The sequence below is a fragment of the Pteronotus mesoamericanus genome, unplaced genomic scaffold (assembly GCF_021234165.1).
Source record: "Pteronotus mesoamericanus isolate MK-2021 breed Mesoamerican mustached bat unplaced genomic scaffold, CSHL_Meso_final scaffold_705, whole genome shotgun sequence".
Taxonomy (NCBI): Eukaryota; Metazoa; Chordata; class Mammalia; order Chiroptera; family Mormoopidae; genus Pteronotus; species Pteronotus mesoamericanus.
In genome coordinates, this window is record NW_026555326.1 from 14602090 (window position 1) to 14734542 (window position 132453).

At 54.7% G+C, this 132453-nt stretch overlaps 12 protein-coding genes across 23 annotated transcripts; 5 read left to right on the forward strand and 7 right to left on the reverse strand.

Annotated features, from left to right (window-relative positions):
• Window positions 1-6782: 6782 nt before the first annotated feature.
• On the reverse strand, window positions 6783-10821 carry EFNA4 (ephrin A4). 2 transcript variants are annotated; one of them, XM_054563374.1, is made up of 4 exons: window positions 10668-10821; window positions 8396-8691; window positions 7907-7975; window positions 6783-7317 (listed from the first exon to the last, which is right to left on the reverse strand). In XM_054563374.1, exons 1-4 carry the CDS (start codon window positions 10778-10780, stop codon window positions 7166-7168), a joined length of 630 nt encoding a protein of 209 aa, XP_054419349.1. In that variant the 5' UTR covers window positions 10781-10821; the 3' UTR covers window positions 6783-7165. The 2 variants fall into 2 exon arrangements, with proteins under 2 accessions (XP_054419349.1, XP_054419351.1); XM_054563376.1 differs by having other exon boundaries at window positions 7190-7482.
• A 1135-nt stretch (window positions 10822-11956) lies between these two features.
• On the reverse strand, window positions 11957-22078 carry ADAM15 (ADAM metallopeptidase domain 15). 6 transcript variants are annotated; one of them, XM_054562832.1, is made up of 23 exons: window positions 21899-22078; window positions 20643-20746; window positions 19914-19990; window positions 19422-19500; window positions 19169-19245; window positions 18884-19076; window positions 18077-18142; window positions 17927-17995; window positions 17681-17850; window positions 17458-17542; window positions 16878-17026; window positions 16618-16792; window positions 16271-16363; window positions 15837-16141; window positions 15556-15751; window positions 15221-15298; window positions 14709-14781; window positions 14355-14493; window positions 13881-13950; window positions 13236-13307; window positions 12765-12836; window positions 12384-12509; window positions 11957-12283 (listed from the first exon to the last, which is right to left on the reverse strand). In XM_054562832.1, the coding sequence occupies exons 1-23, from the start codon at window positions 21975-21977 to the stop codon at window positions 12203-12205; spliced, it is 2628 nt and encodes an 875-aa protein (XP_054418807.1). In that variant the 5' UTR covers window positions 21978-22078; the 3' UTR covers window positions 11957-12202. The 6 variants fall into 6 exon arrangements, 5 of the variants coding, with proteins under 5 accessions (XP_054418807.1, XP_054418806.1, XP_054418808.1 ...); XM_054562831.1 differs by having other exon boundaries at window positions 13236-13310; XR_008528255.1 differs by lacking the exons at window positions 11957-12283; window positions 12384-12509 and adding an exon at window positions 13090-13160 and having other exon boundaries at window positions 12814-12836; window positions 13236-13310.
• Window positions 22079-22540: 462 nt separating this feature from the next.
• On the reverse strand, window positions 22541-38339 carry DCST1 (DC-STAMP domain containing 1). The gene is made up of 17 exons (XM_054562818.1): window positions 38122-38339; window positions 36688-36886; window positions 36245-36367; window positions 36103-36177; window positions 32298-32426; window positions 31831-31970; window positions 30820-31036; window positions 30575-30718; window positions 29672-29793; window positions 29077-29234; window positions 26968-27067; window positions 26744-26839; window positions 26495-26621; window positions 26033-26149; window positions 25188-25330; window positions 24932-25045; window positions 22541-22792 (listed from the first exon to the last, which is right to left on the reverse strand). The coding sequence occupies exons 2-17, from the start codon at window positions 36746-36748 to the stop codon at window positions 22541-22543; spliced, it is 2118 nt and encodes a 705-aa protein (XP_054418793.1). The 5' UTR covers window positions 36749-36886; window positions 38122-38339.
• Window positions 37073-46631, forward strand: DCST2 (DC-STAMP domain containing 2). Its single transcript, XM_054562863.1, has 15 exons — window positions 37073-37340; window positions 37509-37679; window positions 37952-38053; window positions 38300-38497; window positions 38824-38889; window positions 39355-39568; window positions 39719-39876; window positions 40543-40707; window positions 41551-41718; window positions 41852-41952; window positions 42606-42736; window positions 43073-43200; window positions 43555-43648; window positions 43745-43885; window positions 46583-46631. The coding sequence occupies exons 1-15, from the start codon at window positions 37073-37075 to the stop codon at window positions 46629-46631; spliced, it is 2154 nt and encodes a 717-aa protein (XP_054418838.1).
• Window positions 46632-48306: 1675 nt separating this feature from the next.
• Window positions 48307-62625, reverse strand: ZBTB7B (zinc finger and BTB domain containing 7B). 3 transcript variants are annotated; one of them, XM_054562956.1, is made up of 4 exons: window positions 62586-62625; window positions 62329-62429; window positions 49495-50657; window positions 48307-49102 (listed from the first exon to the last, which is right to left on the reverse strand). In XM_054562956.1, the coding sequence occupies exons 3-4, from the start codon at window positions 50649-50651 to the stop codon at window positions 48637-48639; spliced, it is 1623 nt and encodes a 540-aa protein (XP_054418931.1). In that variant the 5' UTR covers window positions 50652-50657; window positions 62329-62429; window positions 62586-62625; the 3' UTR covers window positions 48307-48636. The 3 variants fall into 3 exon arrangements, with proteins under 3 accessions (XP_054418931.1, XP_054418932.1, XP_054418933.1); XM_054562957.1 differs by having other exon boundaries at window positions 62603-62620; XM_054562958.1 differs by having other exon boundaries at window positions 49495-50692; window positions 62586-62619.
• A 7501-nt stretch (window positions 62626-70126) lies between these two features.
• LENEP (lens epithelial protein) lies at window positions 70127-70324 on the reverse strand. The gene has a single exon (XM_054563115.1). The coding sequence runs from the start codon at window positions 70310-70312 to the stop codon at window positions 70127-70129; it is 186 nt and encodes a 61-aa protein (XP_054419090.1). The 5' UTR covers window positions 70313-70324.
• A 467-nt stretch (window positions 70325-70791) lies between these two features.
• On the reverse strand, window positions 70792-76707 carry FLAD1 (flavin adenine dinucleotide synthetase 1). Its single transcript, XM_054563500.1, has 8 exons — window positions 76651-76707; window positions 75964-76188; window positions 73546-74290; window positions 72763-72910; window positions 72191-72289; window positions 71920-72109; window positions 71110-71183; window positions 70792-71011 (listed from the first exon to the last, which is right to left on the reverse strand). The coding sequence occupies exons 2-8, from the start codon at window positions 76042-76044 to the stop codon at window positions 70843-70845; spliced, it is 1506 nt and encodes a 501-aa protein (XP_054419475.1). The 5' UTR covers window positions 76045-76188; window positions 76651-76707; the 3' UTR covers window positions 70792-70842.
• Window positions 76708-79443: 2736 nt separating this feature from the next.
• Window positions 79444-83381, reverse strand: CKS1B (CDC28 protein kinase regulatory subunit 1B). Its single transcript, XM_054563390.1, has 3 exons — window positions 82870-83381; window positions 80734-80861; window positions 79444-79947 (listed from the first exon to the last, which is right to left on the reverse strand). The coding sequence occupies exons 1-3, from the start codon at window positions 82926-82928 to the stop codon at window positions 79895-79897; spliced, it is 240 nt and encodes a 79-aa protein (XP_054419365.1). The 5' UTR covers window positions 82929-83381; the 3' UTR covers window positions 79444-79894.
• A 2839-nt stretch (window positions 83382-86220) lies between these two features.
• On the forward strand, window positions 86221-93489 carry SHC1 (SHC adaptor protein 1). Its single transcript, XM_054563389.1, has 12 exons — window positions 86221-87038; window positions 87588-87658; window positions 88196-88259; window positions 88416-88535; window positions 88800-88853; window positions 89042-89093; window positions 89262-89388; window positions 90194-90392; window positions 90483-90552; window positions 90635-90766; window positions 90912-91150; window positions 91914-93489. Exons 1-12 carry the CDS (start codon window positions 86544-86546, stop codon window positions 92040-92042), a joined length of 1752 nt encoding a protein of 583 aa, XP_054419364.1. The 5' UTR covers window positions 86221-86543; the 3' UTR covers window positions 92043-93489.
• Window positions 93490-93961: 472 nt separating this feature from the next.
• PYGO2 (pygopus family PHD finger 2) lies at window positions 93962-98084 on the forward strand. Its single transcript, XM_054563023.1, has 3 exons — window positions 93962-94257; window positions 94688-94737; window positions 95323-98084. Exons 1-3 carry the CDS (start codon window positions 94155-94157, stop codon window positions 96385-96387), a joined length of 1218 nt encoding a protein of 405 aa, XP_054418998.1. The 5' UTR covers window positions 93962-94154; the 3' UTR covers window positions 96388-98084.
• An 863-nt stretch (window positions 98085-98947) lies between these two features.
• Window positions 98948-109672, forward strand: PBXIP1 (PBX homeobox interacting protein 1). Its single transcript, XM_054562937.1, has 11 exons — window positions 98948-99018; window positions 101527-101613; window positions 103307-103433; window positions 103690-103754; window positions 103828-103993; window positions 105403-105636; window positions 105767-105790; window positions 106068-106147; window positions 106248-106379; window positions 107012-108240; window positions 108711-109672. The coding sequence occupies exons 2-11, from the start codon at window positions 101563-101565 to the stop codon at window positions 108790-108792; spliced, it is 2190 nt and encodes a 729-aa protein (XP_054418912.1). The 5' UTR covers window positions 98948-99018; window positions 101527-101562; the 3' UTR covers window positions 108793-109672.
• A 12349-nt stretch (window positions 109673-122021) lies between these two features.
• PMVK (phosphomevalonate kinase) lies at window positions 122022-131211 on the forward strand. Of its 4 annotated transcripts, none has more exons than XM_054563497.1 (6): window positions 122022-122354; window positions 124091-124154; window positions 126710-126862; window positions 129323-129452; window positions 130086-130268; window positions 130696-130778. In XM_054563497.1, the coding sequence occupies exons 1-5, from the start codon at window positions 122260-122262 to the stop codon at window positions 130244-130246; spliced, it is 603 nt and encodes a 200-aa protein (XP_054419472.1). In that variant the 5' UTR covers window positions 122022-122259; the 3' UTR covers window positions 130247-130268; window positions 130696-130778. The 4 variants fall into 4 exon arrangements, with proteins under 4 accessions (XP_054419472.1, XP_054419473.1, XP_054419469.1 ...); XM_054563494.1 differs by lacking the exon at window positions 122022-122354 and adding an exon at window positions 122885-123414; XM_054563498.1 differs by lacking the exon at window positions 130086-130268 and having other exon boundaries at window positions 122023-122354; window positions 130696-131211.
• The last annotated feature ends 1242 nt before the right edge of the window (window positions 131212-132453 follow it).

Sequence of the window (132453 nt, forward strand, 5' to 3'; positions counted from 1 at the left end):
GGGTTTGGGCTTCTCTAGAGATTGGTTCTCTGTGTATAAGATCTGGGCCACCGTCTAAATACCTGGGACCTGACCTGACGTAGGCCCCTTCCTGTGGCATCTGAGTCACGGAAGCATCAAGCTTCCTTCAGTTGGGGTATAGGCTTCTGTTTATAACTGTGACTCCAATCTTTCCTGACTGTGACCCACCACAATGAGATGTATATTTTGCATTTGCAATGCAGTAAACACACACACATACACAAACACAAGCCTTCACAAATAACCTAAACAATAATTTTAATGAAACAATACTTACCTTCACTGCAGAGGATACACTCTGATATTTTCCTTCTGTTCTATTCTTTAAAATATTTTTAAAATAAAATAAAAACCTGGTTGAAATCCATAAAATTTATTTCTTGATTTCACTACCCCCAATGGGTAACAAGTTATAGTTTGAAACACTGGTGCCTAAGGCCTGGGCCCTCATCAACACCTCTCTGTAGGGTGGGGGCCTCTGCTGAGCCTAGAGTTCTCTCCATGGGCTAGTCTTCTCTCTCTCTAGGGTCTCAGGCCTCTTGCTCCTCTCCTGCAGGCCTTTGCCTCCGTTTCTCTCTGACCCTAAGGCTTGCCAGTACACTGCTGGCTGCCATGTTCTCTCCAGGGGCACTGAGCTCAGACTCCTGGGAGCTCTCTGAGCATGGTGCCTCACTGGTCTTCCCCTGGGGCCACGGAAGCAGGGAGCTGAACGGGTCAGGGGCAGAAGGAGTGCTCAGGCTGTGTGGCCCAAGGTCACTTCCAGTCCATCGGGTGGCAATCAGAGAGCTGAGCTGTGTTCAATAAATCACAGAGACTAGAGCATAGAGGACAGGGAGGCCAGGAAGCAAGAGGGGGCATGAATAAACTATTCTTCAAAACAATAAACAAGGAGCCCATGAGAGGGAGGATGAGACATGTGCGTGAGTGGGAGAAGCAGCTGCCAGCTCCAGACATAAAATATTCACAGGTTCTGCACCTTGCACAGGGCCCATGTGTGTGCCCCAGAGCAGGCAGGTGGTTGATGTGGTCCTAACATAGAGACCTGGGTGCTAACAAGGAGGGCAATGCATGAGTTCTCTGACTTCCAAGTGTGTGTGTCAGCATGGCTACATAGTGCTCTGACGTCCATGAGTTGACATGGAACTACACACATGACAGACAGCAGGGAACACAGTGCTCTGATGTGTGGTCCAGGGCCAGAGAATGGAGCTTGGTAGGTGGGGTCAGGGTGTAATAACCTCTGATACTAGTCATGCTGTGATCCCTCTAATGAGCCCGGCAACCTGAGAAGCCTGAATCTGGGAGGCATCTCTGGGGTGTTACACTGGAGGCGCGTGTGACTCCTCTGAGTGCGCTTCAGGAAAAGCTGAAAGGGAGGCAGTCTGGCTTAGCAGTTAACAGGATGAGCTTGGGTTTGAATTCCAGTTCTACCACTCATCGTCTGTGCTAGTCACTTTACTCCTCTGAGACTACAAACTGGGGCTAATCGTACCTTACCTGAAGGAGGTGGTTGCTGTGGGGATTAAGAGTCCTGTCTGGGAAGCACTTGCACAGCATTTAGGACCTGTGGAGTGTTCGGTTAATGGAGGCCTCCTTGTCAGTATTGCGAAGAGGTTATCTCCTGATGACCAGCCATCTAGACTAGCCCCAGACTCTTTTTTCCATTTGTTCTCCCCCATCTCCAAGCTTCTCTAATAGCTATCATAATGGGAGAGGTGGCCTAGGGCTTGAGGAGTAGGGATGGATGGAAAAAGATTAGAATCAGGGAGAGGAAATGTAACAGCAAAAAGCAAATCAATAAATTAAGGAGGTCCCCGTCCTTGACAGTGTGGAAGAAGGGCTCCTTGACACCTACAATTCTACCTTAATCCAGGCTCTCTTCTCTTTCCTGCCACCAAAATTTAGCTTCCTAACAAGTAGCTGCAAGGAGACAGAGGGAATTCAGGTAGAGGTCTCAGAGTACAGTGCTCTTCATGATCTCCTTGTCCTCCTTCCCACCCCCCATGCCTGTTCTCACTGCCAGAGCTCTGGCCCCCGCCCTCTGCCTATAGCGGCCAAGGGGTTCCCTAGCAAAGATGGCTATGTCTGGGCAAAACCCAGAGAGATGGCACCTCAGAGTGGGTGGGGAGAGTCCAGGCTGAAGAGAGCCAGAGAAAGCCAGGGTGGAGGACCTGGGGCCTCCCAGTAGGCCCCAGCATTCCCCAGCCCTCTCATGTCCCCTGGAAAGGATCTGCTCCCTGAGGGAGAAAACAGTAGACAGGTCTGAGCTGGCCTGCTCCTCTGCACACAGAAGAACAGGCTCGGGAGGGGGCCTGAGATCATGGTGGGGAGTGGTGGCTGTAACCCTGTGGTTCCTCCAGGGAGCTAGGGGCAGAGGGACTGCTGCCTAGACACACCCTGCTATAGCCTGCGGCCCATCCCTTAGCCTCCTCTAGCCAGTCTGCTGCCACTTGGAGAGCCAAGTGTCTGGGTCCCCAGCTGTGAACATGGTGCCTGCCCACCCCTTCTCAAAGAGCCAGCATAAGTTCTCCACTTCCCCTCCCCTGGGCTGGGCAGGTTTGGGCTAATCTGCGCAAGAGCTTCACAGCAAACATTGATCTGTAATAAAACCACAACATGCATTCAAGAGAAAGGATTCCAGACGCAGTGAGATCCAGAGAACATACAGACACACTCACATACATATATACAGAGCAAAACACACAGTTCTGGGAGGGCAGACACAGACATGAACAGTCCTGAAAACACAGCTAAGCACGGACCCACGCTGAGGCAGAATCATATCCCCTCCCTACCATAAACTTTGTCCTTCAAAACCCAAGCTGCCTCTGACAGCCCATTTCCCTGCGTTCCCATAGCACTTTGTACATAGCTCTATAATAGATTTGCACTTGACATTATAATTATTTCTTGGCCAGTTTGTCTTCTCAAGTAATCTGAATATTTCTTTCAAAAATTGTTTATTTACTTATTTAGAGAGAGGGGAGGGGCGAGGACAGAGAGGGAGAGAAACATCAATGTGTGAGAGATTCATCCGTAGGATGCCCAACTGGGGACCCGGCCGAGGCAGGTGCCCTGACTGGGAATTGAACCAGCAACTTTTCCGTTCACAGTTCAGCGCTCAGTCCATTGAACCATACTGGCCCTGGGTTGAAGATTTCTTAAGGGAAGGGGTCTTGTCTTGTGCAAGTGTTATCCCCAGTATCTAGCATGCAGCTTGGTATTTAGTTAGTAGGAGCAGGTGAGGTGCTTAATAATTGTTGAATTGACAAACAAAAAATAAATACATTCAGACAGTGGGAACCCCCTCCCCAGAACCCCTCAGAAGCACACAGAGGATACCAAGTCCATGCTACTCATGTCTCTGGCCCTACCTTCTTGTCTCTTGGTCCCCTGATTTTACTGCCTCTCAGCTTCCTCAAAGGCCCTTCTTTCTCTCCACTGAGTGTGAGACCATGAATTTGAGTTCCACCTGAGGACTGGCAGGCAAGGTAAGGGTTAATGACACCTCATTAAGGTTTAATTGGAGGAAGGAAGCTGCCCTGGCACCAGACCGGTGGGCAGGCCTGCCCCTGGCTTCAGGCAGGCACCTCCTGTTCCAGCACCCTGCCAGGTGTGTGCATGATTTGGCCCTGGAGATCTTCAACCCAGCCGGGGGAGGGGAGGGGGGCCCTCCCCCCACCCTTTGCTTTGCCAATTTAGTCTCTAGGCAGTGCAGACCAGTTCTCCCCATCTGTCACCAAACATTCAGAGGGGGAGGCAGACTTCTTGTCCTTTCTCCTTTAACTAGGCTGTGCCCCCTCCCACTTCAGGAGATGCTGGAGGCTGGGAAGAGGAGTGTGATAAGGAACTGGATGACTGATTACTCTAAGGGATAGACGCTCGATATAGACAGCGACAGGGCTATAGAGCGACAGAGCTGGGGATGTGGAGATGTCTGCCCAATTTGACCTTAAATGAAGAGAATGCAAATGAGATGCAGACGGTATGCAGATGAACACCAGGATCTCATAATTAACATTCCTGGTGGCAGCAGCTCCGCACCCAGGACCCCAATGCTGTTGCCAGTACTGCCCTCCTAACCTTCCTGGGTTGAGTGGCACTAACCATTAGAAGGGTCTCCCTCAAGATGAGAAAGATAATAGCTTAGGCCCTGGCCGGGTAGCTCAGTTGGTTAGAGCGTCCTCCCTATAGGCCAAGGTTGTGGGTTTGATTTCTGGTAGGGCACATACAAGAAGCAACCAATTAATGCACAACCAAGTGGAACAACAAGTAAGTATTTCTCTCTCTCTGGTCCTTTCTCTGTCTCTCTAAAATCAATTTAAAAAGACAAAGATAGAGCGCTAAGAATTTGGTCGGGCTAGGGCAGGACTTGGGGAGCTGGACACCCCAGTCTCCCCGCCCCCACCCCAGGCACCACCCCAAGCTGCCACCGGAGCTCAAACTCTCCAGGTTCGTCTGGACTCACCGTCGGTTGCTATGGGGACCCCTCCCACATCCAGACCTGAACCAATAGGCATTACCTCTGATGACCTCATGCCCCAGGCCCCCGAATTCTATTGGCTATTTGGAAGCCAGAGTGCCCTTCTACAGCTGCATCACAGCTGGGGATCCCCTCCTCCCCCAGACGACCACAGCCGAGGTGGCCGATAGAAAGAAGGGCGTGCTGGGAGCTCACAATTTGATGAGTGAATGAATGAAGAAAGGAAGGAAGGGCTTTACAAAGGAGAAGGAAAAAGGGACTGGTCCCAGTAAGACCAAAACTTCAGGGTTTAAACCTCTAGGGAGAGAGGGAGATTTGTAATCCCAGAAAATGTGGAGCGGGATCTGTTAGCAGAGACTCGGGCTCTCAGGCTCTCGGGACAGAGACAGAGTGAGGCAAAGATGAGGGATAGTTTTTGCATCTGTTTGGGAGACAAGGGCATGCCCAGCAAATTGGGAGCCCCACCCTCGGCCGTCTAAGTTTAGGGGAGATGGGTGACGCCCCAAAACTTGCAGACCTGCCCAAGCCTCCTGGAACTGCGCCCCGGAACACGCCTGGAGGGTTTCTCATGGGTAGGTACCGCAAGACCGCCCTGCGCCTTCAGCCTGTCTCGGCCCCAGGAGCAGACTTGGCTCTCGCTTTCCATGGGGACAAGCCCCAAGACCTAATCAGGGCAGAGGCTGAGAGGAAAGCGAGGGTAGGGAGGGCTGGCCAGGTTTGAGGTTTGCGGCAGACTGGCCAGAGTTTGCGACCGCCCCCTGCAAGTGTGCGACTGCCTAGGCGTCCGTCCTCGCACCTGCGGGAAGCTGAGCGGCCCGCGGGGGCGTGTGTCTGTGTCGTGTGCGACCGAGAGGGAGGGCGTTTGTAGGAGTGCAGACAAAGCCCACTGCGCCCGGGTCTCTCGGGTCCTTATCTCGGCGGATCGGCTCGCCGGCCCGATTCCGGAGCGAGCGCACCTGGCTTGTTCCTCCAAGAGGGTGTCTCCGGGACAGCTGGAAGCAGAGAGAGACCGCCCACAGTTTTCGGTGCAGGGCAGGGGCTACTAACCAGTTGCCCCCAGCCTGCCCCGCCTAAGGTTTCCCTGGAGACGGGTGGAGGTAGCAGTACAGTCGGATTCCATGGCGACAAAATAGACGTTCGTCCCGGATGGCAGTAGAGACGTTACTCGAACCCAGGACCAGAAGACCAAGCCCATAGCTCATTCTTCAGCTCAGATTCCACACCCTCCTCACTCCAGCCCTTACCTTCCACCCGCTAAAGACAGTTTGGGGTGAGGGCCCTGACACATGCAAATGCAGGCACACGCACCTACAGATACATTTTCTGAAAGTGGCCTCATAGGGAGGAAGGGGTTGACTTGTGTCTGCTCCGCCTGCGCTGCAGTCCTCCATCCCAGGCCTCAGCCAGAGCAGTGGAATTTACCGAGAGAGACCTGGCTATGACCTAGGAGCAGGAGGGGGTGGGAGAGGGCTTAGAAATCCCCAGCATTTCAGTCTGTCAGTCTCCAGCCACCCAGCACCCGCCCCTCCGGGTGTTCACAGGCCGCCTCTCGCCGCAGCCGCGGAGCTAATCAGCACAACATCCACCTATCGATCGTTGGCTTGGTGCCAGGCTGGCCGACGCTGTGCCCGTGGAGGCTGCGGGGCACCGGGGCGGTAGAGCAAGGCTTCGAGGGAAGGGGAGCCTTCAGCTCCATCCAGGACATCATTCAGAGAGAGCCCGGTTGGGCTTGGGGAGACCACAGCCATTTCTGCCACAGGTGGGAGAGACAGTGCAGGCCCAGAGCAAAGGGGGCCCTCCCTCCTTCCCCCATTCCCACCCTCCTTATAAAAGCAAAGAACAAAGAGGCTGCTGGGGAAGGAGGCTTTGATCTGACCCCACCTTCCTGCTTCTAGGCCAGGCACCGCCCAGACTGCCCTTGGAAGGGGGAGAGACGCCCAGCTCTCCGGGACCCAGGCATCCTGAAACCCAGGTGCTGTCTTTCTAGTAGCCTTGCCTGTGCTACCACAGTTTGGGCAGTGCCCCAAATGGGTGGGCTGTCAAGAGCATCTGCCCCCTCCTCAGCACAGGAAGCCAGCTAGGGAGGTGGGGAAGGGTGCCAAGCTCCACAGCTGCTGCTGGCACCCACCCCACACTGGCCAGAGGGGTGCCCACTGAGGCCTGGCATGGATGGCCTGGGCACAGCTATCATGGAGGTCAGGCCAAGCCAAGCTGAGAGCAGAGGCCGCAAGGAGTCCTGGTATCAGGGAAGGAGCCAGAGGTTGAGGAGAGCAACAAAAAAGATGGGTGGTTTATTGAAGGTTTGGTCCAGACACTTACAAAAATACAAATTGATATGAAATTCAGCCTCATGGCAAGTATCTGTCTTCACAGAAGACAAGTGAGTGACCCCCTGGGAGGGAAAGGTGCTGTCCCAGGGAAGGGGCCCACAGGGCACTGGGCACAGGTGGCAGGTCTGTGCTGCTTCCTTGCCCTGGTCCTGCAATCCACCTGCCCCAGGTTTTCAGCCTTGGCCCCCAGCAGGCTCAAGGATTCAATCCCATCAAATTCCAGTCTTCCTGGGAGATGCGATAAGGCCATCAAAGCAGCTGTTGAAGACTCTGTTTATCTTGCCTTGGCGTTAGATGCCCAGGGCTGTCTGCAGCTCCCTGTAGTTCCTCTTCAGCCTGGGATAAGGGGGCCAGCACCTGCAAGGGTCACCTCAGACCAGCTGACTTCCCCCATCACTCCTCCGTCTTGTCTGTCTGGCTTGGCACTCCCAGCTCTGGTGGCAGGGGCTCCTCCTCCAGGGTGTCTTGGGAGGGCTCTGGTTCCTGGGGTGGCAGGAAGGGTCCACTTGGCTCAGAGAACTCGCAGGAGACGAAGAATTGGAAGCAGCAGCAGCAGCAAGAGACAGAGGGGGCTGGGAGTGCCCCCGCCTTGCCACCCTGATGTGCCACTCTCTCCAGGGCTCCCAACAGGATGGGCTGACTCTGACTCTGTGAGGAGGAGGAGGAGGGGTAGCACCGATGTGTCCTCCATTTCAGCAGCCTCCTTTTGCTCTGCCCATTAGCCGCTCCAGCCTATTCTCCAGGGTCTCTCAAATCAGCCATTCCTTCCCATAATCTACTACCTCGTCCTCTCTAAGCCCCCACTTCCAAGTCTCCCCCAAACTGCCAATACACACCACTAGTTCAGCAAAGGCTTCGAGGGCCTTGACCCTGGAGATGCTGTTCTGATGGTCCTGCACACAGGCTTCAGTGTGAAGCTCCCACAGGCTCAATGGGGAGAAAAGAGGCCATAGCTTACAGCCCTGCCTGGATCCCTCTTAGTCTGACGCTCCCAGGCTCTCCCCACGCCTTCCCCCAGTCCCAAGAAGGGCCCCTAGCCAGAGGGTTGCTCCCTGTGCCCCAGCCCACTTACTGCTCTCCTTGCAGCAGACAGACACCTGGAGCCTCAAGCACTGGCCAGGACTCCCGGGAGTTGGCACCGCTGGGTGGTGGGAGGAAAAAGTTAGCACAGGCTGGTTTGCAGATTAATTTCAGACCCTCCCCGCTTCTCTTCTTTCTAGTTCCTTGGAAAGCTTTTCCTTCTTTCTGGGCCCCATCCAGGTGCCAGGCCCCATCCATGGCCCCTCCTCATCCCCCTCACCCCCTTTCCTAGGTCCTCTTCCTCCTCCTCTCGATAGACTCACTCTAGATGCCCCTTCCTCAGTCCCGGACTCCGGGCCTCTACAACCCCTCTCTCTGACCAAAGCCTCCCCCCGACCCCCCTGCCAGGTCTGGCCTCCATTCCCAGTCCCATCCTTCCCCCTCACCTCAGACTCTCTACCTGGACTGGTGGCAAAGCCAGGCACCCCATTCCTCTCCTCACCTCCCCCAAGGGGCAACCAGTGCGCCCTTCCTCACTCACAGATGTAGTAGTAGGTCTCTCCAGGCAAAAACTCGAAGCCAAGGGAGAAAGGTGTGAAGCGCTGAATCTTCTCTGAGAATTTAACAGGGCCAAAGGGAGCGAAGGGGAGGGAGCACTCCCAGCGCTTAAAGGCACCTGCCCCCTGTGCCTGGCAGGCCTCATAGCCCGACCAGTCCACCATGTATAAAGCAAATGTCTCAGGGCCCTCAGGGGGCCCTGGACCCTCATAGTGCGGGCAGAAGATGTCTAGGTAGTCGTTGAGGCCCAGCTCCACCACGGCGTCTCCTCGAAGCAGCCTGCAGGCACAAGGTAGTTGTGGGCTGGGGGGATCATGGCAGGGCGCGCTTGGGGCACACGGGTCAGAGAGACCGCATCCCCAGGGTCTCTGCCCACCTGTCCCCTGCCCTCTGGAGAGGGAACATCTCAGCAAGGCCTGAGGTCTTCAGACTGACAACCCTTGAGAGACAAAGAGAGCGCAAGGAACGGATGAGGCAACAGCTTTACAGGTTCAGAGAGGTTAAGGAATTGCCCATAACCACATGGCTCAAATGTGAGAAGGCCTCTCTCTACGCCCTGCCTTTTGCATTGGAGCTGCTACCGCTCTCTCTAGCCCCAGTGCCCACCCAGGGCCTGGCACAGCACCTGTGCTGGGCAACTGTTAGGTGAATGGCTGCTGTGAAGAAGCTGGGGCAGAGGCTGAGGGTAGAGACCTAGGCCCACAGCGCAGTCACTGATGCAGACATGGAGACTGGGAATTGCATCCCCCTTAAATGGTGCACAGAGAGACTACCCTTTAGACCTCAATCCAATGCTGAAAAGAATGTCGGCGAAGGAGTGGATGGTGGGTGCTTCCCCACCTTTTTTTTCCAGGACAAAGTGCCAGAAATGGAGGGGAGCCCTCTCTACATACCATCCAATCTTCAGCCTCCTCAGGACTCCCCCACCTCTTGGGAGCTGCCGTGGGGGGCAGGTACAGGTGGGAAGGACTGGGGCAGACTGCCCCCCACAGCATCAAATTCAGCAGGAACCACACTTGCCCCCTCTCTAACACACACACACACACACCCCCTCGCAGCTTGACTTAGGAAATGCCTCCAATTGTTCCTCAATGGGTGGTCCAAGGGGCACCAGTATCAGGAGTTCTGGTTAGAAATGCGTATTCTGGGGCTCAGTTCAGACCTACTGGAACACAAGAAAGGCCTTTGTATGTTTTCTTCCACTGCATCCTTAGTGCCTGGAAAAGTGTCCTGCACAAGGACAGAGCTCAATAAATATGTGCGGATTGAATGAATGAACCGGAAACCTCAGAGTTAGGGGCTAGAAACCTGAATTTTTAACAAGTCCTCCAAGTGATTCAGAGGCACTGGTCTGGAACAGAGAGAGGAATTCTGAGTTAGAAGACAACAATAGCTCTTATCAGATGGCATTGGTATTGTGATGACCTGTCCAGCCGCCTGGCCTGCCCTCCCCAGGGGGTCTTTGGGCTCCCAGAAGGCAGAGTCTAGGTTTCCTTATCTCTAATTTCCAGCACTCTAGTGCAGGTCCTAGTACACAGTATGCTTTTAATGTTAGTGGGTGAATAAATGCAGAGTCACAGGTTTTCTCAAGTAGAAAATCGGAAAGGAAAACAGACGGAGAAATTTAGAGAGAGGCAGGGGGAATTGGGGAGGGGGATGTAAACAGTTAGGAAGGTCAAAGACTTGGCCAAAGGTGACTGAGCTAGAAGGGCAGGGCCCAGACTGGAGACAAATAGAAGGAGATAATGACCGAGATGAAAACAGAGATGCCAAATGAGAGACAGGGACAGAGTGAATGCCAGAGGGGAGGCTGAGCAAGTAGGAGAGTAACTCATGCTCTTTACCAGGAGTAAAGCCCCCTTTCTCGCTCTGAAGTCTACCCGCCTCCCTCAAGCTGGAAGGGAGGCTGAGGGGAGGCTGAGGGTCACCAGAAGAGAAGAGAGGGGGGCGGGGCTCATTGTGGAGGCCAAGGCCCCTCAGCTCCCGGCTCTAAGACTCTACCTACCATACTTTGGGCTGAGGTCTTCTGAGCATCCCCCAACACGTGCGGGTTGTGGGGAGACCCGGGGCACGCCTCACCCCTCCCCCCTCCCCGCCGACTCAAACAAAGGAGCCCTGGCGTGCGGCCGGCGGGGTACCGGCAGCACGGAGCACGGAGCGAGAGTCACAGAGAGAGAGAGAGAGCTGGAGGGACGCGCGCCAAGCCCGGGAGTGCACAGGCCCCGCTGGCTCCTGGCCGAGTTCGGCCCGGCTACCTGGGGTTACTGGAGTTCCAGTAGAAGTCGTGACGGAGGCCAGAGCCCCCTTGCAGAGGGGAGCCGAGGAGCGCGACCCAGAGGACAGTCCGCAACAGGGGCAGCAGCCGCATCGCCCCCTCGGTTCAGTCTGGTCTGGTTCGGCCCGGCCCACTTCGCCGTGGCCGCGAGAAAGGTACAAAGTAGAGAAGAGAGGGTGCGGGGTAAGGGGGTGGGGTGCGGAAACTCACAGACCACGCCCCTGGATAACTTTTCACCAATAGGAGCGCGTCTCCGCCTCTCCACTCCAGCGCCAGCTCTCGTTAACCCCCTGTGAGCCTCTACCGGCGCCGGGTTAGCCAGGCTCCCACTGAGACTGCACAGGGTTGCGAGGGGGCGAGGGAGCGAGAGGGACGTATTCCACTATCCATGAGGGTTTTTTTAAGAGATTGTATTTTTTGTGTCTGCATTAGTACACGGTAGAAGGCTTTATGAGAAGTTTGGAAGATTTAAATAGGAGCACACGCCCTTTGCCCAGGAAGAGTAAAGTGAGGCCTGGGCAAGGATCCACGAAGCCTGTCCAGCCGCCTTAGGGCATCACTGTTTTCTTTGCGCATCTAGATAGAGATAGAGCTGGGGAAAGGGACAAACCGGCTCCTGGGACAACCCTCCTCTCCCCACTTCCCCTGCCCCCCACTGAGTCTTCAGTGGTGAGCTCGAAGCCCACCTTGGGGTTTGGCTCCTGTCCCTTTCTGCCCCACGCCTCCATTCTGGGCTGGGGGCCCACGCAGCGCCAGTCCTGAAGACGAAGTAATGAGGTGGTTGCGGCTTGTACAAAGCACCTTTGTTCCCGAGCCCTCAGGTGGGGGCGGGGGAGGAGGCAGGTGCCTGGCCTCGGGATCGTGGGAGCTGCTGCCGGGCTCCGCCCCGGCTCTGGGGCTCTGAGAACACCAGCCAGATCCACTTCTCCCAGCCACCAGTCAGAGGGTGGGGACGGCGGGCAAACAATTTGGCTGGTTTGTTGAATGGTCGCCCCTAGATGTTGGGGGCGAAGGCTGGGTGACTGGGGACGGCAAAGGGCGTAGGCGTGCAATTCCCTTTGGTACTGGATTGCACAGAACGCGATTCCAGGCTGGGCAGAAACAAGCCGCGAGCATCCGCGCATCCGGGGGACAGTAGCTGCTCCAGCCAGGGACTCTCGTTCTCCGTTCTGTCTTCGTCTGAGGCGGCAGCGTCTCCTGCCGGCCAGATGAGCTGTAGCAGGGACAACCCAACCTTCCCTGGGCCGACAAACGGAGGCACGATCCCAAGATCTTCCATTTATTACAACTGAGAAGAGAAACAGGCTGGGCACACCTCCCGCAGCCAGGTCCAGCGCCCAGCGCCCCCTAACCCCTAGCTGCAACTGTGTGGGCTGGTCCCAAGGATGATGCTCGACAGCTCGTGGAGGTGCCTTCAGATGCCTGCTCCTTCGCGTCCAGGCTCTGGCTCCTTCCATCATTGCCGGGTGTGTGTGTGGGTGTACTCCAGTAAATCTGTCCACGCCTCTTTAAGTCCTAAGTTGGGCTGGAGGCAGGCGGAACTTCAGGAGAGTTCAGAGGCAGAGGGAGGTCACGGCTGGTGGCAGTAGCACAGGCCTGGGGTGCCGGAAGCAGAGAATAAAAGGTCAAGTCGTAAGTCCTCTTTTCCCAGACCACTCGTCCTGTCCGCCCATTCTCAGTGACTCTTCTTGCCCACCTGGAGGGTACCCCTAGGGGCAGGTTTCCAGCTCCTGGACCAAGGCAGGTCACTTGAAGGGCACCGGCCCTGGGGGTCGGCAGGCAGTGGCTTCCTTGGGGGTGGGGGCTTGGCAGGCCCCTGAGACTGAGAGAGAGAGAAGGTAGGAGGCCAGCTTGGGAGAGGGTGTCATGTTGGCCACCCCAGATGCACTGGTGCTGGAACACCAGCTTGTGGAGGGGCAGCCCCAGAGGTCACCGTTTTTTCCAAACAAACCTGTCACCATTAGAGATGCCACCAGGGTATGTGCCCTCAAGCACAGAGGGGGCATCTCGCCATGGCCACCACCATCACAGCCCTGGGTGGCGGAAGAGGCTGTGACCTTCTCTCCCCAACTGTTACCTTTGGGTGCCTCACCGCCGGGTCAGCGGGCAGAGGGCGGGTGGGGGGATGGGGTCGGTCAGCCAGCTCAGCCTGAACAGAGAGAAGGGCAGTGACTGTGAGAGCACAGCGAGGGGCAGTGGGCATGCAGAGGTCCTCCCGAGGGGGTCAGGTCAACATGCAAAATCAGCCAGAGGACAGGAGAATGGGGACATGCGCACAGGGCTTGGGTGCATGCCAGCAGATGTCTGGGGGAGGAAGGAATGGGTCACTGTGGTGTCCCTGGCCCGCTGCAGTCCCGCCACTGACCACCAGATGGTGGTAGAAACCAAGGCAGGAGGCTCACCCTTTGCTGCTTCTGGGGCTCTTAGTGTCTGAAGGCTGAGGGGCACCCTGGTCCCCTAATGAAGAGCATCACTGGCAGGGAACAGGGATGAGAACTGCAGTTGGGTACCAAGCCTCCCGCCTGCCCTGGGCCAGGCCCAGATTTACCTGAAGTCTCCTGGACACAGGGTCAGGAGGCAGTGGCCTGGAAGGGGGAGTCAGGAAGCCAAGTGCACTAGCCTGCTGAGAGAGCAGGAGGAGCAAACAGGCACAGAGTGGGGTAGGGGGGGAAAAGTAGAGAGACAGATGTGGGCAGAGAGGGGTTAGTACCCGGGGGGGGGGCAGCCAGGACCCCAGGGACAGTGGGGGTTGTGCATGCTGTTATTCAGTTGCATGCAGAGGGGGTGAGAAGTGGTGGAGTGGGCATGGAGACCCCCTCCACACACATACTCCTCTCATCAGATCCAGAGGGCTCTGGGCAGGGGCACTCACCAGCCCTCTACACATGGCGAAGTGGGCCTCATCAGGTCCCCGCACACTGAAGACCATTCTGGGTCCTACCCTCCCTTTCTGTCCAAGGACCACTGCTGGGAGCAGGGGTAGACCACCTCTCAAAGCCACCAGCTTGGCCAGCTCAAAGAGCTCGGCAGACCCTCCTCTAGGTGGCTGCCCCTCTCCACTCCAGGCTGGACTTTTGACCCTTGGGCAATGTGTCTTCCTCTCAGTCTAGAGCCTTCAACACCCCCACCCCAGGGCCCCAAATGGATGTTTGGCCAAGGTGGGTCCCTCTCTTCTCTGGCATCCAGGACTCACCTTGGCACCTGGCATCAGCAGGGCCCTCTGTGGGGGTCCTGGGCGTTCCGGGGGACCACACTGGGCTGCCCTGAACATGGAAAAAGACAAGGAGGGAGAGGGCCCATCCTCAGACCGTGTTCTCCACCCATATGCCACCCTTGAGTGAGGTTAACCCTTTGCAGCTCCTTGAAGAGGAGCACGTGTGGGGCTTAGACCCACTCGGGTGGGGAGGGGAAGCTGACCAGCCCGAGGGCCCCCTTCCCCCAGCACGTGGGCTTCTGAGGGGAAGTGACCCTAGCATCCCAGCTTACCCACTCAGGTCTGCAGGTCTGTGTGTGAGGTGAAGGGTTCCAAGGGACATGGAGGGAAGGGAGGTGTGTGGGGTATGGCTCAAGGGGCTTGGGGTCAGAGCCAGGTGGCAGGGGCTGCAGAGGAGGTGGGGGCAAGGCTCAAGAGAGGTGTGGAGGAAGCTGGTGGCAAGGAGGCTGGTACCTGTATTGGCAGCTGGGTCCCTTGAGCTGGCAGAGTCTCTGGCGTAGGCGGGCACGGTGCCAGTAGCTGGCCCCAAGCAGCACCAGGATCAGCAACAACAGGAGGCTGAGGGGCAGCCCTGTGGTCAGGGAGCTGGAGGCTGTGGGGTGAAGGCAGGTTTGAAGGTGGGCAGGGCTGAGAACTCCATACCCAGGAAGGGGCAGAGGGCAGGGAGTGAGGCCAAGTGCTCAGAAAGTGAGGGGGGCCAGGAGTCACATCGAGTCAGGGAACCAGCAGTGAAGGGGTCGGAGAAAGAGGGGGCTAAAAGGTAAGCCACTTTGCCCTCCCAGGTGCTCTGCCCCCGGGCCATGCTACCTCTGATCCGGGCGCTGCAGTCAGGGGGGGCCCAGCCCTCTTCACAGTGGCAGTGCCTATTGCTGTCACAGACCTAGGAGGTACAGGTTGAGCAATGAAGGGATCTGGACTCTGGGGCCGTGCTTCCCTGTCCCCTGCTTTTCAAGATCTCAGATATCCACAAGTGGCAGGTGTACTGGGATCCTGGGTGCAGAGAGCCAGCGCTCTGGGAGTCCTTATCCATGCCGGAGGAAACCAGATCAAACCACCACTGTGAGTGCCTTCCGTATGCTGGACACTGCGCCAAAAGCTTTCATACTCATCTCATGCACCTCAGGAAGCGGGTGCAATCATTATGCCCATTGGACAGATGAGGACACTGAGCTCAGAGAGGTTAATGACCTGCCCCAGGTCACATGGCTAGGCAGTAGTAGAGCAAGGATTAAAACTAGGCACGTCTGTGTCCAAAGGCCATGATCCTTTCCCTCCCTGGAGGATCCCTGCTCCCCTTTCTCCTCCCCATGCCAGCTCACCCCATGCCCGTGGCATTTGCTTCGACATTCCTGTGCTCCCAGGAGACCCACAGGCTGGCATCGATGGTCAATGCACACCTGCCCAGTGGAGAAGACGAGCAAAGATTACACTCTTGCAGAGCTTATTAGCACTAGAGGCCAACATGGCTGTGGCCGCACCCTACTTTTACAGATGAGAAAACCAAGGCACATAGGACAACGGGGCTTTACTCAATCACGAGAATCTGAATTCCCCTGAGTCTGTGCCTTTTGCACTGGCGGACTGTGAGACCGGGGACTGCTCGCCGCGTCCAGATATCCCTCCCAACCTGGCCTCGCTCACCCAGGTTGCTCACCAGGCCAGGGCCACAGGCTGTGCCAGGGAGAGTCAGGAGGGGCTGGGCCACGTCGTTGCCCAGGTCCAGGTGTACCCTGCTGCAATTCAGCCTGGTCCCATTGGCTTCTAGTGTCTCCCAGTGCAAATCCCGGGCTGAGCCCAGCAGAGGCTGGGCCATGCCCCCCTGACACTGGAGCTGCCCGCAAATGGCATCTCTAGGGTGAGGGAGGAGGCACAGGGTCAGTGGGATTGGGGCCAAGGCTCCCACAAACCCAGGGGAGGAGACATGTCCTAACTCACCGAGGGTCACAGGACATGTAGCTGCCAGTAGGGCTGCGCCCACAGTTCCCAAAGGCATCCCCCCGAGTATTGGCAGTGAGGAGGCAAAGCGGTGTGGCGGGCTGGGCCCCAGGTCCCCAGAGAGCCTGGCACTGTTGGGCATAGGAGGCACAACGCCCTTGCATGCACACAGCCTGTCCACCAGCACACGGCTCGCCGTCCCCCAGACTGATATCAGGAGGGCACTGGGAGCTGTCTCCTGGGCAGAACTCTGGCAAGTCACAGTCACCTCTTGCTGGGCGGCACTGCCAGCCAGCTGGGCGCAGCTGTGGAGAGTGAGTAAACTTCAGTGTGGGTGCTGAGCAAATCCGGCCAGGTCCTGTGGGTCAGAATGACGCTTTCTACCCTGGACCCTGGCAGGTGAGCTCTAGGAGGCCAGGCCAGCCTGTGCCTACCTGGCAATTTTGACAGCAGGGTCCATCTGATGCGCACTGTGCGCCTGGCCTCAGCTGGCAGGTGAAGTAATCACAACAGGGAGCAGTGCAGTCCTGCGGGCCAGAACACAGAGGGGCCGAGCGTCAGAGCAGGCTGGCCTGAGGGTCTGCTGCACGGGGCCTGAGCCCAGAAGGATGCCAAGAGCAAGTGAAGGCTAGAGCCCAACAGTCGCTGCATACAGGGAGGTGGCAGAGCGGGGAGAGGGCCCTTCAGAAGTGGAGAGGGGTTCGGGAGACTTGGAGAGAGCCCTCGAGCCATGGTGAGGGCACAGAAATGAGTGGGCCAAGGCTTTGGGTGAAGGGCTCACATCTGGGAAGCCACAGTTGTGCTGCTTGCTCCGCTCCGATATCTTATTTCCACAGAGGGTAGCTATGGAGGGCAGGCGGGGCAGCTGTTCAAAGAGGCAGCTGCCCATCCCATCCAGGAGGGCTTTCTCCAGGGCCTGTCGGCTGCAGTTGCTGAAGTTCAGGCCTGGCAGGAAGCTGGGGAGGACAGCAAGGACGGTTGGGGCTGCAGACCACTCCCTGCCCCCTGCCCATCTGCTCGCTACACCCTGTGGTTACTCACTCTGTGGAGGCCTCCATGATGCAGCTCTTGGCTGGGGCTGGGCCAGGACAGGGGCAGCTGTTCCCAGGTGAGTCGTGGTCCAGACCCAAGCTGTGGCCCAACTCATGGGCTATTGAGGAGGCAACTCCCAGGATGCTTATGGAGTGGTCCTGTGGGAAAGGGATATCGCAGGTCCAGCACCAGCCTAACTGCTCCTGTTCTCTCCTCATCTGACCTGTAGGGCATTCAGTAGGCACCACCTCCCTCCTTAGTAGGAAGAGAGCCCAGGCCCGGGTGGCAGAAAATCTGGGTTTTAGCTCAGCTCTTTCCCCTCCCTCACTGTGTGGCCCGGGGAGATCACCTCTGTTCTTTGGGCCTCAGGTGCCCCCCAAAATGGGAAGGCCTCCTAGGTGAAGACTGTACACTGATGAGCTGGCCGTCAGTGAGTGTGCCCAGACAGCAGAGGCCATGAGATGCACCCCTACCCTCTATACCCACAACTCGGGGTTTGGTAACTTCGTAGGGAGTTTCAGTCAATAAACAGTACCACAGCTGGGAGGATCTTAATTGGGAATGGGGAAGAGACCTGGAAATAGCTCACCATATTTACACCTCCTGAGAAGTCAGGAGAACAGATGGAGTTCTGAATGGCCATGCCCACCATGGGCCCAGAGAATGAAGTAGCTCTGTGGGATTGAGAGGTCAGAGGTGAAGGCCGAAAGCCCGGGGGCCAGAGTTTCAGGGCCTCAGGCAGGAAACTGGGCTGTGAAATTGGTCAGGCCAGGGCAGAGCTGGCCCCATTGACCGAGCCTGGGGGGTCTTACGTCACCAGCTGGGCACTATCATGGGGCAAACGAGGCAGTAAGCTGGCCCGGCGCCAGCGGAGGAAGTTGTGCAGCGTGAGACCTGGGTCTTGGTTTATCTCTACCAGGTCGTGTCGGGTCCAAGCCTCCAGGCCCACTAGCACCACTCGTACATTCAAGGGCTGGAAGAACTGAAAAGAACTGGGGCTCAGGAGAGGGGTTCTCATAGCCAGGGGCCGCAAGGATGCCACCCTGCCTGGCACTCACTGTGTCCAGGAGTAAGGCCACTTCCAGTGTGCGGTTTAGCAGGTGCTGAAAGTCTGGGTACCTCTGGACCTGTGGGTTAACAGAGGTGACCATGAAAGGTGGCAGGGCATGCAGGGCCAGGGCAGGACATGCAGGGGTCAGCAAGCTCACCTCTGAATGGTCAGCTACAATCACTAGCTCAATAATCTTAGTCTCTGTCACCACGTCCCGCTTCCACTGTGGACAAGAGAAGGAGGATCAGGCACACTGTCTGCTCGCGGACAGAGGCCACGTGGGGCTGGCCAGGCTGCGTCCGCTCCCACCTGGTGTGGCCAGACAGAGGACAGCAAAGAGCCCCTTTTACAGAGGAGCCGCTGAGCCTGAGAGGCCCGGGGATTCGCCCAAGGTGGACCAAGAAGTAGGTCAGGAAGTGGGGAGTAGAGCCCCACATTTCTGGCTCCAAATCCAATGCTTTTTCCAAATTAAAAAAAATAATAATAATAGCCAGCACCATCAAATACTCACCATATGCCAGGCACAGTTCTAAGTACTTTACATATATACTGAGTTATTTAATCTTCACAGAAACCCTATAAGGTGAGTAGTTTTATTATCCTCATTGTACAAATTAGAAAAGTCAGTTTTTATTGCTTTAGGATTGGTAACTATGTATTTTCTATATCCAAGTAAGCTCTCTGCATATGGGATCATAAGACATGAGGAGTTTGAATCTAGTACCTACATCTAAATCCTGGATGTACCATTTATTAGTTGAATGGCCTTGGGTAAGTCCCTTAACCTGTCTCACTAAAATAGAGCTCTCCATAGCACCCACCTCCCAGGGTTGCTGGGAAGAGTAAAGGAGACAATGTTCATGAAGTGCCTGGCAGGTGGAGATCACTCCATTAGCAGGAGCTACTGTTACGGTGAACACAGCTCTGAGGGTCCTGGGGCCAGCCCTCCTGCCGTTCTTCTTACCCGATGAACACGAGGCTGTCTCAGGGGGTGTTCTAGTGAAGCCCGAGTGGGCACAGGTTCACGCCAGCTAAGGGCGCAAGTGTGTCCCGGCAGGAGGAGGTCTTGGATCCGGGAGATAATGGGAGGACCCTGAAGGTCCCCAGGCCTCAGCTCCAGAGTATAGCTTTTCTCTGGGGACAGGATCACCAAGCCCCTGGGGGAAGATGAAGGAAGTCAGACAACTTTTCAGTTCCATGTTTCAGAACCTGCCACGTTCACCACCTTCGTGGACTCTGCTCCCTGTACCTGAGCCCGGAGCAGATGCAGATGGAGACCCAGGAGTTTGCATGGCCCTGCACTCCTCCCTGGTAGCAGCAGTTCTCCTGTAGCACAGAAACATAGCACGAGCTTGCCCAGTAGGCCAGGGTTTCAGCCTCGGAGACTTGTCTGTTGGTCGAGATATGCAGCATCCTTCCACCTCCTCCGGGGATGGCACTCTTCAGCTGTCCATCCCTCCTTCCCTCGGGCCAGAAACAGGGTGCAAGAGCGCCTGACTCACCAGATTGTGTCCCTCGCTGACTACCCGGGTGCCATCAGGTTGGTACCACACCAGGGTTGGGTGGCCTGGGACTAGCTCCCTGTGGAGTGAAGACAAAGGAGGGCGGTATCAGCTGTCTCCCAGGGTGGTGAAGTGCCAGCCTAAGGCCTGAGGGTGATAGAGGGGTAGCTGGGTGCCAGGCAATACCCCAACCTTCCTGCTTCCCACTGAGTCAGCAGAGTATAGTGGTTGGGCCACAGACTCTGCCAGGCTATCTGGGTTCCAACCAGGTTTTCACCACACACTAGCTGTGTGACCTTGAGCAAGTTACTTAACCTCTCTGTGCCTTGCCTTCTTTATACATAAAACAAGAACAATAATAATACATAGTTATACCTACTTACAGGGTTGCTATGAGGATTAAATGAATTCAAGTACTTGTTACCTAACACATAGTAAATGCTATATAAGTTGTTAGCCATGTTATCGTTACTGTTATTACCACGACCGTACCTATTCTGTAGTAGCTCCAGGATATGACTCTCACCATCCAATTCCAACTTGATCTGCAAAGTCTCAGGCAGACTGGTCTGTGGGCACCAGAGAGCAGGTCACCTCCCTGGCCCTGCCCGAAATTCCTATTCTTCCTGACCAGAAAATGTTAGGCCCTTAGGAGAGTACCAATGATTAGATCACTGGTGGGGAGGGGGTGTCCCAAGGGAAGGGGCCAGGAAGGCCTCCCTGGCCTGGGGCATTGTTCTGGGGGGTTGTGCAGGGAGGTCAAGGAAGGTATCTTGAGCCGCCCCCTTCTCGGCTTCCTGCCCAGAGAGGAAGCATCATGGAGGACCCCGTGCAGGCCCCAGCCCTTCCTCTGACTCAGCTTTAGAATTGGGGGCAAGGGGGAGGGCATGTGATGAGGTCCTGACTCTCTCTCTAAGTGCTCCCCCCCCGGGGAAGACCAACGAATGAGGCCGAGAAAGCCAGTCCAGCCTCAGAATTTCCCAGTGGCCCAAATTGGTTGGGTGGGGCCGAGGCAGACAGATGTGTGTGGAGGGGAGAGGGAGATAAATGAAGCCAGGTGCCGGGGTGTGGTAGGAGAGACGGGAAGACCTGAGGTGGCCATGCCACAGTGAGGGCCGCTCGCCTGCTCGTCAGCCAAGCTTTGTCTTGAGACACTTGGTTGGGTGGGGTGGCAGGGTGGTGGGGGTGTACTTCTTTATTTCAGGGGAGAGGGAGGCTCACCTGAAGCACCTCCACTAGGCTGAGTGTGAGGTTGTGCTGAAGGATCTGGGGCTCCAAGGACCCACTTAGGGGTCTCTCTGGAATTGCCTGCTCCTTGGTGCCACCTGCAAGGTCCCCAGAACACGCCAAGAAAGTGCTGAGGGACTCAGCACCTCTGACCCACCTGGTTCCCAGCACATCAAGGCCCTTCTCTGCCTAAAGAACTCCTGCATTGCATGCTGGGACTTAAAGGAGAATACTGGGGGCTTCTAATAGTGTGCTTTCCTCCCACCAACCCATCCACAAAAGCCCAGAGAAAAAAGTTCAGCAAGCCCAACCTGTGGCCCCTCCCCACGGCCCTCAGGCCAATCCCAGGTTCTCACAGGGACCCTCCCCTCTGCCCACTCCCACCCCCGCCCCTCTCACCCAGAAAAGCCCCCTCGAGGACTGGGGGAAGCCTCTTGGCTGGGTGCCCACTCACCCTCCCCTTTCCTCACATCGGAGATGCTATGAACGCCCATTTCTGGGTGGGGAGTGCAAATACCCCCTCCCTAAACACCACTCATGCCCAGTCGGGCACACCCATTACCCACAGCCTCCGCTTCCTCCCTGTGTCCCTTCCCCGTCGCCCCCCCCCCCCGCCCCACAATGGCCCTCTCTCCTCCGGACACTCCACCCTCGCCTGCCCTCTCGGCCCCCCGGGCCAAGACAGCAGCTGGAAGTGAAAGTTCTAGGGAGGAGTTAGTGTCCTCGCGTCTTTCCTGGCCAATTCTCCTGTCTCTTGGCTCCTCCCGGGCCCCCTCCAGCTCAGCCAGGTTTCTGGTGGCATCAGCACTACAGTGACGGGTGCCTGGCCTCTCAGGCCTAGGAGGAAGTGCTGGGGAGGATCCTCTTTGCCAAACCCTACGAGCGTGTACACTCGGCACCCTGGCACCGGGTGAAACGGTCGGCTAGGCCCCAAAGGAGCGAGATGTCAGTCCTGGGGCGCAGCGACCCTCTCCTACGAGCCTGAGGGGAGGGGCACTGCGCCAGTTCCCTGGGTGCCTGGACCCATAGCCTGGAAGTGTCCGCGGGGACCCTGCCGAGGATGACTCTTCTTTCCTCTCCACTCCATCGCGCAGTCTCCAGGCCCTCGGCCCAGGATAGCAGACTAGGGCCGGCCGCGTTCTGGCTGCTGTCTCTCAGGGTCTCCTTCTCACCCCAGTACCCTAACGCCTCCCGACTTCCCTGCGCCTCTTTCCAGTGCTACCCCGGCCCACACCCCGGCCGGCACTCACCTGTATCTGGCAGTGACCGGAAGGGCAGAGGGCTGCCCGCACCCAGGATCCCCAGGGCCCAGAGCAGAACTAGCCGCATGACAGCGGCGCCCCGGGGCAGCGGAGAGTAGCAGGTGCTGGGCGGCGCGCGGAGGAGCCGCGGCGTCCAGGTCTGCCTCGCGCACTCTGCTGAGCAGCGCCGCAGCCAGGCCCCGCCCCGTCCCCCTTCTATGGGTCCCAAGCTAGTCACTGCTTCCCCGCGGCTCCTCCCTGGGAGAGGCCCCGCCCCCACCAAAAGCCGCCGGTTTAAGAAGGCGGGACCTAGCCCGAGACTACAGCTCCCGCCGCTCCGTTCTGCACAGCCGCTTACTGGCAACTGTGCAGGGTGGCAGCCGAGGCCCGGTTCGACCCCCCTTCGGCGTCGCATCTCCACCCAGCCTCTAGTCTGGGCCTCTTCCTAGCAGCTTTGCTGCCCTCCTGCCTCTAGTCCGCCGCCCGGCCCTGCGGCTATGAGGCTGGCCAGCTCTCCCGACCGCCCGCCGGGCAACGCCCGGCTCACCCCCCGCCCACGTACCAGACCCCTTCGAAGCGCAGGAAGCGGGAGCGTACACCGCATTTTATTAATAGGAAGGAGCGAGGTGGGATAATGTGCAGAACGCCCCTTCACTCCGCGTAGGTAGCGTCGTCGTTGCTGTCGCTGTAGGCGGAGGAGGAGAGTTCCTCTCGGGGTGTGCAGACCGGGCACCGCTGCCGCATATCGTCCCAGCACGACCTGCAGTACAGCGCCTCGCAGTCCGGAGTCAAGCACACATAGGACTCGGGGGTCTCCGGTGCCTGGCACACCACGCAGCGCCGGCGCAGCCAGGGGCGCAAAAGAGGGCAGCGACGGTGCAGGATATCCGCCAGGTGATGGCGCTGTTGAGAGGCGAGGAGGATTTAGAGCTCCTTTGGAAGCGAAGGAAAGAAAAGGGGTGCGAGGGGAACTGGGCAGCTCTTCTTGTCTGAAGTCTCAAGGCTTGGCAATGCTCCCAAATTGGAAGAAGCAGGTCCTAGAGAGCTTCTCTCCTGCACTCCATGATGGAGAGTGGGAGGATGCAGCCTGGCTTCTCCCAGCTAGTAACAGCAACAACCATCATTCGTACTTTCCTATAAATCACCTTATTCACGGTGGGGCTGGGAAGTGAGTAGGGCAGATAAGACTATCCCTATTGTGTTCCGCACTTTACAGGTTAAGTGGCTTTCCCAAAGGCACACAGATAGTAAACAATCAAACCTGGCTGAACCCAGGTACTCTGATTCCAAAGCACCAGCCCGGTGCATTATGCTTCTCCTCTCTCCCACCCTCTCTCCACACATTTGCCAGGAATTCTTCTCCACAGGCCACCTTATCAGGCCACTGTTTGCTCAGAAAACTCCGGGAACCCACTGCCTGCCAGACAAAGGCAGAGCTCCTGGGCTTGGCTTTCATAGCCTTCCACAGCCTGGTCCCTTTCTAGCCTCTGCTCCAGCTTACCTTTCCCTAAACTTTACATCTCCTGTGCCAGTGTCTCCTTAGGCTAGCCCAGGCACTTGGCATTCTCTTTGTTTGGCTTCTACCTCTTTGCACATTCTGGTCCCTCAGTTTGGAATGAATGCCCTTCACATTTCTAGCTGCCCATCAAAATCCAGTTTACTTCAGGACCAAGTCATGGAATCATGGTATGTTCATTTTTTCCCCTCAGATATCCATTCACTCCCTATTGCATGTTGGCGGGGTGCGGGATCTGGGCACTGGAGGAAAAAGTTAAGCAAACAGTTTCACTATTAGGAGCTTGGTTAGAGCTGATTAAATGGGAATGGCTGCCACTCATTTTTTAAAAATAACATTGGTGTGGTTCAGTGGACTGAGTGCCGGGCTGCAAACCGAAAGGCTGCTGGTTCAATTCCCAGTCAGGGCACAGGCCTGGGTTGCCGGCCAGGTCCCCAGCTGGGGGCGTGTGAAAGGCAACTGATCGATATATCTCTTGTACATCAATGTTTCTCTCCCTCTCTTTCTCTCCCTCTTCCCCTCTCTCTAAACATAAATAAATCATATATTTAAAAAATTAAAAAATAACGTTGGGCCCTGTACTAAGAAACTAATTAAGTTAACTCAATTCAAACAATAACCATATAAGGCAGATATTGTTATTATTAACATCATTTCTTTTTCATGTGAGAAAACTGATTGTTGGAGGGGTGACCACTTGCTTAGGGTCACACCATGATAAGTAACATGTGTATAGAACTTGCTATGTACTTGCAGCATAAGAGCAAAACTCATTTAATCCTTACAACAATCAAATGGAGTAGTCAACTCCATTTTACAGAAAGGAAAAACCAAGGCACAGCATTTAAGTAAGTGCTCAAGATCACACAGTTGTCATAGTAACAAGAGATGGAACCAAGATTTAACCAGGCCCTGTGGCACCGGAGCCCTACACCTGACCATCACTTTATTGCTAATCTCTACAAGCAGGCCATACAGATCTGTCTCACCTCTCACTCTTCGGAGGAAAAAACAGGCCCAGTGAGGGCTGTGGCCAAGGTGACACAGCTTAATGAGGGAGTGTGGGCTGGAACCTGATTCTTGCAGCTCTGTGCCCTTTCCACAGACCATGTGCCCCTTCATGCGGTCTCCCTAATTCCCAGCCCACTTGCCTCCCTCCCCCTCTTCTGAATTACACTGAGCTCCTCTCAGTAGAAGCTGTGGCACTGCCTTGGGTCCCTTGTTTCTGACGAACCCCTCTTGCTTTCCTTTGACCGACTGTATCAAATCTTGTCTCCCATTTCTGCCTGCTTCCCGATGGCCCACTCGGTGTCTCAGGCTGGGCTGACTTCTGCGGTACAGAGATGGACGCACAGCCTTGACTCCAGGAGCTGGAAGGCCAGGGCCCTTGGCATGAATCATGTCAGAACCCCCTGAGCCTCAGTAGGCCCGAGGCCTTGGTGGGGACTTGGGGACTGATGGCAGATGCCCTTCCCCCACAGGTCTCAGGCCCAGCAGGAGCCACAGGAGCCCAGGCCTGGACTTACTGGAGCCCTCTGCTGTCGTGCGTGCCTCATGATGGCCGCCCTCCTCAGTCGGGTGAAGGCTACTCTTTTCCTCAGGAGCTCATTGTAGAGGAATAGGATTCGCTTCTTCTCTCGCTGAGGCCAGAGAGAGAGGGGTCAATAACAGTGACCGTGCTGAGAAGAAAGCATTCTGTGGGGAGCTGCAGTCAGGCTGGGGGGGGGGGGGTGTGTGTGTGAGCCCTGCCCGTAGGGGTGGAGAGGTCAGAGGAGGGCGCACCTTGGGGAAGTAGAAGGCTGCGATGACCCTCCGCAGCCTGTAGCCGAAAGCCTGGAGCAGGCAGAGACACACTAGCAGGCCAGTGGGTAGTCCGGCCCTCAGATAGGCTCTGGTATTCAGGGACACGGGCTGAGGCAGACAGGCTGGGGGCAGGGGGAGGCCTGTCAAAGGTCTGGCCAGAACCAGCTGAGGGACAGGGCAGTCCTGGTTGAATTCCCCATCTCAGTGAGGGTGCAGGTTAGGTCTCTGATAACCTGCTCTACTCTTGCTTCCCCTTGCCCCTGAAGAGCTGTGTCATCAAAATTGTAGCCATTTACCCTAGCTGGTGTGGCTCAGTGGACTGAGTACCAGCCTGCTAATCAAAGGGTTGCTAGTTTGATTCCCAGTCAGGGCATGTGCCTGAGTTGCAGGCCAGGTCCCCAGTAGGGGGCACATGAGAGGCAACCACATAATGACATTTCTCTCCCTCTCTTTCTCCTCTCTTCCCCTCTCTCTAAAAATAAATAAACAATTTTTTTTTTTTTAATGTAGCCATTAGGCCCATGTGGCTATTTGCTCAACACAGCACAGATGTAGAAAATTTCAGTCTTCGCAGAAAGTTCTGTTGAGCAGCGCTGCTCCAGAGGGCGGGGACACTCTGGCCCTAAGGCCCGAGCCCCTAGACTCCTCTGACCCAACTCTGCCAGCTCTTCTTGTGGGACCTGATCCTGCTCTGATTCCCCAACCCAAGCAGGCTGACCCCCATCTTACCACACCCAAGGCCTAGTCCCCCAACTCTTGACCTTGGAAAGAACCTCGCTCCTCAGCCTTCAATTCCTCTGATCTAAAATCTCAGCATCACTCACGCATGTTGTTTGATTCCACCATTGTCTCCGAGGAGGTGTTCAGGGCCCCAATGGTTTTCCGAAGAAGCCGGGCAAGCATGGAGTCTCCCCCAACTTTCACCTCCAATTTGTGACTGCCTGAGGCAAGATCAGGGGCCACAGGATGGGTGGTGGTGGTAGGGGGTATGTTAGGAAAGAGTTGGAGTTAAGGGGATGGGGAGAGTTCCAAGCATACAAATACTTCTCAGCTGTACATCCCATCCCTTCACTGAATACTAACCCGTTTCTATTGTAGCTATAAAAGGGGTTGGCAACCTAGGCCCCCAGTAACAGCTATCAGGTTGCAGGGCTGAAATTTGATCCTGAGGAGGATAGGGAGGGGCTGAGACCCGGAAGGAAGTGACAAAATTGGAAGAGTTGGGGTGGGATGGCTGCACAGGAGTGGGAGTTCTTCGGGGGATGTCTACTGGGGGGCGGGCTCACTGCGGAAGGAGTACTGCAGAAAGGAGTGGTGGCGGATGGTGTCGAAGATGGAGTGGAGAGCCCAGTCCAGTCCACACAGCACCAGCAGCAGCAGCAGAACAGGCAGTGTCTCCATTAGTTCCCTCATCTGCCCAGGAGCAGGAGGGGTGGAGTGGGGCAACGCCACCTGCCTGGCGTGGTGCCCTCTCTGATGTCTTTGCCTTCTACCCTCAGATCTGTGCCTATAGATGCCTCCCCTGACATCCTCACCACATTTCTCATTTCTGAGGCCTGGATAGTGGGGTCATAGGGGAAGATGACAGTTCTCTTCTCAGCTTTGCGAAGCGGCAGCAGAGTCTGCTTGCCCTGGAAAAAAATGTCCACACAGTGAGGAACACCGAGGGCCCTCTCCCCTTTCCTCTCTGCCCTCCTGGAGTTTGAAGCCACACAGGGCACCTAGCAGGACACCTTTGGGCCAGGCTGGGCCCGCTTACCAGCTTCTTCCTGCGTTCATCAATCTGACAGAAGTAGGTGCTGATGTAGATGTTGTCAAAGCGGATGTCCCCATTGTAACTGTCCATGTAGGAGAAGGACCTGTGGATGAGGATGTCTCCACCTCTTTCCAGTTCTCCGAACCTACCCCCAACCCTGGGCTTCCTTAAGGCACAGTCACTCAATCGACCCTCAGCGTGCACTGAGCGTCATCTACATCCTAGGAGAAGACTCTGCCCTGCTCTCCCTCAGGCCACAGTCCAGTGAAAGACATCTTCACAACGAAGACATAACAGAGGTGAGGAAGAGATGTGGCTTTTCCGAGAGGGAGGGGCATAGAAGTTGCCTGTGTATGCATGGGAGGTAGGGAAGGTTACTCAGGTACGATCGTTCAGGATGAATATGAAGCAGAGGAAACGGCAGGAGCAAAGGCACAGAGATGAGGGGAGCCTTCAAGGTTGCAGGAGTCACCTGATCCATCGTGACTCCCACGTTCATCTCTTGAGTCCCTGCCTCTCGGCTTAGCCTGCAAAACATCTCCTAGAGGTCCCTTCAGGCAAAACTCATCCCAATCACCATTTCCCTTTCCCTCTGACACACCCTCGAGTCCAGCAGTGTTTCTGTGTGTGTGGGCACGGGCATGTGTAACTCTTCTGAGGGTATCTTGCAAGGTCCCACCTAACGCTTCAGTTTCCTAAAGAAAAAATGTTGTTGAAAATGTGTTTTAAACTATAAAGTTACATCAAATAATCTTTGTAAACTGTGAAACAACTTTCAATGCTATTGGTTTTGGAACCTTGTAAAAATCCATACATCTGTCCCTTTAAGGTAGAAATAACCACAAATGCAAACAAAGATTGTGAGCGCCCCCTTGTGGAGTGACCTACAGCTGCTGTGCAAAGGCCTCCACAGCCTGTGCCGCGCCCTCTGGCCGAGGCTGCTCATTCACTGAGTGACCTCACCCAGGTTGAAGGGCAGGAAGTGCCTTTTGACTCTGTGCCTCTTTCCTTCCCTCCCTAAGCTCCCTCTGAGACCTGCTACACCTTTCCCTTCCTCCGGCCCTTCTCTGGACAACTTCCTGCCATGCCCCACTCCAGCCGGACTCCCTAACCTCTGACACACCTTGGACTCCTGCCTCCAGTCTTCCCCAGTCCATCCTGTAAGCATCTGCAGGGCTTTCCAGACTGTTCTGGCCATGCCCATTTCAGCCTGGTCCTCTGCCCTCCACATTCCACAGATGCCAGGATCCTTGCCGGAGAGAACTACACCCTTTCTCTCTGAGACCATGGCTCCCCAAATGCAGACTTTTGAAGACCATTAATGGCTTTTCCTGGGGCAACCCCTCAGCTCCCACACCTATTCCACATCCCCTGAATTATCTCTGTTTTGCAGATGCCTCTCTTGCCTGCTCCTGACTGTGAGCTTCTTGAAGGCGGGAATATGGCTCATTCATCTTTGTCTTCCACAGGCACACGTGTGGCTACTCACTGGCAGTCACTCTGGGCCCCACAAATAGGGGCAGACAGAGCGGGAACCCCTGTGACTGCCCCTGCCCAGCCCTGCCATCTCCGGCATTTGGGGGTGGAAACAGGAAACAGAGGGCCCAGAGGCCAGCAGGGGACAGAGAGCAAGGCCCAGGGCAGCCCGGCTGGACGCCAGGCTGGGTGGGGCTGAGGACTTTGGTCCAAATGGAGGGAAAGTAGCTGCCAACGCAGCAGGCGGGAGAAAATGAAAGCAGAATAGGATGATAAAAATGGCACAAAGTCAGAGTCAAGGGGAATATGAAGGGCAAGAAAAAAAAATCAAAAGTCAAAGCAAAATGTAGAAAAGTCAGCATTGGGATAAAGGCTGGAAGGAGGTAGATAAATGAAGACGATCATCCTTTTAAGGTGGCAGGAACATGGGTAATGTTTCTCACAAAACGTCCCTGTTTCCTTTAACTTTATGTAAACAACAAACCCAGCTTTACAAAAGGCCAAGTTAAAGGCACAAGAACATTCACATTCAGAGTTGGAGGTGGGCTCTGATGGCCCATTCTTACAGCCTCCCTCAGGGCAGAGCTCCTATCCAATGCTGAGGAAGGGGCTTCTGGGGTGGGGTTCAGGGCTCACGCGTGAAGGATGAGCAGGAAGGTGCAGGAAAGCAGCACGTGCAGCAGCCGCAGGGCCCACTCCAGCTTGGCCTCCTGGCCTCTCACGTAGTCCCGCACCTCGGTGCTCACGAGTTCCCAGCTGGTGTTGAGGCCCAGCAGCCCAGCCTGCTTCTCTTCCTGCTGGAGGGCACAGGTGCAGGCCCAACCTGCTGCAACCTCGCAGGTCCAGACCCAGCCTCTCTGTGCCATCTCCCCCTGGTACCCCACTCATGTCATGTCCCCTGGCTTGTCGTGGGACCTGTGGAAACTGCCACCTCCTGCTGTTTGACTCCCTCCTTCCCATAGTCGTGCTCCCCTGCACCCATATGAGCTGACACCATCTCGCACCTGGCTGACCGTTCCATTCCAAAGTCGAGTCCGTGCATACCACAGGCCCAGCGCTGGTCCTCTCCCTGCCACCCTGTGCCAACACCAACGCCATTCCCCAACTTGTTCCCCTCCCTCAACGCAGTAACCTCTTTCCTGTGCCCCCTCGCTTGCCCTTCCACAGGCCCTATTCCCTGTGCCCTCCTCCCCCTCCCTCTCCTCCCTTCCAACAGGCCCCTGCCTCCTACCTTAATGTCAATAGTGGCTGAAAATTCCCCATCCAGGCCATGAATAGACCGGTTGACGGAGTCATAGGTCTGCCCAAAGTTGCCTTCCACGGGGATGCGACTGCGGCACCAAACTTCCATTGCTGGCGGGCAGTGGAGCCAGGTCAGGGGCTGCCTCTCTGGGCCCAACCTCCAGGCTTCCCTTCCGGTGATTCTCTTCACCCTGCTTTTTGCCTCCCTGCCCATGACTTTCTACCACCCTGATCTATCCCCTCTTTGCTTTCCTTGAATTCTTTTTTTAAAAAAAGATTTATTTATTTTTATAGAGAATGGAAGGGAGGGAGAGAGAGGGAAAGAAACATCAATGTGTGGTTGCCTCTTGTGCGCCCCTTACTGGGGACCCGGCCCGCAACCCAGGCATATGCCCTACACTGGGGAGCAAACCAGCGACCCTTGGGTTCGAAGGCCGGCACTCAATCCACTGAGCCACACCAGCCAGGGTTGCTTTCCTTGCATTCTTTTCCCCAGGAACAAGACCTGATTTCCCCCCTCCATTTTTCATCTGTCTGTAACCATACCAAATATTAATAAAGATGGTCAATATTCATATAGTAGCTCCCTCGTGTGTCAGCTCTTTTACCTCCTTCACATGTGTTATCTCCTTAAATCCTCAAAAACCCTGGATGGAATAAGCACTCCATCTATTATGCTCACCTTTCAGATGAGGAGACACGGCTCAATGTTTGGCTATAACCTACTTAGGTCACAAAGCCCGTCAGTGGAGGGACTGGCTCTGAGGCCGCTGTGTCCTCAGAGCCTAAAGCCTGCCCTCCTGATCGCTTCCAGCGCCACACCTACGCAATGCACCCCAAGGACTCAACTCTCTAGCCCCAGTGCTCCCCACCCTTCTGCCACTGTGCTGACCCTTGGCAATGCCACAGAAGAACTTGAACTTCATGGGCAGGCAGAGCAGGTGGTTGAGGAGAGGGATCCAGATACGTTGCATGCACTGTTCGTGTTTTTTGTCAAACCAGCGGCGGCAGCTGAGTATGGCTTGGTTCACTATGTCTGTGGGGAGGGGCGAGGGCTGTCTGAGGTCCCCGCACTCTGACCTGGAGTCCTGGCGCCATGGCCTGCCCCACTCCACCCAACCTGAGGACACCCCTCACTGGAGCAACGCAGCTTGGTCTTCAGCTCATACATCTTCTGTGTGGAGAGGTGCTGCCTGGAGGCCATGGCTCGATGGGTCCCCACACCTTGGGCTGTCTCCTCTGAGCCTGTGGCATCCTCGGGTGTGTAGCCAGTGTCACTATTCACCTGGGCATCCAGGTCCTCAAAGGAGCTGGAGATGTTTTGAGCCTCAGCTCTCAGTGTCTCTTTGCTGCCCTGGGGATAAAGGGGGAGGGTGGGAAAGGGTCAGGGATGGGAGCTTAGAGCTTCTGCTGCCCGACAGCCTTTCCTCCAGCCCATTAGCCAAGCTTTGGCTAATTTTTACCTCAGGCCTTTGGGAGCCTAGGCCCTGAGACAGCTTTTCACCTCAAATTCTCCACTGTTCAGAGTTCCTGGGAGCCCTCTCCTCTCCCCAGTCGCCTGTGCTCTGCTTACCTCCCAGACTCCCAGTTCCTCCTCGGGCCTCCCAGCCCAGGTTCTTGCTAGTCAGGTCCTTGGACTTCACCTCACATCACTGATCTCTCAGGCCACTTATGCCATCTCAATGTCCCTGTCTCCCAAGCACCTCGCTCTGTCCCCCCGGTTCAGTTCTCCAATCCTCCCAAGCCCCCAGTTTTCAACACTCAATTTTCTAAGTCCCTGGTCTTCAATGCTTCAGAATCCTCACGGTCAAGGCCCCCGGTTTTCTGACAGTCTAGTCCAGCTGCCCAAAGAACCTCCCTCTTAAGCTTCCAAACTTAAATTTCCAAACTTCCACTTAGTTGTTTGGAAATATGTGTGGGACCTGTCTCAATGACTGGGGGCAGGGCTCTCCTGGTATTTAGTGCCCAGGGACTAGGGCACATAGTGCAATGTTTGGGGACAGTCCTGCCACCAAAAAAAAAAAAAAAAAAAATGCTGGTAATCCCACTGGGAAAGTGTAAATTCAGGGTCACAACTCCCAGCTCAGGTCATCTAGGCCCCCTGGGAAGAGGGACCCTTGGGCAGGCCTGCCCATGCAGGGTCCTGACCAGCAGGTCCTTGAACACTGCGCGCAGAGGGGCTGTGGACACGCGCCAGGCTGCGCGGGTGTTGTTGATCTGCAGTTCCACGGTGCAGCCCAGCGATGCTACCACCTCATTGAGGTTGTGCCGCAGGTTGGCCACCGGTCCTGTGGGGAAGATGCCCTGATGAGTCATTTCCCTCTAGAGCTAAGTAGCTTTCCTAAGCCCACCCCTAGTTCCCACTCTGCATGCAGTGATTGCCTTCTAGAACTGTTTATGATGGAGCCCAGAAGCCTGTGAGAGGTCATCTCATTCAACCCCTGGTTTTTTCACCTGTGTAAACTAAGGAGGCCCAGAGGGAGGGGAGGACACACAGCAAGTTGGAGCAGCTGAGATTAGATTCCCACCCTTTCTCCTTCTCCAGGCCTGGCTCCCATTGCGTGTTCCCGCCCAGGGCTTTGGCAGCACTACCTGGTACCCAGGGGCACACTCACCCTCATAGATGGCGGCCAAGGCATATCCCAGCACAAAAAGCCTGCCTTCTTTGCCCAGCATCTTGGGTACTAGCAGGAGACTGGCACAACGGATATGAGGGGAGGTCCCCCAGCCCACAGCCCCAAAGCCTGTCAGGAGAGCCCAGGGGGTGGTGAGGCAGAGTGAGGAAGTTGGTTTGTCTACCGGGTTTACCAGAGCCCCCCACCCCCGCCGCCCAACTTCCTTCTAGAACAACCACTGTACTGCTCTTGTCCCCATTTACACTTACTCTGCTAGGCCTTCCAGGCCACTCATTCATTAACTTATGCAACAGCCATTTACAGACTTCTGCTGTGTGCCAGCCTCTAGAAGGGCTTGGAAAGATGGCTAGAAATGGAAAAGCCACGGTTGGTGACTGACTTTGTGTATGTACATGAGCGTGTGTGTTTGTGTTAGAGAAGGGGGCCAATAGCTCCTGTATCCAGGCTGGATTCATGCTCACCCTATGTCCTGGGGGAGCAGAGAGAATAAGAGAAAAATTCTGGAAACAGGCACTGGTGCTCTGAGCAGTCAGAAGGGAGGTGGGTCAGAGCCGCCTCAACATTTCCCATGCTCTGACACCTACAGCAGCGCCATCTCTGTCCCTAATTTAGCCCTTAAGCATGTACCTCCTGCTATGTTTTAGCAGTTTCACATGTGTCTCCCTGTGGTCTGTGAAAGGAGACAGTGAGCTGCTTGAAGCTCATAATCCAGGGAGAGAGACAGACGAGTAAACAAATGACTACAGCGCAATGCGCTCAGTGCACAGGGAGGTGCTTATGAAGAGCTGTGGGAGCAAAGGAGGGAGTGGGCATTTCTGCAGGGAGGGGCGGGGCTGTGAAGGACGGACAAAGGAGATGATGTGTCAGCTGGGCCTGGAGGATGAGTAAGTGTCATTAGGAGGCACAGACGGCATTCCAGGCCAAAGTAACAGCGTAAGCTGGTCAGGGAACCTAGAAAATTCCTGTGTTGGTAGAGTGTGCATCCCAGGATCTCCAAAGCAAATCCCAAGTCTTTATGGTTCACTCCATCTCTTCTGCCCTCACAGAATCCCCATCGTCTCTCACCGGGACTAACTAGCCTCCTACTTCTTCTCTTTGATTTCATAAGGCAGCCAGAGCGATCTTGTAAAAACATAAATCAGATATGCCCCCTTTCTGCTTCAAACAATCCAATGACTTTCTATCGTACTCGGGATCAAATCCAAATTCCCTGAACGTGGTCTACAGGGTTTTGTGATCTGGCCCCTGCCTCCCTTCTGAAGTGATCTCATGCCACTCAGCCCTTCGCCCACTGTGTCCACCCACACAGACCTTGCTGCTGTTTCCAGAACATGCCGAGCTCACCCTCCCTCTCAGGTCTTTGTCCTGGCTGCTCCCCTGCCAAAAGCACTCCTCCCCCTATTCTTCACCTGCCTGGTCCCACGTAGTCATACAGGTTTGCTGCAAACCCTGTCAGGTGCCACCCAGCAGTTTGTTCTGTCTTCTTTCTTGCTAACATAAGTTGAATTTTGTTCAAGGACAATGGCCTGTCCCTGCTCCGGCCCCTGGGAGTAAATCTGGGTTTGTCTAACCCAGTCATGGTAAAAAAGAACATTGAAAGGGGCTTTTTCTGTGGTCTTGGCCTTTTGGCCAAAGACTCAACTGAGGATGATAGTTGGCAGAGTTGTCTTACATTCTACAGAGAGCCCATGGAGCCGCTGACCCCCTCTTCTGACTCCCAGAAAGAGCAAAGCTAGTCTCTCACCCCTCCATCCTAACCAGTCTATATAAAGACAAGACCAGAAATTTGAATTTTCTGGAATTGGAGAGGAATGGTTGGCATAGGCAGACAAAGCGGGTGAATCTGTGAAAGGGATGGACATCCACTTCCCCATATCAAAAGAGAGGCTCCAAGAGAACCCTACTGAGACTGGGGCTTCAAGCAGGGGAACCTGGTCATCTGTCCTGGACTAGACTCTTGTTGAGCTGTAGAAACTGGGCTGCCACCAGAGCAGGGAGCCCAGGGAGAGTTCATGGAGCGAGAATGCTACGCGTTCTTATCACGGCAGGAGAGCGGGCAGCTGCAAGGTGCCCTGCTTTCTCAGTCTGGCGGGGCTAAGAGTGCGCATTTCCTCTGGGACAAGTGGCCATTCTGGAGGGCAGCAGGCCTCAAGTCATCTGTGAGGTTCTCCATCCAAGAGAGCGCCCGCCTAGGGGAGGAGTCCCCAAAACGAGAGGCTGTGCTTTACCTGCAGGAGCGGCGGGGAGCTTGGTTCAAGGTCAGCTAAACAGAGCTGACTTCAGCAGAAACCTGGGCCCTGCAAGGTCCACACAGAGCCTCCAAAGAGACCGCAGTTGGGCCCCTGAGACAGCCAGGGTATGAGCACCTGCCGCATAGACGAATTACAACAGTACTGGTGACATCAGACTTTTGTCCCTTTTCCTCTAATTCTTCTAATCCCCTTTCTGACATCAGAAGAAACAGAAGGGAAGGAAGTGGAGAAAAAAGTGAAGGATCGGTTGTGCGCCCCCCATCCCACTACAGGACCCCCACCAGAGGTCAGGTCTGAGGGGATGGGGTGGGAAGGAGGGAAGAGGCTTGAGATTGAAATTTTGATATGGATTGGATTGGGTCATTTAAACCTAAAAATAGTCATCATTACTGAAGCAGGGCTAGGTCTTCTAGATGAAAATAACCAGAAAACTAAGAGACTACATGAAAGGTCATCAGTGAAAGAACAGGTTTGAACACAGTGGCTGGAGATAAAGCAGTTTCCTGTTGGTGTCCCATAGAGATCGGTTCATTCAACAACCTGGTGGCGATGCCGGTGCCGTGCTCCTGGCGTGGAACAGGGTTAGGAAAGGGCACGTGCCGCAGTGCCAACCAACGGCGGCGCATGAGGGAAGCTGGCTGGGGGATTACGGGAAAGTTTTCCTGTTCTTACAAGAGACAACAGGAGGGAATGCTCTCGTCTTTGGATGTTGTTGCAGAAAGATGTGATGCCTGGAGTCTCTGCAGCCACTTCATGGTCGATGGAACAAAGATGGCAGAGAAAAACGGTAAGAGGAACCTGAGTCCTTGGGAGTTTTACTGAACTGCTGAATTATCCAAACTCCAAATTCCACTCCAACTTGAAACATATGATATGCGATAATAAACTTTCTCTGTGGTTATACTGCTTTTAAGTGGGTTTTCTGTTCTTACAGCTCAATACCCCCCGACGTTCAAATGTCACCCTCTCTGAGCAGCCTTCCCTAACTACTCAAGCTAGGGGAGCCCCCAGCCCCTTTCCACCAGAGTCCCCTGGTTAACTATTTTTCATACCACTGTTACTATTAGAAATGCTCTTACTTACTTCTTATTCATTTAATATGTAACGCTCTCCACTAGAACGTAAACTCCAAAAGAGCTGAGTGCTTGTCAATCTTGCCCACCGCTGAATTCTCAGCAGGTGCGCAGTTAGTGCTGAATGAATGAATTGAACTTATCAAGAGGAGCAGGAAAGAAGGCCAGAGAGGTGAGGAGAGATGAGGATTAGGAAGAGTCGTGGGGGTTGGACTGCATCATGTGGGTTATAGGGAGTCCTTCAGATTGGAGAGACTCCTAAAGGGTAAGGACTGTACCTCCTTCCATACACTGGGGACCTCTTCCCTCTGGATCTCTCCTCAAAGCCCAAGACAAGGCTGAGACCACAAGGGACATTTGGGTACAGAAGAACCAAGCTCAGACTCCTTCCTGAGTACTCGGGACTGGGCCATGTCCCACAGGCCCCTTGGATGTCCCTGTCCTTAGCCCAGCACTAACCTACCAAGCTGTACAACATCATTATCTTCTGATCTTCATAGATGTTCATAGGGTTCACCAGGAGCTGAAAGAGACCTAAGGGGACTGGGTCAAGTCAAGATCAAAAGATGGGTCCCACCCCTGACCTCTGCTCCACACTCACCTAGGGCCAGGAGGCCCCCGGTGCCTGCCCCTAGGAGGACAGCAGTGACCGGAAACTCGCCTGGCTGGCGCCACAGGAACCGGCTACAGCATGTGGGCAGCCCCCAGCTCAGCAGCCTCTGCACTGCTGAGGGGTCAAAGAGTTTAGCCCATTCGGGCCAATCCCTTGCTCTTCTGCACGGGATGTGGTTCATTAAGGTTAGGGGTTTGCTGGGGAGTAGAAGCCAGGGGAACCTGGATGAGGGTGGCAGAAACTAGAGGGATCCTAAAGGAAGTGGGGCAGATATGAGAGAAAGGAGAAGAAAGTGTTCACCTGAAGGAGGACATTGATGAGAGGGTTGTGAACCCCAAGGCATGGGGAAAGGGGGTCCTGAAGGAGATAGTAAATGAGGGGATTGGGGGCAGGAGGGGCTGGGAAGGGCGGTGCCCCGATGATGAACTCACTGGTGTGAGGTAGTCTCCTCCTTTGCCCTTTGGCTCCATTCTGATGAAGTCTCATGTCCATAGTCTGTGCTGAGGAATCGTGTCTCACCCTGGAAGTCTCCTGAAGGGTTGTCCTGAGATGTGAGGTTCTGCTTCTGTCTCGTCTCCTCTGCCTCACCCACAACCTCTGTGAGATCTGTGTCTTCCAATCCCCCCTCTGCTCTGGGATGCAGGGACAGAGATTAGAGATTTAGCTTTCTCTTCCCAACTGGGGAAGGGATTCCAACATACACACAGTCAAAGGCCCGGAACCTTAGAATATAGTGAGAAATTCCAGGACCCTTTAAGAGCCTCAGAACCTGGTGACTGTTTCCTGGAGAGAGGCAAACATTTGGTCTCAGCGGCTATGTCCAAAGCCCTGAAGGATGTTGTGCGCCCCTTGGGGGCAGAGGAGCCCAGCATGGCGCGGGCGGTGGTCCGCAGTCTGGGGGGCTTCAGCCTGGGCTTGTCCTTGGCCACAGCCTATGGGCTCCTGGGGCTGCTGGTGGAAGGGCACAGCCCCTGGGGCTGCCTGGTGGGCACGCTGACTTTGGCCGCCTTCCTCGGCCTGGGCATGGGGTTCTCTCGCCAGGTCCGGGTCACTGTCCTCCTGCTGCTGCCCCAGGCCTTCTCCCGTGAGCTTAGCGCCCAGTGGGAAGGGCAGGTCTGGGACAGGGGCTGGGGCAGGATGGATCTTGGGGGCGCGGGTGGAGGGAAATGCTCTGAAGGCTTCTGTTAAGGGACTTGGGTGTGCTGCTGTGTGCAGGGCTCGGGTCCTGCTTCTGACGGAGCTGCCCCCGCAGGGCAGGGCCGGGCACTGCTGTTGGTGGCTGCTTTTGGGTTGGTGCTGCAAGGGCCTTGTGCCAACACCCTGCGTAACTTCACCCAAGCCAGCGAGGCCGTGGCCTGTGGGGCAGAGCTGGCCCTGAACCAGACTGCCGAAATGCTGGAGCGAGCTAAACAGCCCCTTGTCAGTAAGGCCTCCCATGTCTCCAATGTCCCCCTTGTCCTGTATGTTCTAGGACCTTCCAGCTATATTCCTCTCTGCTGGTACCGGTCCCCAACCGCAAAGTGCCCAACTACATCCCCTCATCCGTGCTCTCTCGCCTACTCCACTACCAGATTAGGCATCCAGGCTTCCCGACTCCCAGTGGCAGCCCCTTTCCGTTTCCTACCCCAGGGACCATGGTAAGAGCCAGCCCCTAGAGGAGGAAACTCCACAGCACCCCTGCCTCCTGCCTCTCAGGTGCCCTGAATAAGATTAAAGCCATTGCGCAAAAGGCCAAAGAGGTGGCTGACCAGGTTCGCAAGTTCTTTCGGTCAATCATGGATGGCGTGAAGCACGTAGGTCAGCACAGTCACGTATCTATTTTGGATGGGGGGGGGTCAAGATTCACCCCATCTCCTCATCCTCACCCTTCTCCAGGATTTTTTGGGCCCCTCCTGGGTGCTAACTAGTCCCTAAAGATACAGCACCCCCAGACCCCTGACCACAGTCCTCTCCAGCTCTGGGTGCTCTCCTGGTGGTCCCCAACCCCCTGAGGAGATGCTGCAGGTCTCCAGCCCTGGGTACCAGCCCCACAGCTGTCCTCAGCCAGGGCGCTGCGCAATGTGTGGTACTGGCTCCTGCACATCGGCGACGTATGCAACTCAGAGCTGGGCAACCCTTACTTGAAGTGTGCACGGGTCTTCGATGATGCCAAGGACAGCTGCATGAAGGCCATACCGCAAGCCTACCACCTGTGTTACGTGCTCATGCCCTTCAAACTGGGGCTCTGTGGACTTGCCAGTGGTGAGAGAGCCAGGGGCTGGCTGGCAGGATTGGGGGCCTGGCAAATATAGGGGTCAGTTGGGAGGGTAGGCCCAAGGGACCACTAGGGGGTGATAAACATGGGGTCAATAAGGATGCTGGCCCAGCACAGGGTAGGAGGGTAACAATGAGAAACCAATGTGGGAGGGCGGGGTCATAGGGAGATGCCAAAAGGTTTTGAACCGAAGATTTTGAGGCCAGTAGGAAAAGCAAAAGGTCGAGAGGGCCCCCTGAGAACAAGGACCCTGGAAGTAGGAGAGGCAGGCTGCATCTCTATGCCCGCCTGACATTGGGTCTCTGGCTCTCAGTGGTCCAGGTGTTCTGCATCATCCCCAAGTACGTTCAACCCTTCTTGCGCAAGACCATAGGCACCCGTAAGTGACCCTTCTGAGCCCTGCTGCATGTGGTGCTCCTGCGAGGTCTCCCTCCTCATCCTGGTACGGTGATTGCCATACCGGGAGCGCTCCCAGTCCATGGACGAGAATGCAAGGGCAGGAGAGGACCTCAGGCGGTTACCTTGGTCAATGTGTGTGCTGTGCAGATTAGGAAATTGAGGCCCAGCGAAGGGGAGGTGCCTCATCGAAGCTCGACTGTAGAACAGGAGAAGAACCAGGGTCCCTGCCCCTGGGAAGGTCATTGCGGAGATGGGAGTGCTCGTGCTGAGCAGGCAGTGTGGAGTCTGTCCTTTCCTGAGTCCACTACAGGTCCAAACCCTGGGGGTTCCTGGCTGGTCTGTAAGCTGTGTGGCCCCCGGGCTGTGCCAGTCCCCTCCCCCAGGCGAGGCTCTGTCTCCTCCTAACTGTCCTTACTCACATCTCTCATGACCTGTTTGGCTCCAGCTGTGCAGAAGTTGATTAACCGGGTGCGTCAAGAATTTGAGTTCAACATGACAGCCACCCACTACTTCTCTGTGGATCTCAATGCCTCTCGGAGCCTGTCCCAGGTTGCTCTGGACCTGCAGGAAGCTGTCAGCATGAAGCTGTACCATGTCCGAGAGGCCCTGGCTCTGATGGGCTACACCACGCCTCTGCTGTTTGTGCTTCTCTACCTCCAGTGCGGCGCTGGCGGGGCCTCAGGCTGCTGGGGCTAGGTCACCCCCGTGGCGGTCTGGGAGGCCGGAGTTCCCGGGTGGGGGCATGGGAAGGCTGGCACCCTGTGGGGTCTTGTCAGGGGTGTTGAGGGGCCTCACTTGTGCTCCCCCAGAGCCCTGTTTTACCGGTACTGTTACCTGAACTGGGACAGTTATGACAACATCTATATCACCAGTCGATTCCTGCGCATGGAGTCTGTCCGCTCCATGGCGGGACTGCCCACGGTGCTGCCGCTCAGTGCCCATGAGGCCAGACACTATATCCAGCCAGGTGAGGACCTTGAGAACTGGGCTTGCCCCACCCCCACTGCCCTGACCCTAAACCTCATGCACAGGCTGAGCGTGGGCAGGGTCAGAGTGGGGAGAGGCAACCCAGAGCTTAAGGCGGTTTTGGGGGTGGGGGAGTGACCCAGCTCAGTCCTTAAGGAGCCCTCAGTGTGAGAGGGGAACGCAGGGCCCCTCACAGTGGGCAGAGAGAGGTGGGGCAGAAGACGCCTCTGGGATCACCTGGGTCAGGGCAGAGGGAAGGGGACATGGGGAGTGGACACAGAGGCAGGAAAGTGAGGTCGGGAACACTTTGGGGGTGGGCAGGAAGTGTGGATGGGGCAATATGGAGGAGATGCAGCTTGTGGGGTCTGTCTGTGAGGCAGGGGTCAGGCGTGGGGGTCAGGGATGCCCCAGGAGAGAGCATTCCTGGAGACTGGAAATGGGCCACCGGGCCCAGGCGCAGGTGCTAGGCCTCTACCTCTAGCCACAGAGGCCCTGCCCTTGCACAGTCCTTCCCATCCTGCCAGCGGCCCTCACAGCTTCCGTACCTTCCAGATGAGCACACAGGTCCCAGCTTGATCAAGGGCAGGAGAGACACCCTTTCAGGGTCTGGGGTCTGCTGGGTGAGAGGACCGGGGAGCGTCTTCCTGACCAGCCCTTCCCCACCCAGGTTCCATCTTCATGTCCCAGTGGGAGAAGATTTTTTACGTCCTGGCAATCTTCCACCTTGTTCGGCACCTCCTTCTCGTGCTGCTCCTGATTTTCCTGGACTATGCCGTCTTCTGGGTGCTGGACCTGGCCCGGCACCAGCTGCAGGGGGAGATCGTGGCCCGCAGTAAGTGCCTAACCCTCCCCACCCCAGCGCAGCCCCCTTGGCCTGCTCCTGCACCTTCTCCACCTTCCCAGTCCTGCTGGTTTGCCTGAATGTCCCCACCCCACCCCGTCACTGTTACTTACCGGTCTCCGACTTTACCCTTCTTCTAACTCTAGCCTCTGCCCAGTAAGCCCTGTGTCCAGGTCAAGTTTATACCATAACAGAGAAGTTAAAGTTACATGCTGTAGAGTCAGATGGCCTGAGTTCTAATCCCAGCTCTGCCCATTACCAGATGGTGACCTCAAGCAAGTTGTTTAATTTCCCAGAGCCTCAGCTTCCTCATCTGGACAATGGGATAATAATGGCAGCAACTTCTCTAGGTCACTCTAAGGACTGAATGAGACCATGTGTGTTGACTGCCTGGCAGACCATTGATTGAGTGAGCTGAAAGCCACAGAATTCAATGACTTTAATCCTAGGTACAGAGGACCAACAGAAAAAGTAAAAAACACGTCAATCAATAAAGCACTTAGTGCGTGCCTGCTACATAGTCAGTGTTCAACAAATGCTTTAAATCAAATGCTTCTGGGCAATTGTGGAGGTGGGGGAGAGACTCAAATGACCATTAAGTTCACCTCAGATCTGGTGGCCTGGGCAGCCAGACCAGGCACCAGTCCACCCAGCTCTGCACCATGGAACCAGTCCCAGGTGCCAGGTGCATCAAAGGCCACTCACTGGCTGAGGACATTAAGCCATCCCTCAGGCCTGTACTGCTCCACTCTCTGCCCTCCAGAAGGGTGGCCTTTCCTGTGTGGTGGAGTGGGCCACTGCCACAGTGCGCCTCACACGGTGTCTTCATGCCAGGCCCTGTGTTAGTGTCCATCACTGTGGAAGGCAACGGTTATGCTGGGAAGATTTATCGTGACCTGGTATCGGCATTCGATGTCCTGCAGCAAGGCAACATCACAATCTTGTCCCGGCGCTGTCTCCTGCGTCCCTCGGAGCCCAACACCACTGGTTATGTAGTCATTGGTAACAACCACATCCCTGAGGGCCCTGGGGAAATAGACCCCACTCAGGGCGTGAGGGGTGCAGACTGCTGAGGGTGTATGTGGCTGGCACCTGCGCCTACCGGCAGCGGCTACTGTGCCCACTGTGCCCCCAGGCATCATGTATGGCCTATGTTTCTTCATCACCCTGTTTGGAAACTATGTTGGTCGGCTGCGGCGGGTCATCTGTGCTTCCTACTATCCATCCCGGGAGCAGGTGAGAGGCCCACAGCCAGTCCCTGTCCCCCGCCCCAGGGAGCTAAGCTTGTGGCTGTTTTGATTTTGGGGAGGTTTGAGTCTCCTCTGGTTGAACCCCACAGCAAATTACCCAGGCTGAAGGTCTCTAGATGCCAGATGGGGCTGGGATGAATAGGGCCTCTTGGGGCAGGGCTTCCTGAAACAGAGCTTGCCTCCCAAGTGCTGTTAAAGCCATGGGGGAAGGGACGTTGTTGGCATGTTGAGGTGTGAGTGGAAACTCCCCGTTTGCCCATTTGTTTACAATTCATTCACTGAGCATCTAGTGTGTGCCAGTCCCTGTGCTGGCCTCGAGGATGCCAAGGTGAACCAGACACAGCCTAGAGCTCACAGCCTCCAGGCAGGCCAGGTAGGCTCTTAAGAGGACATTGCAAGTAAACAAGTGTTTTTATTAAGGAATGAATGAAGTGCTATGGAAACCCAGAGGAGGGAATGGGCAACTACCTAGGGGAGCCTGGAAGGCTTTCCAGAGGAAGGGGCTTTTGAGCCAAGCCCAGAGGGACTCATAGGAATTGGACAGAAGACAAAGGTAGGGAGTGGGGATGGGTGCAGAGGGCATGCCAGGCAGATGAAAGAGGAAAAAGGGGACTGTATCCCTGATCTGCCCTCCACAAGGAGAGGATCTCCTACCTCTACAACGTACTTCTGAGCCGCCGAACCAACCTGTTGGCCAACCTGCACAGAGCAGTGAGGCGGCGGGCAGCCGACCAGGGCCATGTGAGCGTCCTCCAGGTCCTGGCCAGACGGTGAGCCTACTGCCCTTCCTTAGAGGAGTGGGGCAAGAGGGGACCCAAAAGAGCCAGAAGTCAGAATGGATCATCGTCCTTCCAGAGTGTCCAGAGGTTAGGTTGGAGAGGACGCCCGCTCCATGTCATTCTTGCACTGAGAGGGATGAGCTTTCTTGGAGGTGGGGACTAATGGAGGAGGAGGAGGACAGGAAGCAGAGAGGTTGTTGCTACAGTCGGAGGGATAGGGGTTAGACTGTAGGAAGGCCTACCCTTGGTTTAGAGGGTAGTGCTGGAGCGGTGGGCGGTTAGCTTGGCTGGGCTGGTCTGCTTAGGGCCTGGCACCCCTCTCCTCAGGTGCTTCTGTCTGGCTCCATTTATGAACCACTTTTGGCAGCACCAGGCCTACTGCCTGGGCTGTGGGCAGCCCCAGGACGAGGCGGGCACAGAGAACTTTGTGTCCTGCAGTACCCCTGCCTGCCGAGGTGAGATTCCTGGGCAGCATGCCTCTTCCTGCTGGGACTATTTTTGCATATGACAATCAGCTGTGGTCCTTCATTTAGGGGCTTCTCCTATACCTCACCTTTTGTATCCTTCCCTTCATTACTATGCACATTCTTCTCATTTACATAGAACCCTCGGGTAGCTCACTCTTTCCACGTTTGCCTTGCTTCTCCCATGTGTGAGCAGAATTTATTGCAAGTGGCATTGCAGCAATTCCTCGGTGTGCAGGCTTGCCAAGGGTGGACCCCCAGGGGCAGGGTAGGGGAGAAAGCCAGGGTGCACAATGGGTGAGCGAGGGTAAGCTCAGGTGTACCTTCCCTTCTGGCACCCTCCAGGTCTCTTCTGCCTCACTTGCTTCCGCCTCCTGGACAACACCTGCTCCGTGTGTGCATCTCCCCTGTCCTACCAGGGAGAACTGGACCTGGAGCTGTGAGTCTCCAGCGAGATGGGGTGGCTGGAGCCTGTGGGGGCAGCTACTCTTCCCCCAGGACCTCTGTGGGCCACTGAGATGGGAGGCTCCTCCAGGGACTCCAGTGACGAGGAAGGCCCCCGGCTGTGGCTGGCTGCAGCTCGAAGAAAGGGCCCCGCGCAGGAGGGGTTACTGCGGCAACGGCTCCAAGAAGCGCTGGGCAAGACCCTCTCATCAGAGTCCAGCTCTGAGTTCAGGTGAGCAGAAAGCAGGAGTTGGGGCTTGGGAGGCCTAAGCGTGTTCTGTCCCATTTAAAAAGGGTCCCTCAGGTGCCTGGCCCCCTGCTAGAGCTGGAGACAGAGATGAAAAGAGGAGAGGGAAGGCGGTTTGCCGTGTCAGCACCCCTGCCCTGGAGGAGCGCACTGCAAAGGTGGGGAGGTGGGGAGGAGAATGAATTAAATAGGCAAGTGACCACAGTGTGGAGAAGGCCCCATTCAAGGTGGGAAGCACACGCTGGGCAGGACAGAGGAGAGAGCAACTGATTTGGAATGGAGGCACCTTAATGAAGGCTTCAGAGATGAGGTGAATAAAGATGGGACGAGGGGCAACCTGGTGGTTTGTCAGGCCAGAGCAGAGGAAACCTTTCTGGGATGGGGGGCCTGTGCCCGTCTGGAGGATGTGAGACACTTAGTAGGAGGGCGTGTGCGTGTCTGGGTGGAAGCCTCAGAGAATGTTGAGACGTGAGTTGGAAGTCAAAGTGGGGAGAGATGGGAGAAGGCATGACTGACCATCTGAAGAGCCTTGGTCAAAAAGTGACATGTTCATAATTTGTTGTTTAGGACAATAAGCTAAGAAGGCAGAGAGGAGGCTGTCCTAGTTTAGGAGAAGTCAGTGGTGGCCTCAGGACTGAGGTGCTGAGAGTGACTGGGAATTTTTGCTTGGGACGAGGCAGGTGCCAGGGTGAGAGAGGGGGCAGGCTTGGGGAAGGAGGGATGGCTCAGTTCAAGGCCTCGAGTATCTACAGGGAATTCAACTGGAGATGCCCAGGAGACTGTTGGAAAAGGTCAGGGCGCTGGGGCAGGGGGTTGGTATTTTGGGGTTGCTGACTTAAGAGACTGTAGAGGGGGGATGAGTTAGATCGTTCTGGGAGAGGGCAGGGCAGGAGAGGAGAAGGGAACAGGGACAGGAGGCCGACGGGTTCAATCACAAACCAAGGAGGAGGTAGAGGCTCAAGAATATAAGAGAATCAAGCATGTAACATGCTGTGAGATGACTGAGTAGGATGAGGACTGAAGACCAGCTATTAGACTGGGTGGTTGAGAGGTCACCGGAGGGGCCGCTGCGAACATTTTTCATGGCACTGGCAAGGCGCAAACCAGATCACGGTGGGTTGAGGGGTGACTGGCATAGAAGAAGGCTCAGAAACAGAAACAGGGTGCAAGACTCCACATGGTTGTTGCAAGAAGTTTGAGAATTAAAAAAAAAAAAATCACTGCTGTATTTTAAAAAAGAACCCTTGATGGTGAAGAGGGGGCAGTTAGCTTCACCTGGCAAGAGGGTAGCTCAAAGGGGACCCAGTACTAAAGAATTTTTTCTTTATCCAAGGATAATGAGACCTGAGTATTTAGGAGGTAAAAAAAGAGCATTGAAGAGAGAGGGCTCCCAGAAAGATGAGATCAGGAGCCAGGTGTACAGGGTGGCCTTGGATGGGGTGCGCTTGTCCCGCGCCGGAGGGGAGACGTATGCTCCTCTGAGCAGAGTGAAGTAAGCTCCAGTCTGGTGGCCTCGATTTTCTCCAGGGAGTGGGAGGCAAGGGCGTCTGCTGAGAGAACAAAGGAGGGGTTGGGAGTGGAAGAGAGGTTTCAAAGTGGTGGAAAGAGAAATACCTGCTCTGGGGAGTGTGCAAAGATGCCGATAGGAGAGATTAAAGGGTCTCCAGATAGCGTTAAAGGCCTAGATGATGCTGAAAACCATAACCTGTAATGACTGAGCGGTGTGCTCAGTTATGTGGTTTTCAGGCAAATGTGGTAGGATGAATAGGATTCAAGCGTTGAAGGCTTTTTATGGGCGGGTCAGGGAAAGGACAACATGGGGAGAGAACTGAGGTCTCTTCGGTAAGGGTGTCCGAGATGACTGGCCTTGGGGAAGAGAAGGGCCTGAGACCTCAGGGGGAAGTCTCTGTTCCATGTCAGGATGCGTCAGAGCACGGGCAGCGGCCAGGAGGGGCAGAGAATGAGCCGCAGCCCGGGAAGCAGTATGGAATAATTCCAGTGAGTGGCCAAAGTTGAGGGGCACGCCCGCATGGGAGCAGAGGTGAAGGTCATTAGGGCAAGGAGGCCAAGGATCCAAAGGCCAGAGTTGGATGAGTCCTCCAATGAGAAGGCTGCTGGGCCACACAAACAGCCAGTCTGAGACAGCACCCTGGAAAGGTGTGGCAGTACATCTGGGAGGCCTGGGGAGACAGCCAAGCCCTAGTGGTGTGGCTGCCATGGCAGCCAGGGGCTTTGCAAAGTGCCATTGGCCCGTGGGGTTTGAGAGGCAAGCAGCCTCTGCTTGGGAGGAATGTCCTGTGGTCACATTCCCTGTGAAGGGGGCTGGGAGTGGTGACGTGAGGAGAGGTTGAAGGGGAAAACAAGCTTTATTTCTCGAGGCTCCAGAGGGCTCCCAGATGTTAAAAGCCAAGTCACCAGAGGGGGCAGCTTGAGCTTAAGCAGGTCATCACTGGTTATGTCCTAACATGTGACCTTAGGCAAGCCATTGCCCACTGGTCTCTCGGCATCAGCCTGAACGCAGACGGCCACAGCCATGGGCTGGTGTGCCTGGGGACTGTGAGAGCGGCAGGGGCTGGTGTCTAACAGGAGGCAAATCTGAGCAGATGGGGCAGGGGCAGGGATGCACCTGTGAGAACAGAATGTTGGTGACTGACTGGGCCACCGTCTTCCTTGCCTCACTAGTGACCTGGACGAAGAAAGGGGTCCTTGGCAGAGGAAGCACAGACCATAGCCCCCACCTGGCAGGATTCCCAAGCCCTCTCAGCCTCAGTGACCATGTCCGAAGTCCTCTGCCCCCAAAGCAGGCCCGCACCAGCTTTGGAACTCCAGGCTCTCTCTCATCTCCCTCTCCTCCTGATCCCTCCCACTTACCCCAAAATAAAGGAACCAAAGGTGGACAATGTGAATCTTAAATTATTATTATTTCTTCCTGTCGCTTACACCAGAGGTGGGGGGTAGGGGAAAGGAAAAGGAGAGGGGGGGTTGCCTCCCCCACTAAGGCACTGAGTGGAGAAGCCGCAAGGAGGGAGAGGGGAGGCCACATTGTCCTCACTCCATGGGGATAGGCCCCAGGTCTCCCCAGTCCTGGGCTCCCCTATCACCTGAAATGCTAAGATGAGGCCCAGGGCAATCTGACCCCCCCCACCCCAATATATTACATTATCACTTTTTAAATAGATACAGGGACTGGTCCCATTACCCCCCCTTCCTGTGACCCCCCCATATTGGGGGTACCTGGGCAGCTGTGCAAATGGGCATGGGGGTGCATGGAGGGAGGAAGAGCACCGGGCCCCTGAATCTGCTCCTTTAAGGAGGGGGAGGGGCCGCCAGGCCAGGGAGGGAAAATAGTGCAAGGCAGAGCCCAGGCTGCAATGAGGGTCCAGCACCCAGCGAGGAAGGGGAGGGCAGATACCCTACCCCCAAGCAGAATTGGGTAGTTAAAAATCTAAAACTAGATTTCAACAAGACCGACAGAAGAGGCTATGTACAGAAGTGGGCAGATTCGATCTTAGAAGAGTGAGGGGATTATTCTCTCGGACCCGAAGGAAGCCTGGCTGGCAAGGTTCTGGGAAAAGGATTCTCTTCCCACCTCTCCACAGCACGCTTTCCCAGTGGCCCAGCAAGAAGTTACCTGCCTTGCCTTAGGAAGGGGGCCCGGCTCGCCCGCGGGTGGTTGAGGTGAGGAAGGCAGAGAAACGGCCGCCGGGGGCGCTCGCCCGTGAGGGGCATGGCCGCCAGATGGCGCCGGCTTGCCTGCTCTCTGCAAGGCTCTCCCAACCCCTCACCCTGTCCCACACCCAGCGCCGCGCCAGCCCGGGGGCGGCGTGAGTCAGGGGCGGCAGCGGCTTGCACCTGGGCGGGGAAGAGGTGGGGAGGAGAAGAGGGTAGGACGCAGCCCGGCCCGCCCTGCCCTCTGGCCCCGGGGAGGGAGCGGCGGCGGGAACAAGACATTCCCTGCCCGGGGACGCGGGAGGGGAGGGGAGGGCTGAGAGCAGAACGGCACCCCTAGCTGGGCGGGGCCCCTCCCGCTGCCCCCAGGGGAAGGCGAGCCAATCAAGCCACCCCGCCCCCTTCTTCTCCAGGACCCCATGACTCAGCGCTGGGAGCAGGGCGGAGGGGGACGAGGATGGCTCTTTCCTTACAGGTCCAGTCCCCCAATCAGTCAAGATTCTGCCTTGCTTTCCCCCACCTACCCTTCTTTTGCCGCCCCTCTTTGCATAATTCACTGCCAGGAAAAGAGAACAGAAACCAGGAAGGAGGGGTCTCGGAAGGGAGGGGCAGTCCTTCACCCCCTTACACAGCCAAAGCCCCAAGGGGCATGGGGGCAGGGCGAGGCTTTGGTCCCAAGCCCCCCACCCCCTAGAAACCCGCATTGCCGAAGAGGGACCCAACAAATCAGAAATACATTATTGCTTCTACTCCCCAGGCACAGCTGGGGACAAGGACCCCACCTTTACAATAGAGCTCTAAATATATACATAATATATGGATCACTCCTTGGGAGATCACCCCAGTCTGGGGAGCCTTTGCCCCAAAACCTTCTCAGCTTGGAACTGGAATGAGGGTTCTGGGGAGAAGGGGCTGATTTCTGACGCCAGGGAGGCTCAGTGCTCTGACCCCAGCTCTGTCTGTCCTGCAGGCTCCCACTGCTTGGCATGGGCGCCGTGCACCCCCCCTCACCCCACCCCGCCCCCACTCCAGCCTTGTGCTGCTCCAGCCTGGCCACTCATCCCTCTTTAAGAGGACTCCATGGCACCTTCAGCCTGAGGAGTTGTGGGCGCCCCCTCCTCCTCATCGTCATCAGGGGGCCCCGGGGTGGAGGCAGGTTGCCCAGTGGGGGCCGACTGCTCCCAGAGTCGAGCCAGAGAGAGGCGGAAAGTGTCCAAGTGGCCATTGGAGAGGTCGAGACCAGCAGGCGACTGGGTGGCGGCAGAGGGTGGTGGATAGTGGGGTGGTGCATCGTCCTTGCGGCGGCGTCTGGTGCGCACCTCCAGGCAGTTCTGGCCCTTGAGGTGGCGCTGCAGGTGGTCCTCCTTGGCGAAAGCCTTGTGGCACAGGTGGCACTCATAGGGCCGGTCCCCTGTGTGCAGGTGCATGTGGTTCTTGAGGTCGTAGCTGTGCAGGAAGCGGGCTGGGCAGTGCGGGCACGAGTAGGGGCGCTCTCCAGTGTGCTTCCGCATGTGGATCTTCAGCTTGTCATTCCTGGTACAGGCAGGGGTAAGGGGCAAGAGGGATGTTCAGAATGGGGTCCTTGGCTTGTCCCAGCCCTTGTCCTACTCCCATCCTCAACATTTGTCTCCCCCTTATTGTCCCAGAATACCCTTGCTGATCTGTCCTCAGCTTAGCTGGGCCCAGCCACCACCCACTCTCTCCAGCACAGCCTTCTTAGACACCAAATCTTTCATGCCTCAGATCTGCCCCTCTTGACTCCTTTTCTCCTGGTCTTCCTATCCTGGTCTCTCTCTTCACTCCAGTGGCCCGTACCCCAGCAGACCCTCCAGGATCACCTACCTCCCCACCTCAGGTCTCGTAACACCGTTCTCCATCCCCCCATGACATGACCCCTGCTGGGACCCTTCCCCACTAGTGCTCACCGGGTAAAGCGGACACCGCAGACCTCACAGGCAAAGGGCTTCTCGCCTGTATGGGTCCTCATGTGGCGTGGCAGTTTGCCTGCCCCGTGGATGATCTTGTGGCAGACGGGGCACTCCTGGGGCATCTGGGAGCGGCGTTTGCGCACCAGTTTGTCTTGGCCATCCAGGCCTGGTGCCAGGGCATCCTGGTGCAGGGAACTTAGGTAGGCCATCAAGTCAGGATCGATGGCATCCTCATCTGAGCCCAGCTCCTCTGGGGACAGGCTGACCTGCGGCAGCCTGTATGGTGGGGGGTATACCAACTCCTCCTCCTCTTCCTCGCCTTCATAGGGCTCGTAGCTCAGGGACCCCTCATCAGGGGGTGAGGTATTCCCTGTGGGAGGGCTGTAGCTGTCTCCCAGCCCACTGCCCCCACTGCTTCCCACTCTGCCTGCCACCTCCTCCTCCTCGTAGGCCAAAGGATGGGTGGGTACTGCGGGCACTTCGGGTACTAGGTGGTTTGCCCGTGCCCCCTTGGTCTGCAGGAAAGCTTTTCGGGGCTTGCGGCTACGGCGGGCAACAGGCCGAGGTGGTGGTGGTGGAGGTGGTGGCGGCGGCGGTGGGAGGGGCACCTGTGGAGGGCTGTCTTCACCATTGGAAACTCCCGAGGCTGTGGCAGTGGCAAAGGCTTCCAGATACTGGCGGGCTCGCTCACAGTCATCCTCATCAGGGCTAGGAGCTTCTAGCCCGCTGCCCTGCAAGATCTCCATGCAGGCGGCGATGACACAGGGGATCTCCAGCAGCTGGGCAGCCTGGAGCACTGCCGGCATGTTGGCGCTGCTGGTGGTCAGTGTAGCTGTATAGGCAAACTCAAGTAGGGCACCTAGGGCCTCTGGCCCCACAAAGTCCAGCTCACACACACCAGCCCCTGCTCCCCCAATGGCTGTCCCACCCCCAGCCCCCATGACTGCTCCACCACCGCCCTCAGTGAAGAGCTTCTTGAAGTAGTGGCTGCAAGCAGCGAGCACAGCCCGGTGGGTACGGTATTCAAGGCCCTGCGTCCGGATGGTGAGGTCACATAGGTGGCCCAGCTGGCGCTGCTCATTGAGGCAGCTCAGGAGCTCACTGCTGTGGTCAGGGAATGGAATCCCAATCAGGTCGTCTTCAGGGCTCCCCATCTTCTCCTGCGGGGTCAAGTAGAGGGAAAGGGTACTCAGCCCTGCAAGGGAGTCCAAGGAAGAAATACCAACACTGGCTAAGGCTCCTGATGCCAGATACTCTTGTATGCTCTTTACACTCATTTACGCTTCCACAACCCTCTGACGTAACGGTTATCACTGATTTCACAGAACGAGGATAAGACAAGGGAAATGACTTTCCAAGTTAAGCAGGACGGGGTTCAAAAAACAGGCAGAAGGCCCAGAGTCCGTGTTCCTCACCACTGTTCAGCCTCTGTGAGAGCTCGCGCCCTGGTTTTCTGGCCCTTGCCTAGAGACCCATCTGTTTCACCTGCCCCGTTCCCCATCCCTTGGAAGGAGCACTGGACTGGGAGAGAGGATGCCTGGGTCCTCGTTCAGGCTTCATGAAGATTTGGCTGAAGGACTGTGGGTGGCTGTGGCAGCCAGCCTCAGTCATCTGAAAAATGGGTTAACAGTCTGTGATGGAACCTATCAGCCCAGAGAGAGGCCAATGAGACTTCAGATTCACACTGGACCAAGGTCTGCTGGAGGCATGTCAGGTGCTTTAACTCAAGTTATCTCTCTAAAGCATTTCGTACACTGTAAAACACTGCACACAGGAGAGGCAGCTTCCCGGCACCCTCTTCCTCCTCCCGCCCCTCCTCCACCACTAAAAATGCATCCCTTCTTCTATATTCCCTCTTCTAGAGGCCAAAAGGGAAACAGCTCCCAGCATCCCGTGCCCCCCCCCCACATCCTTCCCTCCCCCACAGGGCCAAGGAGAAGCAGTGCTTTGCTGGGGTGTCGCTGGCGCGGGTGCTTCCTGCCCCCGCACAGATAAGCATCGTCCCCACCCCTCCCCCACTGCCAATAGGCCAAGTTCCAGTCCCACCCCTTTCCACCTCTGCTGCTACCACCACCACCACCACCACCATCACCCCACCTCTCCTCCCTTCCCATTCCTGGCCAGTCAGGAGAGCCTCCCGAACTCTAGAGGGCCATCTTCCAAACTCTATGCTTTCCCCCACAAGGCATGGCAACAGAAGGCAGAGAGGCAGCTGCCAGCAATCCCAAGGCTGCTGGAGGTAGGGGAACGGGTAGTGGAGTGAGCCTGGCCTGGAGGTGTAGAGATCTGCTTCAGGTCCTGGCTCTGCTACTAGTTTGCTGAATGAGCTTGGGCAAGTCAGTTCTCTTTGTGCTTCAGTCTTCTTAGCTGTACAAGGGGGTGGGAGTAGAAGCCCTAAGGGCTCAGCCCTTTAGCCTTGACATTTGGTGGGTCTGAAACAACTGGAGATAGAGTTGGGGCCTGGAAGGAACAGGGCTCTGCAGTCAGCCAGGCTCAAGTTTGAATCCTCATTCTGCGCTGATTAGCTCTGTGACCTTAAACAAGTGATTTAATCTCTGAACCTCCTTCCTCATCTATAATGTGGAATAATTCCAGCTGATTCCTAGGATGGTAGTGACGAGGTTAAATGAGACCAAGTGCGGCCCAGTGCCTGACACACACTATGGGTTCAGTAAATGCTCTGGCCTTGGGAAGGAGAAGCAAGGCCTTGCCTGAGGGCAGATTCCACTGTGCACAGGGACTCTGCTGGGAAAACTGCTTGGAGACTGGTCTGTCTCCCTCCCTCAAATCACCCCCAGGGAATCAGGTTGCTAACGGCTACATGACCTTGGACAAGTCACTTCCTTTTCCAAGGAGGCCTGTTTCCTCAGCTGTAATATTAAAGACTGACCTAGATGATTTTTAGGACAAGTCCCACTGACATTTTGTTGGTGTTTTTTTATGCCACTCCCAATCGCTGCTCAGCCCTGGTCACCAATGGGTAAAGGTATGTTGGGGTGGCGGGGGGGTGGTTGGTGGAGTCAAGGGCCACACATTTCCTCTTTAGGACAGAAGAACTGCATTGTCTGTGCCTTTCTCCCTGCCTGACACCGGCATGGCGATGCAAAAACACCTGCACAAAAGCCCTGAGCGATCAGCACCCATGTATCTATCTTGGCTTATAAGCCACACCTAGGTACCCTTAGAATAGTCTGCCCGTTCCCCGCTTAAGTCCCCAAATCACTTCTCTCCCTGGGGGCCAAGCAGTGCGGGAGCTCTCCAGTCCCCTTTGGTTCTCTTGCATGTACATTACAAATAGTTCAAGTGGCAAAGGGCTCCTGGACTCAGGAACAAACAAAAACTCAGTGGGCAGCAGCAGCGATGGCCACTTAAGAAGTAGTGGGCACCTTCCTGGACCCAGGTGGATGCTGTCCCTTCAAAGGGGGCCGGGCAGCGCTGTCCTTACTGTCCATTGGCCAGGAGCTGGACACCCAAAGGCACGTGGCTCCCCTATCTCCCTCCTTCCCTCCCCACCCTACCCATTCCTGCTGCTAAGCTCGCCTTTCTCCCACCCCAGGGCCGATTCCATGGCAACTTGTGGCGGGGCACTGACCCTGCTGTCAGGTCAGAGGCTCAGGCTGGTTCACCGACTCACAAGGGCTTGGGCAAGGGTGGGTATTTAACCCATTAGGTCCTACTCCAATGCCCATGGCCACCAGGTAGCAACGAAGGAGGGGAGAGGCAGAGGACACACGTGGGAAGGGCGGGTATTCATACAGTTCTCTAGCTTCTGGGAAACTCCCCCAGCCCTTACCCAGGGCTCTGGCACCCATGCCAACTTAGGTGCCACCTGGAACTCTACCGGTGCCAACCAGGCCAAGGGGGCACTCCTAGCCCCATCACCTGGAAGGGGTGGGTGGGGTGGAGGCCTCCCCCTTCTTTCTGCCAGGGTGGGGCACTAGTGCCAGGACGCCCACCCCACTTTAGGCACCCTTCCCACCTCTGCATCCCAGAGAGCCCAGCCCCCTGACGCCCCATGAGGGCGGCCCATCCCCACCCAGCCTGGCATGCCCCCTCTTGCTAAGACCTTGTGGGCATGGGTGTGTGTGGTGGTTGGAGGGGCAGCTATGCCAGGGAACCAGGCGAGGTCTGTTTGGTCTGTTTGCCTGGTAGGGGGAAGAGCTGGGGGCCCCGCCCCATCACTCCCCCCTTTCCCGCCACCCCCCCAGGCTCCCCTCACTGTCAGGCCTGCTAGACCGGCCAAGCCAGTGGGCAGCTCTCTTGAAACTGGGCCCTGAGTCAAGCCTGCCCCGTCGTTGGTAGTGGGAAGACTCGGGGTGAGAAAGGTGGGATGAAGCAAAGGTGGGAGCCCCTATCAACTACCTCTGTGTCCAAGGACACCTGCCAGGGTACGTCCACCACCAAGAACCAAAAGGTAGAGGACAGCGGCCCTAGCTGGACAAGGAAAAGGAGGCCAGGACTCTCTCCAGGGCTGACCTCAGGCGTTGTCCAGTGCAGGGGGCACCAAGGCCAACATTGCTGGCTTGAGCCAGCTGAAGAGCAGGGATACGAGGCCCTGAACAGGGCAGCTGAGTAAAGCTGGCCCCCCTTCCCTACACCCTGGGGATTAGGGGAGTGAGGCTTAGTGTGGGGGGCAGCAGGCGGAACCAGGATTAGCAGTGGAGAAAATAGATATGGGCCTGAGACACAGGCACACAGAGCCCCCCCTTCACGCTCCAAGCCCCCCCCCAACCCCTCCTCCAGGCTCTGCTAGGGAGCCTGAAGGGAGCGTGGCCAGGCTTCTCCAGGTGCAGCGGCTTGGGGTGAGGGAGAATAAGGACCAGGCTGCGATATCCTCCTGTCAGGGGTGATGGAGAGACCGGGGGCTCTTCCTGATGCCATGGCACCTTGGCCAGCCACCCCTCCCCCTTACTTCTTTCTCCATGCTATCCCTCAGCTCCCACCCCAACTCTAGCCTCAGGTTCTCTTCCTGTTTTTTTGGAACTAAGTTTGCACGAAGGCATGGCTTTGGCCTGTGGCTGGACCAGGGGGCTGGGGAAACAGGACAGCCAGTCCAAAGTCCTCAGGGATCCAGGAGTCCTAGTTCCCGAGCTTCTCCCACCCCTCAGGGCCTCTGGGGCCCAGGGGCTGAAGCCATCTGGACTGCCTAGTTGGGAAGGCAGGGCGAAGGGCTGAGGTGACTGCCCTGGTTGCTGGCAGGGCCTTGCAGGAGAGGCCCTCTGCCCACGGATGCCCAAGGCCTTTACGGAGCCCTTCTTTCCCCATCCTAGCCCCTCCAAAGCTGGTGCACGACTTCCCCATCCCCCATATGCCGCTTCCCCCCTCCTAACCTCACCACCCCCAGCACTCACACTTCCTGGGGGCCTAGGCGGGGAAGAGAGACCGCAAGCCACGAAGGGGGAAGGAGGCAAGGGGAGCTGGCTGCTTCCCGGTGCTGTGGGGGTTAAGCCTTTCCTGCCTCAAAATCCCCGATTCCTGGTGCTTCAACTCCTGACATGAGGGAGACCTCAGTGTTCCCCCACATTTTCTTTTCCGTGACACCAGCCCTGGCCCTCAGCCTCTCAGCCTGCATCAGGGAACTATGATGGAGCTAAAAGATGGCGGAGGAGGGAATGGGGGCACCTCCCTCTTTCCCAGCCTTCTCCCCCTTATGTTGGGGGACGCCTGCTCATAAGCCACTTTGCACTCTTGGTCCCTTTTCTTGGCTCCCTATTCTGTCGCCTTAGTGCCTTCTACGACCCTTGTCCCCTCTCTGCCACTCGTCCTCGGCTTTCCTTCCTTGGGCCCTTGCCTGGCTCCTGCCTCCTCTACGGCATCTGTGTCGGGGTCCTCCTAGAAACCACCTCTGCCTCTCCTTTTCCCTTTCAGTTCCCTCTTTCAGGTCTCTCCCACTTTCTCTACTTTGCCCTACTCCAGGGACCTTTTCTCTTCTTCTGAGGCAGGCTCAGTGTAGAGAGGGGCAGAGGAATTAAATCAAGGAGCCTGGCTTGCTGCCTCCACCGCCTGGTCTTGCCATGGGATGGCCGCATTTAGGGCACCTGTGCCTCCCTTCTGGATGAAGCACAGGACCAAAATTTGGGGGCCAGGTGGGGAGGATGGGTGGAGGGGGCCCAGTGAGAGCGGATGTGTGGGGTGGGGTGGGGTGGGGAGGACAACCTAGGCCTCTCTGCCCGTCAGAGTTTCCAGCCCTGAAGCTGCTGGACTTTCCCCAGAAGGTGCCCACCCTGAGCCAGGCAACCGTGCACTTGGGTAGACCCTGGCCATCAGGGCTCCCAGCTAGGTTTGCCTGGGATTGCCAGCTCCTCTTACGGCCTAAGGAGATGGCACAGGGTGCCAGGGTCTGCCCTGTGCCCACCCCCTCCCCCCAGCCTAGTGTCTCTGGCTGGGTAACTGAGCCGGCTGGTAACCCCACACCCGCCAAGCCGAGAGCAGAAACCTGAGCCCCCCAGCCCCAGAGGACACCCCAGCTCGATCCCCGGAGCCCGGCTCCCTGCCAGCCTGTCCAACCTCTTGTCCTGGCCCAGCAATCCGCGGCCCCTGTAGGCCCCTTCTTCTGCTCTCCTGTCCTCCTGCGTCTGTACCCTGGACGCTGAACCTTTCCCATCCTCCAGCTCCTCAGAACCTCAGCTCCCCAGAACCTCAGCTCCCTAAACTCCCCTGGGCAGTTTGGACACCCTCTTCCTAGCCTATTTTTCAGTCCCTCTCTGACCCTTATCCAACTCTAGGCCTTCAAGCCTCCCCTAGGGCCTGATCTCCCAAGGCAGAGCGGGGCCTACTCACCTGAACGCCGAGGGGCCTTGCCGGCAACCAACTCCTCTTGGCCCCTGGGGGGAGCAGGTTGGGAGGGGTGGAGGAGGGCCAGGCTGGGGGGTAGGTAGGGTGGTTGTTCCCCGCTCCAGCTCCCTCCTTCAAAGGGGCCGCCCACGACCTGGTCCAGCCCCTCCCCCCTACAGCCTTAACCCTCTGGGTGCTATCCCCCCTCCCCCCAGCTTGGAGGGAGGGGTTACCAGAGGGCTGGTAGCGTGGGAGACGGCCTAGAGTCTCTGCCTGTGCGGTGCCCGAAGGCCGGGCTAAACCTACCCCCGCCTGTCCTTAGTCCTAAAAGGGGAAAAAGGTGAGCAGGAGGAAAGGTAGGAGCTAGGACAGTCCAGGAGGACAGAGGTGAGGAGGAGCAATGGGAGAGGCTGCTGGAGGTGGGACTGGGGAGAAGGAAGAAGGGAGGGGAGGGGACAGAAGGCGGCAGTGGCCAGAAGAGGGAGGAGGGGAACCTTGGACAGTCAGTGCCAAGGGTGACAGGTGCCCAGGTCCCAGCCCCTCAGGGCATGTGGTGCGGTAGGGGACCACAAGGAGGCCCTCCAGACCCCAGCAGGCCTCTCAGCCCCCTTGGGAGCTGGCCGAATTCTCCCCACCCTATACTGGGCTGGGGCCCTTAGGGGCTGGGCAAGGCAGCACCCCGCCCTCCCCATGCCTCACCCCAAACCCACTCACATACCACAGTTCTTTGCTCTGGCGCCAGCCCCTGCCAACCAGGCCAGGGGGCAGCACTTGTGCCAGCCCCCAATGGCCAAGGGGATCGGGGGGACAGAACTGGCCTGAGGAGGGTGGGCAGATGGGGGGAGCTGTGGGCACCGAAAGAGGAAGAAGCCGAGAGGGGGCATCTGCTGGGAAGCACGCCTAGCCCCACCCCTTGCGCAAGCAAGCTGCTGCCACCCTGGCCGGTTGGGTGGGACCCGCCTGGGCCTGAGGGGCAACTCGGGAGGGCTCTGAGCCCAGAGATGGGTGGGCCACAAAGTCCCACTTCAACAACCTCAGGGGTCTCTTATTCCTGGAGTGGGTGGCACCCCAGTGTCAAACCCTAGGCCATCCCAAATCCTGCTGGGCTAGGAGAAACCACAGAAATGCCCCCCAAAATATCCCTTCCCCTTTCCCCCCAACAGCTGCTGGCTCAATGCCGCTGGCCTGCTGCCCCTCACCAGCTCCCGTCCCGGTTGGCACCTACCCACCAGGATGCTGGCAGTCGTGCCCTCTCTCCCTCCTACCCCCCTGCTCCCAGCGCCCCATGCCAACTGTGGGCCTGGGGTGGGGGAGGGTCACCCCTGTGCTGTGGTGCCAGCCAGGCGGGCCTAGGCCCCTAGGTCCTACAGATAAGGCCCAAGACCCTGTTCTCAAGCCATCTCCTCCAGAGGCAGCACATGGGTCAGGGCCTCTACGAAGACAGCCCAGGGGGCTACCGGCAGCCTGATGGACAGGTATTGAAAGCTCCACTCCCAAAGGTTGGGGCCAGTGTCTCTCCCTGCCACCAGGTGCCAGCCTCCCAGCATTCCCCCTGCCCAAGCATTTGCTTGGGCACCAAAGTCCCTGCAATTCTTGAAAGGCTTAATGCCAGAAGGCTAAGAGGGAGTGGGGTGGGGCTGCTGTCTGCCCTTTGATCCCCATAAAGGAGGGAACCAGCCTAGAGGGCAGGGGACAGGGAAGGAGTCCATGGGGCCCCTCCATTTCACCCTTGCCAGGGGCAGCAGGGCAGGGTGTGGGGATCCCTTGGGTGGGGCCCTAAGGTGACTACAGGTAGCATGTCTCAGCAGGTGACATGGATGTCAATCATGGGTACCTGGTGTACAGGGGAACAGGATGACAAGAACTGGGTTGGAGGAGAGAAGATGCAGAGGGTACCCATGATCCAGTTCATCCCAATCCTTGCTTTTACTCCCATCCAGAAACATGTCCAGATTTAGCCTAATTGAGAGATCAAGGACTACAACTCCCAGTATGCACTACAATTGCTTTGCATGTACCTTGGGAGTTGTAGTTCCCTTGAGAAGCCGTGTGCTCGCTCTTCTCTTCCCCGAGCCTTACTGATGGGGTGGGGAGGGCAGAGCAGAGGACCTGGTCACGAATCTCCAAGGGGACTGTGTTTAGAAGATGTTAACAGGCTAGGAGGTCCATAGTTGGGGGAGAGGACCCCTGCTCCCAGGCAAAGGGGGAGGAAAGGAGGAAGGAAGGAAGAGAGGATGTCTGTTGAAAGGGGCATAGGGGTGGGGAGGAGTGGAGGGGGGGCAGTGGAAACAGGAAGGAAACCAAAGCCAGAGACATGAGGTCTAAAGCAAGGGCCTGGTGGAGTCCCTCTCGGAGGCCTGGCAGGGACTGGGAAGGCTTTTTCCCCTGCCAGTCTGGTGGCTTGGGGAAGCATAAAAGGAATTAGTGATGTCAAGTGATGGTAAAATGGTGTTTGTAGGGGGCCACTGGTTCAGTTGGCCTGCTACCCGCCCTTTTTTGTTTGCAGTACCCTAACGCCTGGGTCTGGCACAGGTATTTGCGGGCTGGGTAGTTCTCAAGGCTGACTCGGTTCTGGGATGCCAGCAGGCAGAGGAAGGGGCTGGGGGAGATCAGGGCCAGGCCTGGGGGGAGTTGGTGGAGTGAGAGATGTGTGGGGTCAGGCCCAGGTGTGAAGTCAGGAAATTGTGCTGGCAAATGAGGACCCTATCCTCCAGCGCAGGGATGATGGCAACTGGGAGGCTTCATCAAAGAGAGGGCTGAGATGCCAAGGCTGTCAACCTTTCACCCACCTCGGGCTATGGGACAGAATGAAGAGGGCATTTCTCTGGTCCCCCTGTGGTATTTGCTAAGGGGAGCTTCCTCCTGTGCCAAAAAGCCTGTGAACATTAAAGGTGGGAAACTAGGGGCCAGGTGGCAGCTGGGTGTCTTTCTTTAGTGGGAGTTGAGGTCAGAAGTGGGCAGGGGCTCTGCTTTGAGGCCTCTTTGCTTGGGTTCCCCAAGGCTCTAAGGCAGATGCTTATAGGCCCCAGGCAAGCCCTGAGTCTGGCTGGGTGGGGGGGGTCTTTCTTGATCCTCTGAAGCCCTTGATGGTGGACTACAGTAGTTCTAACCCCTTCCCCCCAGTCCCCCAGGCCCGCCTTGGCGCCTGGCCGCCTGTGTGTTGGCAGGACTTGGGGGTGGGGGGGCCGCGAGGCAACTTCAAACTGTCCGGGCAAAACGTCAAGTTTACTCACGAGTTTACTCAGCAGAAGGAGGGGGAAGAGGCCAGGGCAGGCACACCCCATGCCAGGGTCCTATCCGTCCCCACCTTCCTCCCTTACCCTCCTCTCCAGCCCTAGGCCAAAACAGGCATAGGCCACAAGGCCTGGTGGCAGAGCAGTCCTAACTCTCAGAAGGTCAGGGAACCAAGCAGGCCAGAGGCAGGCAGCCCTGAAGCAGGCCCAGAGGCTTCTATTAGAGGGCAGTGCCCTGCCTGGAGTCCATTCACTACCCATCTTGGGGCCTCGGCCTTGGGCCAGAACTGGGTCTTTCAGCCACCGAGGAGGAGGCAGTACCAGGCCAGGCCTCTTCTATCTCAAGAGTCCCCTAGGCAGTGACTTCTGACCCCAAATGCCCAGTCCTTGGCTGTGCCTCAGGCAGCATGATGCCATCTGGGCTGCCATAGAATCAGAGGCTGCCCTTTCGGCCTTGGCTTGGAATGGGGGGCTAGCGCCCTATCTGACCTACTTCCCTTTCCTCTCCACCTGCTTTCACTCTCTGTTTCTCTCTTCCAGCCTTCACTGTCCCCTCAGGGGCACTCCGTCCCCCATGCCTGCTGGGCCCCCCTCCCCCATCCTTCCCCAGGGTGCCAAGTGCAAGCACACAAAGGGCCCGATGGTGCATTGTTAGCCCAGCCCCCGCTGCCCGCCGCGCCCTCCTGGGGCGGGCACTAGGCCAAGGAGGAGCTGGGGGCCCTGGGTGCCAGGGGGCACTACAGGGAAGGGAGAAGAGGTCAGCACCTGTTCCAGACGCCGGGGTGCACATCAGCCAGGGCTGAGTAGCGATGAGAGTGCCCCACCAGAGCAGGCCTCTCTCCTTGACACCTGAGCATAGTGGGCAATGCCTTCTTTCTTCCCCAGAGCCCCTCTCTGTTGGCATTAACCCTCTCCTGACCCTTGCATTAAGGCTGGGGGTGTGGTACCCAAGGGAAGGGACAGTGTCTGGGGGTGCCAGCAGGCTGCATCGTGCCCACAGCAACCATGTAACAGAGGCACGCTGGGGAAGCTGGGGTCCCGGGGGCCAGGGACAGGAGGCAGTGACAGAGATTTCTTCTTGTTTCATCAGCTGCTCCAGAGGGAGCCCCCTGCCCTTCTTCTCAGTCACCTCTGAGGAGGAAAACTAACTACACCCAAACTTAGTTACAAGTATGTCCCTCTCCAGACCAGCACAACACTCCTTATGCCCACTCTCCCCTCCCAACCTGATGCCCACTCCATGCCAGCTTTCCCAGCAGTGCCAGGCAGGTACAGGGGTGACCAAACCAGTTGGTGAGTGTGGGGGAGCACGAGGCAACCCCATAATCCTCCAGGCCTCACCCTCACACACATACATCCTTAGGGAACAGAGAGTTCCCATCTTGGTTTAACCCATCACTGCCCAATCTGGCTACCCCAGCCCCTGATAAACTGTCTCCCTCCTCCAGGAATAAGTTGGGGGAAGGGGAAATAGCTGCGCTGACTCATTCCCATTCTCAGCTGCAGCTAAGGGTCTCTAAGGCATTAGGGTGGGGGTCAATTCAAGAACGCCCTCCACCTGGCCCGGAAGCCAGGACAGCCTGCTGGTCTCCCCCTCTCTCCAGCACCCACTTCCGGTGTCCCAAACTAGGTCAGCAGTGCTCGTTTCCTGTGGGTCAGCTAGCACCAGCGCCTCTGCCCCTCCCCTGCTCCGGACCCAGGCTCCCCGCCCCCCCCCCCCGGGCGCCCCGAGGTCTCACCACGTCTCAGCCGCCCTTTGATACGTGGGGGTTGTGCGGACGGGGGGCAGGGGACCCGCCCTCTCTCCAAACACCAGCAGGGCCGGGGCGCCTGGGCAGGCACGTGTCCGGGCACAACCCGCTGCCCACGCCGCCCCCCCAACTCCCGCCACCGCCCCCCCACCGCTGGCCGGGACACGTCGCTTGCCGACTTGGGGTGGGGTGGGAGGAAAGAAAGCTGGAATTGGAAGGCAGCGCCCTCGACCCCGTTGAATGGCAGCCCTCTCCCAGCAGCGCTTACTGGAGGCTCTACAACACAGTAGCGACCCCCGTTCTGGGTAGGGGCAGGTGCGCCGGAGCCAGTAGGGGTGCGAGTAGTAGGCAGAATCCGTCCCAGTAACCCACCCTCACCCTTGGGTTCTAGGGCATGAGTTGGCTTTGAAAAGGTGGCGGCGGGACTTAAGCCCGAGGAAGGGAGTGGAATTGAGGGACGGCGGAGAGAGAGGTTGTTCTATGTCGCTCGGAGGCTGTCGCTGAGCCCCACTACCGGAGAGAGCGCGGCTCTGGAAGCGCAAGAAACCGAATAGTCTAGCTGGTAACTTTCCCCCCGGCCGCGGCTCCTCCTGCGCTCCCCCCACCCCCCTTGAAACTGGCTTGGGTCCAACCCACAGCGCCAGGGGGCGCGGGGCGGGGGGAGCGCGTTGTCCTAGTTAGAGTCCGACAGCGTTTCCATTTCCTCAACTCAGTCGGGCCGGGGGTCTACCCCTAAAGTCACGCAGGAGACTGAGGGAGCGCTCAGCGCCGCCTGGCCCTCTAGGCATCCCGGAGCCGCCAGTCTGTCTGAGCCCTGAAGTGCAGAGAAAGTTTCTGGGGACCCTCCGCCCCGAGTTGGGAGCGGCCGCAGTTCCTTCTCTACCTTTCTTCCCAGTTAAAATCAATTCCAAAGAGCCGGGATATTGGAAAGGCACTGGGAAGGGGAGTGGTGGGAATCTAGTCTGCATGCATGTGTGTGGGGGGGGTCCCACGTACAGGACGGACGAAGGACACTGCAGTACTCTGGAGTCTGGGGGACCCCGAGGCAGGAGACAAAAGTGGGGTACACTTACCTCTCCGCCGTGGGGTCCGCTGTCTGGAGCTGCTGAGGCACAGAGTGTAGGGAGAAGCGTGTCCCCCGCCAGGCCCGGGGGCTTGGGGCCCTGCTCCGGTCCTGGTCAGAAGGCCGCGGTCAGTCGCTCGCCGCTCTCTGCTGGGGGGCTCCTCCTCCGCAGCCCTCTGCCTCCTCCTGCCGCCCGCCCCCCCCCTCGGCCGCGAGAACCGTACATTCACCTGGCTCCCACCCGCCCCCCCTCAGGGCCCGCCTCACCTGTCCTGCTGTCTCACCTGTCCTCCTGCTTGCTTTCCCCCCATCCCTCCCCTCCCTCCCCCCGCCCCCTGCCACCCCCTAAACTCCCCCCTCAACCCTTAGCAACACCCTCTGTCACTTCCTGGTTTTTCACCCGCCCCCCCAGGCCCCCCTCCCTCCACCCAATAAGGACATAAACTTCAACCCCTTGGTCCAGCCAGTCCCAGCAGGGCGCAGATGGGTCCCTCCCTCCTTTTTCGCTCCCTTCGTCCAAGCTCTTACTTTGCTCTCCGAGGCTTTCCTACCCTCCTCTTTCCCCACCCTCTTTTCTTCTGTCTCTTTCTCCCTTCACCTGCCGCGGGAGTCCCTTCGCCCCGTGTCTGTCTGTCTGTCTCTCTCCCTCTCTCTTCTCTAGCCCCTATGTCTCTCTTCTAGCCCCCATCTCTCGCGGTCCACCTTAACTCGAGCTCCGCCCCGGACCCCGATCCAGCCCTCCGCTGCGGCTCCTCCCCGCCCCGGGCACTCCTCCGCCCCGTCTGTCCATTGGCCTTAACACCCGCCCATCTCAACTGGGTCCCGCCTGGCGTTCGGCTAGGGAGGGGACGGAGCCGAGGGGCAGGCCTGAAAGCTGGAGGAGGGGAAGGGGGAGGGGGGAGTGTCCGCAGCCGCCGGACAACCGAGCACCCCCATCAAAGGCTCCCAATCCTCCAAGAGGGGCTTCTATAGGGTCAACACTTCAGAAGGGAAGGGTATGAGAGGTGAAAGATAGGCTAGGTGGGGGTGAGGCGGGGACTTAGGGGACTGAGGTGGGGGGGGTCCCGTGAGGGGCTATAATCAGGTCAGGGCCCCGGGAGATAGGGGGAGGGGAGCTACCAGGACCTCGGCTCCAGCTCCTTCGCCCCATCCCACCCATTCCCTTCAAAGGGAGCGGGGGAGTTGTGCTGCGGGCACCCTGCGTCCCTCCCCACGCGTGACGGCGCCCCGCGGGGAGGGATCCGCGCCCTGGGCAAGCAGCCTCTACGCTCCAGCCTTTGCCGCTGCGGCCTTGGCGTTGTCAGAGGGGAGGGGCCGGTATCGCGAAGGGGGAGGGGGAGGCGCGCTCGCTCCCGCTCCGCGCCTCCACCTCACCAGTTCCCGAAGTGGAGAAACTGAGTCTCCGAGGAGGAAGGACCTCTTGATTGGGATTCGCTGAGACCCAGATGGGGAGGGGGGCCCTGGGTGTTTTAGGTGGGTTTGGAGGGGACTAGGATACGAATTTCAGTGCCCTCCAACTGAGGAAGGTATTCTGTGTGGGACGCTTCCAGCTGGGCCTGCAGTGCTACGTACCCCAAAGAGCCCCTCCCATTAGTGTAAAACAATCAAATGTGGACACCTCGGGCCGGGTTCTGATACCGCGGCCGGGTTCTGCTACCGACTGGCCGAACTGGGTGGGACTCGCTTTCTCTTCCCCCAACCCCCTCCGCAGGGGGGCTCCCTCCCTTTCCAGCAGGTGGCTCCGCGGGACACCAGCTCAACCTGTTGGACCACAATGGGCGGTGCCAGGGTGGCCCTGGCCCTCACCCGGGCTGACCCGGGATCCCCGCGCAGGGGGAGGGACCGGGACTCTGTCCCTCCCTCCCGTCTCGGGCCGTGACTCAGCCTCGGGGCCGCTGCCCTGCGTTCTAGCCAGAGGCGGAAAGTGTGAGGCGCCCCTGAGGGCCCAGGCCAAACTAAACAGCCCCCCACCCCAGACATTATCTCACTGGAGAATTGGGGGGGGGGCTATAGGAAGGAGGGGTAGCAGCAGGCATGGGGTGCTCCCGCTAGGGTAATCCGCTCCGGGTTTTCCTGTCGTCCCTGCCCCCCTTGGGTCCCAAGGTTGGTCACTACTCCGGGTTTTCTTCTTGGCCCCGCCGGTCACATCCCGGTTGGTGAGGGCCCGGAGTCAGTGGGGTCCAGGCCAGGGTTTTCCCCTCCCTTTTCCAGACGTTGGGGTCGCGCTAGCCTGGAGAACGGCAGTGCCAGGGGCGAGACAGCGGTGCCAGATACACCAGTGGAATGGAGAAGGGTCTGCTTCGGGGAGGGCGGGGGCATGGTCAAGGGAAAGGAGGGCGGGAGAGTGCCCCGGGAGGGCAGAGCTAGGGCCTCCAGAGGCAATAGAAGGGCGGGTGCCTTTCTTGGCACTAGACTTTAGGTACAGATAAGCAAACGGTGCCCAATGCCTAGGGCTCACCCTGTCATCTTTGGGGATAGCGTCCGAGGTCTTGCTGGACCCAACTTGGATCTTTCAGCAGCTGAGATGTCATTCCTTACTTGATTCTCGACAGACCTAGAACCTCCTGATAGTTCCTCTGTGACCCTCTCCTACGTTTCTCTTAAGCTAGTCCACACATCTCCCTTCCTTGCTCAGAAGTCGAAGGGGGGAACCCCGACTTGAAATTCCCGTCTACCCACCCCCCAACTCCGGGCCCTCGCCGCGCCAAACCACCGAGACAGCTGCGGCCGAGAAACGCTGACTGGGGGCCCCCGCCCCCTCCCACGACACCCGGGCTGGGCCCCAGGGGCCTGCCGCCACCCCCACTCTGCCCCCAGGCCCAGGCTGGAACTGGGAACTGGAGGGCAGGTGTTGTGCCTTCAGGGGTCTCCTGGGGATAGGGGAGCGTCCCAGTTTCATACGTTCTAACATATCTTCAGGCGACCAACTAGACCTTAATTTTGGGGGGAAAGTAGCAGGGTGAGTAAATACCCGGAGAATGCAGTGTTTGATCAAAGAGAAGGATGAAAGGCCGGCTGGAAGCTAACCCTCCTAGGGAGGTCCGATACCTGGGGCTGGCTGGGGACAGCGAATCTGAGTGACGGCTGGCTGGGCCACGTGCTCCAAAGGGCATCCGCAGAGGAATTAGATGCTTGCAAAGACTAGAGGAGAGAGGGCTTCGGGCGGGAGAAAAGGCAAGGTTCTGCCTGGGCGGGGTCCTGAGTGAGTGGGTCTGGGGGCCTGTTCTGGAATAGGGGCGGGGGGCGAGCTGGAAGTGGAGTGTCAGCCTGCGCTAGGTGCCCACCTCTTCCCTGCTACCCCCCCTTCCCCCTACTGCCTCCGCTTCCCTCGAAAAACCCGCCGCCCAGGAAACCGCTGGGGGCGCTCAGACCGCAGCCCCACCCCACCCCCCGCCCGCCGCCCTCCGGTGCCCCCACCGCGACCGCCCAACCCACCTGAAGGGGCCGTGGCTGCAAGGGTTGCCCACCTCCCGCCGACTCCCCCCACACCTGCGGGCGGCACTATTTATAACTCGGCGCCTATTCCGGGCCTCTCTTGGCGGGAGCGGGCTGCCGCGCAGCGCTAATCGTCGCTGGGATCTCTGCGCCCCCCAGGGCCAGGGGAGATAAATTTAGCTTCAGGAAGCTCGGGGGAACATTTTCCAAAACTCCACGTCCCAGAGACAGCTAATCAGAACCCCTCTGCTCTCAGTTTCCCTCTGGCCAACCACCAGGCGGCGCAGGTCCCCAGGTTCCTGGAACAGAGCTGAGAGTTTGGGGCACAGCTTTGTAGCTGGTTTAAGTAAAGAGTTGAAGGCAAAATATGGAAGGGTACTGAGGGCTGGAGGTCAGAGTATCCACAGAATGACCTGAAGAATGGGCATACTTCTAACACTCTGGAGCACAAAGCCTCAGTTGGGAGTAATTGAGAAAGGGGCTGGCGACTAATGCCTTTTGAAGAGGAAATAACTCAAGAAAACGAGATGCAAATAGGGACGGAAGTAAGAGCCTATGCCTTTGGGGGTCTGTATGCTGGTGCTAGTGAAACGAGAGCCACAATCCCCTTTACAACCGCCTTGCTGAGAAATCATGGAATCTTCCCAAAATCATTACTATAATGTCCAATTTACTGCACATGACTCCTCAGACCACCTCGCTATGACCCCTCTCCTCCACGTGCTTTTTGTAGACCATTGAGGGTCTTATATCCTAAGAAATCAGCCTGGCCGCTCCTCCTTAAGGCCATTGTCCTTGGGAGTCACTTCCAGCTCTGCCATATTTCATTCCCTATTTGATCCCAACCATTCCCCTACCCCTTGTGGCCACTAGAGGGCCTCAGGGAGCAGAGGGGTAGGTGACATCTTACCCATCCCTTTATTTTGGCTCTCTGCTTCCCTTTACCCTTGCCTCTCTACAGCACCCCCTACCCTCTCCTGACAGCTCTCTAGCGAGTTCCTGAGAGAGTAGTTTGGGCACTCAAAACCTGGGTTTACTTTAATTGGAAAGAGAAAATTGCAGGGAGGGAAGCTGCTGCATCTTTTTTCCCTTTTACAGGAGTGAGGAGGCTACCATCTACTGGCCTGTGTGGATTGGGTAAAAATGGGGGAAGCTGGGGCCCCCAAATGTGCTTGGGAAACCAAGAACAAGGAGAGCTTAGGGTTCAGGTGGCAGTGGGAGAGCATGGAGTGGGTGCAGAATGGAGGTGACAGTCCTTTCCATACTTTTGCTTACCTGGTCCTGCCTCCCAGGCCACCTAAGCTACCATCCCAGCACCAGTTCCAAAGAAGGCAGGCTAATTGAAAGAAGCCCTGAATTTGAGATGAGAAAATCTGGATTTACTAAATGACTACCCTACCAGAGTGTGCTGTGGGTAAGACTTTGGATGGGTCACTTTAACTTTCTGGGCCTGTTTCCTTCACATTAAAATGGGATAATTATCTTTGTTCTGTCTACTTTTGAAGTGGACTTTTGTGAAGCTCAAAGCACTTTGTAGTGTGAAAAGCGCTCTCAGAATGGTTTGTGAGGTTTTTGTTATTCTCCCCATACCTCTCAGTCTTTCCACATTCAGGGCTCTCTTTTCAGCTTTGCCACTCCACTTGGGCCACTGGAAGTCTCTACTCTTCTCCTTCAGCTTCTCACCACAGGCCATAACCCTGGGCCCTGACTTCTTCCACTTATCACTCCTCCAGTGGTGTTGGCAGACATCCCCTCCCTTGGCCAAGGCCCTTGTGCTCATAACTCTCAGACTCCAGGATCCACCTCCAGGCACTACTCAGCGTGGTGGGAGTGGGGCCTAAGAAAGGAAAAGGAGGCAGAAGGCCAGGGAAGGCCTGGAGCTGTCCAAGAAGGGAACAGGTTATGAGCCCCAGATTCAGGTGGGAAGATAAATTATGTGTCCACCTCCACACTCGCCTCTCTCTGGTTGATTCAGGACCTTACCCCTTTTCACTGATGTGCCCTGGGATGAGGGTGGGGCTCTGAAGGGACCAGGCAAGAACAATGACCTGCATTTTGTGAATGCCTAGCGAGGGTGCTGAGCTGCCAGGGATAAGAAGTAATCTTCAGTTGGCGTACTATGCTGCCACAAAAAAGAGTGGGCAGGCTCTAAATGTACTGATGTGAAATCCTGTATAAGGTACATTAAGGGGAAAAAGCAAGGTGCAGAACCATGTGTAGAGTATATTATCAACTAAAAGGATAAGTGTATGCAGGATCCAGCCCCTTCTCACCACTGCTATTACTGTAAGTCTGCTCTGAGGCACCAGCATCTCTGGCCTGGACTGTGCCCATTACCTCTTAATAGGTCTCTCCTGTGCTCTCCTTGCTCCTCTGTCTGTTTTCAACACAGCAGCCAGTGTGAGCCTTTTAAATAAAAAAATCAGTTCACGCTCAATACCCTGCAATAACTCCTCATAAAAATCTCAAGTTCTTACCACAGTTTACTAGGCCCTCTGTGACCTGCCTCTATTCACATGCCCAGTTCAACTTTTTCCTTTTCCCATAGTAGCTATCATCTAATAACATCTCTAATTTTTAAAATATTCTATTTTCTGTACCCACCCACCAGAAAGTAAGCTCACAGGGATCTCTTTTGTTCATTGCTGTATTCAAAGCACCCCACTGGTAAAAAGTAGATGCTTAATATTTGTTAAGTGAATGAATATGCAGTATATGCATAGACTATTTCTCCAAGAAACTAGTAACCATGGTTACCTCCAGGGAGGCGAGCTGGGGGCTGGAGGATAGGTGTAGGAGGGAGCTTTACTTTTTATTATCAGAATCCTTTACTACTCTATCCCTGGCTGATGTGGCTCAGTGGATTGAGTGCTGGCCTGTGAACCAAAGGATCGCTGGTTCGATGCCCAGTCTAGGGCACATGCCTGGGTTTGCAGGCCAGGTCCCCAGTGGTGGTGGGGGGGGGGAGGCGCATAAGAGGCAACCACACATTGACGTTTCTCTCTCTCTCTCTACTTCCCTTCCCTCTCTAAAAATAAATAAATAAAATCTTAAAAAAAAAAGAATCCTTTATCCTAGGCATATATTACCTTCACAAAAAGAAAAATAAAGTAAGCCCAGAGAAAAAGAGTTAACTAAGAAGGCTGAGGAATAGCTGGCCCCTGGGAGTGAGGGGAAGGCCGCATATACCATCTTCAGGCCCGTTCTTCAGGAGCGAGATAGGGACAATAACAGCCCCAAGCAGGGGCCAGGGAACGATGACTAGATATCCCAGGGACACTGTGAACAGGCCCTATGGCTGGCTCTGAGGTTGTAGGGGGCCAATGTCAGCAAGCATGAGTAAGCATGAGCAAGACAGTGTAAATGGCTCATGTGTACCTACCATCGGGAGTAATTCAGGGAAAACAATTGTTGGTGGCTGCCAGGGGGAAGTAAAGAGTTGATTCTGCTCCTCCTGGCTGTTTGTCTCCTGTGATAAGCCTGAGGGACCTGTGTGGCCACATAGGTGCCTTTTTCTTGCAGCTTTGTGAGCTGGAGGAGGAGGGCCCTCACCTCCTCCATGAACTGGAGACTAGCATCAGCCCAGGGCTTTCCCCCAAGATCCTCAGGGGCAGGAGCTGGCTAGACTAGGTCTCCTATTTGTGTTCCCATCCTAATGCACAGGGACTCACAAAAGACCCCACCTAAGCTGGGCCTCTCCCTACCCACAAGTTGGGAGGAACCTGGCCTTTCCACCCTCCCTACTCAGGCACCAGTGAGTCAGGAAACCTGACTTTCAGTCTCGGTTCCATCTAGGACAACTTCCTTCCCTCCCTGGTCAGCACACTGGCTTCAATACCCTTCCAGTGCCGACTTTTTCTGATTGCCCTATAGACACAGAGAATTTTTGGCCTCAAGTCCTATTTATTATATATATAGTTCAGGGATTCTCAGAGATATTAGGGGGCAGCCCATTCCTGGCACAAAGAGGGTATGATAAGATCAACCATCTGGGCTGGTGGGGTCACTGTGCCAGGCTTGGAGGAATGCCAGGTCCTATTGCAGTCTTATTGGGACTATAGAGGCCAAGGTCCTGCACACCAGAGGCCCACCAGAGGTGGGGGCTGGGGACAGAGGCTCAGTGATGAGGCAGGTCTGACAGACGACACCAATGCAAAGCAGGATCCAAACTTCACTTGTTTGTGGCCCATTCTTTGCAGCTGACCCCAGGAGTCTTGATGGGGTTTGGGCTGGGAACTAAAAAAGAGAACAGAAAGCTGAGGGATAGGCTCTTCCACAGAAGCTGCAGCCATGCCTCCTGTCTGTTTGCTCTACCCTGCTCAGCTGGGTGATGCCGGCTGCGGTGCCGGTGGGGAGGCCGTTCTCTGCTGCCATTAATCCAGCAGCTCCCTGATACACCAGCAGCAGAGGAGGATGTAGGCCACTTCCTTCAGGGTGCGCTGCAGGCCCTCCCACCTGGTGCCCATCTTTACAGTGGGCACTCGGAGCCCAGCGTCTCGCAGGGCCCCGCCAAGGGAGAAGGGTAGGGCCTGGGTTAGGGGCTGCGTCCAGGCCTGCATGTGGGCAGCAGCTCTGAGGAAGGGTGTGGGAGCTCCCTCTATATCTTTTATCAACAGCGTTCCCACCCCTACAGACCTCGTGACTACAGGGACAAAGGCCTTAGGGTCTAACACAGGGAAGGTTCTAGGCAGGAGAGTGGGCTGAGTCAGCCCCTATGCACAGTTGGAGGAGGGGTGGATTTAGGAGGAGGAGGACGTGGCCGGCCACTCCATCTTTCACCCTCCACAGCCAGGGCAGCTCAGCTACCTTCCTCCAGCCCGAGCCCAGAAACCGTGGGTAACCTCAGTGGTTGGCACAACTCCCTGCTTCTACCCTCTGGTGGGCTCCTGCCGAGATTGGCATTCAGTCAGAATCACCAATGAGAACTCCCTTCCAGCCCCAGAGTGACTACTGCCAGCTCAGAGCCAGCAAGGCCTGGCCCACTGCACTTCTCCCACCCCTCTGTGAGCAGGAAGACACAGCCAGAGCAACAGGCAGGTGAAAGGAGAGGCACAGTTTATTGAGTGGTTACACCCCAGGACAGCCTTCTTCACTCCCTCCTGGAGTGGGCAGGAGCGTGAGATCCCATGCGGGAGTTCCGCTCTTCGTCTTCATTCTCAAGTAAGTAGGCTGGACGGTAGCAGGCCTGTCCTCCTGGGCCCAGGTACTTCAGGGCCGGGTTCCGCACTGTGTTCTCCCGGCTCCCCAGTGATGTGTAGCTGGAGCCAGGAGAAGAGAGGGTGAGTGTGTGGTGGGGTAGCTCTCCCTATCTCAACACCCACGTTTCCCCACACCCATTCTCTTCCAACACCCTTACCCTTGGTCATACAGGATACAGTATGGGACAAACAGCTGACGCAGAAAGTCCCAGATGTCTCTATAGGTCCAGTCCTGGGAGGTCAGAGTCAGAGAAGAGTCACAAACACTGCCCTCTCCCACTCTACCCGGGCTGCCTGGGAAGGGGCCCATTCAGGGCTCTTCTGCTCTGAGGGCCTGCTACCTGACTCACTGGCACACCTTGCTCTGTGCAGGCCAAGCACCAAGAAAGAGAAACCTTCATCCTGTACCCTCTGCACTCCCAATCCGCCCGCCACTGGCATGTCAGCTCCTGGAGGACAGGGAGGGGCTGTGTGTGTAAGCCAGAGCTGTCCAGTAGACTTTTCTGCGATGATGAAAATGTTCTCCTTCTGTGCTAATATGGCAGGCACTTGAAATGTGGCTGGTGCAACTGAAGACCTAATTTTGAATTGTTTAATTTTTAAAATTGAGATACTGAATATAACTCACATGCCATTAAAATTCACCCTTTTAAGATATACAATTCAGTTGTTGGGTTTTTTTTAGTCATTTGTATTTCATTTTAATTATCATTTGAGTGTAAGTAAATGGCTAATGGCTACCATACTCGATAACAGAGGTCCATAATAAAAAGCACAATGCCTGCCACTGAATCACTGCTCAATAAATATTGGTCAAAAGGCTGAATGAACAAATAGCACAGCCTTCCTTAGATGATGGGGCCCCTTCATCCAAGCCTCAGACTCCAGTGTCCTCACCACAGAAAGCCAGGGTGCAATGACTGATAGGGGACAAGAGACTGAAGGCAGTAAGTCCTATTCTGCATTACCAGCAGGGGGTTGATGCGCATGAATGACGGCCAGCCTGGGTCTGTGGGGCTGAAGGGGCAGAGGCTGCAGGAGTAGGGGTCAGTGCGGCGGGTGCCCATCAGGGCGGCCTCCAGCTGGGGGTGCTGTGCCTGCACTTGGCGCAGAGCCTGCTTCATGTCGCCCTCGGCCTCCAGCACCCGCAGATTGTACCTGAGGAAGGAAGGGGGCTGAGGGTAACAAATGGGATCTTCCAAGTCCATCTTGGAGCCCAGACCAACAGGCCCCCAGTACCTTTTGATAGTGTCCTGTAGAAACTGCTCCAGCTCAGGGAAAGGGGAGATGCTGCGGATATACAGGATCTGGAGAGGTTCTTGAGTACCAGGATGTTTCCTGGGAAGGGGGAGAAACCACAGGCTTGCCAGCATGGACAGGGAAACGCTCTCCAGAGAGCTTGCACTGTTCTCCTTGGCCGCTGGGATGCACATGCTCCCTTCCTCCCCTTTCCCTGTTTTTCCCATCCATCAGAACCTACTTCCTCTAGGAAGGCTGCTCTGATCTCTCACCTAACAAATCTAGAGCACACGTTCATTTCAGGTAGGTAAGTATCACCTCTTCAAAAGGACCAGGACGTCCCTGTGGTCAGGAATGGTGACTTGCACATCCACACCCAGGGCCAAGCATGTGTCAGATGCTCAATAAATATGGTGGAGGAATGGAACTAAGAGGTCACTATGGCTACCTCCCTCCCAAATCCTACCCAGATACCCCTTTCCCCATCTGCTTCTTAAGATGAGGAACCACAGAATGGTGAAGATCAGGTATCTTTGTATCTCTGGGGTCCTACTTTCAGGGGACAGGCTCACCTCTGCACAGCTGCGTGGAAGAGGTGCAGGAGGGCAGTGCAGTCCTTGCCGCCATTGAAGCCCACACAGAGCTGGGTGAGGCTGTACCGAGCCAGGGCAGTTTCAATGGTCTGCAGGGCACCTGCTACCTTTTTCCCCAGGGAAGACCCTGCCAGACAGGTAGGGAAGAGACCATCAGATAGTGGTAGTAGGGCCATGATACACTTGTTTAAAACCCTTCAATATCTTCCCAGTGTTCCTAGGATAAAGTTCAGATTCCTTCATGTTGCCTACTAGGCCTGCAGTCTGCTCCCTGCCTGCCAGTCAGCCACACCTCATCTCAGTGTCTCCCCTCCGGGTTCCTGGTTTCTTTCCATTCCCTTAAACCTCCTGCTAATTCCTTCTCTGTCCTCTCTCATACTGTGGCCCTACTCCTGATGTGGCCAAATCTTCCTTATCACAAAGCTTGTATGTCACTTGCCCAGAGGAGCCTTATGAAGGCTCCCAGATGAAGGCTGATCTCTTGCTGACATCTCATGCATGATTACCTGTTCAACACCTACCTTTCCTGTTAAACTACTGGTCCATAGAGTAGGGCATACATCTGCTCTGTTGTGCTATCTCCCCAACTCCCAGCATAGTACTGGTGAAGTGGGTACTCAATTAACATTTATTGGAAGAATGAATGAATCGACTGTAGCTATCCTTTACCTTCTCCTGGATTTTTGGGAAGCCTCCCAACAGCTCTGCATTCCTGAAACCTGTGGTTTGGTGCACCTGCCCCCTCTCCCAGGAGGCCCCTACCTGACTTGGCCAGTTTGTATACAGCCTCACTGGCCTGCTCCATGGCATTGGGTATGTAGGGAACCAGTGATCCCTGAGGCAGATGAGCAGTCAGGTAGGCCACGCATTCCTCCAGGGGCCCTTCTTCCTCTGAGTCCAGCATCAGCTTCACCTGATAGTAGTTGCTGCCCCAGTCAGGGTAGGAACCCAGGCCAAGCCTGTGTCCAAAGTGGGCCTGGGTCTCAGCCAGGATGGGGGCAATAGAGGCCTCGTCAGCTGCTACATACAGCTCCCGCAAGTGGAACTGAACAGCTGTGTTTTGAAACAGTCCCTTCAGCCCCTCTAGCACCCGCCGCAGCAGCTCTGGAATGCCTGGGAAGAGGTAGACATTGCGGACCGAGACCAGTGGGAATCTGAAGGGGCGGCCAGTGTGAGGATCTGTGCCATAATGCAGGCGGGCAGAGGAGGGCACCAGTGACAGCTTCTCCGAGCCCTCCCTTCCCAGGGCTTTGATGGCTGCTTCCAGCTCAGGGTGTGGCTTGAGCTCATCTCCAAAGGCCTGTGCTACCGCCTCAAAGGTCACATCATCGTGAGTGGGACCAATGCCCCCTGCCGTGAGGACATGGGTGAAGCGGCTGGAAAAAGAGGTGACCTCAGCAGCAATGGTGGCTACTTCATCAGGTACAACAGAGACCCGGCACACCTGGACCCCAAGGGAGCGCAGAGTTCGGCACAGGAAGTAGGTGTTGGTGTCCTGAGTATGTCCCTGGGAGATTAGAGATGGGGAAGATGAGTGTCAATGCTGTGGGATGAAGGGCAAAGGGGGCAGGGATGGAAGTTGCATCTGCATGCCCTGACTGGTGTAGCTCAGTGGGTTGGCCATCATACTGAAAACCAAAAGGTCATCGGTTCAATACCCAGGGCACACGCCTGGGTTGTGGGACAGGTCCCTGGTTAGGGGCGTGTGAGAGTCAACGATGTTTCTCTCCCTTTCTTTCTCCCCCCTTCCCCTCTCTCTAAAAGTCAATAAATAAAACCTGAAAGAAAGAAAGAAAGAAAAAGAAAGAAAAAGAGGGGAAGGAAGAAAAAGAAAGATGCATCTGCCTGATAATGGGGCACTTTGTTCTCTAGGGGATACCACCTCAGGCTGCCAAGAATTCTGGACTGAGAACAAGAGTGGGAAGATCCACGTGAATGGAGTCAGGGAAGATGTAATATACCTTGGGCCTTCATCTCTGCATTGTGACCTTGACCTCATCTATACATACTCATTCCATTATCAATTCTATGTGGACAACTCCTTCACTTCCTCACCAACCCGACAGTCTTGGTCCCCTGACTCCAAGTGCTTATTGGGCACCTTCACCCTATTCCTGGCTGTCAATGGCATCTTCAGACACTGTCCATAGCCACTCGGGCCCCTCATGCTGTCAGCTCCACTTCTGAAATGTCTCCCCATCTGGTCTCTTCTCTCTGAGTCAACTGCCTCCAAGTAGGTCCTTGGCACCTTTCACCTGGATAGTTGCAACAGCCTCCTGGCCAGGCTCCCAGCCTCCAGCCACAGCGCTCTGCTTGGTGCCTCCTGAATACCCTTCCTAATGTGTCACTATGATTGCATCACTCTTGGACTCAAAAGCCATTTGTTGTTTCCAACAATATACGGAATAAAGTTCAAATTCTTTTGCAGGGTATCAGAGGCTGGCTGTGTATGGTGTGTATGCAATATTCTTTTCCAGCCCCATCTCCGCTACTGCTCTGCAGAGTTTACTGGTTTAAGTGGTTACTCCGGAGTAAGAGAAAATCAGGTTGGAAGTCCATCTTCCACTTCCTAGCTGTGTTACTTTGGGCAAGTTTCTCAACCTCACTGAGCCTTAGTCTCATAGTCTATTAATTAAGATTTATAATAAAATTACCAACGTCATGGGGTTGTTGTGAGGATTAGTAAAATCATATATGTGATGTAATGAGACCACTGCCAGGCCTTAGTAAGCACTCAAAACATAGGGGTCACTATTACAATTACAAACCTGATGTCTACCGTGACTTCCCGACCATTCAGAAGGGATTTCTCCCTTCTAGTACTTTCCTTGTATCTCACTTATTCACTCTGCTGAGTGCCTTGGGTCATTTCCTCATTAGGCTGGATTTAACACTTAAATAATACATGCACCTGCACCTTCTTTACATGCTGGTCTCCTTGTCATTTCTGTAAAGCCCCTCCTCCACGCTGACAAATTGGGGGGACTTTGATGTAAGTTTTCCAACAGAGTAATTGAAAGGATGAGGGCCACTTTTCCTCCACCATATTGGACTCGCTCCATGATCCTAATGCAGCAAGGGGTCCCGCAACCTAGTTCACCCTCTCTCAATACAATGTGAAGCAGACTGTCAAAGGCAGGAGAACGCTCCACCCTCCCCCCTCTTCTGTCCCAGACACACCTTGAGGATCTCATCTCCAACGATGATAATGCCCGCCGTCACGCTGCGCCCTGGGGGAGGTTCAGAGGCCCTAGATGCCATGGTCCTGCCTTCTCTTCCCCTCTGCAAGGCCCTCCAGTAGCCACCCAGACCCCCAAATAGGGGTCGTATGCACGGGAGTCCCGCCAGATCTAAAGGGCACTGGGGGCCATAGCCTGGGAACAGGGAGTCCGGGGTCGAGGGAACCTGGAGGAGCCAGAAAGGACAATGGAGGAGAGCAGGAGTGCATGGTCTTCCTCACCAGGTCCTGGACAACTGACTCCTTTTTCCTTGCCTCTTTAATAAAAGTGTTCTCAAATCTGAGCCCATGCCTCTTTAAACGTTTTCTAAGCTGGGCTCTAGTCTTATTAAAATGTCCTGTTCTTCTAAGCAGCTACCACTTCAAAGGTCTTGTGTCTGCCGAGCTCGGCTCCACGGATCTGCTCTATCTTGGGCACCTGCACCTTTAAACGTCTCTTCTCTTTGGGGCACCTGTCCCTTTAAATGTTTACCTGCTCCTGGGGACTGGACTCTTTAAATGCGTTCCCTCCCTCCGCCCCGACCAGAACTCAGCCGCCTTCTTCTGCTGCAGGCTTCTGCACCCTTTCTAGCCCGGAATTCCGTCTACTCCCACCACTCTTCCGACTACAATTTCTCTCAGGCTCTCACCTCCGTCTGGCCCCTGCACCAGGTCTTTCCCTCTCTCCTTTCCTTCTGTCCCAGGGCAGCTTCCGTACTCATAGACCCGCCTTAGGCCCACAATTGCCTCATGTGAATTGGTCATTTTGGCCGTCGCTCAGACCACATCCAAGGCCCATTGGTGATCTCGACTGTCGCTCGCGAGCCTTAGCCAGAGGGCGGGAACAGTGCTGGGTTGTTATTAGCGACAACGTTGTGGTCGTCACTCCTCACCCGGAAGTGCGGAGGCCGGGTTCCCGGCCAGAGTTGGAGGAGGCTGGGGTGTGGAGGGGGTGGGGTGACGGGAGGGCTAGGGCGTGAAAGGCGCATTGAGGTGCTCCTTTCTGCTGCTGGAAATAAAAGCTTGACTCTAACCTTAGTTCTCTATTCAGATTCTTGTGTGCATTGCAGTTTTCATTAACCATGACTATTATAGGCTGAGGGGTCAGGGGCTGCTATTGGTGTCAGAAGGGATTTTATATGGTAGCAGAGGGACACCCAAGAAATGTCAGCGTTGCCTATGGAGTAGGAAGATCCTGGAGGTGAACTTTTAATGTGAAGAATTTTTATTTGTCTCTGTTTTAAATGATAAAGCTAATTAAATCTCTTTGACAAGAAATACCCTTGCCCCACCTTGCTCCAGATGATGCTTAGTTTTAACATCACCTTTCCCAGTTACTGCTGTCGCAGGTACAAGTGACGGCAGCGGCTAGGGAGTGCCATATGTCTGTCCACTTTAGAGTGCTCTCCTAACTTACTCTCATTTAAATTGCCTTTGGTCTACAAGTGCTTCTCAAACGTTAATATTCATACTAATCATCTGGGGACTTTGGGTGGGGCCTGAGCACTGCATGTAACAAGCTCTCCAGTCATGCTGATGCTACTGGTCTGTGGACTTTGTTTTCTGTAGTAAATATTTAAAATTTGGCCTGGCTGGTGTGGCTCAGTGGATTGAATACCTGCCACAAACCAAAGGGTCGGAGGTTCAATTCCCAGTCAGGGCATATGCCTGGGTCGTAGGCCAGGTTCCCCAGTGTAGGGTGCGTGAGAGGCAACCACACACTGGTGTTTCTCTCCCTCTTTCTCCCCCACTTCCCCTCTCTCTAAAAATAAATAAAATCTTAAAAAAAATTTTTAAAATTCATTCCTTGTTTGGAGGACTGCTTAAACCACACCCGGCTTCATTTGATTCTACTAGAAACACTCTTAAGATAGATATGATGCATGTTTTCCAGATGGCAATGGGCTCTGAAAGGTGAAGGGATGCCAAACAGCCACCGCAAAGTGAATAGTAGAGCCAGGCTTCTAGATCATTCTTAGTAAGCCTGGTGTGTCCCCAAATATACTTTAGTCTTACTTGCCTCATTACGTAAGTCATGTGCTCTATTATCTATATTATATTAGCAATAATGGTGATACTTGGGAGATGAAATCCCCACCCCCACCTCCACCAAATTCAAACATCAGTAGCTCTGGTCCAATTCTTTACCAGTGGTTTCTCAAGCTCAAGCACGCACCAGAATCACCTGGAGAACTTGTTAAATGTCGCTGGGTCCAACCGTCAGTTTCTTATTCAGTGGGTCTAGGGTGGAGTCTAAGAATGTGAGGTCTTTTTTTTGAGATGGCAAGTTAGGGAGAAAGAGGCACATCAATTGGTTGCCTCTCACATGCCCCAACTGGGGACCTGGCTGTCAACCCAGGCATGTGCCCTGACTGGGAATTGAACATGTGATGTTTTAGTTCACAGGCTGGCACTCAATCCACTGAGCCACACCAGCCACGGCCCAAGAATGTACATTTCTAACAAGTTTCCAGATGATGTTGATGCTTTTGGGCCAGGGACCACACTTGAACTACTGTTCTTGGAGTAAATGGATGGAAGACAGTAAAAAGGTGGTAGATTAATCCCCCTTACTTACTACCAGTTACTTTATTTTTAAAAATTTATTGCAGAGAGAGAAAACATTGATTTGTTTTTCCACTTATTTATGCATTTATTGGTTGATTCTTCTATGTGTCCTGACCAGGGATCAAGCCTGCAGCCTTGGCGTATTGGGATGACACTAACTTAGCTACCTGGCCAGGGCCAATACTGTTTTTTGAAGTAGAGGGTAAACTATGATTTGCTGAAATGTTTTCTTGAGCAGCTACAGTTTACACCAGTTCTCTCAAGTTAGTGCTGTGACTACCTGCATATGTATGTTTGAAATCCCCACATTCAGAGCACATCTCTAGGAATGATTTACAAAATCAGTACTTTTAAAGCTCTCTAGGTGGTTCAATTGCTCAGCCAAAGTGAGAACCACTGAAAACCACCCCCAAACAATGTGCACAGTGAACAGGGTATACCTGTGCCCGAGCCTCAGGCCTGGCAGGAAGTGGAGCACACTAGCAGCCTCTGGCTGATAGCCCCACCCCACCCTTACCCTCATGGGCTCTTCAAATATTAGGACTATGTTAAAGCAGCATCCCTGACTGTGGGAAGCAGTTCACTTGTTCTTATGAGAGGATGTTACCCCTATATAACCTCCATCTTTGCCTATCTGTGGCCAGTAGTGAGACCAAACTATATTTCAGTAGATGTTTGACAGCGGGTCTGCTTTTAAGATTAGATTAAAAACCAGTTACCTGAATGTTGAAATAAACCTCATTATCAGCAAAGAGCTGGGCTTCATTATCTAACTGAAGGGCATATAATTAGAACCATGATAATGAATGTGATGCTCACTCTGAGAGGGGTAAAAACCTTTACAAGTAGAGAATTAGATTATAAAAAAAAAAACTCCCTCTTTAATCAAGGCTTTTAACATGAAACAGAGTTCTTGAATAAAATGGAAAGTTTCCAATACATTGAAACATAAATCACCACACATACAACACCTGGCAAGAAAAAACGAAACAGCAAGTTTATACAATCCCTGTAACCACCATGGTCTTATTCTCAGATACTTCATCCATCTGTCAAGTGTGTTCTGCTGGATACACAGCTCACCATGTTTCTGGGGTCATACTCAGCAGAGGCGGCAGCCCAAAGAGCACTCCTCTGGCTGGGTCGTGGTGCCGTTGGCTCTGCTCAAGAAGCAAAGCAGTCACCAGCACATCAAACAGTGTACTTTAAACATCCTTTAAATATCAAAGTGAGAAACAAGAAGGCAACATAGTAATGTTATCAGAAAGATGTTAGCAAGTGAGGACAGCTGTATAAAGCTTGAGGCTGAAAGGTGGTTCCTCAGCTTCATTTCTTTGGCTTCTTGGGGAGTGGCCTCCGGAACAGCAAGATGTGAGGCTCTGAAAGAGTGAGTGAAACCTAAGAGACAAACTCACACCATTGTATGTACAATCTATAGGTTACCCTACTCCCATTTTCCAGCTATAACCCACTCAGCTCTTAACTAAATTAAGATTTAAGCATACGTTAAAGCAAACCCATATGCCTGGCCTATCTGGCAAGTATAGAATTGTTAACGAGTTCTTCTGCTGTATTTGTAAAGCCAGGGGTGGAGGGCAGCAGGAGGCTTTATTAGTTTTGCCTGGCAGCTTGGTGTCTGGTGTCTCTTCAGGAAATATACTTTCCTTGGTTTACTTGGTTCTTTAAACATTTTTAGAGAGAGGGGAAGGGAGGGAGAAAGAGAGGGAGAGAAATATTGATGTGCGAGAGATACATCAATCGGTTGTCTCTTGCACACCTCCAACGGGGAACCTGGCCTGCAACCCAGGTATGTGCCCTGACTGGGGATCGAACCAGTGACCTTTTAGTTTGTAGGCCAGCACTCAATCCACTGAGCCACACCAGCCAAGGCCATAATCTCTCCTAGGATATTAGGCGATGGCCTTAAAAAGGGAGTACCCTCTGAGTGAATTAGATAGTAAAGGTTTTTCAGTGACAGTTTGTCTCTGAACTTCCCAGATACTTTACTCTTATTTTTGGTCACTCCAGTTTAAGATAACCAATGAGGGGGAGAAAAGCAAAACAAAACAGTAAACCACCCCGACCTTCCCCTTATTTCTTTGGGTTATATGATCTATCATTCCCTCGGTCAAACAGCCCTACATGTTTTCGGCCATTGCACTGACCTGGTTCATGGATCATATAATGGACCCATCCCTGACTCTGCTGAACACCAAGATTCCTCCATTCAGATTCAGACATCAAATGGGTTTTAGGGACCAGCTTGGCTATGTCCTTGGGCAACATGACATGCCTGTAACAGAAACATGGGAAGGAAGGGCATCTGTGTTACTAGTGGGTACAGTCTGTTAGACAAGTGCCTGCATACAAAGCAGAGACAAAAGAGAAACCAGTTTCTGGTGGGAGGAGGTTTATATAATCTTATTTTGGGATAGAGGCAGCTAGAAATAAATGCCAACGTATGTAGATCCTCAGAGAAGTATATTAAAAAGTACAAATTAATGAAATCAAGTGCATGGGCACCTAAATTCCAGACACTGTTGATACATTGCCTCTGCCTTCCTGGAGCTTAGTCTTCTAGTTGATTAGCTCAAAACAATATAATGGGGCCCCACAGCACACATGGTGTTAATAATTAAAGGTGATTTTCAACAGGCTTGGTAAGGGGGAGAGGTGATTTTTGTGGAGAAGGGCCTATTATGAAGTGCTATGTGGAACAGCCATCACAAAGGATGAAATAATGTCAGTGTCTTAGCCTTTAAAATCTATTCTCTATTTCATTTTCCTAACTCTGAAAGGATGTGCCATGAGACTTCCTTTAGGAAACTCCATGCTTTCCTAACCAAGGGAAGTCTCCTTTCATGGCCAAGAAGTTATTACTCTGATTTGAACTGGGCTAACCTAGATAGACTTGATCATGTTCAATGAAATCGTACTAATAACTTTTTCTAAACAGAAATGTAATTCCAGTTTAAATATCTAAAAATAGCATAAATTCTGACAAGCCCCTGGCACAAAGACTGGCTTCAATACCTGATTAGACAAACAAAACAAAACAAACCCCACAAAAAACCAAAGACTTTCTTAAATCTACCAGAGGATTAAACTAGTGACTTTCTCCCTAGCCCTGCAATGTGTTATAAGCACATAGGTTTAGGTAGCTCGTTCAGTTGTAGAGGAAAAGAAAACTAATTGGGTCCAAGCAGACCCTGGGGTCTTTTCCAACGGACCTGGCATAAAGATGAGTAATTTATTTGTCAGTACACAATGAATTCTCCATAGCGCACAGAGCCCCTGTACTAGGCTGGAGAAGAAACAAGAGCAAGGCTCCATTTTATGGTCTTCAATTGAGAACACAAGATACAAACTAGGAAGTTAGTTTTAAGTGTTATGCCTAATACAATTAGTGGAATGCCAACATTTGTAGAATCCCTTGTCTTCTCTAATTCTCCAATCTAGAATTATGAATCTAGGATTTATCAAATGCTGACTCTGTAGGGATTCCTTTCTTCACAATATTTGGCAAGTCCTACATGCTCCCATTACAACCTGTGCATATCTATCTCTATCATACCAATTATTACCTTCTTTCTTAAGTCTGTCACTATTTCCACAGATTTTTTTTAGGTTTGTTGAAAGCAGAGACCATACTTACCCTTGCGCTTTAGTAAACACGTAAAACCTATAAGCACCCCATAACTGGTTTCCTAAATAAATCCCCTTCAGATATTTCAAGCGTAACGATTAGATCCATGTTAAAACTTTTCTCAATGTTCCTGGCCAGTTTTATTAGTTTCCAGTTCCTCGAAGCCCTTTGCCTAAAACAAGGCGGCCAAGCACGCCCCTTTCCCATGAGTTAAGGAGCGATTCAGGCGCTTTAACTCCCCTTGAACTGAAGACGAGAGGGAAATTCGAGCTCCGTCTTTGCCATCTTTCCCCAGTTGGCCTTATGACTCTGCGGTGTTGACGTGATACAAGCAATCTCAAGTAGGCAAGCTCAGCTTGCTCAGTACGTTTAGAAAGATCCAGGAACCCCAACTGTGAAGGTGGTCAGCCGGCTAACACTAACCACTCCCACTTACATCTCCTCCAGGAGGGCTTACTCCAAATTCGCAATTATACTTTACTTTTACAATCGCCTATTACTACTCTTCGCGCATGCGACTACGCTCTCAACGATCACCCCGTCCCGTTAATCTGCTGCGCATGCGCCGATTCTGTCTCTTCAGTCTTGGTTACTAACTCGTGCCCTCACTTGTCAAAGCTTACGACCTCATTATGGCCCCCGCGCCGGCACTAACCGGTACTCGAATTCCTCGTCGTCGTACTTGTCCGAATAGTAAATCTGTTTGTGCGACATGATCGCTCCGCCTGAGGACCGTCAACCGCGCGCCGCCAACCTCCAAACTCCCAGCAGCACGCGCTCCCACCCTCTTTGGCCTCACTTTCAAACGCGCCGCCTGCGCTCCCTATTGGCCCTTTCGGCCTAAGGCGGGACAACTCCACCTTCAAGTCGCCTATTGGCTTAAATTTACTTCTCGTCAAGTCCTCATTGGGCCGCTCTTCTTACGCTTCTCAAGAACGCTCTTAGGTGAAAAATAGGCCTCTTACTGGCTAGCACAAGTTCTCGCACTGCCATTGGCTGACTCGGGAAAGTGGGACGGGTGAAGGAGGGAGGTGAGGTAGAGGGTCAGGGGTTAGCAAGGCCGGAAGTGAGTGCAATAAAGTTCCTCCAGGGAGGCCTGGCCGGGGAGAAAGTTGGAGCAGCGACCCAAGGAGGGAGTGGCGTGATCCAGAACCAAATCAGCCCGCGGTGCGGTGCGGAGACTCCATGAGGCCCTGGTGAGTTGAGACTGTTTTTCTCCTTAGGTGACCCATTCCTTCGCCCCGGAACCCCTCTCCCGGGACCCTACTTCCGGCCTTCATTCATAAGTCCCGCCCCCTGAGACCCCCTCCCCGGAAGTCCCACCTTCCAGCTTCAGGGGGCTCCCTGAACCCCGACTTGTCTATTTATTGTCCCCGACCCCACCCTGTCGCCCAGCTTTCCTGGAAGTCCCACCCCTAGACATGCATCCAAGCCCAACTACAAGAAATTCCAATTTCTTGTAGTCTTCCCAGTTCCCTGAAACTCCGCCTCAGATCTCCGCTAACTGCTGCCTATCAGAAAGCCTACCTCCCAAAAGGGCAAAACCCTGCCCCTCAAAGAACTACAGTATTCGAATTCGTGAAGCCACGCCTTTCCAGGGGCTCCGCCCCCTAAGAGTCCCGCCCCTTCCTTAATCCACGTCGGATTGACCAGAAGCCTTGCCTCCTAGAAATCTCCAAAACTTCGTCCTAGGGGATTAGCCTCTCTCAGGAGATTTATCCTTGTGAAACCCAGGTCTTTACCTCAGAAGCTTTGTCTTCAGCCCCAGAAACTCCATCTGCTCACATTTCCCTGTCCTTTTTCTCTTTTGGGCTTTGGGCTCAGTGTTCCTGAGCTTCCCATGCTGTGGCAAGTGGGAAATCAAAATTCCCATCTATGGGTCTGAGGAGTGAGGAATTACGGACAGCCCATTGCCTCTCCCTTACCCACTTCCAAGGGTGGCTACTTGAAGGAGGTTGGACTTGGGGTTTGGCACGAGGGTGGGAGAGAGACTTGCTCATAGATATCTGGTGCCACTCCCTGAGTTTTCCTTCGCAGGCTCGACCCATCCCAGAAACAGCTATTACGTTTCATACCTGTACCAAGGGATTTGAGTAGGGCCGTTTATTTGGTGTGTGACAGGAGCAAGGATTTTTTACCACCAGAAAATGGTGTCTTGGGTGGGTGTAGGGGACAGTAACCATTTTGCTCTGTGTGTGTGTGTGTGTGTGTGTGTGTGTGTGTGTGTGTGTTTTAAAGGGGCTGCTCAGCCTCCACCACTCCTCTGGCTCTTACCCTCCCCCTAACCAGAGTTCTTGTCTGGACATTCCTTCTGGTCCCACTTGCCCAGCCTTCCTTTCTGGAAACATTCCTGAGGCTTTCGACATTTCCTGCTACTTCCCGCAGTTCTTGCTGCCTCCTCCCTGCTGGTCTGAGAAGGCACATGCAGCTTCTCCCCCACACCCAATCAATCATTCTGACTGCCAGTAGGCCAAGCTCCTCTCTTTCTGAGCAGAATGAGCCTTATTTCCTTTTTTTTTTCTTCCAAATGCTCACACCTGTTGGTCATTCCCTGCCTTTGGATGCTGCAGGCTCCTACAGAACACCCATATCTAAAGATGAAGACATCCTGGTGTTGTTGGGGGTGTGAGGTTATGACACAGTCCTTTCCTCAAGCTCTCTATGCCTGAGCGCCGAGCCTTAGGAAATGGCGTGATAGAATTCAGGAGTGGTCAATGAAATGACGAAGCTCTCCTCTGATGAGGACTGAGGGGAAGTGAAAGCTTAGCATAATATCTAACAGGTTTTAAGTGCTGGTATTGCTAACCACTATAATCATATGATTACTTGCATTTTTTTACCTTCTGAAGTAATTTGAAAATGGGTAATTCCAAGGTGAGTTTAAGGGGTATACGTATCTTACTACTTCCTTTTTGGTCACTTTCCAACTTCTGTGGCTTCCTCAAGCAGAGCTGTGGCAGGAAGCTCTGGGTGGAAGGAATGGGTTTGGGATGGTTTTCCTATGTCCAGCCCAAGCCCATCTTCTCCTGGCACTCCTTTCTCCTGGACTTTGCACAGATTTGTCTTCTTTTCAGGGTCTGTTTCACTCTCCTACCTCCTCCAACCAGACTTCACCCCTGGTGTGAGAGGAACCGTGTTCCCCGGTGGACACGTGCGCCCTCACCGGTTACCATTGCAAACGGAGGGGAATGGCTTACCTGGCAGGCCCAGGGAGATGTTTGTGTCAGTGCTCTGCTCCTACTTCTACCCTTGACAGCTAGCTTTGCAAACTAAGCCTGTGGAAAAGGGGGCAGAAGAGTGCTTGTCTGGGGGCCACTGCTCCTTGGCATGGTAGGTGCCATGCGGAGAGAACAAGTATCCACCAGCCTGCCCTCTGCTCCAGCTCCTCTCCCTGATGCGCCACCCAGGTTGGACTTTATCCCCTTACTTCACCAGCTGTGCCCTTCTTCTTGGCCCCTCTCTTCCTCCACTGGGCCACATCCTTCCTTTCCCCATTTTTTTAGCTCCTGTGCACAGCTGTGGTAGCAGAGGATGCTAATGGCCCAGGCTCCCTGGGGTTATCACCCCATTGTGTGGTAGTAGCCGTGGTGGTGGGATGGCCTGGGCTGGAAGATGGGGGGAATTTGAGTGTTTAACCAGAACAGGAAGGAAATTGCTGAGCTTAGGGATCCCCTCCCTTTTCCACCCCCAGCTGCCTCTGTTTCCTCCCTCGTTCCCCCCTACCCTCCCTCAGCTTCCTGCTCCATTTGGCCTGCCCTTGTCCGGTTTGGATTGAGCCAGATGTCCTCTTATCCTGCTCTTTTCCTTCTCACTCTTCCATCTTCCCTCCCACCCCTACTTTACTCCTCCCCAGATACTAGTTGTTTGTATGGGGATTGGGGGTGGGTGCAGGGTGGGGTGGGGGAGGGTGTGGGGTGGGGTGGGGGTGGGCATGGATAGCTCTACCTCTGCTAGAGTTCTAGGTTGGGGCAGTGGTGGGGGCTCAGCCCCTCAGAGCCTGTGAGTCAGCACTGTCTTTGGGATTGGTCTTTCCCCTTAGTTCCCCGCCCCAGGGGAGGAGCCAGGCAGCTCTAGGTCCAGCCTGTTCTTCTCTCAGCCAGAGAAGAGGCTCCAGGCTGGGCGGGGATGGGGCTTGAAACTGTCTGGGTCTGAGCTGGGGAAGCCAGAGGAGTCGGAGACACTTGTCCCCCTCCCTTCCCAGGACCCTTGAGATCCCTGGGCCATAAAGGGCCAATCAAGCTAAGGGCCTGGGGATGCCCCTTGCCTGGCCCCCTTGCCTCTCAAGGCAAGGGGGCCAGGCAGGGCAGCAGCCTCCCTCTCACTCCAGCCATGGATCTCCTGCCCCCCAAGCCCAAGTACAATCCACTTCGGAATGAGTCTCTGTCATCGCTGGAAGATGGGGCTTCAGGGTCCACCCCACCGGAGGAGCTGCCTTCCCCATCAGCCTCTTCCCTGGGGCCCATCCTGCCACCTCTGCCTGGCGACGATAGTCCCACTACCTTGTGCTCCTTCTTCCCCCGGATGAGCAACCTGAAGCTGGCCAACCCAGCTGGGGGGCGCCCGGGGCCAAAGGGGGAGCCATGCAGGGCTGCCGAGGATGGGGAGGGGATTATAGGGACAGCCATGCCAGACTCAGGCCCCCTGCCCCTCCTCCAGGACATGAACAAGCTGAGTGGAGGCTGCGGGCGCAGGACTCGGGTGGAAGGGGGCCAGCTAGGGGGCGAGGAGTGGACCCGCCACGGGAGCTTTGTCAATAAGCCCACGAGGGGCTGGCTGCATCCTAACGACAAAGTCATGGGACCTGGGGTTTCCTACTTGGTTCGGGTGAGTGAACATCCTCCCTCCCAGACCCCTCCGGTTCCTCTGCTCACTGCTGGAGTCTCTTTTTTCCTGCTCTTCCCCAGCAAATCCCTTAATTGCAGTGTCCTTTCTCCTAAACCTGCCTTGCTCCTTCTCTGATTCTGCGGCCCTTTCCAGCTCTGCCTGGGCCCCCTTTTCTTCTTGTGACTCCCCCACCCCACCCCCACCCTGCCATGCCTAGCACAATGCCCAGCCCATGGGAGGCCCTTAGTAAGTGTTGGAATGAGTGACTCTTGATTGTTTCCTCAGTCTCCTCCCCCTTTCTAGAGATGTCACTTTATCCCACCCAATGACTGTCACTCCTCTCCAAATTCTCTTCCCAGATGCATGAGATCCTCCCAGCTTGCTCTTTCCTTCTCCACTCATTCCCTGCTGTCTCGCATGTTGTGGGCTGTGGCAGAACTTTTTCATCTTTACTCCCCTCAAGGACTATGTAGAGAAAAGCCCTAGGACCCTTTGAGAAGGGGCTGGGGGGAGGTGGCTGACTCATAATCTTCCCATCCCTCCCCTCAGTACATGGGCTGTGTGGAGGTCCTGCAGTCAATGCGTGCCCTAGATTTCAACACCCGAACTCAAGTCACCAGGTTAGTGGGGAGGGGGGCAGAATGTGGGCATTTTGGGACTAATGAGGGGAGGAGGGAAGTGGGTCCCTTGGTGGTGGTGCTAGTGCTGGCTTATCTTTGGCTGGTAAAGGGGACTGAGAGAAAGTTAGGGGAGTGAGTCTAAGTCTGAATGAAAAGAGGCAGCTCTGGCCTGGATCCTTCTTACTCATCCAGCCTTGGGAGTTGTAGGGGGAGGTGGCAGAGAGGCAGCTGGCAGCTGGAACTTGAGTCGAAAATAGGGGTAGATGGAAGGTTGCTGCTGCCTTTGGGAAGGGAATGGGACATTTGGTAGCTGGAAGGGGGTGGGGCCTGTCTATTGAGGCCCTAACCCAATCAGCCAGGAAGCGGCCTCTCAGTGTCATCAAATATTAAAGGCCCTTAATTCAATCCACCACGACAAAGAGCCTGGAGTGCCCCTGGAGTCTGGCTTGGCCTTCCCCTCCCCCAGCCTGTGGCAGCTCCAGCTGATTGAGAGGATTGAGAGGCAGGCTCTGGGTCTGAGTACCCCTCTTTCCCCAGGGAGGCCATCAGTCTGGTGTGTGAGGCTGTGCCAGGTGCTAAGGGGGCTACAAGAAGGAGAAAGGTACCTGGGGTCGATGGGGCTAGGGATGCTGCTGGGAGATGTGGAGGGGCAGGGCAGAGGCGAGTGTGTGACGTACGGGAGACCAAAAGGCAGGAGTGTGGGGGTTTCTGGGTGTTGGGAATTCCCAGCTTCTGAGACCCTTGGGCACTTCCTTAGCCCTGTAGCCGCCCACTCACTTCCATTCTGGGGAGGAGTAACCTGAAATTTGCTGGAATGCCTATCACTCTCACCGTCTCCACCAGCAGCCTCAACCTCATGGCCGCAGACTGCAAACAGGTTGGTGGGGACAGGTTGGTGGGGCTGGGCAGGGGGACCAGAAACACTGATGGGAGGGCTAAGTGGGGGCCTGGTTGTGAGGGCGAAAAGCTAGGAGCAGCAGGACAGGGTAGAAGGAGATGAGGAGGATGTGGATTTAGAAGCCAAAGGGATGGGACCGAGTCTCCAGGGTCCTAGGCCAGGGGTGGGGGTATTCAGGTGAGCCCTGAGGCTGCCTGACACATGTCATCGCCTTCCTTCTCCGTCTCCTGCCCCAACCCTCAGATCATCGCCAACCACCACATGCAGTCCATCTCGTTTGCATCCGGCGGGGACCCGGTGAGTTGGGGAGGAGAGCGAAGGTGGGAGGAGAAGAATAAGGGACAGGGACTGGGAAGACACTGGCCAGAGAAGTGGGTGTACTAGGATGGAGGCGGTAACTGAAAAGAACTGCGATGTAGGGGTCAGGAGTGAAGTGGGGCTGTCACATTTAGCTAACTGACCTCTTCCGACTTTGTTCACCCCAGGACACAGCTGAGTATGTCGCCTATGTTGCCAAAGACCCGGTGAATCAGAGAGGTGAGGCGTAGTGGGGAGCGCAGGTGGGGCCGGCTGTCCCTGAGGCAGGTGAGCAGGGCCGCGCGAGCTAAGCAGGGGCCCCCGCTGAGGGGGATGAGTGCTCTTATCTGCGCCTCGTCCCAGCGCCCCCGCCTCACAGCTCACTGGCAGCCTCTGTTGTGCCCCCAGCCTGCCACATCCTGGAGTGTCCTGAAGGGCTTGCTCAGGATGTCATCAGCACCATCGGCCAGGCCTTCGAGTTGCGATTCAAACAATACCTCAGGAACCCCCCAAAGCTGGTCACCCCCCATGACAGGTGAGCGGGTGAAGAGGGAGGGGCAGCTCTTGGGCCCCAGACCTGAATTGGGAAAGTAGGTCTGCTATTCTCACCCTGGAGCTCAGAATGGTTCAGGGAAGGAAATAACCTGTGCGCCCCTGCTTCCCACTTCCTGCTATTCTTAAATTTCCGGTGGCTCTCAGGAAAGTCTTTTGGAGGCCCAGATTGCTGCAGGGCTGGCTCTTCCCTCATTTGCCTGTGGGGGAGCTGTAATCTAGAACCTCACGCTGCAGCTCTTCCACGGCTAGATAGGCTTTCCATTCCCAGCTGCCTTGTATATGGCCTGTCCCTCTTACCCATTTCTCCATCCTTAGTTCTTTGATTTTCCTTCCTCTAGAAGCCATTGAAAGTTTGAGTGAGGGAGGATGGCTCTTTGCTGAGATACCTCTCCTCAGGCCAGTAGGTATCGAGTGTTTACAGGAGGTTAAAATATCCTGGAGCACCCCCTCCCTGCTGCTTAGTGTTTCCCTCCCTCTTGAAGGAGGCAGTGTAATGATCAAGGGCATGAACCTTAAAGTCAAATCTGAATTTACATCTCAGCTGAACCACCTTTGTGGTGAGACCTTGGGCAAATGTTTACACCTCTGACCCTCATTCTCTCCGTCTATGAAGCTGGGGAAGGAAATATTACCTACCTTATAGGGGTAGAGGGAGGACAAAATAATTATATATAAAACACCCAGCTTAGGGCCCATCCTGAAGGGAATCCCAGTACATGGCCGTTTTCTGTTCTCCTCTCTCCATCCTCCCACCAATGTTCTTCATTCCATCCTGTTCCTCACAGGATGGCTGGCTTTGATGGCTCAGCTTGGGATGAGGAGGAGGAAGAGCCACCTGACCATCAATATTATAATGACTTCCCGGGGAAGGAACCCCCTCTTGGGGGAGTGGTAGACATGAGGCTTCGGGAAGGAGCCGCACCGGGGCCTGCTCGACCCACTCTGCCCAGTGCCCAGACCCCCAGCCACCTGGGAGCTACTCTGGTAAGTTGCTTGGATGGAGGTGGGTTGGGCCCAGGTTAGACATGGCTGGTTAGGGCCTTTGGTCTTACCTTATTTTTTTGTCACTTTTAGCCTGTGGGGCAGCCTGTTGGCGGAGACCCGGAAGCCCACAAGCAGATACCACCTCCGCCACCCTGCCCAGGTAGGGAGGGGGCTGAGAAGGACAGAACCGGGGGTGCAGGAGGCACGGCTGGGGTCACTGAAAGCCTCCCTTTCCTCGGCAGGCAGAGAGCTCTTTGATGATCCTTCGTATGTCAACGTCCAGAACCTGGACAAGGCCCGGCAAGCAGGGGGTGGGGCTGGACCCCTCAGTCTTGCTGTCAATGGCAGTGCGCCTCGAGACCTCTTTGACATGAGTGAGTGCTTCTCTTTCCATTCTGCATCTCTGTCTTCCTTCTTTCCTTCTGTTCCTTCCTTCCTGGTCTCTCCTCCCTGAAAGTTCTGGGTCCTGGGCGTGTGTTGTGCCACCTGCCTCTCCTAGTCCTCTCTCTGCACCCCCAGAGCCCTTTGAAGATGCCCTTCGGGTGCCTCCACCTCTCCAGTCAATGGCCATGGCTGAGCAGCTCCGAGGGGAGCCCTGGTTCCACGGAAAGCTGAGCCGGCGGGAGGCTGAGGCCCTGCTGCAGCTCAACGGGGACTTCCTGGTGCGGGAAAGCACGACCACACCTGGCCAGTATGTGCTCACTGGCTTGCAGAGTGGGCAGCCCAAGCACCTGCTACTGGTGGACCCTGAGGGTGTGGTGAGTGTGGCAGGGGTATGGGTGGGGGTGGCACAAGGGAAGGCACAGTACCCTCTTGTGCAGCCCTGTTCCTTCCCTTGTTGCTTCTTAGATTTTTCCAGCTGGGCACCTCTATAGGGGCCTCCTCTGCTCTCAAGGTGCCTGGCATCTCCCGTCTAGCAGCTTAGGGTTCCTTCCCTTCTCACATTCTTGAGCTGGAGCTGTGTTCTCTTTGATCCTGGCCAGTCCTCAAATCCCCCGACTTTATGCCCAGGAGAGCTAGAAGGTGCTTATCTTACCTGAGCCCCCTTTTTTTTTTGACAAATGAGGTAAGCATCCTGGAGAGGTTGTGCTCAGTGTCACATGGTTAAACTAGACACCCCAAGTCTCCTCTTGTAAGGGAGTCATGGGCTCCCTCCCTCCTCCAGACTTAGGGCTCAGATCAGTGTCCTTTCTCTTATTTGTAGTCGTCCACTGCCTGTCATGACCTTGCTCTCTCCGCTACAGCAATCTCGGCCTCCTTCCCACGTCCTTTTTGAACTGCATATTTTCCCCTGAGACTTGCCACCTTCCTCCAGGTCAAGGGAGGAGGAGATACCCTTCACAATTTCTCATGTCCCCTGGCCTTTTCCCAGTTCATGACCTTCCCATTTCCATGGTCCTCCTACCACCTGGCATCTTTTCCTTCTTTCTCAACCTTCCTGAATATTGCAGCTTCTCCAGGTTTGTGGGCTGAGGTCTTATTTGACTCTTCACCTGAATCAACCCTCTCCCTACTTCCCAGGTTCGGACAAAGGATCACCGCTTTGAGAGTGTCAGTCACCTCATCAGTTACCACATGGACAATCACTTGCCCATCATCTCTGCGGGCAGCGAACTGTGTCTACAGCAACCTGTGGAGCGGAAACTGTGATCTGTCCCAGGTGCTTTTCAGAAGACGCCCTTCAACCCCTTCCACTATTCCCTCTCAGGACCTCACTTTGGAGTGTCCTGTGGGCTTGGCCTTGTGTAGGAGCTGGGGGTAGTGTGGACACTGGGTTTAGCATCCAGCTCAGGGAGAAGGTATGAGTCGGGAGCCTGGGGTAGAATCCTACTTCTCCCCACACCTCACCAAAGTGTTAGCCTAGAGTGGCCCCCTTCCCAGGGCCTTTTCTGTGCCAACCCGATACCCTCTTCCTCAAGAAGGTGGGTGCTCAAGGCCTGGGCCGTGTGCCTCATTGAAAAGTGTCCTGTGGTGATAGGCAGTCACCCTCCCAGGGAACGGGGAACAAACTGCACCTGTGGTCTACCCCGGGCTCAGGGTACTCCAGCCCGTTGCAACAGCCCTCCCTTCCCAGTGTTTAAACTTTGTGCCTTTGACCATCTCCTTGTTCTTAAGATACTGTATTTTATGCAGAGAGTTCTCCGGCCCCTGAGGTCAAGGATAGGGGTGCTGAGACCTTGGCTTCTGGCACCCTGTCCTCTCTTTGCTCAGCACCCCCTCCAGTTGAGGTTGGGAGAACAGAGGCAGGGGTGGCAGCTGTTCCCTCTCCCTGGGCATACGCAGGTTTCCCCAGAGCCCCCCTCTCGGGCAGGGGGGAGATGGACTCCTCTCTTCAGTGCCTCCTGGCCCGAGCTCCTGACCCCAGGGGTCTGTATATACTTGTCATTCATCCCCACCCCTTCCATGTTGCATGCACGTTATACTCTACAGCCAAAGTGTAGCCCTTCCTCCTGTATCTTCCATCCTGCCTCCCTGTGCTAGGGTGGTGGGGAGGGGGGCGGTGACTGAATTTGGGCCCCCTGAACTGTTAGCTCTCCCAGATGGATTTTGTGGAGGCAGGACTGGGCGATGAGACTCAAAAGCAGTAGACAATCCCCAAATACCATCTATAGATTTGTAACTGCATTTATTTTTTATTTTATGCATATATTTTAGGGTTGTAGATTTACTTTCCTGTTTTTCATGGCTTATTCTTGAGCACAAAATAATGGTAGTAGATCACATTTATACATCATCTCTTTGACTTTTCAAAGCCCTTTTACAACTATTGGCATTTCTCACCCCAGCCTGTGAGGCGGTTGGGGCCGGCAGCACTATATTTTCTCTGAGTCCCAAGTCAGAAGTCCATTCTGAGATAGGACAAGAAGCACTTGGGCCTGTTACCGGAAAGGCTGGCTGGGGGAAGTCTTGCTGAATGGGCGTTAGTTTCACCAGGTGGGTTGCGGGCAGGGAAACTTAAAACCTGCAGTTACCGATAGAGTCTGGGGCAGCTACAACGATGTAGAAGCCGGCCCAGACCCGTCTGTAATGGACAATTTACTGAACCCTCGCCTCCTTTTTGTTGTTTGGATGATTTCACGGGTCTCACTTATACCAAAGGGAAAGAATCTTCATTAAAATCCATATTTCTTCTACCTGAGCCTCTCAGTCACTGTCGCTACCTATTGTTCGCTATGGGTCCTTCTTGGCGGCGAGTCCGTCTGGCCTCGCTCGAGCTGTTGGCCGCGCGCGAGCACTGGGGTGCACCGGGAGGGTGCGACAGGGTGACACCTTTGGGACCACCGTCTGGGACGACGTTCCCGTTTGCAACGGGGGCCCACGGTCCGAGCGGCCGGACCTGGCGCCGCGGCCCTCCAACCCTGGATGGTACGGTCCAGCCGAGGGGTGGGTAGCCGGCTGCCGCCTGCCCCAGGAGCTGGGCCCTTGACACTGCCTTACCGTACATGCCCCCCCCAGGTCATGCAGTGGTACGGCCCTGCCCCCTGGCGGAGTTCTGCGAAGGTCTAGCCCAGGCCCCACCGCCCCTAGCCTGCTCAGTGGTGGCGGCCACGCCGAGTTCCGGTTCCGGTGGCTGGGGCCGCGGACAGGCAGTGGGGCTGGGACGAACGCGCTCTCACCAGTCCAGCTCGGTGCCTACTCTTTGCTGCACTCTGGGTGGCCACAGCGCGGGGGCCTGTGCTGCCCCCGACACCCTCTCCGGGCGATGGTGCGACCCGAGGGCGCGTCCGTCCCCCGCTGCCGTTGACCCGGGTCCCCCACTCCATGGCCGCCTCGGCGCCGCCCCCACCGGACAAGCTGGAGGGAGGTGGCGGCCCCGCACCGCCCCCTGCGCCGCCCAGCACCGGGAGGAAGCAGGGCAAGGCCGGTGAGAGGGCTGAGAGGGCTGGGGGCTGGAGAAGCCGAGGACTTGGGGATCTCGGAGGGAGACTGCTCGGGTCGGGGGAGGCGGCAGTCCTTAGGCCGAGGGATCGGAAGATGTGTGGGTGAAGCCCTCCAGGGCTTAGGGGCAGCTGTCCTGAATCGAGGACCCTAGGGTTTGGAGGCACGTGGAATTTCAGGAGTCACTTGGGAATTTGAGGGTGTCAAGAAATGGGATGTCTCATTTAAAGGAAGAGGCAGCTGAAAGTGTGGTAATTTACTTTTCGTATTACACCTTTGTTAGTATTTATTTGTTGTAAGTAAGTAAGTAAGCGTATTTTCAATTTAGAAGAGTTCCTGCAAGCATGGCTAAGAGAAGGGAGGTTGGGGAAACCTCAGGGAAACTTGTTTGTTTTTGCTTTTTGCTGCTTTTCCAGGTTTGCAAATGAAGAGCCCAGAAAAGAAGCGAAGGAAGTCAAACACTCAGGTGAATGGCGGCTGGTGGGCAGAATTCCTAGCAGGCTCTGCCTCTCTGCTCCACTCTGTTACTCCAGTGTTTGTATCTCGGTCAGGTACAGGGAGAAGAGGAAACGGTCTTCTTTTGCTCTTTTTCTGGTCCTTTCCTTTAACTTCATAACAAAAATGAGATGATTTGATCAAAGACCTTATCAGTCAGGTTTAGAACCTTCCTCTCCCATTTTTCCTGTCCTCGTTCCCTTCTCATGATAACACCTATCACTTGCTTTTTCTGGGTGCCAGGGGTTATGCTAGAGTGCTTTATCAGTTTTGGGAGGTGGGCAGTTGGCTCTTTTACAAATAAGGAATCAGAGGGTCTTGAGGTTATTCAGTGTCAGAGCTGGGATTCCAGCATAGTTATGCCTGTTTTCAAAACACAGTTACTGCACTGTGCTCCACCCTCTGTTTCTCTATTGTATTCTAAGGTCCATCTTGATTTTAGACCTGAGCTGGCTGGAACCAGCCTCCAAAATGTGTACCATATTTCTGGTACTCTTCCTGATTTAGCCTTACGCCGCCCTCCATGACCCCGTTTCCCTTATCTGTTCCTCACTAGGGCCCTGCATATTCACATCTGACAGAGTTTGCACCACCCCCGACTCCTATGGTGGATCATCTGGTTGCATCCAACCCTTTTGAGGATGACTTCGGAGCCCCTAAGGTGGGGGGCGCAGCCCCTCCATTCCTTGGCAGTCCTGTCCCCTTTGGAGGCTTCCGTGTACAGGGGGGTATGGCAGGCCAAGTACCCCCAGGCTACGGCACTGGAGGTGGAGGGGGACCCCAGCCTCTTCGTCGACAGCCCCCCCCTTTCCCTCCCAACCCTATGGGCCCTGCTTTCAACATGCCCCCCCAGGGCCCTGGCTACCCACCCCCAGGCAACATGAACTTTTCTAGCCAACCCTTCAACCAGCCTCTGGGTCAAAACTTTAGCCCTCCTGGTGGGCAGATGATGCCAGGCCCGGTTGGGGGGTTTGGCCCCATGATCTCACCCACCATGGGGCAACCTCCCAGAGGGGAGCTGGGCCCTCCTTCTCTCCCCCAGCGCTTTGCCCAGCCAGGGGCACCTTTTGGCCCTTCTCTTCAGAGACCCGGTCAGGGGCTCCCCAGCCTGCCCCCCACCACAAGTCCCTTTCCTGGTCCGGACCCTGGCTTTCCTGGCACTGGTGGTGAGGATGGGGGCAAGCCCTTGAATCCACCTGCTCCCACTGCTTTTCCTCAGGAGCCCCACTCAGGCTCCCCGGCTGCTGCTGTTAATGGGAATCAGCCCAGCTTCCCCCCAAACAGCAGTGGGCGAGGTGGGGGCACTCCAGATGCCAACAGTCTAGCACCCCCTGGCAAGGCAGGTGGGGGCTCAGGGCCCCAGCCTCCTCCAGGCCTGGTGTATCCATGCGGTGCCTGTCGGAGTGAGGTGAACGACGACCAGGATGCCATTCTGTGTGAGGCCTCCTGCCAGAAGTGGTTCCACCGAGAGTGTACAGGCATGACTGAGAGCGCCTATGGGCTGCTGACCACTGAAGCTTCTGCAGTCTGGGCCTGCGATCTCTGCCTCAAGACCAAGGAGATCCAGTCTGTCTATATCCGTGAGGGCATGGGGCAGCTGGTGGCTGCCAACGATGGGTGATACTGGTGAGGTGACCCAGGGAAGTGCATACATTTCCTTCCTGCTTTTCCAGGGTGATTGTTTCGTGTCTGGCTCTTGGTCCTCATTTCCACTGGCTTCTCATCCCCCTGGAGCAGAAACAGTGGCTCCTGGGGTCAGAAGAGGAACTGAGGTGGGCAGGCATGAGAGCCTGGATTGCTCACTGTTCTGGAAACTTTCACGTTGAGACCTACAAGAGATCCAGGAAACCAAAGCCCTGCCGAGCAGAGCCATTTTTTGTCGGCTGTCTCTGGAAACCTCTAAGGGGTATGGCTGCAAGAGAAAAGAGGCTGGAGGAAGATCTGGAAGGCGGAGGTGTCTCTTCTGTAGATGATGGACATCCCCAACACCTGTGCCTAATGCTCCTCATTCTAGCCCCACAGCTCCAGCCTTAGTCTTTGGAGTCAAGTGTTAAACGTTTCTGGCCAGAGGAGCTCGAGTCTCTTCCCATTCCCTGCAATAGCCCTTCCTTGGGCTCTGAGGGACAGCTTTAGGGAATAAAAAGGGATGTGCCCCTTTTCCTCCTTTCCCCTTATTCCTCCAAAACCTGCTCAGCTGTTCCCCACTCAGAGAACCAAATAGCTTGAAGAAACGAGAGTTCTTGGCCATGGCATTTTCTTGGTAGTTTGGGGCTTCAAGACAGTAGGTAAGAGATGCTGTCAGGACGTACTTCCCTCATACCAAAGTCACTGGTCCTTTTCTCAGCCTCTCTCGAGCTTTTCTCCTAATGACTTTTTTTTTTTTTTTTGCCAAAAATTGGGGTAGGTGGTCTGACCAGAGTATTTTAAAGTTGGGCAGGCCTGGAAGCCTGTACTTCCACCTCCCCCCATCCTGCCCATCTGTTGCACATTGTTCTTAGCGTTGGTCTTCAACTTCTGGTGCCCTTATTCCCCCACCTCTGGCTCGATTGAAGGAAAGCTTGAAAGGGCACAGAGCCCTTATACCTCATTTCTTATGATAAAAGGATCCCTGTCACACCTGCGGGTGGGAGAGGCAGCAAGACCCTCATTGCCAAGGTACTGAAATGCAGTTCAGAGCTTGGGTGTTTTCTCTCTTTCCCTGCTCTTTGTTATATCTTCTGGGCCTCGTGTTACAGTACTCATTTCTCTCAGCCAGAGTCCGGTACAGGGCTTTGCTTTTGTTTTAAAGCACTCCCTACCAGAGGTGGGCCTGGGGCCTGCTCAGGATCCCCTCACAACTGATCTGAAAGCTCATGCACGCCTTCCTCAATGGGGTGGGGAAGGCAGGCCTGGGAGGAGTTAGTGGTTGCCTGGACCCTACTAGTGTATGCAGAGAAGACAGGTAATACTGCAGAACTCAATTTGCCTACCCAGGGGGAGCCAGTGGCCTTCGAGGCTGTGTGACAGAAGGGGTGGCCTGCGGCCTCTGGCCTCCAGTGTGTCTCCCCCCACCCCCACCGCCCTGACTCTAAACAGCAGAGAGAACAGCCCTCTGCTGTTCAGCTTTGTGTTGTGTTTGTGGTTCTGTTTGCCCCTTTTATCTGTTGCTATTTTTGTTCTGCCTTCCCCCATGTCAGCATTTTGTAAAGTGGCTCCTGTGGGAATGTCTGCTTAGTCCCTCACTGTTTCGGAAAGCAAGTGGGGGTGGCAGGGGTGTGGTGATGGGAGAGGGGTCTTTTGTATGATTGGATTAATAAAATGGCTTGAAAATCCAGACAAGGACTTTTTGCTGTTTCGTGCACGAAGGTCGGGATGAGCCATCATCCCTGCTCCGAGGCGTACTTGGGGTGGGGGTGGGGATATATGCCCTGAGGGTCCTAGTTAGGGGGGATAGCAGAAAGATGTAGCTGACCCTGATACAAGGTGATGAGCCTGAGGGGAGGGAGTCCGTGCCGCCCCCTGCCACTCCCCCTTGTCCCTGCTATGAGAGTTACTTTTTCTGAGCACATTCCTGGGCGGAGCCTAGAGCCGCGCGGGAGCCTTGGCTCCTAAGCCTTAGGGAAACAAGTGCCTTTAGCGTTCCTGGGGTTAGTGCCCACCCTCCAACTTCCAGCTGTTTGGGTTAGCAGTCAAATGTAGCTCCAACGGTGGGGGAAGGGGCTGCCCCTGCCTGGTTCAGCAGATGTCATTTTTGGATGCTTTTCAGACACCTCTCCTTTTAAACAAGGAGCAGTGGCATCCTTAAACAATCTGCACTGGAGCAGAGTGGGGAGGGTGGCTGGAAGGCTATTTCCATCCACGATCTGCCACTCTCCCCTCCCCCATCCTGCAGCTGCCCATGTCTATCCTGTAACCAATTGGGCTTTTGTCTCTGTCGTCTCCGGAGATGCCGCCGTTTGCCTTTCAGTTTTGAGTCTTCTTTCTAGTAACTAGACACTGGGAAAGGAGGGATGGTCACCTAAAATTCAATTTGCTGAAATTCCAGTCCCCCACCGGGAGGTAAGCCCAGGTTTTTGGGCTGTGAAGGTTCCCCTTTCTCCTCCCAGGCTCTCAACTCCAGTTCTCATTGGTCAGAAGTTTCCACCCCCCGCATCAGGGAAGTTGACTTCCCATTGGTCACTCCCGGGTCACATGACACTCTAGCTTTCTGGGGCTGGGAACCGAGGGAGGCCGCAACAAGTTCAGCTGAAGACAGAAGCAAGAGCTGGGTCAGGTAATACCCTAGCGCGGGGAGAGCCCACACACCTGCTGTGGGAAGGGAGGGTAACGGAGACGAAAGGCAGAACTCAAAAGGGTTGGGTTCCACCGAGTATCTGCAGAGCTGCTGTCACTGCTGGAATGGGGGCGAGGGGACCATGGGCTGCTTTTGCCAAAACAGGAACTTGCTCTGGGTCCTCAGGCAAGTACTTGTGGCCCTAAGTTCTTTGCTTTAGAGGCTTGGGGGAGCAAGTCTTAGAGGGGTTGAAATTAACTAGACCAGCCTTCCCATCTTTGAACAGAGTGGGAGAGCTCCCTCTTTAGCTGTCTTTTAGAAATAGCAGAAGTCTCTGACAATGCTTGAAGGATGTTTTTCTTGACTCCTGCCTGAATGAAAAGAGAGAGGGTAGTGGAGGAGCGGGTGGTGGTGGGTTTTCTCCCCTGAGATCGATGGTAAGAAAGAGATCTGAAAACACCAAGGGGAAGGATAGAGGTTAGACAGCAAAAGGAACTTCCTAATAAGGCAGTGAAAAGTTGACTTGGGAGAACAGGGGGATCTTCTGGAATCTTGGGTGAACCCAACCAAGAGAGGTACCAGGGTTAGAACCCTGAGTGCAACGGTTCCAGAACTGTCTCCTATTTGGATCTCAGAAGTGTTTGTCTTGTTGACCCAAATACCATTGCTGGTTTCCATGGAGATGGTGGGTCTGACATCACAGGCTGGTTACCATGGTGCTTGGTTCTGGAGGACCTGAGCAGGCTGTACACAGCCAGGGATAAACAGGGACTTCAGCCCAAGCTGCTGCCACTTCCTTCCTGCCACCACCTGTTAACAGTCACACACAGCAACTGGGGATGGGGAGATAATGACAGAGCAGTGGAGGAGGGGCCTGAGAGCAGAAGGTTGCACAGTGATGGCTCTGTGGGGGCCTATAGAAGCTGGTTGCGGCCAGGGGTGGGGGGGGGGGCCTGTTGGGCTTGGTATTGGGAGTCATTTCAGCCATTCTCCTGTCTCCTTGCGGGGTGGGTGTGTGTGTCTGAGAGACACAAGCAGAGGGAAAGACACTGAGGTGTCTTTCATCTGTCGTGGGCTTGGATCTTGAAGGGCTACTGTGTGCCTTACACCTGTTCATATGTAAGGGAGCAGCATGTGGTTTCCCAAAGTAGGACTGCCACCCTCTTCCCCATCCTCCCTGCCCTCCCCCAGGGTTTCCTTACAGAGTCCACTCTTCTTGCCCCCCAGTAAGAAGTTATTTATCCTCCTCTGAAGGATCATAGTTCAAGACTCCGGGGGGTCAGCCTCTCTCTAATCCTCCACATTAATGCCAGATTCCAGCTGCAGCTGCCCAAGGTGAGGGGACACTCTGGGCCTTGGATGAAGGGGTAGGCCCTTCTCCTTTTACCGCCCTTTGTGTCAGGCTTTGGAAGCTGGAGGGACTTCCCACGCCCACCCTGCCAAGTCAGAGCAGATCGGCAGGGGCAGGACCACAGCCTTGATTTTGGTTCATGCTTTAAAAACTGTAAAGTCTTTATACATGACAGTTGCCATAAAGCCCTTTCCCCAATCACCTTTAAGTTCTCTTAGATGAAACTAAGATGGGAACAGGATTTAAAATGGAGAGTGAGGGTAACAGAAGATTTACCACAGGTACATTCAGATGGAGCTAAACAGTGGCAGTTACGCTAGCTTTGGCTGCAGGTGAGAATCATCTGGGAGGTTTTTAAAAAGATCCATGCCTGAGCCTGACCCTGATAGCAGTGGAATGGGAATCTTCGGTGATTCCAGTGTGCAGCCAGTGTTGGGAACCCTTGACCTAGACTATGCAAAGGACTTACGGTGGGTGCGTGAGTGGGAGGCAGGGCTGAAGGGGGCCGTGAGCCTTCTCTTCCTCGCCTTGGGAGGAGGAGGTAATGAGTTGGGGGGAGCCTGTTGGGGTAGAGGGAGAGCTGGCTTGCTTTCCTCGCTCTTTTTCGCTGTTTGTCTTTGCAGTCAGGTCAGTCACTTCATGGCCTTCGTGTGCCCTGACCATAGCTTGAGGTAGTTGGCTCGGTTATTCCCCAAAGCCTTTCCAGCGCTCTGATTCATCTCGACCTTTCAAGGTCAGTTCAGTTTCCCAAAGCCCTGTTGGTCCTTGGGAGAGGCTAGCTTCTCTGTGGCTGTCCACAGTTCTGATTTGCAAGACAAAAACTGCCCGACAGAGTTGAAGGCCCTCCTCTGCTGGTCTGCCATGATCTCCCCATCCCCCGTGGCTGTGTGTGGCTGTTAACAGAGTTGTTGGGGCAGGGACCCAGTGGACTCCTGGGCTCCTGAAGCCACTGAGAAGAAGAAGGATGGAGGACTGAGTGGCTGGAGAAAGTCTGTAAAGGGATCCAAGCCCCAGAGGCTTGTTAGGGTCAGGAGCACTGGAGCCAGGCTGGTCTGGAAGCTGCTGCCCAGCCCTTAAACCTTGCCACCCAGCCAAGGCTGTCCCCTGCATCCTGCCTCTCCTGAAGGGAACAGGGGTGCTGAAGCTTTTCTCCGCAGGTGGCAGCCACAGCAGCCTCAGGGCCTTCAGCAGCTATGGCCTCCTGCCCAGATTCGGACAACAGCTGGTTGCTTGCCAGCTCAGAGGTAGGAAAAGCAGGCCTGGGAACCACGTGGAGGGGGCTTCCTGCAGGGCTGGGCTGCTTTCTGGGTCTGTCCCTTCCTTGGTCTTTATGGTCGCCTGCATCATCCCCTGCTGCTGTGAGAGGGACTGCGGTGTCGGGAGAAGGAAGTCAGCCTCAGCAGTCAGGTGTTGGGGCTTGGCCGCGCCCGGAGAGAAGGGCACCGACGGCTGTGGTAAGCGGTGAGAAGGCAGAAAGAGATTTTGGTAGGGAGACCAGCATGAGCAGAGGATCTGAGGCACAGCGGGGAAGCCATTCTGGGGGAGACTGTGAGGAGGCCCATTGGGTAAGGTTGCGACGTGGGTCAGAGTGTTGGAGTGAGGTTAGGGGCAGGGCCTGGCACCTCTGGGACAGAACCTCCGTAGGGCCTGGCTCGGGCATTCGGGGCTCGTCCCGATGGGAAATCACTGAAGGGCTCTGAGTCTGAAGGACTCGGGACACGCGTTGCCTCAGCAGAGGACGAAGTGACTGTGTGGGCTGGGGGTGAATAGGCGGAGAGCATTTTGAAAATCCTGTAGTCCAGGTGGTAGTTGTTGGGGCAGGGACCCAGTGGACTCCTGGGCTCCTGAAGCCACTGAGAAGGGTGAAAGGCCCGGCAGGATAGAGGACTGAGTGGCCGGAGAAAGGTCGTAAAGGGATCCAAGCGCCAGTGGCTTGGTATGTTAGAACTGCCAGGAGAGAGCGCGAGGAGCTGAGTTAGGCACGTGGAGTTTGAGTGCCCTGGAGGAGGGGGGAAGAAGCTGTCCTCCGGGACGAGGCCGAAGCAGGGCACATGGACTGGGGCTCGCCAGTAGGAGAGGGCGGACACTCAGCCAGAGCCCTGGGGTGCCTTTGTGAACAGTTGTGCATTATACCTTGCTGTCTTCCCCTGTAGAAAGGATGGGTTGCGATTCTTGCCTTGTAGAGGGGGCCATGAGAAAAAAAGTCATTTCAAAATTGCAAAGAAACATTCTAAGGCCAGGAATTATTCTTGGAGGGGTGGCGGGAGCCCTGGCTAGGGTAAGGAGGAGTGCGCGTGTAGAGAGGGAAGAGGCTGGGCCTGGATAGCCAGGCTCGGGGCACCGCGGGACCGGCTAGGGTGGACGGGGCGGGGCGGGCTTCTGCAAGCAGCTAGTGGGAGGGGGTGGGGGAGTGGGAAAAGCCAGTAAAACTTAGAAGATGTTAGTGAAGTGGGCGGCCTATTGTGAGGGCAGTTGCAGGGAAGCAACCCATGGAGGACCTGACTGTGACCCTTAGGCACCAGGGGACTTTGTTTCTTGCCACCCTCCCACCTTACAACTAATAACTCGTCATTTGTGGGGAGGGAGGGAAGTGCTGATGATGTTGGAGGGTAGGGAGACCCTGGCTCTATGTGCCCAGCTTCTGCGTGGGGGACAGGTTTGTTTGGTGTCCAGTGCCTTGGTCCAGTGGTGCTTCTTGGTTTAATAGAAACCGAGCCTCTGAAAGTTCTCGAGAGCAGCAAGTGAGGTTAGGGAAGGGCCAGACACGACACCGAGCTTGATGCTGCAGTGCCAGCTCATCCCCTCGCCCCTGCCTCGCTTTGGATCAGCCCGCTACCCAATGCATTGTGTTTCTGTGGCATGAGGGGTGGGGCCCCTGAGCAGTGCAGCTGGCCCGAGAGACCCTGGAGCACCTCCTGCTTGCCCGCCTTCCCCCAGAGCCTGCCCGTGGAGACCCTGGGCCCAGAGTCCGGGATGGACCCGGAGCCTCAGAGAGCTCCCCAGACCCCTGGGAGCTCCTCCAAGGCAGATGGCGAAGAATTAGCTGGGACCTTGGATGGAGAAGGTAAAAGGCCCTTGCGGAGGGTAGGGTGCGACCATCTCTCTTCCATGTTCTGGGGTTCCTAGTTTCATCAGGGAAAGGGAAGCTAGTTAGTCTTATTTCCCACATTAATCTCAGTTTAAGATATTCTCCCCTCATTCCATCCTGGCTTTTCTCAGCCTCTTCCAACCTGGTTGAGGCCTGCAGGAGCCAGAGGGCTGTGTAGGAAGTTTAGTTGGGGGGCTGTGGTGTTTTCCCTGGGCCTTTTCTTTCACTGCAGAGACCCTCTTCCAGAGTGAAAGCTCCCAGTCTGATCCCATTCTGCCAGAGGAGACTGAGGCCAAGGTGAGGACCTTCACTGAGGAAAGGGAAGGAAGTAGGGAGGACCAGGAGCTGCTCACAGCTGTGTCTAAATCAGGGCGTCCTGGAAGGTGATGGCCATGGTGTGGAGTCACCTGGCTCAGGAGACACAGTGATCCTGGGAGACTTAGAGGAGACCCCCGTGGTGGCAGACCAGGGACTGGACACACAGGACCTGGAGGATCAGAGCTTGGAACAGATTCTGCCTGCATCCCCCAAAGCAGGTGAGTCCTCCTTGTCTCCCTTTGGCACTGTCCTCCTAGAAGGTGTGGTTTTGGGAGTAGCCTTCACTGCTGAGCACAGCTCTGGTCCAGGCACTAGGACTTAGTAGCTCGGTGCCTCCTTAAATTATATCAGTCAGTCCTCACCACCACCCCTGAGGCCCAGGGAGGTTAAGTGACTTGACCAAGGTTGCACAGCTGAAAAGTGGCAGCGTCCAGGTCTGGTGGACTCTCTCCTCCTTGCCATGGGGCCTCCTCTTTTCTTGCCTCTAGATTCAACTCTCATCCCCTGAGTTCTTACCATGTGTTAGCTCTTTGCTCGGGGAAGTAGGAAGAGTAAATGGTTCATGGCCTATGCAAAAGAAGATATAATTAAGTTGCTTCCATGGTGGGGGAGGAGGGTGTTTCGGTCAGGGAGGGGACAGGTTGAGGGGAAAGGAGATGCAGGTGTTGTTGGGGAAGGTTGACAGTGGAGGTGACATTTGAGTGGAGCCTGGAGCAAAGAGTAGGCTTTTTGGTAGGTGAGGTAGGAGGAGGAGAACATGCCAGGCCAAGGCTGCAGCATCAGCAAAGGGCTGGGGGCCACCCGTCCTGTGCCAAGGAGGTGGCATCCAAGGTTTGCGGCAGAGGAGTGTATGAATTCATCTGTGTTGAAAGTGATAGCGCGGAGGGAGGGCCAGGGCCTCGGGCCGTTTAGGAGGCACCTGCAGTGGTCAGGGAAAGCCAATGAACTTGAACTGTGGCCCATACAAGGCATGTGATGTCAAGATGTTTAAGTGTCGAATTGTCTGGAGGTGACGCGAAGGCTTAGGTTGGGTAGATGGTTGCAGCATGCCTTTCCCTGAGTTGGGGGAACACCGGGAGAGAACCAGTTTGGAGGGCAGTGTGTTGAGTATTTGGTCCCCACAGGATATCCGGGTAGGAGTGACCCATGGGCAGGCAGACACCTGGACCTGGGCCTCTAGAGGGGCCAGGTTGGGCACTACAGAGTCATCTGCTCTAGGGGCTGTCAGTGGTGGGGCAGAGACAGCGGGTGACTGTGTGCGCAGTGAGAAGAGCAGAGAATAGAAATGGTGTCAGGAGACCACTGCCTTTGGGGCCAGGAAGAGCCAGAGAGGGACTGGAAAGAGTTAAGGCTGACCCAGGAGGGTGGTAGTAGCTATAGGGGCTTGATGTAAGGCATCCTAGAGGAGGTGGTAGGGGGAAGAGGGGTGTTTTTAGGATGAAGTCGCTCTTGAAAGGACCAGCTTCCCCTCCCTAGATTGGGCAGGGGTGGTCACAGATGCTTGGGCAGACATCCCCTTTCTATGATCAGGGCTGGGGGCCTCCCCATGCCTTCCCCCAAGTTCCCTCTCTTCCTGTGTCCCATCTCTCCAGTTGCTTCACTGCTTTGTCCCCATCCCTTCCTCCAGCTTGGATCAGGGAGGAGGCCCGCTGCACCAGCAGCGAGGATGACACTGATGTGGACGTGGAGGGCCTGCGGAGACGGCGAGGCCGGGAGCCCGGTGCTCCGCAGCCTGCGGCGCCCCTGGGTGTGGAGGATGAGGCCAGAGGCCAGGGCGCACGCGGGGAGCTGGGCATCTCCCTCAACACGTGCCTCCTCGGGGCCCTGGGTCTGCTGGGCCTAGGGATCCTCCTCTTCTCTGGTGAGTGGTGCCTCCCCTCCTGAGGCCTTGAGCCCCCACCCTGGCCCCTCCTGTCCTCCTGCCCTTTGCCCCGCCGCCCCGCCCCCTGGCCGCCGAGGGCCTCACCAGGCTGCTCTGTCTCCATCCTCAGGTGGCCTCTCAGAGTTGGAGAATGGTGAGTGGGAAGGGCCCTGGCCTGGTGGCGTCTCTCCCCTCCCAGCCCTGAGGGAGGCTGATGGGGGCAGCTCTTTGGGTCAGAAGTGGGGAGGCTGGGGCCTGTACATTTATTGCTCAGTTATGCCTTGTTGGCTGTTCAGAGCAACCGTTGGCTCTTTACCTGGCTGGACCTCTCAGTCACGGGTGGGTCCAGGCAGGAGGGTGATCCTGTGTGTGTATGGGAGGAGTGGGTTCTTTGTGCCTTGGATCCCGTTTCCGGACTGACTTTCCCACAGGGCCTGTGGAGGAAGTGGATCTGCAGGTCCTTCCAGATGCTACAGTGGACGCGAAGACGCTGGATGCTGTGGAGGCGCAGGTTTGTGTGAACGTGTCCCTCAGCGTGCTGGCCTGGTCAGGGGAATCCGGGGCTGCCAGGGCTGAGGGGCAGGGTAGGGTAATGGCTCCTTTGCCCTCAGGATGGGCTAAGGCAGCAGCTGCAGGCCTCAGCACCCCCTGACAGTGTCCCCAGCCTGCAGAACATGGCTCTTCTGTTGGACAAGCTGGCCAAGGAGAACCAGGACATCCGCCTGCTGCAGGCCCAGCTGCAGGTAGGCACAAGCCAGAAGGGGCGGGCTAGGCCAGCCTTCCCTAGGTCAGGTGTCCTGGTGTCCTCCCTCAGAAAGAAACTTCCCATGCACCCACACATCTTAGCCCTCCTTGTTTCCTACTATAGCGAGGTCATCTTCCTAGTTCTCTGCTCATCTCTCTCACGCTAAAGATTAGGCGAGGGCCGGCATACGTGCTTCATGTGGCATGCCACTCCTGATTGATTGGTATGGTCTGCCTAGAGCATTGTGTGGAGAAGGATTTGAAGAACTTGCCAAGGCTCAGTGGGAAAGGAGTACTGTGATCGATTAATAATTATGCCTGTTCTGGGCACGGCAGGTGGAAACAAGGCAATGAGAGCCACACGTTGGCTATCCTTAGGTGAATTGAAGAAGTGTGTGCTTATATAAGGACATAGAAGCTGAGGCCTCCGATGGAATTTGGGGACCCCAGGGTCTGGTGCAGGTTGTGGATGGGGGAGAGGGACTAGAACCAAATCCTCTGAGTGTCCCAGGCCATGAAAGGGCCTCAGGCCACCTGCCCACTATACTGGAATAGAACTGGGGTAGAAGGCACTGGATTTGTCCTGAAAAGACCCTCCTGTGGTTACCCTCCGTCTCTACACCCATTCCAGGCCCAGAAGGAAGAGCTTCAGAGCCTGATGCACCAGCCCAAGGGGCTAGAAGAGGAAAACGCTCGGCTCCGAGGGGCCCTGCAGCAGGGCAAGGCCTTCCAGAGGGCCCTGGAGTCGGAGCTGCAGCAGCTGCGGGCCCGCCTCCAGGGGCTGGAGGCCGACTGCATCCGGGGGACAGACGGGGTGTGCGTCAGCTGGGGCAGAGGTCCACAAGGTGGCAAGGTCACCAAGGATCAAGGCCCTCAGGGGCAGGAGCCAGGCACTGGTTTCCTAGAGCAGAAGGAACAGCTAGAGGCCGAGGCCCAGGCATTAAGGCAAGAGTTGGAGAGGCAGCGGCGGCTCCTGGGGTCTGTACAGCAGGACCTGGAGCGGAGCTTGAGGGATGCTGGCCAAGGGGACACAGCTCACGCTGGCCTTGCTGAGCTGGGCCACAGACTGGCCCAGAAGCTGCAGGGTCTGGGGAGCTGGGACCAGCAACCGGGGATCTCTGCCAATGCCTCAGACGCCTGGCATCAGGAGCCCCGCTTCCAGGGTTCCAGAGAGGGGAGTGGAAAGGAGAAGTGGAGGGATGGGCAGGGGGACCGGAAGGCTGAGCACGGGAAGCATAAAAAGGAGGAATCTGGTTGGGAAAAGAAGAAGAGCTGGAGGAGTGAGGAGGATGTGGAGCTGGCAGGGAGGTGGAAGGAGGGCAGGCCAAAGGCAGAGGAATGGGGCAGGAAGGATGGTAAGCGACAGGGCCCCAAGGAGCCCTCCAGGAAAAGTGGGAGTCCCCACTCCCCTGGAGAAAAGCAGAAGCACCCTCAGTGGAAGGAGGGCGCTAAAGACAGACATGACCCGCAGCCATTCTGGGCAGAGCTCACGAGGCACAAGTACCGGGCACCCCAGGGCTGCTTGGGCGTGCACGAGTGTGCCCGACAGGAGGGCCTGGCCTTGTTTGGCATTGAGCTAGCGCCCGTTCGGCATCAGGAGATGGCCTCTCTGCTGAGGACATATCTGGCACGGCTGCCCTGGGCCAAGCAGCTGACGGAGGAGCTACCCCTCTCGCCAGCTTACTTCGGTGAGGATGGCATCTTCCGCCATGACCGTCTCCGCTTTCGGGACTTTGTGGATGCCTTGGAGGACAGCCTAGAGGAGGTGGCGGTGCAACAGACAGGTGATGACGATGAGGTGGATGACTTTGAGGACTTTATCTTCAGCCACTTCTTTGGAGACAAAGCACTGAAGAAGAGGTGGGCAGCTATGGGGGTGTTGGGTCTGGTGGGACAGAGGGGAAGGGGAGACGTAGGGGTGTATGTGAAGGAGCAAGGGTTCTGAGTCCAGGGCCTTTCAGTTTGAGTCCTTACCTCCACTTTAAGTCCCTTACTAGCTTCTCGTAAGTCATCCAGATGCATTCGGGTTCGAGGGCAGGAAGCTCCCTGTGCTCGCCTGAAAGGAGTCCCCTTTGGGCCTGGGGATTTTTCTTCCCGAGCTGTGCCGTTCTCCCTGCGTCCACATGGCCCAGGGTGTCGGGGAGAGTGCTCCTGCGCCCGCAGCCGGGGCTTTCATCCGGGGACACTGGGCCTGGCCCTCAGTATGACTGGTGGCGGCTGCCTGGGGTGGCTGCCTTAGCAGAAAGGGTGCTCCTCAGGGAACCCTTTTTCAGCACAGGGCGTTATTCTCTAAAGGTCTCTTCCTGCCCTGCCCCCTTGTCACCCCACAGGTCCGGGAAGAAAGACAAGCACCTTCGGAGCCCCAGAGTCGTGGGGCCCGGGGAGGAGCACAGTCACCGCCGCAGGGGCTGAGCCCTGCTGCTGTGTGACCCTGGGGACTGTTAGAAACTGCCATCTCTCCTGGCTGCTTTGGAGGAGAGCAAAATCGCCTAGCCCTGCACTGGTGCCACTTTCTCTAGAAAAAGGCCTTAGCTGGGCCTGCCTTGTCTTCTGTGCGAATGCCCACGAGTGTCCAGGGCCCTGAGCCGCGACCCTTGGCAGGCTGATTGTGCCGTGCCACATGTGAAAGGGGGTGGGAGAGGAGCTTGTTTTCTGGGGAGATGGGATGGGGAGAAGCGGGGGAAGGCATTCTGATTCTGAAACCAAAGAGCTTTCCACCTCTGGTGTGTGTCCTGCCCCAGAGTGGCAGAGTGGGCCCTGGGCCCCAGCCCCTGACCCGTGCCTTCTGGGGTTTGAGAATTGCTGGCTGAAGGCCCAGAATCAGGGCTTTCCCTGGGGTTTTATTAGATTTGGAAGCAGCTATCTCCAGGGGGTGAAGTCCCGTTCTTACACTGGCTTCTCACATGGCCTCACCTCCTCATTTGACTGTAAATTCAGATCCCAATAAAGAGCTGTTGGAGCTGTGACACCGGATGGGTCTCTGTTACTTGTTTCTAAGTGCAGGGATACACATTCCCACTGCCTCGTAGGCACTGGCACTTGCCGCCTGCCATATACTCATTTCCCTTTTCTCACCCTCCCAACAGCTTCAGGCCCCCTGGGCTGGAACACCCCATTTGCTTACAGCTGCCTTGCCTACACCCTTGCAAGATACAGAAAAACGAGCATGGGTTTTGGCATCCAAGCCCTGGGCTCAAATCCAGGCTGAGTAATCTTGGGCAAGTGGATTTCCAGGAACCTTGTGTTTCTTATCCTCATAAAAGGGGTTTGAAGGGCTTGGGGAGACATTAAATAAAGCAATGTAAGCAAAAATGTCTGTCTATTATTTGGCACTCAAAATTATTTCACTCTTGAGGGAGGGAAGGACCCCCACCCCCCATGCAAGGCTTCTGTGTTGGGGAGGTGAGGGAGCCACTAGGTGGCGCCCTGGCCCTGCATTTGATCCAGACCTTGGCTCCCCCACTGCGTAAGTGCCCCAAATCTTGCACCCCACCCCACTGACTTGGACCTATTCACTAGCTAGCTTTCCCAAGAAGACCCAGTCTCCTTTAGGCTATGCTTTAGGAAGTCCACCCTGAGGTGGCTTCTTGATACCCTAGGAATCCCCTAGGGGGCAGGATGAGGTGTGACTTCAGGCCAGGCCAGAAGTGCTAGTAAAAGGGAGAGGGCCTGCAGGCTCAGAAGGGGCTCTAATGGATAGCAAGTGCTTATGTAACTGTGTAGCTTCATAATGTGCCACTCACTACTAAAGAGCTGTGAGTGTATTTAATTCAGCTGTGGGGTGGGCTCGGGGCAGGGCTGGCTGGGAATGCAACAAGGACCACACATTCAGCAAACATTCATACGGTCTGTTGTGTACTTGCTTTCTACAGCAAAAGGGAGAGCAGTGAGACCTGGTGAAGAATCTCCTAGGCAGAGAGTTAATAGTAGGGATTGGGGGTTGCTGTACAAAAGGATTATTCCGTTGCTGGAGAAGGGGTTGGGAGGAGCAAGTACAAGTTGGTGGAGAGGCAGAGTCAGGAGTTGGCATCCCAATTCTGTGGACCATTGTTGTTAATGAGGAGGCCAGCTTACGCTGTTCATCTTGCTCAGATGTATGCGGATGGTAAATTTGGGTTTCCGGAAGAGGGCCTCAGGCTAGAAGGTAGGCAGGATTCTGTGTCTTGGGGAGAGTTGGCTGGGCTTAGGGGGGGGAACACAGCCTGGCCTCCCTGGGTTTCCAGAGGGTATTTGTTGGCTCTCACTTTGGCCACTTGGGGCTTCTCAGTTTCATTTCTAGGGCCCGTTTCCTTCATTTGCATAACAGACTCTCCGGCTAGGAAGTTCCCCCAAGTACCCCCTCTTCTTTTCCCACTCAGGAAGAAGATATGCTGAGCTACAGGTTTCTCAAACTGCTGAATCAGACCAGGGAGAAAGAGCCAGGAACCCAAGGGGTATACTGGGGAGGGCCAGGACACCGGGGACACTGGCCACTCTGATGACACTCTCTCTGGGGCGTCCTGGCAGGTAATCCTCATGCCCCGCATAGGTCATCGGCCCCTCTCTCCGTCACACCCATACACCCACGTCAGCACTGGTCAAGACCGGGCCCCAGGTCCCAGGTCAGACGATGCGCTCTTGATCGTGGGCCAGTGTGTGGAGATGAGCCACGGGAGGCTGCCACTGGGGGACAGCATTCCTCCTTTCCCACGGGGCTTGAGGACAGCTGTGGCTGGGCTGGGGAACAGGAAGCCTGTGGGTAGACCTGCTTGGCCTCCCAGGGTCTGCTCTGGGCCCTTCCAGTGTGAGGACTTGGTACTTTGAGCCCTCGGTTTTCTGCCCTTTCCTCTGGGCATTTCCCCAGCTAAGAGCTCAGCTCTGGGTGCCTGGGGGGAACCACTGGAGTAGGGAGTGGCCCTCTTGTGCCTTCCGCTCTTAAATGGGAAAATTCTGCTTCCTTTGGCCAGTTCCCAACACTTGTTCCCCTGCCATCCCCCGATCTGCCATCTCTCCCTCCCTCACTCTTTAGTCACACCTCCTTTCCTCAGCTGCCCTTCCCCCATGGCCTCGGCTCAGCTTTCTCTCACCGTGCAGCCTCCAGCCCTTAACTCCCCCAGGCTCTCCCTGTCTCTCTCTGTCTCCCAGGGCCCCCAGGACCCAGGCTTTGCCCAGGGTGACTGTTGGGGAGCTGGCTGGAATTTGGTGGTGGGCCACCTTCAGGCCTGTACCACTCCCATAATCTCCCTGAGGGTCAGAGGCATGTGTTCCTGTTGATTAACTGCTCCCCAGTAGCCCCTCCCTCCCCACCACTGGGCCCAAGGACAGATGCTGGACTGGCTAGCTGTTGCCATGGGAACTTTCTGGGGCTACCCTGATGCGGGGACATCTCTTTTGGTCTTGTTCTGGGGCACAGATGTTCCTGATCCTTTCATGCTTTGCATGCTCACAGCAGGTCTAGTAGGGACACTGCAGGATGGAGCTGAGGGTGTTACTGGCCTAAATCCAGACGACAGGTCCTTCCCTCCCATTTCAGCACTCAGCCTTCTGAGCTACAGAAGCCCCTTGTCACCAATTCTTGTGTTGTCTGAGTTCCCTATGCCTTCCCATGTGAGCTTTCCCTTACGGTTGCTGCCCTTCTCTTTGGCAATCCTTGGCTTCCAAAACAGGCCCTGCCCATCAGGACAAAATGGGCTCTTTTCCCACTCACCTGTTCTTTATTCTGGGCCAGAGAGAGGCCCAACCCAGCTCCCTTCTAACTAGACCTTGGCCCTGGGCAGGCTTTGGGATCAGAAAACACAGTCTGGGGCTCTGCCACGGCCTAACCTAGAGCCTTGGGCACAATGCCCCTCCTTGCATTTTCATCATTAAAGTGAAAGTGTAGGCAGCCCCTTCATTGGTTGTTGTGAGGGTAAAATAAGTCACTAGAAAGTAAGTGGAAAGGTTTTTCAGACTATAGAGCATTGTTGAAGATAGTAGTTATTTTTATTTTATTAAGCTCTAAGGGGGAAGCTGGGGCCTCTGTGAACTAGTATGGGAGCAGCGGGTGTTGGCTCTTACACCTGCAGCAGGAACTGGCAGGGAGGGGACTATAACTAGCCTTCAAGTCCCAACACAAAGTGCTGTGGGGACCCCAATGCTGTTTTAAAAAAATTATTTATTTATTTTGGAGAGAGGAGAAGAGCGGGAGAGAAGCATCGATGTGTGAGATAAACATTGACCAGTTAGTTGCCTCTTGCATGCCTCGAACTGGGGACCTGGCCCACAACCCAGGCATGTGCCCTGACTGGGAATGGAACCAGCGACCTTTTGATTTGTGGGATGACACCTAACCCACTGGGCCACACCAGTCAGGACTAGACCCCAGTTCTTGTCCTTGAGACTAAGTGGATTAGTTCAACACAAAGCAGAATTTTAAAAGTACTCTCTTAACGGTGTCAGGGAGGAGTCAGCCAAGAAAGTGAAGTTGTGGGTAGGAGAAGGCCCGCGGTAGAAGGACTTCACGAACACCACACCCACCTCTTATCTTTGAGTTGGATCTTAAAAGATAATAGGATATTCGTGCAGGGAAGGGGATTTCAGCCTGGGCAAAGGTGTGGCCAGAAGGTTACGTTCTGTTCTTGAGGGAGCAGATTCTCCCACGGGACCACTGGCATGTCTAAGGGGGAGCTTTACTGTAGGAAACGGGGAGAGTGCCGCTGCAGGCCTTTGAGGGGCACCTGTATGGAGGCAGATACACGTGGGTGCAGTGAAGCTGCTGGCTGGAAGGGTGGGGTGGAGAGCTGTGAAACGAGGTAAGCAAGGGGGTGTCCGCCGGTAGCGCAGGAGGGAGGTGACAGGGTCCGCTTGTGAGTAGGGAATTAGAGTGGACTGGCCTTGGGCGGTACAAGGACGGGGAGGAGAGGGAGGAGTCAAGGACACAGGCTGCTCCCAGGCTCGGGACAGGAGGATGACTACATCCTCCTGCAATGCTGGGGAAGGAGGAAAGGCCAGGCAGGTTGTGTAGATGGTGGGTGGGGGGAAGCTGCTGGGCTTGATTTACAGGATATGGGATGGGGCACAACAACCCTCCCAGCAGATTACCTCTCTGCTCCACCAAGTTGCATGTCTCATCACGCCCCCAATTCCTCTCCAGGGCAGGGCCCCTTTAGAGACATTCTTACCAGCGTCAGGTACTTCCCTTGACTAAGCCTGAGGGGAGGCACCAGCAGAGTGGGGTGACCCTGTCCAAAGTCAAAGGGACAGGTCATGGGACTGTGGCAGGACAGGCAGAAACCTGAGAGCTGTGGAGGAGAAAATATTACAAGCCCCCTCACCCCCAAGGTCAACTACCCATGGGCCAGGCAGCCCCGCCATAAATGCCTGCTCATCTGGCATGTGGCCTTGGGCCCTTGCTGCCACAGCTCGGTGGGAGGGACCGGTACGGAAACCAGGGCATGAGGCCTGTGAAGAAACGGGCCACTCGCTCGCCTACTCAGGCCGTGAACCTTTCAGAGCAATTCTGCACCCTTTCTCTCACTGAGAAGTAGATCTCAAAGAAGGTATGACCATAAATATCTATTTTAGAAATGAAGGAATTGAGACAGAGAGATGAGGTGACTTGCGTAAGGTCCCATCATAGCCGGACAGTGGCAGTGTAGGAAGACTGGCCCCCCGGCAGCCCTTAGGACCCCAGTGGGCATTTAGAAGGTCCAGTACTGCTGTTCGCCCCCTTCCTTCCCTGCCAGCTGACCCGGAGTTTCGAAGCCGTATCTGAGCTCTCACCTGTGTGTGTCTTTAGCTGACTCCCCCTCCCTGGGCCTGCGTGTACCCCACTTCAGCTACCTGAGCATCTGGTCCTGGAGGCAGTTCCTCTCTGGCCACCAGCTGCCCCCTCATGGGCCCCAGCTTGTGGGTAGGAGAAGGCCAGCCGTAGAAGGACTTCATGAACATCACATCCACCTCTTTTGTTGTTCAGAGGTAGAAACTGAGGCCCAGAGAGGGAAATGACTTGTCCAAGGTCACAAAGCTACGGACAGAGTGCAGACCAAAGCTGCTGGCTCCTGACTAAGAGTCCCCTGTTCCTCCTCCCTCCCCTTTCCTCCTCTCTCTGGTCTCTTCAAGCTGGGCACTTAGGCTCTGAGGTGAGGTCTGTCAGAACTCCTTGCTACACAACAGTTTCCTTTTCTTGCTGTCCCTGGATCGTGGGTGACTCACCCATGGCTCCTTCTCCAGAGACATCTAGCGGTGGCCGCAGGGGGGCAGTAGCAACAGAGACAGGAAGCTGGACCTGCCAAGGCCTGAGATGGGGAAGAAGAGGGGTTTCCAGCAGCTGCCCAGGAAACTGAGCAACTGGGTCTGGCACTATGAGGTCTCAGCTTTGAGGATTCCACAAAGGGCCCTTTTAGCCCCAGGAGTGAAGGTGTCCCAGCACTTCCCAAAAAGTCCCCACTCACTTGCTCATTCATTTGTCAATCAATCACTGACGGAGCACTAGCCCTGAGCCTGGCCCTGGTATCACTTCATAGACTTTCCACCAGTGTTGAGTCCAGTGCTGAGGGGAGACCACGGGTAAGAAGTGAGTGCCGCCCACTGAGGCAGGACCTGCATGTCCAGGAGGCCGCCCTGCTGGGGAAACTCCCAGCTTTGGAGACACACAGGCCTGGCTCCCCCAATTTTAATAATTTAGTAAGTCAGGAGCTTTAAATAATTTTAAATAAATTTATTTAAAATTATTTAAAGCTCCTGACTTTGAGGCAAGTCTCTTACTCTCCTTTTAAAAATAAACATCAACCTTTAACACTAAGGTTGTTAAAAAATAGTAAAGTGAGCCCTAGCTGGTGTGGTTCAGTTGGTTGGAGCATCATCCCATAAACCAAGGGGTTATGGGTTTGATTCCTGGTCAGGACACATGCCTAGGCTGCGGGTTTGATCCCCAGTCCCTGGTCAGGGTGCCTACGGGAGGCAACCAATTAATGTTTCTCTCCCTCTCTCTTTCCTTCTCTTCCCATCTCTCTAAAATCAATAAACATGTCCTTGGGTGAGGATAAAAACAAACAGTAAAATGAAATCAATAAATCACTTGAATAGTATCTGAAGTGGGACTAGTTTCCCAGCTCCAAGGTTTACATTCACTATGAAATAATCTAATAGGAAAACAAAAATATTACTCTAAATCATGAGTCTTTTTAAAAAAGATTTTATTTATTTATTTTTAGAGAGGGAAAGAGAAGGAGAAAGAGGAGAGAAACATCAGGGTGTGGTTCATTTTGCACACCCCCTGCTGGAGACCTGGCTCGCAACCCAGGCACATGCCCTGACTGGGAATAGAACCAGTGACTCTTTGGTTCGCAGGCTGGCGCTCAATCCACTGAGCCACACTAGCTAGGACTGAATCTTTGGTGTTTTTTTTTTTTGTTTTTTTTTTTTTAAATCTTTGTTCTCTCATTGTATTCTAGATGTAGATATATCCGCCATCCTTGAGTATACTAGTTAAAGTTTTTCAGCCTGTTTCTTTGAAAATAAGAGGATCCTTGCTTTGCCTACATAATGGGCGTGATAAAACAAGAGCATGAACTTAAAAGTATTTACAGACTATAATAAACCTCCTTTGAATGCTAGAGGCATGTCTAAATTGATATTAATTTATGATTGCTCAGATTTCACCTGGGCTGCACAATACTCATGGGACTTGCCTTAGTTTCCTCAGCAATGAAAGTAAAGGGAATACATCTACCTCATAATGATGGAAATCATTTGTAGACCATGGACCGAGTAGGAAAATCCAACCTGCCATTGGTTTGCTGGAGGGGCACCCCGTCCTGTGAGAAGTTGAAAGTCACCTGGCACCTCCTCAAACGAGCAGCCTCTCACCTGAAGGGACATCTGCTGGTGGTGTTTCCTAACGTTGGAGAGCCCCACAAAGTCAGAGCTCGCAAGTACCTTCTAGTTTCTCTGCCTTCATCCGCACTCCATGCAGATTTTTAAAAATAAATTATTTATTTTTAGAGAGAGAGGAGGGAAGGGGAGGATAGAGGGAGAGAAACATCCAAGTGCCAGAGAAACATCGATGGGTTGCCTCTTGCATGCCTCCAACCGGGGACCTGGCCTACAACCCAGGCATGTGCCCCAACCTGGAATTGAACCAGCAACCTTTCAGTTTGTGGGAAAATGCCCAATCCACTGAGCCACACCAATCAGGGCCCTCATTGATTTTTTAAAATAATCATTTTTTTTTTTTGTATTTTAAAGTTGAATTTATTTTTAATTATAGTTGGCATATATTATTATATATTTCAGATGTACAACATAGTGATTCAACATTTACATACTTTACAAAGTGATCACTATAATAAGTCTAGTAGTCATCTTTCTCACTGAGTATTTCACAAATTTGGGAAGGTATTCATGAGAGGAATGGAATATAAGTCTCTGACTCTTCAGTTGTTTGGAAGTTTTTTGCTCCTTCTCTCTGGAATGGGGTCCCGGGTCGGGGGGCATATGTACACTAGTTTTGACAAATGCCTGGGCAAATCTCTTAACTATAATGAGCTTCAGTTGTCATATCTTTAAGTAGGGGCAATAGTGTTTATGTCGTATGATTGAGAAAAGGTCTGGCACATAGTAAATGCTCAATAAATATTACCTATTAGCCATCTGGGGGGAGACATGAATAAATTGCTAATTATGGTGCAGTGTAAGATACTATGAAATAGGTGAGTACAAGGGTGTATTAGGAGCATATAAAACAGATACCTAAGTCTGACAGGGTGGGGAGTCAGGGAAGGCTCACTGGAGGAGGAGAGACAACCTGGGTGTTAAAGTACAAGTTGGAGCTTGTTTCACAGACAAATGATGGGAAGGGTGTTTCAGGCTGAGGGAACAACAGGTGGATGCATAGTTGGAGCCATTTACAGCTTATACCACAGCATCCTGCAAGTGTTAATTTATATCATTTTCTCTCTTCAATTTTGTGATGAAGTCTCTCATGCTCTGCTTTTTAGCTGGCTTGTAATTGCCTGTCTCCCATGGTAATGAATGTTCTTTAAAAGTAGGCTCTGTATTGTTTACTGTTGTGTCTCTAGCAGTACCTGGCACATTTTGGACATTTAAATGCATGTTGAATGAGTACATGAATGAATAGGATTCTTTCCCATTAGCTCCCCAAAGACTCAGATTACCCCCTTCTCTTCTTCCCTTTCCCTGTTGTTTTACCTCCTTACAACCCTCACTCTTTTCTGTCCCTCAGCTTCCAGGCCCCATCGCCCCAGAAGCCATGGTCTTCAAACATGAGGACTGGTTCACAAGCCCATCCACACTTAAAAACACTGGCGGAGGGGCGCACTTGGCACAGCTGGATGGTGACCATGGGAAGGTACCCTGGAATCAAAAGCATGGAGTTGAAACAAGGGTCATTAGTGGTGTCATGAGCCAGGGTGACATCTGGTTCCACTATAGGACAGGCTTGCCTTGGAAAGGCAGACCTTGGGAGTCCCCTGCTCAGGGCTCCTTCTGCCTGGGCAGGGTTGGAGGGGCGCTGATAGAGCCAAACTTCTCTCGGCTCTGCAGAGCTGCAGAACCGGCCCCCTGCAGGCTCCGCCTGTCCTGGCTGTGTTAATAGAGCGAGCAGGCTTCCTTCCAATGCCTAGATTTGGCTTCCAAGCTGTCTCTGGGTTGGTGAGGCAAACCCCTCTGTAAACGGTCTGCCCCTGCAGTGAGCAGTGATTTTTAGGGTAATCATGCTCCTCACTTCTGGGTGCACTTCTCTGTTGTCTGAAGCCAGCACTGGCTTTTTAAAGCATCATCTTCTGGACCTTCCATCTGGCAAGGGTGTCTGACATCTTTGGCTTCTAATCTCAGTCCCCAGGCACCCTGGCCACTGCTTTCCTAGGCTGCCTCTACTCCCATCAGACAGGCCTGCTGCTCTCCACTTTTCCTGCCTCACTTGCAGTAACAACCCAACCATCAGACCAGCGGTTCTACCCCAAAACAGTGCCTTACATTTGTGCAGCCCTATACAGCCTCCAAAAGCTTTTCATACATCTTTATTTATTCCATGTTCTCTTTGGTTATGGAAGGAAGGAGAGCAGATGTCATATAATGTAAAGAGTTTCACGGGCTAGTGGTGCCCTGGGAGGGAAGCACTGCTCTGGGCAGCATTGGAGAAAGTGACCTTGCAGGTTGAATGGCTTCTGGAGATGACAAGGCCCGGGGTTTGTCCATGGGAGCTGGTGTCTGAGAAGGAGAGGACAAAAAAGCCTTTGGACATCTGAGGCCAAAGCATTGAATGGTGGTTGGATGGCTGACCATGTGGACAGTGAAGTCACTGAGACAGATGACAGGAACTGGGTGGAAATGACCAGAAGCCAGTGACCAAGTCTTAGTAAATGAGGGTAAGTCTCAGGATTGGTGGGTGTCAACACTGAGGAGAAAGGGTGGGTCAGTCAGGTGGTATGAGCTTTAAAAAAGCCAGAATTTTCCAGGGGTCCAGGGAATAATGACCTGAAGCTGAAATGGGGACGGAAGGAGGCCACAGCCAGACTCAGAGCCTATGCTGAATGGTGAGGGCTGGGAGAAATAAAGAGCCTCCACTTGAGAGGGCCATGGGGGACAGTGAGGTTCAGTTGAGTCAGGAAGCAGAGTGAAACTTCTGAGAGGAGGCTAGGATATTTCTGACCACTGGCTGGGAATGCCAGGGAGGTCCATTCAGTTGGAAGAAGAAGGGGAAGAGACTCTGGGGAGAGTTCTGAGTCTTCCTTGCGGAGCCGTGGGGATGCAGGAGTGTGCGTGCAGGCCATCCTGTTCGTTTCTGCTGGCATAGCTGCGATTTGGGCTTTCAGTGGAGTCCCAAATAAATGCTTATGGAAGGTGAGGTGGAAACTCTGATCCTGTGTTGAATCATAAACTCTAAAATCACAAAGTGCTCAGAATAAACCACAACTCCACATTTGGATGATATTTGAGAATTTACCAAGTATTTTAACATATATTTTCCTCATTTCCTTAACAGAACTCTGTGAGGTGGGTATTATCAATGATGAACTCACAGTGACTTGCTGACGGTGGCATTCCTGCGAAGTGTCAAAGCTGGGATTAAACTCCACTCTACAGAGTTCTGGCCAAGATGGACATGTAGGTAGATACACTTTGCCTTCTTGCACAACCAAAAGAAGGACAACAAATTTAAAAACAAAAAAGTAACCAGACTGCCAGAAAATTGAACTGTATGCAAGTCTGACAATCAAGGAGTTAAATAAGAAACATTCATCCAGACTGGTAGGAGGGGCAGAGACAGGCAGCTGGTGCAGAGAGGACATTTGGCAAGGCGGTGGCTGGAGGACCACGTGGGAGAGGTAGCAGCTAGTGGACTCGGTGGTCCCATATTTGTGTGCAGATAAGCCGGTAGGAAGAGCTGAGGAGCAAGACAGACTGTACAACCCAGGGTTCCAGTGCGGGAGAAGGAAGCCTCAAAACCTCTGGTTGTAAAAACCTGTGGGGGTTGCAGCAGCGGGAGAAACTCCCAGCCTCACAGGAGAGTCTGCTGGAGAGACCCACAGGGTCCTAAAACATACACAAACCCTCTCACCTGGGAATCAGCACCAGAAGGGCCCAATTTGCTTGTGGGTGGTGGGGGAAAGCCAGCTGGAAGCCAGGTGAGCGGCACTGTTCCCTTTCTGACCCCTCCCCCACATGCAGTGTCACAACACAGCGACCTGGTTGTCCCACCCTGAAGAATACCTAAGGCTCCGCCCATTCCAACGTAACAAGTGCACTAACACAAAGAAATATGGCCCAAATGAAAGAACAGATCAAAGTTGCAAAAACAGAATGAAGCAATGAGGAGATAGCCAACCTATCAGATGCACAGTTCAAAACACTGGTAATCTGGATGCTCACTGAATTGGTTGAGTATGGTCGCAAAATGGAGGAAAAAGCAAAGGCTATGCAAAGTGAAATAAAGAAAAATATACAGGGAATCAACAGTAAAGAGAAGGAAACTAGGACTCAAATTAACGAGTTGGAGCAGAAGGAAGAGATAAATATTCAACCAGCACAGAATGAAGAAACAAGAATTCAAAAAAAAAAAAAAAAAAAAGAGGAGAGGCTTAGGAACCTCTGGGACAACTTTAAACACTCCAACATCCGAATCATAGGGGTGCAGAAGGAGAAGAGGAAGATCAAGAAACTGAAAACTTATTTGAAAAAATAATGAAGGAGAACTTCCCCAATCTGGCCAAGGATATACAGACTTCCAGGAGACCCAGGAAGCTCAGAGAGTCCCAAAAAAGTTGGACCCAAGGTAGCACACACCAAGGCACATGGTAATTAAGTTACCCAAGATTAAAGATAAGGAGAGGCTCTTAAAATCAGCAAAAGGAGAAAGTTACCTACAAAGGAGTTCCCATGAGACTATCAGCTGATTTTTCTAAAGAAACCTTGCAGGCAAGAAGGGGCTGGCAAGAAGTTTTCAAAGTCATAAAAGACAAGGACCTACATCTAAGATTACTGTATCCAGCAAAGCTATAATTTAGAATGGAAGGGCAGATAAAGTGCTTCCCAGAGAAGGTCAAGTTAAAGGAGTTCATCATCACCAAGTCCTTATTATGTTAAAGGGACTTATCTAAGGAAAAGATGAAGATCAGAAACTCTGAACAGTAAAATGAGAACAAACTCACAACTATCAACAACTGAACCTAAAAAACAAAAAGAAACTAAGCAAACAACTAGAACAGGAACTAAATCACAGAAATGGAGATCGGAGGGGAGAAGGAGGGAGGATGGAGGAAAAGGTACAGGGAATAAGAAGCATAAATGGTAGGTACAAAATAGGCAGGAGGAGGTTAAGAATAGTATAGGAAATGGAGAAGCCAAAGAACTTATATGTAGAACCCATGGACATGAACTAAGGGGCGGGGAGATGCTGGTTGGAGGAGGGGTGCAGGGCAGAGGGGATTAAAGGGAAGAAAAAAATGGGACAACTGTAATAGCATACTCAATAAAATATATTTTTAAAAACCCAAAACAAACAAACAAAAACACTCCACTCTACGCTGCCTTCTATGTGCATTGCTGAGTGCAGTGCTTTCAGGGTGGCATAAAAAAAAGAAAAAGAAAAAGAAAAGGACTTTTCTGAAGCCAGTTCTTTTTGCATCTGATCATTGACCACTCTTTCCTTAGCTTCTGTGCCATCTTTTCAGGATTCAGGGAATTAATGAGAAACAGGCCTCCACACCTCACTTTTTCTTTCCATGACTTCATCACTTTATAGCTCCTAAAATGGAGGCAGTAATGGGTTACAGGCTCTGTTTTGACAAGCTCAGAGAAATACAAGACAGCGAGTCATGGCTAATGACAACTCTACTCACTCAACTGGGACTGGCTCTCGCTGCTGCGGGCAGGGGCGGGACTGGGAATTCTGGGAGTGCACAGGTCGCGACCACTCACATCGGCCCCTGAACTCCCGGCTGACAGCACGACTCCAGATAAAAAGGTGGCTTCAAAGTCCCCTTTTAGCCTATATTATTGATGTTGCTCACGTTACTTAATACGTCACTTCCTTAGGAAGAAAATAGCTGCACCCAGTCCCCGCCTTGCCTGTCAGCTAAGAAGGGGGGGCTGTGACGTCAGGGCCTGGGCGGGGCCGGACTGTTCTAAATGAGCGCTGGGAGGGGAGCTTCTGCAACGCAGAAGGCCGCCCTGGGAATTAGCCTCCTTTGCCTCCGTATTTAATTAGCTTAGACGTTAATAAAAACGTTCGTAGGTGCATCTGTGGGCTGGCAGCCATCTTTACAGCTGTGGAGAAGACGCGTGCGGTAGCCCTCGCTGTTGTCGCTCCTCCTAGTGGCCGCATCCATTTTGCGTTGGTGGCGCAATTTCAAGGTTGGGAGTAGTGTCTTCTTTAGGTTCGCAAAGCGCGGAGACCCCATGGCCCCGCTGCGGGGAGGCCCCCGGCTGGTGCTGCTGTTCAGCGGGAAGAGGAAATCCGGGAAGGACTTCGTGACCGAGGCGCTGCAGAGCAGGTCTCAGGGAGGAGGGGGGAGGAGGGGGGAGGAGGGGGGGAGGAGGGGAAATGCCGCGTCACGTGACACGAGGGGTGTGTTAGGGTGCGATGGAGTGAGCTGTGGAGTAGGGGTCCTTGGGTTACAGGTGGGAGGAGCACTAAGCGGCGGGAAGTTGGGGTATACACGCCCACCTCAAGTTACCGAGCGGTCAGCTCTCCAAAGACTGTGAAAGGTAAGTCTCTCTTGTCAAGAAGCATTAATAACAGTTACTGCCAAGTTACTTTTTACACACCATTCGTAAGCCACTCAACAATGTTGCAGGTAACCGTTACAGTTGAGGAAACTGACTCACAGATAAAGGATTTGCCCAAGACCACACCCCAAATATGTCTGACTCCAAAGACAAATCTTTGTCCAGCACACCGCCTGATAGCTGGTGTTTATTGAGGCTTTATTATGGACCAGGCACTGTGTGAATATAGTGCCTCATTTAATCCTACAAACCTCTTTGTTAGGTACTGTATGGTATTATTGGTCAGTATCCCCGTTTCGCAGATGAAGAGACTGAGGCTCTGAAAAGTAAAACAAAACCAAACCCAAACTTGTCAGGTCACAAAGTCATCATCAATCCAGGGCTCAAGTTAAACTTTAAACTAGCTCCAAGGATTGGGTTCTTTCTGCTCTACCTCACTGTCTCCCCAAATAATATCTTTCTCTTACTGTTTTCTTTCAAAGCAGGACATCCTGTGTGGGAGCATTTTTCTTGAGTCATGGGCTGGGAGAGCCGAGGAGCCAGGGAGAAAGCAGGGTGGGCCTCCTTTCCTCTTGAAGACCAGTGTGGTGGGGGTACCTGGAGGTTTCTGTCGGGCACCACAGGGGTTCTAAGAGGTTCTGGAGGAGCCCCGAGCAGAGGTCACTATCTGAATCTTTCACCGTCAAGTATCCACCACCTTTTCCTAAGTTGCATTTCTCCTCACCTGGAAACACGGAAGTTAAATAGTTGTCAGAAGCACAGGCTCTGGAATCAGACTGCTGGGATTCAAGTCCTGACTCACCACTTAGTAGTTTGTGATCTTGTGTAAGTTTTTTACCTATTCTGTGCCTCAGTTTTGACATTTGCGGGACCAGGGTAAGAATAGGTTGGTTATAAGGATTAAATGAAATAATGCGTATGAAGGGCTTAGTACAATTTTTGACACCTCATTCATTTTAACAGCACTGGCTTCATTATTTGCAGCGTTGCTTTGTGTGAGTCAGTTCCCACTCAACCTCAGTTTCCTCATCTGAAACATGGAAATAAGAATGCCTATCTCATTATGTCGGTGTTAAGTGAATGTGTGAGCATACAGTACCACGCAATATGCAGCTGGCTGAGTAAATTGGACGGAGTGAATGAATTATGAGTGTTGTAGTGACCCAGTCAGTTGGGACGCTGCTGTGAGACAACTAGTTCAGGGGTCCAGCGGTAACCCAGCCTAGCCACTATATCGCATTGTCATAGTTTCATTTGTTTAACGTGTTGTAACGTTTCAGGGCTCTTTCACATTCATTTAAGTTTCATAATAATCCTGTGGAAAACAGAATAGAAACTGGTATCCCCATTTTACAGATGAGAAAATAGGGTCAGGGAAGTTGAGCCCTAACAAAGTTAGAAAGACGCCAGAAGCAGAAATAGGACTTCAGCCCAGACCTCTCGACTCTTCTGGGGCTTGGAAGAGCCTGGCTGACTGGGTCTGGGTCTCCCTGTCCCACAGACTGGGAGCTGATATCTGTGCTGTCCTCCGGCTCTCCAGTCCGCTCAAGGAGCAGTATGCTCAGGTAGGTGGTCGCTCCCCGTGGCATCTGCTGGGTTGAAAGGAGCCAGCTCCCTGGCTTTAGTTGTTGTGGCTGTTGTTTGAGTCACTAGTAGGGTCCCTGTGACCACTGTTGGCAAGGTGGTGGCCAACCCTCGGTTTTCACTGGGTGGACTTTTGGGGGGCATTTTTGGCTTGCACTTCTCTCCCGTCGGCCTCACTCACTTCCAGGCCACCTCCCCTGAGCATTGTCCAGGAAGCATGTGGAGGAAAGGCTGGAGAGGCGAGTTGGCAGCTCTGATGCTGTGGAATTAGCAGTTCTCTTCCTCAGGAAGTGCGACACCGCACATCACTGCTTCAGCTGGCCTGCCAGGCCCCTGGAGCTCTCCCCTAAGAAATTTAGTTACATGAATTGTCAAGACATATTATTAAGTGAAAAAAGCAAGATTTGGAACAGTGTATAGAGAGTGCTGTACAAAAATGGGGAAAAATGTAAGTATGTCTGCATCCAACACATATTTATGGGGTGCCTGCATTGTGTTAAACACTGTTTAGTGATTGGGATGTGTTAGAAGCTGGGAAGGACACATAAGAGACTCTACATTGGTGTCCTCCATGGGCTGGGGGACAGGGTTGGTAGGTGGATTTAAAAAAAAATATTTTTGGACAGAGGGGAAGGGAGGGAGAAATGGAGAGAAGCATCAATGTGTGGGCGACTCTCGCAACGCTCCCTACTGGGGACCTGGGCCACAACCCAGGCACGTGCCCAGTCTGGGAATTTTAACCAGTGACCCTTTGGTTCACTGGCCGGCACTCAATCCCCTGAGCCCCACCAGGCAGGGTGGGAGGTGGATTTTTAAATGTAAATGACTGTGTATCTTTTGAATTTTGAACCATGTGGGTTTTACAAAAATAAATAGGATTGTTAAAATAGGATTAAAAAAAATTAAACAGGAACTCTTAGGGCCTTAGACTTAGAGAATGTGGAGGGTGAGCTTTCCACACAACGAGGAGCCCCTGTGGTACCCTGTGTTTTTGGCCTTGACCTCTAGATATACCCTTCCAGGCACCTGTGCTCATGGCCCCTTGGTCTTTTGGACTGAGTCTGGCCTTCTGGGGCCACAGGAGACGAATTTGTCCCTCTTTTCCGTATCTCATGGGAAGCATTCGCCTATTCCACTGAGTCTTCTTCTACCAGTTAAACGGACCCCGTGATAGAACTGTAGTCTGGGGGCCCTGGGGATAGCAGGGCCAGCAGTTCTCACTTTCTTTTTCTTTTTCTTCTTCCTTTTTTTCTTTCTTTCTTTTTTTTTTTAAGTGGGAACCTTTGGATGCAAAATTCAGCAGACAGACTATGAGTGACTGATCCATGCGTTGAAGTGCCCCAGAGCTCTGAGGAGGAGTTTGAAACCACAGTCTGCTTCCAAAGTTCTCAGATTAGGCCCGGCTCAAACCAGGCTGGGGAGTGGGGTGGGGTTGGCGGGGCAGAGTTTGCATTTTTGAAAACTGAGTAGGAGGCTCTGATAGGCCACCCTGCCGCTGCTGCCTGGAAGTCCCACGCCACTCCATCCCCACTCCCATTCAAACACAAAAACCAAACTCAGCGTGAATGCATTGATTTAAGCCATGGTGGGAAATAGAACTGACAAGGAGACCATAATGCTCCTAGTGGCCACTCTTCCCCTCCGTGGTAAGGAGCGGTTTAACCAGTTTACAAGCAAGAGGTGGCTACTGGCATCACCTTGGAACAGGAGGTGCAGGTAGAAGTGATGTGACGGGCAGGTCCTGGCCTCTCAGTTTGCAGATGATGAAACAGAGCCCGAGGGTAGAGGTCTTGTTGCTGTGAGTTGGTAAGAGAGCTAGACCCTGAACTGAGTGATGTCTTTCAGGCCCTTCTTATTCTGGGACCCTGTGGATGGACCCCTCCTGCTTCTCAGTGTCCCTGGACAAAGGGCAAGGCCTGGTCTGGAAGCAGCTCCCCAGGGGACCAGGGCAGTGCCTTCTTCAGGGGTCCTCTGAGTGCGGGAGGCCCCGGGAGGGCCTGGAGCCAAAGGAAGTGGCGCTGTCTCAGCAGAGGTGCCAGGGACTGGGGGATGAGGATGGGGGTGACAGGGAAAGGAGAGAGTCAGGGAGGCCATGTCTCTTGGGCTCTGGGATGGGACGAACAATGCCGGAGAGGGTAGTGGGGGGATATGAATGCAGTGTTTTCCTTTTTCCAACTTCAGCTGAAGTCCAAGCCTATGCCCAGGGGGTGCAAACTATATAATTTCAGGATTAGTTTTACTCAGAAATAATTGGGCAGGTAAAACTGTTGCAAAAACAAACATAAACAAACAACCACATCGCACATTTAAAAGACAAAGTGGAAAAATAACCCTGAGACCTTTCTCCTGTCCGTGTTTGGGATTTCTTGTTTCCAGAGCCCGTATCCTTGCAGGCCTCTGTCCTGCTGGAAACCTTGTTTTTGTCCTCGCATCGCCTTGGGGGAGGTGGGCGAGAGAAGGGGTGGCCCTTCCTCTGTTTTAGGAGAGGTCATTGAGGTTGAGAGGCTGGGGTATAGACCTATTGTGCTTTGGACAGGAGCACGGATTGAACTTCCAGAGACTCCTGGATGCCAGCACCTACAAGGAGGCCTATCGGAGGGACATGATCCTTTGGGGAGAGGAGAAGCGCCAGGCTGACCCAGGCTGCTTCTGCAGGAAAGTCGTGGCGGGCGTCTCCCAGCCGGTCTGGGTAAGGGCGCTGTATGGCAGCATTAAGAAGATCCCGTTTCTCCGGTCCTTGCCGCCTCCCAAATAAACCTCAGATGTGCCCATTTCTCCATTTCCACTGCCGGCTCCCGTAGCCCAAACGCCCACCGTCCCTCCCCTGCGCAGCCTAGCGGCCCCACACTCTTCCTGGCTGCAGCTCTTGTCCGCTGTAAGGCATTCCTCACAGAGCAGCCAGAGTGATCTTTTAAAAACATAAGCAGAGTCGTGCCACTCCTTTATCTCACTGTTTTGTTGAACAAAGCCAATATCCTTCACATGAATCTTGGGCCTTGAATGAGCCGGCTCCTGCTACCCGTTTAGCCTCCTTACTCTGTGAGCTGCAGCTACTCTGGCCTTTTTTTGCTTCTGCAAATAAGTTGAGTTCCTTCTGGAATCAGGGCCTTTGCACATGTTCTACCTGCCTGGACTGCCCTTGCGTTCCCTCTTCACCGGGTTAGCTCTAGCTCAGCTTCCATGGCACCTCCGCAGGGAAGACCTCCGCGATACCCCAGTCTTCACTGGTGCTCTCTGCCGGGTGCCCCCGCAGCACCTCGCCCTTTTTGTCCACAGCCATTTTGGCATTATCTCCTGGATGAAGCCTAATTCCAGGTGATTTGGGGATCCGTTAGTGCAAACATGTAATGAAGCTCTGCTCTCAGGGAGCTTACGTTGTAGCTGGGGGTAGAGACAGGTGGACCCTAACGTAATAGAGAACCTGTCAGCTGGAGGCAGAAAAATAAGGGGCAGACTAAAGGAAGGCTGGGTTGCTGCTTTGTTAAGGGTGTAAGAAGGCCTCTCTGACATGATGACATTTGAGCAGGGCCTGAAGGAGGTAAGGGAGTGAGCCAAGTAGATATTTGTGGGTGAGAGGTGAGTGGCAGGAGGTGAGGGCAGATCATGCAGGTTCTTTGGAAGAGCCTAGATATTTGTGTGAGGTGGTGACTCAGTGGAGGGTTTTGAACAGAGTTGGGACATGATGTGATCTGAGGTTTAAAGGCTCACCTTGGCTCCTGGGGGAAGGGCAAGAGTGGAAGCAGAGGATCTCTCTGCAGATAGGCAAAGTGGCCGTAGCGTGGCTCATGGTGGTGGTAGAGAAGAGAAAAGCGGTTGATTCTGCATAGATTTTAAAGATCGAATCAGTTAAGATTTACTGGTGTGTTAGTTGTGGAGTGTGAGGACAGAAGACAGAGCCAAGGATTTTGTTCTGAGCAGCTGGACAAATAGAGTTGTCATTTTCTGAGAAGGGAAAGGTGTAGGAGGAACAGGTTTGAGGAGAAAATCAGGAGCTCAGTTTTGGCGACGGTGAGGTTGAGATGCTTGTTTATAATGCACTGTGATTACACGGTTATTAGTGAAGCTGCTTGCTTAGTGTCTGTCTCCCACAAAACTGTAAGCTCTGAGAGGGCAAGCACCAGGTCTGTTTTGCTCACCACTCCATCCCCAGTGCCTGGAGCACAGTGGGTACTTGCGATAGTACTTACTGATTCATTCATTCATTGAACAGTGCACTCAGGGCCAGGGACATAGTGGTGAATGAGACCAAGTCCTTTCCCCCATGGAACTGACTCTGGGTAGGGCAGACAGGCAATACACATACATACAAACCAATTAACAGTGATGTTTTTAAGAGTAGTTAGTGCTCAGAGGAAAATCAGTAGCATATCAGAATCAAGAGGGCCAGGAAGGGCACTAGGGTGGGAGGGAAAGCCTCTCTGAGGAGGTGACATTTGAGCAGAGACTTCCATGAAGTGAGGGAGCCTACCTTGTGGTTATCCGGAGGGAGTAAGATGGGCAAAGGCCCTGAGCAGGAGACTGGTTGGCATGTTTGAGAAACAGCAAGGAGGTCAGCTGGCTGCCATGGAGTGAATGAGGGGAAGATGATGTGAAATGGGTGCCAGACGTTTCCACATCTGGTCGTATAAGTCAGGGTGAGAGCTTTGGATTTTAGTAGAATGCCTTTGAGAGGCTTAGGGCAGGGGGCTGACAAAAGTCACATTTATGATTTAAAAGCTTCTGGAGGTGAAGCACGGACTAGTTAGACTATCTTTGTTTCTGGCCGTTTGTTCATCTGTAAAATGGGTGTGTTGAACTGGCTGAACTGCTTTCAAAGCCTGACGCCTCTTCTTGAGCACGGCGGTGGCCAGCATGACCACCAGACACCAAGTGTGTCTGTGACAGAGTGTGGGCAGAGCGGACTGTGGGGTGCAGCAATCAGGGAAGGCTGCCCGCAGGGAAGAGGGAATGTGCGTCCCGGCTGCTTGCATGATAGTGGGGAATGGGGTACTTGTCTGGGTTCTGTAGTTCCCCCACCAACCTCGTCGTGCTCCTGCTTGTTTGGAGTGGGGCCAGGTCTTCCCCTTTTTCCCCCTTACCCTCTGTGCCATGTCCTGCTGCTCCCTGCACTGTGTCCTTTTGGTCACCTGTCTGTGTCCCTTCCCTGCAGCTGGTGAGTGACACACGGAGGGTGTCTGACATCCAGTGGTTCCGGGAGACCTATGGGGCTGTGGTGCAGACCGTTCGTGTGGTGGCCTCGGAGCAGAGCCGACAGCAGCGGGGCTGGGTGTTCACACCAGGTGAGCTGGTTGCAGCCTTTGCCCTCAAAGCTCAGTGCCCTGCGTGTACACCAGGCGACCTGCTCCCACGTCCTCCCATGTCCCTCTCTCCCTGGCAGGCTGTAGGGGAGCGATTGAGGGATTAGAAAAGGAAATGTGAGACTCAGGAGTGTCCCCAGCTTAGAAAGTGGTGTTGGGTAGGGGCAGGTGACATTGAGGGGAGGGCAGAGGGTCCCCATGATTTTGGCCTTGTACCCCTACCTGGGCTGTCCTTCCTAGGCCAGTGGACTCCTGAAGGTCTGGCTGGGACCCACCCCCCGGCCCAGTGGGGCTGACAGTAGGTCAGAGGCAGGCCTGACAATTCGTTGCTGTTTGACTCACAGTGGGGTCGGGGCAAGACGAAGCGATACTAGGCAGCCTCAGTGGTGCCAGCCCAGGACCTGCTCTGTGGCAATTCAGAGGCAGAGCTCATGTGTCCTCCTCCTCTAGTTCTCTGTGACTCGGGGGAGTTCAGATCCAGTGGGTCCAACCGCTCCTGCTGGCTGCTCATCTCCTTGGCACTCACCACAGGGCCTGTGCTAAGTGCTTTGAAACTCATTTTCTACACACAACAAACCCACCAGGTGATGCCAGTATTACTTTTCTTTTTGTCAGATGAGGATGGCACATACTGCCTCCTGAGAGGATTGAATCAGAGATTTAGGGACAGAAAGCAAGCAACATACCGAGCTTCACATAAAGTGGAGCTGCAGTGCCCGATTGCTGGGGTCCCCAACCCACGGGCTTCAGGCTGGTGCTGGGCCATGGTCTGTTAGGAACTGGGCTGCACAGCAGGAGGTGAGCAGCGGGCTAGTGGGCAAAACTTCGCTTGCATCATCACTTGAGCTCTGCCTCCTGTCTCCTCTCATCTGTGGAAAATTGTTTTCCACGAAACCAGTCCCTGGTGCCTAAAAGGTTGGGGACCTGCTGCTCTGTTGTATTGTCTGTGATTTTAGATGAACCAGTCTACCCTCTGTAGGAAGTGGCAAGTGAAGAGTGTAGTCGGCAGAACCCTCTGAGGGTTCAGGTGGCTGTGGGCTACTGAACCTGCTCTTGGGGTGTTTCAGGAGGTTGGCAAGTACCCTCTAGGGGAGGGTGGAGCTGGGCTCTGGGTGGCCGAAGGGAGGGTAGCTCCATCCGAGGCCAGAAGGCCTCCGTGTGCATGCACAATGCCTGGTGTTCGTCTGGAGGGAGCGGGCTTGACCTCTCCATGCTTCCTCCACAGGAGTGGATGATGTTGAGTCAGAATGTGGCCTGGACAACTTTGGGGACTTCGACTGGGTCATTGAGAACCATGGAGATAAGCAGCGCCTGGAGGAGCAGTTGGAGAACCTGACAGAGTTTGTCCACGCCAGACTTTAGTTGTCAGGCTCTAGGAGCACCAGATGCTGCCGAGGCAAGGATGGGAATGACTGCTGGACATGTGGTTGCGGGCCCTGGCCAAGGCAGGGAGCACACAGAGGGTCTGGGTCCAGATTTCTGGGGAGCCAGCAGATGTCAGGGAGGTCAAGAGACCTCCAGGACCTCATTTCTCTGTGGACTGGACGGCTCTGCCTCTTAGGAGAAGGCTTAAAGGGCAAAGGGCTGTGATTGAGGCAGAAACGCCGCCACCTGCATTGGTGCCTGGCCTGTCCACCTGCCGTGGCCTTGCTCCCCCATCAGGATGCTTTTAGCTCTTAGTTCTGGGTAAGAATGTGGACATGAATAAATGTCTTTGGAACACATGCTCAGAACTGGGTATCTCTCATTTCCCAGGTGTCAGCCCAGCCTGCGTGGGACTCAGAGACTTGGGTTGTCCGGGTGGCTCTGGGTTCCTGCTCTGCCTTCCACCTGGGCTGGAATGTATCCTGCAGAAGCTGACCTTGGCCTGCGCCATGCGGGTAGCACTTCTGTTTGTGTTGGAGACAGAATTGGGGCCTTAGGGTCTCATCTTTGGGGATGGCCTCCAAGAGAGGCTCAGTGCAGCAGGTGCCCTGAGGAACGGGGGGTGTTATAGAGGGGCAGAGGCACTAGACATCAATGGCTTCTGGTAACCATGGTGGGGCTCTGGGCAAGAAACGTCACTTATTATAAGCCTTGGCTTTCCCATAGAAGACCTTGGACTTGACCCCTTTTATTTAGACAGTCTTATACAATTTGTAAATTCCTTCCAGATTTTTCAAAGCCACCATGTGAAATGGGCAAGGAGAGTTTTTTCATCTCCATTTAGCAGATGCCAAGAACTCAGAAAAGTGAAACTGCTTGCCTGAGGTTAGAGGGTAGTGCCCGCGCTCAGACTAGGACACAGGCCGCCTGATCCCTGACCTGGTCCCCTCTGCCACATGCCTTTGGATACTGTACAGAGTCCTATGGCTCCTTGCCATCCTCAGGCCTAGCCTAAACATCCCACTCTCTGGCTCTGGCTTTGTTTTCCTCCCACAAATTCTGATGGTTCTCACTGATGAGGAGCCAACCAAAGAAATTACATCAGTCTCAATGTGACCCAAGCTGAACTTTACTGCCCAAATTTCCTCCCTTTAGATCACCTGTTCCTGATACTAGTTCCCTGCTTTTTCAGTTAGCCAGGCCTGAAAGCTTGGCAGGCATTGCAGGCTCCTCTGTGTCCCCTGACTGCTGGGGCTAATTGGTGAGCCGGGGTGCCAACAGGTTCTGGTAACCTGCCCCGCCTGCGCCTCCTGCTGGGGGTCTCACTGGAAGACAAACAGCCCTGTGATGGTTGGGGCCCTGCCTCTCCTGCAGTGTGTCCCTGGCTCCTGGCGCGCTGCTGGCCCGCAGTGGGCACTCAGGAAATGGCTGCAGTTGAATGCATGCTGAGACGGGACTCCAAAAATCACCTGGAATCTAGTAGGTGACCATTCCATGCAGCGCGTGCTTCCTTGGTTTCCAGGTGGCTCTCCCAGCTCCAGGGCCTGGACCCTCTGTCCCCCTGCCACTTGAGCCAGGACTGGTTTAAGTGCTTCTGGGGCCCTTTCCAATGTGGGGT

Bases quoted from the DNA above. Each gene is read 5' to 3' on its own strand.
- EFNA4 (XM_054563374.1), bottom strand. From the start codon at position 10,780: ATGCGGCTGCTGCCCCTGTTGCGGACTGTCCTCTGGGTCGCGCTCCTC. The intron at 7,976-8,395 runs GTGAGTGAGGAA...CCCACCACCCAG, and splicing joins AGAGACCTACTACTACATCT to CGGTGCCAACTCCCGGGAGT. The intron at 7,318-7,906 runs GTAAGTGGGCTG...CTGCCACCCCAG, and splicing joins TGTCTGCTGCAAGGAGAGCA to GAACCAGAGCCCTCCCAAGA.
- SHC1 (XM_054563389.1), top strand. From the start codon at position 86,544: ATGGATCTCCTGCCCCCCAAGCCCAAGTACAATCCACTTCGGAATGAG. The intron at 87,039-87,587 runs GTGAGTGAACAT...CCCTCCCCTCAG, and splicing joins GGGTTTCCTACTTGGTTCGG to TACATGGGCTGTGTGGAGGT. The intron at 88,854-89,041 runs GTGAGTTGGGGA...TGTTCACCCCAG, and splicing joins TTGCATCCGGCGGGGACCCG to GACACAGCTGAGTATGTCGC.
- DCST1 (XM_054562818.1), bottom strand. From the start codon at position 36,748: ATGGACATGAGACTTCATCAGAATGGAGCCAAAGGGCAAAGGAGGAGA. The intron at 32,427-36,102 runs GTTAGTGCTGGG...CTCTCCTGACAG, and splicing joins GATGTTGTACAGCTTGGTAG to GCTTTGGGGCTGTGGGCTGG. The intron at 29,235-29,671 runs GTAGGAGGCAGG...GCCCTCCAGCAG, and splicing joins CAGCCACTATTGACATTAAG to GAAGAGAAGCAGGCTGGGCT.
- PYGO2 (XM_054563023.1), top strand. From the start codon at position 94,155: ATGGCCGCCTCGGCGCCGCCCCCACCGGACAAGCTGGAGGGAGGTGGC. The intron at 94,258-94,687 runs GTGAGAGGGCTG...CTGCTTTTCCAG, and splicing joins GAGGAAGCAGGGCAAGGCCG to GTTTGCAAATGAAGAGCCCA. The intron at 94,738-95,322 runs GTGAATGGCGGC...GTTCCTCACTAG, and splicing joins GAAGGAAGTCAAACACTCAG to GGCCCTGCATATTCACATCT.
- PMVK (XM_054563494.1), top strand. From the start codon at position 123,107: ATGGGCTGGGAGAGCCGAGGAGCCAGGGAGAAAGCAGGGTGGGCCTCC. The intron at 124,155-126,709 runs GTAGGTGGTCGC...TGCTTTGGACAG, and splicing joins TCAAGGAGCAGTATGCTCAG to GAGCACGGATTGAACTTCCA. The intron at 126,863-129,322 runs GTAAGGGCGCTG...CCTTCCCTGCAG, and splicing joins GCGTCTCCCAGCCGGTCTGG to CTGGTGAGTGACACACGGAG.
- CKS1B (XM_054563390.1), bottom strand. From the start codon at position 82,928: ATGTCGCACAAACAGATTTACTATTCGGACAAGTACGACGACGAGGAA. The intron at 80,862-82,869 runs GTTAGTGCCGGC...TTTCTGTTACAG, and splicing joins GACGAGGAATTCGAGTACCG to GCATGTCATGTTGCCCAAGG. The intron at 79,948-80,733 runs GTCAGTGCAATG...TCACTCTTTCAG, and splicing joins TTATATGATCCATGAACCAG to AGCCTCACATCTTGCTGTTC.
- DCST2 (XM_054562863.1), top strand. From the start codon at position 37,073: ATGTCCAAAGCCCTGAAGGATGTTGTGCGCCCCTTGGGGGCAGAGGAG. The intron at 37,341-37,508 runs GTGAGCTTAGCG...CTGCCCCCGCAG, and splicing joins GCTGCCCCAGGCCTTCTCCC to GGCAGGGCCGGGCACTGCTG. The intron at 38,890-39,354 runs GTAAGTGACCCT...GTTTGGCTCCAG, and splicing joins GCGCAAGACCATAGGCACCC to CTGTGCAGAAGTTGATTAAC.
- LENEP (XM_054563115.1), bottom strand. From the start codon at position 70,312: ATGCAGGCCTGGACGCAGCCCCTAACCCAGGCCCTACCCTTCTCCCTT.
- ZBTB7B (XM_054562956.1), bottom strand. From the start codon at position 50,651: ATGGGGAGCCCTGAAGACGACCTGATTGGGATTCCATTCCCTGACCAC. The intron at 49,103-49,494 runs GTGAGCACTAGT...TGCCTGTACCAG, and splicing joins TGCGGTGTCCGCTTTACCCG to GAATGACAAGCTGAAGATCC.
- PBXIP1 (XM_054562937.1), top strand. From the start codon at position 101,563: ATGGCCTCCTGCCCAGATTCGGACAACAGCTGGTTGCTTGCCAGCTCA. The intron at 103,434-103,689 runs GTAAAAGGCCCT...CTTTCACTGCAG, and splicing joins TGGGACCTTGGATGGAGAAG to AGACCCTCTTCCAGAGTGAA. The intron at 108,241-108,710 runs GTGGGCAGCTAT...GTCACCCCACAG, and splicing joins GACAAAGCACTGAAGAAGAG to GTCCGGGAAGAAAGACAAGC.
- ADAM15 (XM_054562831.1), bottom strand. From the start codon at position 21,977: ATGCGGCTAGTTCTGCTCTGGGCCCTGGGGATCCTGGGTGCGGGCAGC. The intron at 19,077-19,168 runs GTACAGGGAGCA...ATCTTCCCCCAG, and splicing joins TGCATCTGCTCCGGGCTCAG to GGGCTTGGTGATCCTGTCCC. The intron at 13,311-13,880 runs GTGAGTCCTGGA...CTGCTCTCTCAG, and splicing joins TGCTGATGCCAGGTGCCAAG to CAGGCTAGTGCACTTGGCTT.
- FLAD1 (XM_054563500.1), bottom strand. From the start codon at position 76,044: ATGGCATCTAGGGCCTCTGAACCTCCCCCAGGGCGCAGCGTGACGGCG. The intron at 72,911-73,545 runs GTAGGGGCCTCC...CCTGTCTGGCAG, and splicing joins ATACAAACTGGCCAAGTCAG to GGTCTTCCCTGGGGAAAAAG. The intron at 72,290-72,762 runs GTGAGCCTGTCC...CCCCCTTCCCAG, and splicing joins TTCCACGCAGCTGTGCAGAG to GAAACATCCTGGTACTCAAG.